Source organism: Brienomyrus brachyistius, chromosome 14 (genome assembly GCF_023856365.1).
Source record: "Brienomyrus brachyistius isolate T26 chromosome 14, BBRACH_0.4, whole genome shotgun sequence".
NCBI classification, from domain to species: Eukaryota; Metazoa; Chordata; class Actinopteri; order Osteoglossiformes; family Mormyridae; genus Brienomyrus; species Brienomyrus brachyistius.
In genome coordinates, this window is record NC_064546.1 from 16,740,746 (window position 1) to 16,882,876 (window position 142,131).

Genomic DNA, 142,131 nt, shown 5'->3' on the forward strand with positions numbered 1-142,131 from the left:
AGATAACCATAAACACCTGAATCAATGTGATGGAGTCCAGCCTATAGAAGAAAGGTTGATTGTCAGCTATAGGGTGGAATATTGCAGCCTAACGCATTCTACATGTGATGGGACAAAAAGCAACCATTGTGCTCATCCCACTCAATAAATAAGTACAAAATTAGACAGAGTGGTCATTCCCCCCTTGTTTCAGTCTCCCAATAAACAGAGAGATCCCTCCTTTCTAATCAACACTAGAGTTTATTATAAACTTGCAATTACCTTTATAGCAACATATACAGAAACTGAAGTGGGCATTCATACAAGTCCTACTGATCCATAACCTTTATGCATGTAATTCAAAATAAAAAATATCTTCTAATATAATTTCAGCAATTGAGCAAAGTGCACATTTATCCTAAATCAAACAGACCTCTAAGTATAATCATATTATGCACATTAAAACTGCTTTCCTATAATACAAAGAGGAAAGGGTATTATTTCTTAAGTAATCAGATGGATGCTGTTACTAGTGTAAGTTATTGTTCTGTCATATTCAAACCCTAACTCACACATATGGAAACAAAAGGCACACGACTCAAGCCTCAACACCACGGAGGACATATTGCGATGGGAGTCTGTGTCCAATAAGGCTTGGAAACAGGAGGGTCTGGAGCGGCGATCCGAGAGAAACATGCAGACTGACAATAAGATAGACGGATCTTTTATGGACAGGAAGCTCCACAAGAAGGGAATAACAAGAAGCTATTCCCTCTTGCAGAAAATAATGCATCTGGGAGTGTCGCAAGAGTGGATTTCTTGTCCAGAAAATGCCTCGCTTCGGTGTCAGGATTCATATGCACTCTATAAAAAGAGGTGGTGCAGGACGCCTATTCCCAGTACCTATTGTACTGACAAGCACTCACATTTATGGAGGTGGCAACACACGGATGACAAAACATATTAAGGTCAATGGAAGAACCGCATGTTTTCAACAAGGGAATGATGAGTCTTCGCTCTCTGGTTGTGGTACATCTAATGATTCCTATTTTCTAATGAGGGAAAGCAATAATTGAAATGCTGCTTATGAGAACTCTGATATATACAAAGTGGCAGTATTTTCTCCGCAACGACAATGAACACATATCATGAACCAACCGCAAAATATGCACCAAGCACACATCCGCATACGCATTCATCAAGGACGCAGGTCAACTTATTGGAATACTCAAGATTCAGCACCCAGAATGTTCTAAATCGAGACTGAAGATGGCCATTTCAAAAACATTAACAAGACACACACACACACACGCACACAACTTTACCTGTTCTATTAGATGTGTGAACAAAATTCAACCAAAGAAGATACTAAAGGTCTGAAAGAATTGTTTGGGTATTTATCTGTACTTAAACACTTAACCAAACAATGCAATACAAAGTACTGTAGCTACCACCAGAGTTTGGCACATATCTATCTCAGTCAGTTTCACAGAGGTGTGTCCAAACTGGGGTCAGTCGACAAGTTTCCAAGCCAGGTGTAGACAGGTGGGCCAGTCCCTCCTAGATCGTCCTCTGTTCCGTGCTCCTCTTTGTCTGGAAGTCTTCACAGTGAAAGCTGAAGTGGTGTTAACCGGGGTCTTTCAGTTGGAGTCCCCACCTGTGGCTGCACCCATCTCCAGGTTGTCCTCACTGTCCAGGCCCAGCTTTTCCTCTGAAGAAAGACAAGACAGCTGATGCCGTTCACATGGAACCAAAGTGGGTGGAGGTTCTCTACCTGTGCATGTGGATGCTTCCAGGTCTACAGCTTGGCTCAGGTCTGCTGTGGAAGAGTGGCCTCTATTAGGACACTACAACTGCTTCTCTAATATTGTTTAGTTATTTTTAGACTTAAATTATTTATTTTAGATCCGTTAAGTAACTTGGGTAGGGTCGCAGCTGCTAGGTTTTCCAGGGGCTAATTGTAGCTTTTTCTGTGGGGGAGAGGTTGTCTTAATTCTTAAATTACATTGTCCAAGAAATTTCGGTAGTCTAATTTATTCTGTCTCCTCCATAGAATGATAGGTCTGACCATGACAACAGCATAGCAACTGACCATGGCAACAGTATGGATAATGTAGAGGCACTGTTATTGTGCTAGACTTCAGGGGGAAGAACGTTCTGATTCAAATCTCTGTAGGGGTTCTGCTCCCATACTCTGGAGCAAAGTAACTGACATTTTGCGAATATTGTGAGTCACCTGGGGACTGGAGACCATGTGCTGAACAAATTAATAATGTATAGAGGCGAATATGGAAGAGATGGTTTCCACCGCAACTGGGAACGGAGTGCTAGGCCCCAGACTTGGGTTAAAATGGATGTAGGTCTCAAGTCGGCCTCAAATACTGAAAGGCTGGAGGGACACATCTGGGACAGAATCAGGCTTGAAGCTACATCTAGGACTGGGAGCCTTGCATGAGCCAAGAACCTTAGCAGGCACCTGGTAAGATGGCTACATGCCAGCACAAACAGGTGTTTACCTAGAAGACAAATCACTTTACAAGTTCCAGGCCAGGGTCCTAGCAAGTACTGGACCATCTATTTCCAGTATAACACAAGTCAGATGGTCTACTTTCCTGTGAGAATAAACATAGAACCTAAAAGCTAAATTTCTTACCACATGCAAATTCATGGTTTTATTTTTTTTTTTTTTTGTTTGCTTGATCCTTTTTTGGTTTGCGACCTTCACATGTGCTTGTATATCTGGCATGGGCATGAACCTCCAGAATCCTCCAGGGTTTCTCAATCTGGTCCTTGGGGACTCCCAGACGCTCCACCTCTTTTGTTACCCTAGGACCGGGTTGAGAAACACTGCTCTAGCCAATGACGTTTTCATACCCGTGGTCTGGTTGTGCAGAGGAGGCAAGGCTGAGCTCTCACTGGGCCCCTCAGTGGAAGTCAGGTCATCAGGGGGCCAGCGGAGCTCCCCACTCTCCACCTCCCCCCCCTCGGTGGGCTCTACTACAATGGAGGGCAGCCTCTTGGACAGCTTGGGGTAGCGGTCATGAGAGTCTGGGAAGACCTAGGCAGGAGAATAAGAAACGCTGCTCTAAAAAACAGGGTTATCATTTAGGAATGTGTATCTTTATGTCAATTAGTGTGGATGATTGGGGGGTGGGGGGGGGTGAATATCACGTATATACTGTATGTTTGGCAAAAAGACCTGACCAGGTTTGATCCCCCCCACCAGCAGTAAGGCAGCAAAGACACAAATGATCTCCACATGCATCTCACATTGTGCAGAAATTTGCTTGAGATAATAGGATTTTATTTCGGAGAGCAAGAAGCAGGGTGATGGGATATGAGTAATGAAGTTCGCTCTTAATTTCTAAAGCCACTCCATGGAGAAGGGAGGGGTACGGACGAAAGAGCTGGAGAAGACGTCTGCGGTAATATGGCGGGGGCTGGGTCTGACTGATCACCAGGGCAGAAACGGAACCACCAAGCTCGGCTGAAAAGACCAGCTTGCCAGGCTGATCGAGGCTGGCGGGGAATGCTCTGACAAATCGTGACCTTTCCATTCCTAGCTGTGCTTTGCGGCCCCCCGCAATGTGCCCGAAATGATACCAGCGAAAAAAAGCCTCCAACTTATGCACACAAGAGGAAAACAAACTTGAGAATCCAGATGGAATCATTGGAAGAGCCTTCAGGAGACAGATCTCCTTGATATCACCCCATAGACGGAGTTTATGTGAACATATGCATCATGTATATCTGACGAGTGGACTGCGTGCAAGGATCAATTTTCAGAGCATGTCTGCATAGATAACAAACTTCAGTATAGACATTACGGGGTTATATTCACAAAGCAACACATCTTCATGTATTCCTGGGACAGGAATATGTTTCTGTTTTTGTATGTTTCTGTCCATGTATCACTGGGAGTACAGCTTAAGAGAAATGATCATGCTGTAAACTTCAATGTGTGTGTTCTGATGTGTAGGTGTGTGTAAACCAACCTGGAAGGACATGTCTTGGTCCTCCGCGGTGCTGCTGCCGCTGAAGTCTCCCATGCCCGGCTCACAGGTGTTCATGACCTCTGTCATCCTGCAGATCACACGCCCATGCCTGAGCTGAGGTACGGATAGTCCCCGTGCCACTCTTCTGAGTGACAGGGCACATTTATGGAAATTGCACCTTTCACAGGCCATGTCATTCAGAATCTCAGCCACCCGACCCTTTTGCATTTGCATTTTCACCCACTGATGGAGTGCGACGCAGTGAGATAGCGTAGACTTCCTGTTAGCAATCTCCAGCTGCGAACGCGATATCCCCTTATAGCAGTCGAATGTGCTAGTAACTGCTTTCCTCTTACTCATGTCATGGCCTCAGTTTTGGTGGTTAATAACTGACAGTGAATGGTACAGTATCATGTCCTCAGGGACCCTTCTAGCAATGTGGCCTATGGGAATGAGTCAACTGGTGGAAGCCGTATGAAAATCTTAGCACCTCTGAAGAACTTCATAGGAAACAGGCTAAATGTAAGTTCAGGCTGGACTGAGCAGGATTGTCACCGTCACCTGAAGTCTATAACAGCACTTTGTTCTTTTTCACATCATCATCTAAGGCTCCGTAGCTTTAATGGCACCAATATGTCGCCCAATTGTAAGATGGAAGATCCCTTCTTCTGCAGCTTCAGAGATAATCCAAAGTGAAAGTAGTGTCCTTGTATCTATCAAAATAACACTGCATCTTATCTATTTCAGAGAAATAAACACGGCAGCCTGATTTTCATGATGGCGCAGTGAAACCTCTCCGAAACAAAGGAGGCTTGTTCCACATTAATAACAGGCGGAAAATTAAATCATTTGCTTCAGCACAAAACAAAGATAACAGAATGGCATCATCATCAAGAGGTTCTAGCAAATCAAGCCTAAAATGGCAATTGATTTAATTTCAAAATATGAGGCAAGAGAGATGAGTTCACACTGAGACGTGATTGTGGTGTGGGTCACTCTGTTCCTCTGTAATGCCTTTCAATGTGTCACATCAGTCACTCTGCCCCCACATGCAAGAGTCACGCTAAGGGTGGCAAATGCAGTGAGGAAAATCACTTCTAGAACATTCCATCAAAACTGCTCGCAAGCTTCTAATTGCATTTCTGTCAGTGCTTGCCTGTTTTGTCTTGACATGGATAAAGACAGGCATACCTATCCTTACTAGGGTGAACAAGCAATAAGTTCCTCCTCTGATTTCAGACTGGGCTCTTGATGACGAAAGCATTTTGAATGGGAAATTAAAAATATGTTTTATTTGCCTTTAACTCCCAGGCTGTCTCATGTGTCAGTTCCACTCTTGTGCGATACCTCACGTGGACGTTAGACCAGGCCACCAAGGCTGAGAGCTCGAGCAGGGTATTTATCTGTGGAACAGTAGTGGCGAAACTCCCACTCTCAAAGGTTCAGAAGGGCATTTCTAACAATCCACACTAGTTCTTGTATTGGAATAAATCTTACTTGCCTTTGAGGTTGCACATCATTTTTAAGTGCTACACCACTTTCCTATCAGGGAAGGCTCCTTGGCTCTGAAGTCTGTTACTAATGCTTCGCTGTGACCGTCGCCATTGTGGTTCATCAGTAATACCTGTTGTCCCCGGAGAGTCATTCTGATGCCTTTCTAAGGCAGACGTATCCAGCACCAAGGCTGAAAACGGACCTCTGAGACAGGGCCTCGGCCAATCCAATTGACCCGTATCTCTAAAGTCTTGGAGGCAATTCCCCATAATGAGACGTAGCAGCTGCTTTTTCCCGAGTTGGGGTCACGATAAAGATTAATGTATTACTCTGTGTAGCCTAGTGCAAGTGCAGTAGTTGGACTGGGAGTTCCCTGGCGAGACTCCCAAATGACCCTCCATCAGAACACAAATGTGGCTCCTTTGGGTTGCCATGGAAACAGGCAGTCAAAGCAGAATGTCTTTGATTGTTAGAACGGTGCACATCACAGCGTCGAGAAGACAGTCGCGTCGGTTGTTGTCGTCAGTTATTTGTTCCGTATTACGGATCAACCGCAGTGGAGAAACTGAAACGGCACGTTGGTGCCAGATTCTCTCCTGCCAACTTCAGAACTCTGATCTTGTCCATCTCAGACAGCCGAAAGCCCCGGGGGTGTCCTGCTACACGTGGGCCTGCTTGTCGATTTACACCGGGCTGTCATGCGGCAGAGTGAGAGCTGTCGCAGTGAGCGAGCTGAGATCAGTGGAAGGCTTGAATAAAACTACAGAAAGGTCCTTTTTTTTTGGTTGCTTGCAGATAAAAGTCGTGGGAGGAGCATTGTAATAGAGCACTTTAGCAAGGATGTTTCTGGAGGAAAAAACTCCAGAATGTGATCATGGATAAATGTACATGGATAAAACCATTAACATGTTCAAAATATATACGGAATTTGATATCGGCGTATATTTCTTGAAAGCTGCAAGCATATGACATAAATATAATTCATTTTGTAGGTGATTCTGGAAAGAAAAATGCAAAGGCTCCTAGAAATTCAATGTTAACACTCGTACATGTATGGGAAAGCTTTCGGGAGACCCGGCTGAGGAATATAAGTCTGCACCTGTTTGGTACACCAATGTCTCCTGATGGAACACATCGTGCGGTGAACCTTCGAGTTGGCACCCAGAAGAGCTCATGGCATACAGGGCCCCCCAGGACGGAACAGGGCTGGTAGGTCTACGAGATTCTGGCTGGTGAAAGCCATTACTGAGTATGTGCTTCTCTATAAGGCCCTTCATCTCCCGCAGATGCCTGCCATGTCTCCTTTACAGTGAGGGCACTGCCTCTATTTCTTGTGTGGGTACCCTGGGAAAAAACGCGGAACCCTGCTTCCACTACACACTCACACATACACCCCCAACCATGCCATACACGAACAGGGACTTAATGGTGATCATCTGAATTAATGAGATGCTTAAGCAACAGTAAGAACCCGGAACAGCCATGCCACTTTCCAGACGGGGGACCGAAGGGGGTTAGGGTGCCTTGGGGGCGCCTCCCTACGCAGGTGCTTCCTCCTGTGTCCTAAAAGGCTGTGAGCAAACATAGGCTTCAAAGAAGGTGGTTTAGTTGCTGGGTATTTACCCAGCATCCATACCCAAAGCAACTTCGCTCAAGGACATGGCACCAGTGCCTCTCCTGGGATTCCATCCCATTATCTTCTCTCGACGAGTCCAGTTGCTTGGCGCAGGCGATGAAAGCCGGGTTCTAACATGCACCTTCCTCTGGCACAGAAACGCGCTCGCGGCAGACATGCGAAAAACGCTGCCTGATCAGGCTACCTCCTATATTCATGAGACCATTTCAAAGACGGGTCTTTGTTATATTACCCTCCGACTGGACCAGTTCCATATTCACGCATAAAATAGGCTTCGGCACTCCAATCTAAGAAGGGCAGTGTTTCCAATTTGGTAAAATGGCCTTAGAAGGAGAGTCTTAAAGGGATAAACCGTTCTGGTTCTCTGTAGAGTAATGGATGACCTCCCTCCTGAGCACACACACACACCCAATGGTCTAAGATGGATCAAAGATGAATTTTAATGAACAGCATGAACCATTCCTGATATTGCTGTATTTGATGTTCCTTTTGCTGTCACCAGTCTCCTCGGGCTTAAATTTGGCACCACGGAACTTTTATCAAAGCTCAGATTTGCTCCGTTCTTCGTGCTGGCTTTACACTAGTGTGCTGCAGAAGCTTAAAATGCAATACATTAATCCGTTCTTTCACATTAAATAATAGGTTCTACGTCCTGATGTCAAGAGCAAATAAAACAGTAATGCGTAAAAATAGATAGATAAGAGCAACAATTTAAAAATGCACACTTAATATCTTCAAGGAGTTCGCACGGTTTGTGCCAAGTTCTTTGCAAAACCGAAGAGGACCAGAGGAATGAATGTTATGGTGAAGAAGTATCATTAATTAAGTGATAGGACAACGTAATAAGACACAGTAACAGTAAACGCTATTGCAATTCGGCACGCACTTTAATGTAATTGTCATCGGCCCACTAATCGCGATGGTAATAATTATGTAGTTTTATAGCTTAATATTTAGGTTTAAGAATGCCGTCTTAATTTGAAAAACGGTAGCAAAATGTGAAAAAAATGCGTTATCAATATTTATCTTTTATTCAGAGGAATTATATTAATCATCCTGGACAATTATCTAAATAGGGTATTTCGCGCATCGCACTGTCACTCTTGGATTTATTATTAACGATGGATTGCTGAGAAGTTCACTCAGAGATGGTCATTTTGTTTTTCTTAGCGATAAACTGAATATTACTTGCGCCCGATTTATTATTATATTCTCTGAACGATTCCATAAGATTTCTGTGGCTGAAAGTCATCGCAAATCAAACTTCAGATTACTCTTAGGACAGGCGCGTTCAGATATTGGCCGCAAACTCGGTCGCTTACCTCTCTTATTTACGTTAATCCTGCTCTTCCCACTACCAAGCAGTATTCCAGGGAAAGACGCGAGCCGTCTGTCGACAGGCACGATCCTAAAGTGCCGGTCTTTCCGATCCCAAGCGCTTCCCTGATGTGCTCGGATGGCGGCGTAAGGTGAGCTTCCAAATGTTGTTAAGTGAGGAGAAGCGAGGGAGAGAGAGAGGGAGGGAGTGAGAGAGGGAGAGAGAGAGAGAGAGAGAGAGCGCCGGCATGAAGAAGGAACAGAAGAAGAGAATGCAGACAGATGGAGCTATTGCTCTTTTTTCACAACACACCTGATCCGTGGACGAACAGCGCAAAAACGCTCGCCCTTTCCGGGTAAAAAAATCGCCCTATTTCACATACTTGTTTGGAACGACGACTAATAATGACTTGCACTGCACGCATACGAACGTTGAGTTTTTTTTGTTATTAATTTTATGAGGGCTAATTAACATAAAGGAATGGTGACCGTTTGCATTGTTTTGATTTCTCAGAATAAAATCTGCTCTTTTGTATATTTCGACAGAGGTATTAGATATTCACGAGTTTTAGTTTGTTAGCGAGAATGTTTGAATCTCACGTTTAACAGAAAACCACTACGATGCTAAGTCTTTTATTTCCACGCCATATTAAATGTAATTAATTGTAGCACTAATTACAGAAACGATATAATTTGTAACCTGACCAGTTTTCAAATATCCAATAAAGGCCAATAATGTGAAATGCTGCTTTTGTAAATAGAGGAATAGCTTAATACCTTATATTTTTATCCTGATTTGACTGTCACACATAAGTGTTGTAGCGAGACCTCACTTTAAAATAGCTTGAATGATGTATCTAACACATGACGTCTGGACTGCCAGTATTATAGTGTAAGATGAGGGCCTGCTTTTGAAGAGAGCTGACTGGGGGCAGAATTTCTTAACAAAATGGCAAACATTGTTCTGTTTTTTTTTTTTGGCAAGCATGTTTTCTAGCCCTATCTTATGTAAATAGCACGCTCTGCTCCACATCAGCCTGTACATTTCACAAGGTAAGTTATAGGCTGTCAGATCTATGTGCCTGGGAATGGCATATCAGTCTAGTTGAAGAGCCTTTGCAAATCTGGGCTTGTTCAGTTATGAGAGACGGGCAACCAGAGTATCAGTAATTGTCAGTACTTTGCACTTGCTTACCTGATAACTCTGAATAGCCCGGATCCACCTTCTTTAAGGTGTAAGGTTTCTTCATATGAGATAAACAGCTGCCATCTCACTTTTTTTAAGCTTGAATTAATTAAGATTTTTTATTTTTTTTTTGGGGGGGGGGGGGGGGGGGTTAATAGCTGTCATTATTAGCTCAAATTTCCCCTCGTCTATAGAATGTAATTAATTTTTTTGTATATTTCGTATTACTTATAACATTGATTGTTAGAGGTTCACACTCTTTGCCTGGCTTCTGAGTAGATATCAGAAACAAAGTTTCAACTTGCAATTTTGGAAACATGTAGCATGCAAGTTACACCAGAGCTACACTTTGCTTAGCTGTCAATCTTGGTCACGCAGGGCCTCACATCAGGATTGCAGCGTCCCTAAATCCTGGTCTTTGTTGGGTTGGACCAGGGACGATTCTAGGATTTGACCCTTGGGGGGGGGGGGGGGGGGGGGCTTTTTTTAAGAGATACGGGACATTACTCCAACCCATGATTAAATTTGCTGAGAGGCTGTTGTTTGCCTATCTGGTGGTACGAAATGTGTACGAAAACACAGGATGAATCGCTAAATGGATTTGGAAAAATTATATTTCAGGGGGGCTGAGACAAAAAACAGGGGGGGGCTGAGGCTCCACTGAATAGGGACAAGAATCGCCTATGGACTGCACTAAACTGGGATGAGTTGGGGAGCAGGATTCCAGCTGTAGCCAGAACAGGCAGCTGCTTTGGGCTCCTAAGTACAGCTTTGCCTAGGACCCCTGAAAGCGGTCAGGTTGCACGTCGATTCGTCGTCTTTCTTCAACATCCCGCAACGGTGCGGTGATGCAGGCCTGGCTATATCCCGCCCCGTCCTCTGTCCTTTGACACGCTGCCGTAGCTCTTACAGTAGAAGCTCTTCGCTTAATGACTGTCGTTAGCTGCTATTCCATGTTCATCACAGGGGTAAGGAAGATCCAGTGATGTATTCAGTCCTATGAATAAGTCATGAACCCATATATAAATCCTTAATAGATACTCGTTTATCTGGTTACAACCGCTGAGTCAGATTGACTTACTGCTCGAGGAAAATCAAACGTAACTCGTTCGAACCTCCCTGACAACATGATCCTTCCCAGGTCTGGATGTAAGTTGTCAAACATTTATTCCAAGTTCCAGATCTAGCTGGTGTTTATTTCCGAGCCCAGTTCCAATCTTTCTTATGTGTTCATTATTCGTTTTTTTTTTTTTTTAAAACAATCCAGCAGAAGACGGATCACCACGTCGTTGCCCATTTTCTGAAGACCTGTTGGCTCTCCGTTGGGTTGCTTCAGGGTGTATAGCTCTGTGTGTTTCGTTTGGAGGTGGAGGCGTGGCTAGCTAGTTTTTAGCACAAAGACGACCGCTCTTGACCACTTTCCGTCATGTCTGAGTGCCAGCATTGTATATTTTGGCCAGCATTTTGCTCCCCTGTGCAATGCCCTGTCCGCTTCACTGCAGCCTCTCCTCCACCGACACACAGCTCCATGCCACCTTGTCCTATTTCATTACCTTTCATTCACACATATACTGTCCATCTTACAGGTGTATTTTTCGGCACTGCGATGCACTGGGATTCTGGTCCCTGCAGGTACCCGCCAGTACTTTAATAAAAAGTTCACCTCTTTTTATTTAACGCCATCAAAGTCAATGTCGTTTCGTGAAGCTAAAATCGTGTTTGATGGAGCCCTTAGACGGACTGGGAGAACAGCGACAGACGCACGAATAAGAATGAGTAGAGATGAAAAAGCTGGAGGCGTTCCACATTACCTTCTTCTGAACCCAGGTATTTTCCGAGCATGATGTCATACAGTAAGCCCAGACCCACTCATAGTCTTCCCAGCTCTCACATACACGCGACCTCTAGAAACCCTGGGGGCTGATCGCCTTTCATCATGTTCGCGCTTAAGATGAAACTGGGCATGTAGGGGAAGAGAATGGGCCTGCTACGTACCTCCACGGAGCCCTGCCCATGTGCCTCTGCGGTCCTCATCTGCATCTCATTGGCTAGCCCTCGGCTGTCGTGTCATGGCAAGAAAGCTCCGGTACCAAGAAGGTAACCGGATAGAACAGGCCACACCCATTCCACTGCTCACCTTCGGGAGATTAATTGCATCTTGTGGATTGTAAAAGATGAGCTTCCAGCACTTGGCAAGTAAATTTTTCCACTCTCTCGGTGACTCATGGCCCGAGGTGACGCAGAACCGTCACCCATTCTGACATGTACACCGTTGGCCCCTAAATCTTTAACCAATCAGCTTCTTTAGAATTTCTCAGATGTTCCACTGTGATGAAGGATAAGGGGTGAGGCTAGGGCAATTAAATTCAACATAGGGTGACGCAGCACCCCAGTCGAAGGCGGAGCACTGATCGCATCACCTCCCTGGGTGACCAGACCCTAAACCCATGGGTAGTAATTATGGGCGAGTGGGTCTTGAAATGAGGCTCCCTTTCTGTGTGGGATGGGGGGTGTCGGGCCTCCCAGGTGCAGTGGAGCGAGCGCCTATTATCTGTGAGTCAGCCGAGCGAGCGAGCAAACGACAGGCTCAGCTGGTGCCTTCTCTGCAGCGTACACTCCCCCACACCTTGCCGCGTTCGCTACACTTTAGTCTAAATTGCAGCAAAGGTAGACTCTAGACAGCTAAACCAGAAATAGGATTTTTTTGTTGTTGCTTTGCTTAAATTGGAATCAAATAGAGAATCAGCATTTTCTGGATGTGCATCCGTCTCTGAAAGGACACACCGGCAATTATATTGTTTGTGGTGGTGAAGTTTTGGACGAAAGGCTCTCGTGGACAGTGCAAGGCACTGGCTGTTGCCTGTCTTACAGGATGTCACAGTGTCACGGCTGGGTGCGAGCTCAGCACCGACACCAAGGAGCACAGAATCCGGGTGAGCGCAGAGGTGAAGACCTCGCTTTCAGTCGTGTAAGGATGCCGACAGTAAGTGGGGGGAAAAAACAATGATACGTTTAAGCCAACGTCAAGCCAATGTCAGATCAGATCGTGAGTTTGTTGACGGTCCCCAGACTGGAAATACCGGAATCTGCTTTTACAGAAACAAGTTGATCCTTCAGCACCGTCTCCCTAACATGGCGGCCATGGTGCCAGCCTGAGCTGCTCCGTAGTGTGTGAGGTAGCTGGTGCTGCAGGTCTCCTAAATAACAGGTATTCACAGGTAGTGCTTTTCATTACCCCGTTCAGTAGCATTTGTGCTTTTGTAGAATTTTTGGTGTCGTTGTCGTCTTTGTGGGTTCCGCCGATGAATTTGTTGTCGTGATTCATTCAAGCCCCCCCCCCCCCCCACCCCCACTGCTTCATTAACATTCATTTCTCGAGTGGACATGCGGCCAGCTTTGCTCGCTGCCAGTTGTTTCCTGGCTGGGCCAATCAGCGAAGGGCTGACGAAGACCCTTCGGCCCACAGGGAGCGAGGTGCCACTCAACCATGCCGTTACCATCCCCTCCACACAAAAAAAAAAAAACCTCAAGAGTAGCAGAAAAAATATCGAGCCCACAATCAACCGGCGCTTCCGCCATCCCTCTCCAACACAATGCCCATGACAACCACATCACGGTGTTGAAAAGAGTATATTGGTGTTATGTGGGGGAGCACAGACCTTAACAGGAAATTCTTCCCAAAAGCGATGCTAGATGTATTTTTCCCATCATTATTTCCCAAAGGCAGTTTTAGCTTTAATTGTAAAGAACCCATTGGTTTTAAAACAAACAAACAAACAAACAAAAGCTAGCAGTAATGTCCGTATTTGCTTCGGAAATCTTTAGAAAGTCAATTTATTGTATTTTGGTTTTTTCGCATAATGTTCTCATCTCAGTAGCAACGCTAATGACATGCTGATGCGTTGATGTTTTTTTAACAGTAATATTGACATTAACCGATATAATCCACCACATTGTTCTTTGTACTAGGTAAACGATCTAGAGGATAGCAGACTGTTCACCATGAACTTTAAATCTGCCAAAATCGATCTGCGAATCAGACCACTGGAAAGCACAAAATGTTAATTTTATTGCTATGATAATGAAGACTTACAGTATATGATGTACATTGTAGAAATTAAATCAAATATCCCTTTTAAATGTCCCAAAAGCATTAGTATTGTCGTAATTATGTATGAATACTAACATCAGGCTTTGTCGTCATCCAGTCCCAAGAACAGAACTATTGTTGTTCAAAGATTTCAGAAAGCATAATATATACATATATGTGCTTTCACACCACAGGAACTTTTCTGTGGGACAAGAACCATTTTCCGGAATCATATTCACACTGCAGGAACTCGGCCTGACTGTAGTTCCTCTGAGGTAGTTCCAGAACACTTTTGTAGTACCTACTCTAGACTAGGTAATTTTTGTTCAAACACAAACTACTGTGAATGCACATACAGAGAAAGCTTGCTCATTGGTTGACCATAAGCACCAGCACTAACACGGAAGTTACACAGAAGTGCAAGGAAAAGAGATGTAATTAGCAGAGCAGAAATTGAGCAGATGGAATTATTTTTGTACCTCAGTTACTTTTAATGCATGAATTATTAATTTTTTTGCATGCGTCTCTATATTTCTGCACTGGAAAATTCGATCAATAACCAATATACTTTTTGTCGAAAATTGCCAGTGGTGAAAAGTGCTGGTGCTTATTAATGGGATATCGTTACATCATTTAGCCTCATCATCTGACAGACAGGACAGACGCAGTGATGGGACAGGACAATGCCACACTTCACCATTCCCCTCTCGGCGATCTTCTGTCTCTGTCCTGCTCCAGATTACCTGACATGACAGACTGACCCGGGGCTCTGGTCATTCCTACCATTCCTATCTGTCCTCCTTTCTCAAAATACTAATACAGACAGTCTGTTATTTCAACTCCAGGAATTTCATCAACAATTTACAAGAAACTACTGCATAGGACCCAGGTAATTGGGTCTAGGTGGTCTTTGGCATGCTACAAAGCCCTGTCCTTTTAATTTTCCCACAATGCCATGATCCTCCATATTCCATTTTCATCAGCCTATGTACACTGTGCTGTGACCGACTCTGATTATGACTTTCACAGTAACATGGGGCTGTAACTACAAATGAAATAAAGAAATAATCATTCAGAGCTTAAAAAAAAACATTATTGCTTTGTAGCTTGATGAAGATCTGCTTGGGAAAATGTATGAATGAATTTATTAAGGAACGGATTTAGAATTTTATTCGGAAATGTACTATATTTGAGATGGAGTGTAGGGTTTAATACAAGAGCTACTCGTATCACCAGAAGATTGACAAAACCCTCTAGTGGACAGATGGTGTATCACAAGCCATAAATACAGCGTGAGTCTGTGTTTCCTGTGTTTTTAATTGGCATGACTATAATAGACTGGCTTCAGCGTAACCCTGTACTGCATAAGCGGTTATGGATGGATGCATCAATGGATGGCTGGATGGATATGGCATTATTTACAATTTTATTTTTGGGCAGTGGATGGGGAATCAGAAGAGGGATTTTATTTCATAATAAATGCAGTAAAACCTCTTATATTCCAGTGGCCACACAAGTGATCAGGAGTGCCTGGAATGACCTAGAGCAACCTTGAGCAAGCCACACAATGGCAAGTCGGTATTAAAGGGGTCAGCACTGCAGTACTGGTAGGGCTGTGAGGTCCACTGGCTGCAGGGACGTGTCAGTGCCAGAAGACATCTCTGATAGGCCAGGATTTTCATGGGGGGTATGGGGGGGGGGCAGTAGTGTTACCAGTGCCATTTTTGGTGGTGGCAGGTCAATGCTAAAAGTAGTTGAAGAGCAACACACCACAGAAAGCAAGTCATTCTAATTCTAATCATTATATTTTGGCATCTTTGGGGGGGCACGGGCGGGTCATTTGGTGCCCCCCCCCCCGGCACCAACACTGCTGCAGGGAGTGTTACCTGAATTGCTTTAATACCTATGTCACTGTAAAAACAGCCAATAACTTCAGCCTTTTTTCTAGTCTCAGGTGCCACATCTGCCTGATCTCCACATGCCCCAGAGCATCCCCTGGGTTCTCCTCTACTGCAGAGTTGATTGTTGCTTTGATATCATCTGCACGCGTTCAGACACAGCTGCCTTCCTGCTCTGGGAGCTCTCATTCTCATTGCACGTTCGAGCAAATCTGATAATTTCCCACATTAGTGATAAGGCCCCTCGCTGAAGACACAGAGCTCAGCTCCTGAGAAAACGCGATCCCAGTCATCATTAAATCCTAACATCAAGCCCTGACATCAAACTCGAACCGTAAGTCTCTAGATTTAAGTACAGCTCAGACACCATCCTGAAACTGCAAGCAGAATTTTCAGCTTTGATGGAAGAATTGTTGACCTCATCTTAACTGCCGTCTTCACTTGGACAAACCAGGGCTCAGGGTCCTGCCTGGAAACAGTAGGAAGAACCGGTGCGATTTGTACTGGAGTGAGGCACTGACTTGGCCCTCAGTCTGGGGCTAAAAATGGAACAGTGTGACAGATTACAGTAGTGGCAGAGCAAGAGAGAGGGTTGGGAGAGGCAAGGGGAACTTTTCAAGCAATTAAACAAAGTAGGACAGTCAGGAAATATTCCACTTAGCAACACTGGCTCACAGCACACCTTGGCACTCCTAGCCAAAGCATCCTTGATTTTCGTGTTTTTTTAAGTACGTCACAGTAAAATGGCTTCATGATACAAGGAGAAGGGCGGACTAAATGTCTTGCTTTATTTTATGTCGGTTCCAGATTCTACCTGGCTAGCGTATGTTTGTGTATTAGAACACGGAAGTAACTGGCACGAGGCCAGCTGAACGCGCTTCATGTTGGCCCATATTTTCCATCAGGTATTCATCACGGTAACATCACCTCAAGCAGCATCTACAGAACATATGTTTTTACAAAAAAAAAATGCATGCCGGTCGGCACCCCATGAATATGTATGTGCATTCATGCTTTACATCGCGACACTTGTCAGGTGAATCAGTACCCCTCCGAAAGCGGCAGTTCCAAACCGTCCGTATTCTGCTGAAGCACCTAGTCTACTTGCGTGGGCTTGCAGCTCTTAGAAGGTGCGTAAGCTGTTATGTCTGATGCTGCTGTATTGTTCACGACGCAGTATTAAGCGCAGCTTGGCTGACTAATTGGCCTAATGGACCCCCCGAACCAGGAGCGCAAAGGCGTGCTATGCGGCGCCTCTGCACCGCGCTTACCGCCGTTCCCCAGCCGCACCGATGCCTCCCTCTGCCCTACGTATTTTTGGAAGCGGGGCTTGTCTGCATGATTTCTTACCGCCTTGACAGATTAGCGGTCACATCCTCAGCTGGTCGCGGGGGGACAGAGCAAAACTAATGAGAAGCGAAGGCAGCCGCGCGGCAGCAAGTGTCTGCCTCGCTCCGGCACTTAATAACAGACTGTCTATCAGAGCAGCAGAGGTTGTGCTGGGAAAGCTGGCTCTCTGCACACCGCCCTCAGTGCCTGGTAGTTGGGCAGTGGGTGTCAGGAGGTGGCGCAGACCACAGTGACTGTGGACAGGACACAGGGCAGTCCTATGAGATTGGTTTCCTATGCATACCCAGCTGATGACATTGTGTGACTGCGGGCTTATTCAGTAGCTTGTGTACTATTATTAAATCCCAGTTGTTTCAGAGCCGTTCTTGGTTTTCCTCTTGCCTTACCTGTTGCCACTAATCACACTTTATCCCCATTTCCTACCATGCGCTAAAGTTAGCCATAAATTGGCAAATTGGGTCTGACCTCCCTAAAATTCCACGAGTAACCTAAATCATGTTTTTATTTAGGGAAAGGGCCATTCTCCCCCATGAGCAAACAGAAATCTTTTTTATTTTACTTGATTTATTTAAAAGTGGTTAATTCTAAATCCGTTTTGCCGATTATTTCCTGTGATAGACAAGAGTAGTGAGCTTAATCGAGATACTCTCCACAAAAACGGCACCGCTCACACATAGACTGTTACTGTCCGCTAGAGGGCAGCAACACATCGAAAAACACCAACTGTTGCACATACTTCACGTCGACGACTGCAATTCACCAATTTGACCAGTAGATGGTAGACATAGAATACATTTCAATGTGAATTATTTTGATCTAGGCATTTACAGTATTGCTTTACATAGAACAATCATTTAGCTATCTTAGTATGTAACAGTCATTATTATTTTATAGCTGTAATATATTATCATTCTTCCTTATCACAAGTTCATGTATGATCGAAGTGTGTTCTGCAACCCATCGGCGCATTCTTTGGATTCCTCAGTTTTTCTGGTGTCTGCTTGGAATTAAAGGTCAGGCCCGTGTCTTGTGTTTTCATGTGGTGCGGAACCCAAAATGTGTGAACATGCTACAACGATGAATCCAAATTTCGACGGCGCTGAATGGAGCTGCAGTCGTCATAAGCCCGTGACACTTCGAAGCGGACGTCCGATCACCTGGCAACCAAATTTATGCAAAGGCAGCAAATCAGCGGAATGTTTTGTGCGGCCCAGTACGTCGCATACCTCAATGTCCTAATTAATACTCGTGTCATGCTCCGCCGTGTGGCACCTCTGAGAAAGCCGATCTGCAATGACCTGTTTTGCATTCAGTCCTATTTCTGTGAATGTAGGAGTTTCATGATGCTCAATCATGTCCCTCTGGATAAGGAAGTCTAGCAAGTAAGTACATAATAAAGACATTAAGAACAAAGGATATCCGATTAAATTTTTTTCCTTCAGCGACAGAGTTTCAGCCGCCTACCTAGTGAGCTAACATTGCTAATCCATTGCTGACGCCGGAGTGTCTACTGACTCTGAGCGTTAGCATGTAGCTTCAAACTGTCCCACCCCTGGCCCGTGCCACTTATTCCTCTGGTCTGGAGCCCAGCAAGGATTTACAAAGTCCAGCCCAGCCTGATAAGAAGACACAAGGGACACCGTGATGCAAGGCAGATGGACCCAGGCATGGTAAACATGAGAGATAACGGACATCAGATCACTTCCAAAGAAGGCCTTCCACTCGTTGACTGGAGTTGGGAGCTTTGGCACAGCATTTAAATTAAACTATGCAATGTTGACTCTGAAAGTCAAACAGTGTAAAAAAAAAAACCCTCAGGGTAGAATGTAAACTAGCATATAAAAAGTCAAAAAATGAAAGCTGCCAGAGTGGCTTAAAATGTGCTCAATCCGAAGTACAATAACAGACAAAACAGGAAGTGAGTGAGGAGGCCCCACGATGGACAGATCAATGCAGACACTATTCTGCTGACAAGGAGGGTCAACAAGGGCTGCCTGCTTGAAGTGACCCCTAACAGCTGGCATGCAGACACTTCAGCAGATCAATGCACCGTGATTACAGGTCTGACGGAGATCTCGGGCACATGCACTCCAATGACGTTTAGCCACCTTGTCACTGCCTTGATCTCATCCAATCATCCTATTGGTGCCCCGTCTTACTGCCGGGCCAGTATTTCCTACCTATGACTCACTGTCAGTAATATCCATTAACACTGTCCCACTTCTGAGATCTGCAGTCCACTCCTCAGCCTGTCCCACTCGCTTTCTCTCTCTCTCTCCTGCTGTCTCCATCGCCTCAGTCAATCCAGTTCGCCTGTGTGCAGTGCCACAGCGCTGTGCGATGGTTCCGGAAGCTTCTCTGTTCCACTTTCTGCTTCTGTAACCTGAATAAAGGACCTTGACAATGACAGAGAGCTGAAAGCAGAGCTGGAGGGGAGGAGCACAGCCATCAGGCAAGGACCTGGGTCCCTCCTGCTCGCTACAGAGGATTTGGAGGTTTAGACCCTGACTTGCATGAGGAACTGCAACAAACTGTCTGTGATTCAGAGGTTGAGAGTATGACATACCTTTGTGTGTATATGTGCAGCTATACAAGTGCATAGTGTGCCGTGGGGGTGTGAGGTTGCAGAATGGGGTCATTACACAATGCTGCCGCCCTACAGGAGAAAAGCAGACGGTGCAGGTAGGGGCGAAATATTGAGACACACTTCGATTTGTCATCCTCGCAAACTGTTAACCCCCTGAATCCACAGCGGACCGTTACTCCAGACACAGGTGATGAGATTTCATCCCAGATGTAGTCTGACAATGTAAGACACAATGAATCAAGCTACTGGCTCCGCAGTGAACTGCAGAAACAGTAAAGCACACATTGTGTGCCCTTGCTGTTCAGACAAAACATGCTTTTCTCAGTGGGTGGCAGTTACCCAGCGGCCAGTGAGAGGCTTCAAGGGGCAGCATTGTGGGGTCTCACCAGTGCCATTCGACTACGTGTCCCACGCCGCCAAGCCTGGTGGCCAACCTGGTCCCATTTCCTCATACCTGCTCTCAACAACTTGTCTGACAAACCTTTGCACACGCCAGTCTGTCTATCCCCAACAACACATGCATAGGTAAACAAGCAGAAAATCCTGTTTGTCACATGACCAAACAAACAATCCAGCGCACCACAGCGGTCCGGTGTTACCTGCCAGGTTCCCTTCCTTGCTTTTTATTTACTCTGGGTGACTCAGTGAGTCTGGGGGGGGGGGGGGAGCCTGCGGATAGGTTTCAACGTAGTATATCAGTTGTTCAGTCGTTAAACCGGGACATCCACAGCACACATGATAAGGATATCTACAAAGGTTTGTTGGCTTCAAGGCATGACTGCACTGGGCCGATACTAATATTACATACATTTAGTTTCTTCCTATACACAAAACGTAAAAGTTAGTCTTATTAAACACACAAATTCAACACAGAAAGTCTGAAAACGACATGCTAATACCCTCTGTTACTCAGGTTAATAATGATTACAGGAGAGAAAAATGCTGTCGTCCGCTCTGCCTGCGGCGAAACAGCTCATTAACACTTCTCCAGCAATACACGCCGGCAGCTTTGCAGTCATCAGCGTCCTCCCTACTTCTAAACTTCTCGTTTCCATTCGTGCTCATTTAAAATAAGAATCGGTATCTTTAATGACTTGATCCATTTTTTTTCGGATGCAGCAGCTTGTGTGTGCGCCGGGTGTCTTTCAGGGATGAAGTCAGTGCCAGTTGTCTCCCGGTGCCTGTCAATCAGGCGATGACGTAATGGATCTCGGCAGCGTTTCCGGTGTGTGGGCGGGGCTCCGCGCTCCCGGTCTGGAGTCTGCGAGTGAGTGTGAGTGAGAGAGATAGGGCTGGACAGTACTTCAGCCATATTCCACGCTACTACCACCAAGCTCTGTGCGTTGGCCGAAGAAAAAAAAGGTGGCTCCCGTGGCTGTAAAAGGAACTGGTGTTCCTGAAGATCCCTACGAAACTCAGCGATTTGGAATCCCCGCATATTTTTTCCATCATTCTTGTTCGCAGCCGGCGGAGCTTCAACGCTTGGTCGACGGAAGAAACTAACGAGCGAAGAGATCTCCATTTCTCCAAAGTGGAAAGTGGAGATTTGTTTGGGATTAAAGCAAATGGGACCGGTTGGACGCTGAATCGGAGGGAAGCGAACATGGTGGCGACTGGAACAGTCCCGAAAAAGTCTGGGCCATAGGACAGAATTTTAACAAAATGTCGGATTTATTCTAGTTGGAGGACTCCGGGACTTTAGCAGTAAACCTCGGGTAGATAAATCCATTTTTTCTTTTTTTTTGTGTGTGTGTGTGTGCTTGCGGGAGAAGGGGGAGGAAGGAGAGAAGAGGTGGAGGAGGAATTTGTCGGGGTGCCTTTTCTCCAAGAGAGGGAGCGGTGACTTGGATTCAAGGAAAATGTCAGCGAAGGTGAGGCTGAAGAGGCTGGAACAGCTGCTGCTGGACGGCCACCAGAAGGGCGAAAGTTTCCTGAGTGTGGAAACGCTTCTGGATATCCTGATCTGTCTGTATAACGAATGCAGCAACTCGCCCCTTCGGAGGGAGAAGAACGTCTCTGAATTTCTGGAATGGGGTAAGTCGATGGGACGGGGGCTTAGCCGAGACCTGCGCCCACTTCCTTAAACACACAAACATTATATAAGTGCTCAGACTGGATGGACACAATGTAACGTTTCCTGACATCAAACGGATCCTGTGGGCCTCGATTGGCGATTAACTTTGAACCTTGATCGTCCGTGCTGTGTAATACCCCGATCGTAGTGTAACACAATCCCACCCATCAATCCCAAGTTTACACTTAACTTCAAAATATGGTAATTGGTATTATGTTAGTGTTTTTTGTTGCGGGTGGCTTGTACGCTTGGGAATTGCAAGATCGGTCCGTTCACAGCAGCAGCTCCGAAGACCCAACCCCACTAATCTCAGACACATTTTGTGTTTAACTCCGGATTGATATAAATATTCGTCCGTTTATATACGAGATATTCTTTGGGTGTTTCAGTTAAAGTAAAAAAAATGCTTCACCATGATTTGCTCCTTCAGTGAAAGCATTCGGTTTCAGGCATGTCATGTGGGGCGGCGTATCTCCGGGATACACTACAGTCATTATATAAGAGTCATAACCGAGAACCCAACAGCATCCCGTATTGGCTTGTACTGATATTTTACCGGAGGGTTGGTGCCCCTAATAATGTCGTATTTGTCATACCGGCCGGTGGTTTTTCTGCTCCTCCAACGTGCCTGCCGTGTTAAATGGCCTGCACTCCACCCTCTGCCGCCTAGGCCTAATCCTGGAGGACAGTTTCAGGGATGTGCTGATGGATGTCAGTCCCCTTTCTCACTTCTTGCCAAATGAAAGCCAACATTGAGCGGTTGTTTGCTTCGTGTACTTGGCCCGGCTTTTTCCGGTGTTGACAGTGGTGTGTGTTTTTGCTTCACATACTCTCTCTCAGTTCTCTTTTGTATGGCTGGCCCATGCTCCCAGTGCTCGTACTGGCCTAACCTGACCAGATCTTACCCTGCCCCCCCTGCCATCCGCACTGCCAGCTTTGCTGTCCTCCCGTAATCAGGGGATCCACTTCCTGTAGTGTGTCCACTGTTGTCATTAATGAGATTATAATCCATGTGGTTCAGCCTCGAGTTGCATCTGTTCTCTGCATGGCCATCATCACTTCAGGCTGCATCAGTCCACAGCTTCATATCATGCTAAGGGGCCTGTGTCTGTTGACCAGGGTCTAGAACATTTGGATGGTGATGTGATTTTGGCTCTATTTCTGGCTTGGATCTGGAGTATTTTTTACAGTGAGGCTCCAGCAGATGCTATGGGGGGGGAGCAGAAGGGCTAAGTCAGGTTCCCTTGGTTGAATTGCTCACTCTTTACTGAGGATGTAGATGGTATCTTGCTAAGAGAGCTGTTGCGTGGCCGCTGTAATGAAACATGAATGTAGTTGGAGTTGTGCACTGGACTTAACTGGCAGTGTGGTGTGCGGGCTGTTCAGTGGACATAATTCACAATAACACTGCGACTGCAGAGGAGTGGGGAAGCAGGTTTTTAACAAGGAATGCCCTTTTGAAGAGAGACTTTATTGCAGGGTAGGGCAGCACTGGCGGTGATATACAAGTGATTGCATATCTCCCTGCTACTTCGGCAAGTCAAGGCAGCTGGGGCGAGGGGGGGGGCACACAGTGCATAGGAATTTAACTAAACCTCCCAGGATGGGTGTTGCTGCTGTTTTCTCGAGCATGGAGGTGTACACCATGATTTTATATGGGCTGTTCAGCCCACCAGCACTGAAACTGGCTCCTCGATAGCTAGTTGGCGTATCTGTATGTTTAAATAAATAGAAAAAAAATGTAAATAGCAATGTGTTTGACTGGCCAATGCTAAGTGTAACTGACTACAGGATCAGGTAGATGCTAATATCCTAAAAAGCCCCCCCAGAGACTGGCCCTCAGTGCGTCTCCCTGGAATCCTGTCCCCCCTCCCTCCCCGCCGCCCACAGCCCTGCTGTGTGACCCAAGTGGCTGGTGATAATCCACGTTCTCCGAACACCCCCTCCAAGGTCAGCGGAGGAAGGGGAGGGCTGAAGGGACCTCTGACCCGGGTGTTGAAAGGTCGGCACTGTTCCATTCTGTCCTGCCTCCCGCCTTCCTACATTGTGCTCCAGGCTTATTTTAGGCCCAACAGCTGTTTTTATCCCGACTGTTTTCCCTGTTCTCCTACTGTTTGATGTCATTGAAACTGTTCAAATTAAGCACATTTCTCCAGGGTAATAGTTATCAGCCCTCCTAGTTAGAATTTGAACTGCTTTTGAGTTTTTTTTAAAGTGATTTTCTTTGTGTAGTCCCCTCACCTGTGGCCCAGTGTCTGGTTTGTTCCACCTGCTGCCCTGCTGGGTAGTTTGCTGTTCCATGCAGGTGTGAGGTTGGGCTCTGTTTTGGCCACGCCCATCTCAGGTTCCCAGACTTCTCTCTTTTCAGCCCTTCTCCCTGCAGGTTCCAGCTGCCCCCGTCTCTCTCGGTTCCCCCTTCTCAGCTTGGTAGTGGTACCAGCTCCTGACCATCCTCACAGAGACTCTGTCCTTCTGGGTTATACTGCACTTCCTGGCCAGTGTGCTGCTCCCTTGTCCACTATACCAGCGGTTCTAAACCCATGGGTCGCAACCCAAATTTGTGTCGCTGCAAGTTCTGAAAGGGACGCGAGGCAGGGTTGGAAATGCAAGCATTTTAAAACCAGAGAGACCCCCATGCTGATCTGAGATCAGATTTCCCAGCCCCAATCCTAGAATTAACCTATTTAAACGGGTCTTGGATCTGCAACTGCCAAGCGCAAAATTAGTGATCATGCAACCAACCCAAGAAGCCAAACCACAGATGCTTAATGTAAAATTCACTGGCACATCCAATCAGATTTGTGTGATAGGCATTGATTGGCTTGAATGGCAGACCGCACTGCGTACTTGAACATAGAGTTAATTTAAACCTATATTTGATATAAGGTCTCGACTGAGCTGGTATGGTAAAAATTGGGTCACATCACCAAAAAAGATTGAAGGCCACTACACTAGACACTGATTGGTATGCCCTGCCTAGCAGCACGTATTGAGCATGTGCTCACTCACAGTGATGTCACTGCTGTAGTCAACGCGAGAGTTCTGTAGTAAGCAGTGGTTCCTGTGGCGATGTGGTCCGGCCCCCCAGTTGGGCCACACCTGTTACATGGGGAGTAGGGAGAAGCCAGTGCTGTGACCGGCACACATGTGGCTCTGTAAGAGCATGGCGTGCCCAGTTCACACAGCCCAGCTGCAGTTTCCATGGTTACTCAGGCCGGCTAAGTTCTCATCAATGGCTGCACAGCTGATCCGGACAGCTGAAGAAAGGCCATTTGGAGTGATCCAACCTTGGCACTGCTTCATAACTCCCATGTTCTGGGCTGGCGGAGATGGAGTGCCGGGCACTGTGGCCAATTTGCCGGTCTCGGCGGCCTTCGGAGGAAGCCCTAGTGGCATCCTTGCTGGGAAATAAAGGGCTTGGAAAATGGTGTTAACCTGGGAAGCATGTTTTCTAGGGAAGAACATCACTCTTGACCTCTGCAGACGGAGTGATCAGATCTGTGGTACATTTCTCTAAAAGCTACTGTTGGCACCTTGCGTAGTTGGAACCGCTGAGTTACATTATTATTATTAAGTATATAAGTTGTTCATGTTGTTAGCAACTATGATTTTGGGAAATGTATCCCTGGGTTTTCCTTGTCGGATATCGCAAAAGTTCACCTCCAGTTCATTTTTGTGATGAATCCTTTCTTTCCCGAGTAGTAGTGTGAGGCAGGGATTGCAGTGTTGGCATGTGTCCTCTCTCACCCATGCTGTGTAGTGCAGGAGATCTCTAAAAGATAAAGCTTCATTTGTGCAGGATCTTCACAACTCGATTACCAAAGGTCTTACCTAAGAATCTTTGCTGATAATCAAACCAGAAGTGGCTTTGATAAGTGGGGAAAACTGTACGGAGAGTCTTCCAGTGGGCTGTTGTTTGTGCAAATGAAGAGAGCGCAACAAAGCAAACACAAGCGCGATATGGTAGGTTGAACCGGGGAGTAACAGTCACTGCAGCTACATGGTTATACAGTGGTATCACTGGGGGCTAAAGTATGCTGCCTCCCTGGGTAGGGGTCGGGCGGCTAAGTCTCGTGCCAGTAACAAGCCTCTCCTGTGTCCATCTGCCTCGCCGTCAACTCCTGTCCTGCCCTCTTGCTCTTCCTCACTCTGACTCAAAGGAATGAGAAAACGGAAAATGCCGTGCCGCTTCTACCGCGCCGAGCACTCTGCATAGCGCAGTGATGGATCGCAGGTGAGGAAAAAGTAGCAACACGACCTAGCTTGTTGAGGAATGCCTGTTTGTGGGGGGGGGCATTGGAAGTCAATCAATCCCTGGACATGTTTGAATTAGCAACGTTTTCTTTGCCTCTACAGACCTGTTCTTTTTAAGAACGGGAGTCACCTGACTAGCTGTCCTCTGTACGTCCGGAGAGGATTCTGCTCGCTGATGTTCATCACCCCTCCCCCCCCCATCTACTACAGCCCAGATTAGGCATCCAATCCTAGGGCACCTCCTGCGAATCGCTCCGTCAGTTGCCCAAGGGGCTCTGCGGTGAGCACACAGTCACACTGGCATGTGGGAGGGGGGTGGATATCGCTCTCGTCGCATGCCTGTGATGTAAACCCCCTCCCCCAGACCCACTAAGCCTGTATGGACAGGACTGTTTTCTTCCGTTTGTATCCTTGTTGCCAGGTGATGAGACCCCCCCCCCCAACCCCCTATCCGGCTCAGTTCAAGGTCACTTTCTGCAGCTCCTAATGGGAGTGAGGGGGTCCCTCGGGGTCATGCTCCGGACGTTTGATGGCGCCAGCTCATTTTGTCACTCCTCTATTGAAATTTCATGGCTGCCCTCCCCTGTTAGGCGTAGTCTCTCAGGAAGCAGCTGGTGCAAGGAGCCTGGTGGTTAGTGGTGGGGTGGGGGGACATTATCTGAACCTGGCTCTCTGAGAAGGTTCTCCCGTTAACTCGTAGGCCTCGGTTTGCCTTGTCATGACCTGGTCCGTGACGTTAACTGTTTTTCGGAAGCTGAAATCTGAGAGGTGATGAACTACGACACTGACTGGAGGGAATGAGCAAGATCCTAAGAGCAGAATCATATCTGCAGGCTTCCTTGCATCATCTCACCCTCTTGATGAGATGATGGCCATATGGTGGAGCTCCATTAGAGTCCTCTGGGACTTCAGGATATCTCCGGCTGCAGCCTGTGTGCCGTCCCTCGCTATGTGCCCAGTGCCCGTGTCCAAGGTCCACTCCCAGCCACCCTGGCAGGAGAGACAGGAAGTGACAGCTGCCCCCTGTGCCTGCCTTGCAGGAAGTGTGTCGGCTGCCACAGCCTGCCCCGTGTTTTCACTGCAGTCCCATTCAGCCTGGTGCGTGTACATTCACATGTAGACTCTTGTGCTTGACCTGCCGGAGGTGGTCATGACTGGACAAAGTCGGTTGCGGATCGCGATCCTGTGAGGATGGATGCGATGGCCATTTGAGGCGATCAGTCATGTTTAGACGGGACACCTGCGGGAGGCCTTGTTCGCGGCGCTGTGTGCGTACACGCCTGGGATCCCGGGCCTTACCGCGGAGGGCGTGTCTGGCTCACGCTGGCAGCCGTCCCAGGTTCTCCACCGCTGGGACCAGGTTGAATTACCCTGTAAATAAACCAAAATAAAAGGCTGCTTCTTGCAAACAGGTGTCCGGGATGCTGACTCTGCAGAAGCAGTGGTTGGTTTAATTACACCCACGTTCGTAATTGTTTTAAATGCCGATGCTCCCAGCTTCCCAGCCTGCCTTGGAAGGCTGCTGGGGAGGGGGGGGGCAGCTGCATCTGTTGGGAGGCTCCTGTTTGGTAGGGATCTCCCCCACAGGTCACCGTGGCAACCAGTGTGGGTATTCCGTCGTTGGGGACCTGTGACGCATCCGGCAGTTCTGACAGCCGTAAATGGTGTCTAATTTTGTTCGTAGCGGGTGGTGATCCCCCCCCCCCCCCCCCCCCCCCCCCGCCACCCACTCCCAGCCCTACGCCCCATCCAAGCCAAGGTTTACAAGCCTGTCATGTTTCTCTCCTCCTCAGCTGCCTGTTTGCGTTTATGATTTGTGGGGAGTCTGGAAGCGCTGGGTTGAGGGAGGACTTTGAGGTGGACCCCCCCCCCCCTTCCTTAATCGCTCTCGTTCTGCCATACTGGAAGTTGCTTTTTTTTTTTTTTTACAGCTTCAGTGATTTAAGCCCAGTGTTTCCCAGTCCACTCCTTGTAATCCCACACACAATCCACGTTTTTGCTCCGACAGGGATCTCGGAGGGAGCAAAAACGTGGTCCAGCTGTGGGTCCCTGAGGACCAGATTGGGAAACACCGATCTAGCCCGTGCTCTTATTCGGAATTCCATGTTTGTGTTTTTTTTCCTCTAAAATTAGTTGGACAGTTAATTGCACTTTAATGACTGCAATATTTTTTACAGAGAGAATTCCCTGTATTTCATTCCTGTTGAACCTGCAGCCTCCCTGCCGTCACTCCGTCCTGCAGTTTGGCGTGAAAGCAGTCAGTTACCTGAGCTGTATAACTTATGAAAATGTAGTTCTGAAGACCTCAGCTGACCTCACTTGTAGGTCGTGCTCAGTTAACCTTCTCCGACACCCACAGTCACTTATGAGGCAAAAGCAGCCTCAGCTGGGAGTCGACACGCAGTGGAAACCAGCGCGAAAGATGCCTGTGGAATCTGTCTTTTGGGCTGATGTATTTTTTTAGGACGTCTCCTAATTTATATCTCTGTTCCGTTTCTTGATGCGGCAGCCCTGGGGAGGATGGGCCATGTTACAAGTGGCGCCCTGATGGGTGCGGCGGGCGGTGCTTGGAGGTGCCCCTGTCTCCCCAGTGGACAGCAACACAGAGGATGCATCTTTTGGCTTGATTGTCAAGTCTGGGCTTTTCTGTACCGGGGCTTAGCTTCCATCTCTGCAGTTTTACTTTTCCTTTTTTTTTGCCACTTTAAACGTGCTTTTTTTTTTTTTTTTATGCCTGTCTCATTAATACTTCTAGATATTTTTAGGGAAGTAATTCAGGTTAAGCACCTCGCTTAAGGGTACAACAGACATTGTGAGAGAGCAGCCCGCAATCCTATTGGTTTGTTATTCTGGTTCTTCAGAAACTCCTGACACCTGCTTAGAGCCCCACCCGGGGCTGCTTGCGGTAGCGGGTTGTGTGAAGTGGGGGGTGCGTAGGATGGAGCCCAGTAGGGGTCCGCTAAATGGCTGCCTTGGGGGGGGGGGGGGGGGGTTATGTGGCAGCTGGTGCCAGATAATGGCTTAACCCCAAGCAGGAGAGGATTGGGCTGTCTGCTTTTAACTTCAGTCGCCGTGCTGGCCCGCCCCCTCCGCTTAGCCGCGCTCCGATGCGAATCGGAGTCTCCATCAATGTTTAACGACCCGTTTGTGGGCCTCTTACACACGGGCCACGTGAACTCGGCCAGCAGCACGCCTCTGGGCCCAGAGCCCTCGCCTGGCCGAAGCACAAAGGGGGTCCTGTTCCACCTTCTCTCAGGGGTAATCTCGCCACACGTGGAGATGCAGCCCTGACTGTCACTTCTAATGGTTTTGCTGCCCCATTAGCTCTTCATCTATGATGAGAGATGGTCCGGAAGGTAAGTAGATACTGGCGTAGGGCAAGCTGCTTCTATTAATCGTGAAGCTCTTTGCAGAGGACAAAGCAAAGCCGGTCCATGCTGTATGCCGGTTGTCTGTCCTCTCGGCGAGTATAAAGATGTGCGCTTGGGCCCAAAATGGGTCAGTGCAGCTTTGTGATAGAGTTTGGTTCATGTGTGATGCTTGGGAGGGACCTTCATGAGATGTCTCCAAAAACAGCACATGGAGCCAGGGTAGGCCAAACAAAAGTATCCTGATATTTTCAGACAATATTTATAACTATTTTCGTTTGTACTTACTTCTTGTCAAATCTGAGTCATGTCTCTCTATAGGGGAGCTCAATTTTATGGTCATTCGGCACGTCTGAGATCAAACAGAACTTCGCTGTGCTGCTGGTGGCTTCATAAGTCCGACACGACTCCGATCCTTCGCATGTAAATGGCAACCCAACCTGGGACGACAACTCCTACAAAGTCTAACATATGTAGTTGAAGGTTAGGCATAGATTGCACTTGAGCTGGATTGGCACAGCCTGGGTAAATGATGAAATGGCGAACTGAAATAGCCATCCTGATTTAAATCATTAACCTATGTCTTGTTAGGTCTTCAACCTTTAAACATGTTAGTCACATGTTAAACATGTCAGTAATTGTTATTAATTATATTTTTCCTCCCAGTGTTGTATTGATGCTGTGGCAATTAAATGCTAATTAGTAGTTCTGTTGAGTGCCTGCAGTTTGTTTTTATTCCATGAAAGACAAACCGTTTTAGGAAGAGATTTGTTTTACCCCATGTTAGAATACCACAATACTAAGAAGTGTCCATTCACTCAACGAGCCGCGGCATGCTAATGCTAGAAGATAGTCTTAGCTATATAACTATAGCTACCATGCCGGTCTGGAATCACCGTGGGCTTGATGGATTTTCTATGGTGAGATGGTCCTGGAAGGGTTTGCCAACAGGACATGGATGGTGGTGAAGCAAGGAGTGACAGATGGAAAGCGCACAGAGTCTTGTGATGTCTGCTTGGCAGCATGCAGCGTGAAACCGCACTCGCAGTAATGCCGCGAGATGCATCTCGCGCAGGCAGGTGACTGGACTGCAATACGATTTAAACCTTGGCACTGAATGGGGAAGATGCCGATCTCCTATGGATGCGCCACGTGTTCATGTGGAAGATGTCTATATGTCTGATATGGGACAGATGGTATAGTGATGCGCTGCCCTGTAGGAAGCCTGTTTGTGACTTGCGTGGTGGGGGGGCAGATTTCAAGGTCTCAGATGTAGAATATCATCAAAAATAAATAGTTTAATTTAACTGCATGTACGGCTGCAAAAACGATTATTTTGATAATAGATTTACCTTGTGATCTTTTAGAAGTGCTTCAAAAAAAAAGGTATTTTTTAATTTACAGTCGCAGTAAAAACTTTACACGGTGCAGAGAATCTTTAAAGTCACAATGTGGCATAGAGACAGAGATCAAAGTTTGATCAAGCTTGTATATAACATTTCTTTAGAAAAACATACAAAATTACTTGCATCACAGTTTCCCATGACGAAAATGAGTGTAACAAAATCCCTTCTTGGCCTTGTTGGGGAATACTGACTTTTTTGATCATGATTAAAGTGATTTCACACACTTCGGATGTTTTGGTCTGGTATGAGCCCTCCACAGATGAACTCGCTGTCTCTGCCATAATTAGTTGAACACACCAGCTTTAAAATTACTAGGTGGTGACTCCATTATGCACAATTTCCGTAGAAAACCACAAAAATGGAACCAATCAATAGCAAAAAAGCTCTTTTGTTTACTGATTATTATCGTTATCGATTAATTGTTACAGCCCTAACTGGACGTTTTTCAATTGGCCAATGGGTTAGCGCTTTCGGTAATTGGCTAAAAGTTGAGGTGTTTATGAGGTCTAAGGCGGTTTTGATTGATCTTTTGGTTGATGCAGTGTTTCCCCTGAGTATTAATGACATGCGCAATGAGTCTCGTTCAAAATTGAAGTTATTCACCACGAATAACTGATGGAAATATTTCCCTCTGGTTCTGCTGAGAACTCGGGTTCAGAGGGTCGTGCTGCTATGGCGATGGACTCTGTATTATCCTCTGCTGGTCTTTGTAATCTGACACGTTTGAACGTCGGGGTTGGTCAGGACCACAGTGTCGTCAGAAAGCTATAGTCTTCCAGAGGGCAGTCAGTGGGCTCCACACCTATTACATGCACAGCAAGAAAATCGAATTATTGTGTTGGTCTGACAAAAACCGGACTTTGTAAACGTGTTAATCTGAGTAAACTCATACTAAATCAAATTTCTCAAAGTTCGACCAAGGCACCCAGATAATGGGAGTTGATTTACTTCTGCATATATACTTTAAATCGGACTCAAAGCGGCCTAGGCGCTCTGCGCATGCTCCAGTTTCCCCCTGGTTTTTGACCCGGAAGTAACAGAAGAAGCTGCCACACGGAAGAGGCCCGGAGCAGAGCAGAGGTCGCGTTGTTGGCGCATCTCCAGCACCATACGGTGGTGTCGTCTGCCTTCGGGTACAACCAGAGCCACAAGGAATAGCGTGCATCTTGTCGGTAAAAAAGGTACGACGTACAGCGCTGTAAAGCTGTCTGATGCACCGCTCCACTAAAGGGTGCGTTTCCACCACACCAGATACCGTACTTTTGGTACTTCAAAAAGGTACCAAAAGCGTGATACTTCAAGGTATTGATTTTACACTGCCGTAAAAACTGGTACCCGGCGCTGAATGACATCACAGCGCGAGGTGGGGTGTTTTGTACCGAATTCGAAAAATGGCTGTAGCAAGTATGGACAACGTGCGATATTAATACCAACATCACATGTAGTATACATCCAATGTCAGCTAGATTAAGATCAGACTTTTTCTTACCTTCAATTTGGTGTGGATATTATAGCACGGGGAGTTTACGTCTCGCTAAAACACTTTTTGAGATTATCTAGTTTAGGTTTAAAAATCAGTTTAAAGGTTCCCATCTACTTTTGCATGAGCACTGCATGCGTTCTCTGAGGCAATCATAATCATTTTCATCCTTGCTTTTTAAATCAGTCCTAGACGGGTTAGTGAGAAATTTCTTGAATTCCTTCTTTGTTTCATGAATTCCCCAATATTTATTACAACAAAATCACATTGCGATATTTGAAAATTTTCCAAAACCCAGTTGTCATAGTATATTATGCAAAATACTTAATTTCTTGTTATGCTGTCCTGGTTTTGTTATATCTCTTCTGACGCGATCGCAGTTAAAGCCATGCATGTTTTATTATTAATTTTATTATTTTTTTTTACATCTGCAATGTAATAGGTCACCTGGAAAAAGCTCAATACTGACAAGCTGTGATGAGCCATATCGCCACCTATCGTAGTGGAGTCAGACATACTTCGGTCAATAAATCGATTCCCCTCCCATTCATTTATACTGGGACAGGGACAGTAGGCTGATTTAAATGGCATAATCTAGCTATAACCGTAGCCTGACTTAGCTGTGCATGTAAACATCATGAGTTCCCCTTTTTTTAAGTAAACCAGTGTTGTTTTTTCTAGCCCCATCACCTTCCCCCCCATTGCTGACGCACATGCCATGACTCGCAGCCTTGCCGCGCGGTGCTTGGTGAGCTGGGCGTGTACCAAGGGGTTTGCAGGTTCTGAATCTCACAGCTACGTTGAGTTGGGTGGAAAATGAGCCTGGTGAAGTCGGGCACATTAGACCGTGTCTGTAAGCTGGCCTGGACAACCACAGATGAATAATAAATAGGTGTATGTGTGTGTCTGTCTGTGTGTGTTTGAGTGTCTGAGATGGGGAGTCGAGCCCCCCTCATCTGACCCAAAACATCACAGGAAAACCCAGTCTCTCACTTCCACTACATTCCTGCTTTTGCTTGGCAGGAAATCTGACGCCCGGCCAGTCAGCCCAGGATATGCCGGGAATCCTAATGGGTTCTCCTCATTTCTCTTACCTATTGGCCCTTGTTATAGCCGGCCTGGTTGATGGATGTACACAAAGGGGATTTTGGGCCTTTCTCTCCTTTTTGGTATCGGAGCACTCGTGGGCAACACAATCACCAAGCCTACCAGCAGATAATCACGCACACCTATGAATCTGGCAGCATCTGATGATCAGGGATCGAGTCCAGCAGGGACTGTCAGCCTGAAAGCCCCATGGGAGATTGAGTTTGGTCTTGCGCTCTCGCCACTGTAACATTATAGTTTTTTTCAACCTGCTTAGTAAAGAGATCACGTCCTCTCAGCGAAGACCCCGAACTCGTGACTCGGAAAGAAAAACATTGTTCGGGGTCATGATGTTTTGCACTGCTGCTGTGCTGGCCGGTCCTGACCCGACGGGCGACCGAACAGAAGATACAGTGTTAGCGTGGTGACATGGGGGTGGTGCTGCTCCCCCCCCTCCCCCAGCCCCCACGAAGGACTGCACAACGGCCGCCTCTTATGCCGCCGCAGGCCACTGTGGTTCCACCAGCAAAGGCTGAGATTTTTTACAGCATGCTGGGAAGTCGTCATCGCATGGGTAGATTAGGGCGGCTTTCTAGAAGAGTGCGGAGACTCAAAGGTCAGTGCAAATGACCCAAAATTATAGTTGAAGGGCTGTTGGTGGTCCAAGGTTTCTCATTCGCTGGTCAAAACCGTGGATTGTAGGTCTCTGCTTCAAGACCCACTATGAAGCTCCCCGTCCCTTTCACCAGAACCGTGTTCTGGTTCGTTTGGGGTGGTCAAGTACAAAGACGCTTTACTCGAGGGGCTTGTTTTCATTGAGTGACCCAAGCCTGAAGGGTTCACCTAGAGAGCTTGTCCAGTGAAAATGCTGATCAGGTTATAAATAGGACACAGCAGCTGCTTCTGCCGTCCTGGTCAGTGTGCAGATTAGCCAGGGATAACTAGCATAGGTGGGAGGAGCTGGGATCCATGGTTTGAGGTTGACTCGCTCCTCTCCAACAGGCCACCAGTCAGAGGTTTGGAGTTCAGTTTTATGAAGCACTTGCTTGTCCTGTTGGGGCTGAGACAGTCCAGGTTTCAGTCTTGAGTAGGCGAATGTGGGAATGGAGCACTGTTGTCTCCCTTTCTACACTCATTCTTGGGAAACAGTGAAAGTCATCCTGAATAGCTCTGTGGGCAGGTTGTGATGCATTTCCTAATAAGTTCCAGTTCTTTTTGGTTCGTCAGAACTGATCAGATCAGCCATTGTTGCAATAATGCACAGTTAGTTTGCTCTTAAATGAACAACCTGGCAAAGGGCTTATTTCTGATGGGTCCTCCTGTTGCTCTGAGGGCATTTTTGGACCATGGTTTGGCGGCAGACTTGTGCTCTCTGGGCTGTTTATGGTCTCGTGTGGCTGGTGGGAGGCGTTTTGGTGCGTGGAGCACGTTTACGTAAAGGCAACGATTGTGCAAGACAGCCTTCTCTAGAAAAACCGGGTGAACTCCCAGCCAGGGCAGGGCTTGGCTCTGGGTATGACTGAGTCATGTCCTCGGAGAGATCTCTCCTGCTCGTACCTGTCGGCAGGGCTAAGCCGGTGTGTGCTTCAGCCTGCCCCACTCTGACACAGCTTGCTGTGTGGTATTATTCTCCTAGAGTTACCTTCCCCAACATTACCAACCTGTCTCTTTGGATCCTGCTCTTGATTGGTTTCTAGGTGATCTCTGGATTAGCGGCCTGCCATGTTGCCTGATCATCTCTGTTTAACTGGCCTTCGTTTTAGACGTGTTTGTTTTTGTTGGGTCGTGAACTTCTGATTAAAGGCTGTCAGGTGCCAGTTTTGGGGAAATTCTGCTAATCTCCAAATTCTTTTTGTAAGCAGGGAGCCTTAGGGCGCAATTCCACCACAGGCCAGGAGGGGTCTTTTTCTTTGTTTCTCTCTTATTACCGTGTGTTTTGTCAACCTTCTGTCAAAGGTCGTAACACAAGGAACGAAGAAAAGCAGGGTAGAGCCCTTGGGATTTTGAGGGACATGCTGAAGGGGCAGCTGTTGTGTAAGGCCAGTTTTACGATACCTTCAACCAACTGGAGCTCACCTGCTCAGTGTAATACCTCCAATGCAGCGTGCGTGTGTTAGCTCATCAAGGAGTGGGGTGTTTGCTGTGTGATCACCCTTGGAGCCGTGAAACAGAAAGCCCCCCCCTCCTTAAACGTATTTCTTTTCCCGCGTCTTATGGGTCGCCATTGCCATATTTATTCTGACGCCAAAGGGAGGATGTCAGATGATCGACAAGCCCAGTGCCGGTATCTCCTCTTTTGTTTGCACTGTTAACGATGTTTACTTGTGAGTTGGAAGATGGTTTTTGAAAGTGAAGAATGCTTTTGTGAATTGGTCAATTTTATGTTGTGTCAATGGCCACGGTCTGCTCAGTAACTTTAACTGTGGGTGAGTCCCTGTTTGGAAGCTTGGGTTGGTGTCACGGCTTCTTGACAGTCGTGGTTCCGTCCATGCGCTTGTGGTCTCTCTGTTCTGTCTGGCTGCCCCCCAGCACCCCAGCAGGTCCATCCAGCTTGTGGTTGGTCTCTGTTCCAGCAGCCCTCTGCTCTTCCTCACCTGAAAATGCAGGGCCCACTTCAAACGGCTTCTCACGGATCCACTTATATCTCTCTCGCTCGCTCTCGCTCTCTCCCTCTCTGAAATGGAGCCCCTAAGAAGGGGGGTGTTCTGGAGGAATTTTTACAGTGGGCTCGGCTACCCCCTGGCTCGATTTGTGGAGACTCTGGGATTGTACCCTGGATGAGACGCTTATTTCGCATCTTGCCCTTTCTTCTTTTGGCGGTACAGCGGCAGGGCGCTCTGGGATCGTGTGCGAGCATGGTAGTGGGTCCTATGTTGAAATAATGCCTTTAAGGCATAAATACACCCATGCACCCCTGGAGTTGACACGCTCTCATATTGTGAAGAGCTGCACCACTGACAAGCTCAGACAGGATTGTGCGGGGAACAGGAAATTCGTTTTCTGAGGAACGGGAAATGGGTTTGGGAGGAACAGGAATAGGAGTTGAACATGATTTTGAGATCAACAGGCGTAGAGAAATTGGCTTGGGGGGAACAGGAACTGGAGAGGGTATGGTTTTGAAAATGGGTTTGGGAGGAACAGCCTGGCACGTGGAACAGAAATGTAAACTTTCTGTTCCGGGACTCTGACTGTTGCATTTGTATGGTTACTGGATGACCTGCCCTAACCCCCCTTGAGTCATTCTTGGCTTGGCATGTGTCTCCACTAAAGCTAGAGGTATAGCCACTTCTATATTCCGCGGTGTATAGATGTATTTCCCGGGTCTGTAGCATGCGGGTAACACGGGAGAGGGAGACACCCAGCATCTCGCGTTCTGAGCTCCTTCTGCTGCAGCTGCTTTGGGCACAGGGAGCTAAGAAATGCAGTGTGCCTTGATGTGGAATTCTGTGACCCCGCAATGGAATCTGAGAAAGCAGACAATGGGAGTGGCAGCACAGGGCCTGTTGCCCCCGGTTGTAGCCACCCCACCCCCTCGCCCCACAGTCCCATTAAGTCTGGAAGGAAACAAGATATTCTGGTTTCTTGCAGTGACATACTGTCAAACCGAGGTTAAGGCATACCCTTAACCCCACTCCCCCACTCTCTCCATCCCCTGCAGTGAAGCCGTTTACCACCACTGTGAAGGATATGCGGCTGCACCGGGACGACTTCGAGATGCTGAAGGTGATTGGCAGAGGGGCATTCGGAGAGGTAAGAGTCTATGAAATCTCATGCTGACCCACTGTCTGCACTGTACATGATGATGCTGTGATGAAGAGCTAGTTAATTTAACTGCTCACACTAGACCAAGGACTTATGTCCCATGGTCCTCAGTCCCATGGTCCTCAGTCCCATGGTCCTCAGTCACATGGTCCTCAGTCACATGGTCCTCAGTCACATGGTCCTCAGTCACATGGTCCTCAGTCACATGGTCCTCTACCTATCACCCTCAGTAACATGTATTTAATGATTGAGATGACCATTATTTAATGGTCGAGATGATATTATTTCAGTATGTATGTAGAGCCAGTGGCTAATTTATCAGGAAAATCTACTTGCTGATGCAAACAACTTGCTCCCCCAAAAAGCACATCACATGACTGTAACTGAATACATACAGCCCTTAGACAGGGTCAAGAGGTTCACTTATTTTTCGACTAAGCCTGAGAAACGACCAAGACACCTGATCTAAGTGCTTTTTCACGTGGTATGATTGTTAGTGCCACATGTGGTGGTTTCGGTGTCTCAAACGGCCATTCTCCGGGGATCTTCATGCAGAGTCCAGACTTCATAAAAAATGTTGCAATTAACAAAAAAAAAATCGATGGTATTTTGTGGCCGACATCTTAACAAGAGAGGAAGTGGCCACTGAGTGCATGTATAAATATCTGAGAGATCTGTTACACTCCCATGTTTCCATACTCTCTAAGATGTGGGCATTGAAGCAAAGCATTGTGGGACTGGTGGGCTGCTTCTGCAGAGTTCTCAGGTGTTTGCAGTCAAGTGCAGTAGCACTGCATACGTGGTGGGGAAACGGAACTCCAGGAAAGCTACAGGAAAAGGTTGTTATTTTATTGTTTGAGACAGGAAACGGATAAAATTGTGCTTCCTTCAACTGATAATATGCTTTGTGCATGCGTTTTGTTGAAAGGTGCACACTTTTAAGCACGTTGACACAGATGAGGGGATGTTCATTTGTGTTTAAAATCAGTACATTCTTTTATTATTGTTCTTAAGCCTCCATGGCTTAGATTTAATATCTTCCTGATGAGAAGGGATGAGAGTGTATGTCTCTCTTTAAGCTGTGACATGTTTGCCCTGTAGTAGTGCGAGGGACTAACAAATTGACCTGATCATCAGAGCAGAAGCCCCACAGTCAGATTGAAATAATTTGCACCCGGGGCACGTTGAGCCTACATGTACTATGTTTTGGTGTGGAAGTTTATTTTATTATATTTTATTTTGTAGGCGGTTGAGGTTGTTCTTGAAGGGGTGTGGGTTTCTGTGGTACAGCATTATAGAAGTGGCAGTGATGCATCCTGGGCTACGTTTTATCTTGCATGGCTCTTGTGGAGGCGAATAGATGTGTGCAGTGCATGCTGGGAACTGTAGTCTTTCCTGTGGATCGCCAGGGAAGCACCAAATGGAATTTGGCAGGTAGTGCTGTGGCTAATTCCAGAAGCCTATATCTGAGCATGGCGAGCAATCTGCCTTCACTGGAACAGGTCCAGTATAGGGTGGGGCTTCCATAACTGTTTTGATGGATGAGGCTGTGTTTCATTAATTAGTCTCTCATTATGGTCTCATTAATTCACTTCTCATAAATAACACTTTCTATGTTTCAAAGTTGCTCTCTGCCTTATTCTGAAGCCACATGACAAGGCTCCAGGCTGTGACCATTTATTTGATTTTTGGAGACGGTGCGTCTAAATTTTCTAGGTTTACTGGCACAGCAGTGTGACTTGTAAATATGGCATTTTTTATAAAACCATCGTTGTATATCATGTGACACATCCGGAGAAAGCAAGGCTTGGTGTGTGTGTGTTTGCATAGATCATATTAGGGGACCAAAATGTCTCCAAAGTGCGGTAAATCCTGAAACTTCCTTACATTTGGGGACACTTCTTCAGGTCCTCGTTCTTGTATTTTGGTTGGTTACTTATGATTAAGGTAGGGGATGGGTTGAGGGTGTCGTGATTGGGATTTGGGTTTTTCCCCATAGAAATTACTGGACATTTAGATAGGAAAACCAACTTGTGTGAGTGAGTGAGACTGAGAGAGAGTGAGTGAGAGAAAGCGAGCTTTCCCACCACAAAAACTTTTTCTCAGAACCAGGAACTTCTGTCGTGTTTCCACCAGAGTAACTTGGTCCAATTTGTAGTTCTTTGGAGGAGCTACGGGGGAGGAATTCACAGCGATATCTTGCTGATTGGTTGGTTACTAGCACTGGCACTAACATGGTAATTACACAGAAGTGCAGGGAAAACCGCGAATTAACGCAGCAAAAATCGAGCCGATGGAGCAAGTTATTTTTCTTCCTCGGGTACATGTATTCTTTGGTCCAGGTATTCTTTTGTCTAATATCATCGGTGCCGGCGGTGGAACTTGTCAGGGCTTATTAACAGAATCACGTTACATCATTTTTTTTATTCAGTGGAAAAATGAAAGATTGGTCTGCTGGCCTGATTTGATAATATCTAAACGTGTCGCAGTTTGTATGACTAAAATGTAAATAAAAGGCGTAGCCCCACTGCTATCCCCCTCAGTAGCTAACTAATAACTAACAAAACAACTTGTTCATCCTCCATTGTTTTGAAATGGGGGTGTAATTTCCTATTAGAGTTTAACCTATAAGCTTTTTGCATCTCCCATGCTTGTTTAGCATAAAGGTCCCAGTTCCTGTTGTGCAGCGGGAAAGCGGCAAACGAAAATAGCTGGGAGCTACAAAATTTCCCGGTCCAGAGGGCCCTGGAACCAGGAACTCGGTTCCTGAATTTCGGTGCCTTGTGAAACACAATAACAGCTTGAATCATAAACTATGCAGTAACAGATGCACTGAGGGAGCAGAGGCTGACCACATACCTCATGTTTATCCTTGTAAATGTGTTATGTGGTGTTTGTCTTGAAAAATCATTAATGGTGCTTTTTTTCTCTTAAGCACTACTTGCACTGCATGTCGGTTGAAGTGGTGCATCTAAATGTTATGCTGGTGCTCCTAAAATGTTCAGTAAGGAGCACCAGTGCTACTAGTAGGAAACGTTAGTCTGAAATCCTGGCTGATGGTCTTTGTAAAGTCCCAGGCCTCTGATGTAGGTCTTCAGCAGGTCTAGTGCTTTTCATGTTCGTTGCGTAGCTAGGATGCCTGGATTGGCTATAGAAGTGATGGCTCTGGGTGCGGAACCATTTACCATGTGGGAACCAGTCTGGGTCATGAGCCAGGCAAGGAGGAAATGTGGGGGATGGTTCTGAGCACAGGGCGTTGAGGTTTGTTTAGTAATGAGGTCATTTTTTCTGGCGTGGTAGCAGGGCAGGGTGGCACTGATTTGGAGAGTGAGGTTGTGTGTATGAGGAGAATGTTACTGGGGCAGCACGTCTGGGCCTGGTTCTGCTTCAGCATCTGGTACCTCCTGAGCGAACATCCTGTTCTCAGCCTGTGATGAGAATGTTTCCAGTCGCTTCTACCCTTTCAGAAGACGCTGACTGTCCTACTGTATACATGCGTGTGAGGAAAGCCGCGGAAGTGACTGCTCGATGAAATTCCCACCAAGTACGTACAGAGTATGAAATGGGTGCCCCCCCCCCCCCCCCGGATAGCTGGGCGGCACATGCTGCCGGCCGCCAGTGGTGGGCCAGGCTGGCGGTGAAGGGGGCGGAGCTCGACACGGCTGTCCGAGCTTCCAGATAGACCCTGGGGTGGGGGAATCGTTAGTGGGCCAAGTAATTAACTTTCTGCTTGCGTTGAGCTGTAGCTTGAATATAACGCACAATTAAAATGGCATTAAGTGGGACATGATAGTCTATCAAATGGGCCAATCTGACTTTGCCGGCTGAGCATTGTTGACCGCACACTTTCGACGAATAAAATATTCATTTAAATGCTATCAGAATATTTTTCGTATATTTAACCTAATACTACCTTATTTTAACTTGGTCATTATTGAATTGTATGCTGTCCACTGAACTGGTCATTTATTAATCATTAATTTATTCCAAGTCAGTGAATTCCAGGCTCTATTTTTGCTCCCTCCCAGCTTCCAGCACACCTGAACCAATCATGAACACCTAATCCCTGGAGTGTGTTAGGGACCGGTAGGGAGCAAAAAAATGTCGATTGTCTGTGGGTCCCTGAGCACTGGGTTGAGAAGCATTAGTTTGCATGCTAATCGTGGTATTTCATGGGGGGAACAACAGTTAAGTCTATGGAGTTAAAAATTGCTCAAACAAATGCAGCTTATTTTGTGCATCGAATGCATTGCTCCATCAGAACAAAAAGGTTAATTAGCTAAGGCTTAATGACCACAAGTATTCAGTTACCCACGAGGAGTTTAATAAGCTTGTTAGAATGAATATCTTGGTCTAACTGTTAATGGCTGAAACACCCTGGGTTACTGTATAAATAATCACCATAAATAAATTAAAGCATGCATTTTGTGCGCTACCTCAAGAGGGCAGTGCTGAGTATCACTGTACGCCCCCCTCGCCTTCTCCTTTCACATCTGCCTGGACAGCTGTGTGGCTAGCTGACGTGTGGTCCATCCACTTCTTCTCCAATGCAGCCCTATCATCAGTGCCTGCTGGTCACTGTCTGCCCTTGCAGGTCGATCTCCTTTACCAAGTGAGGCCTTCTGAGACTGTGCTGCCTCGGTGTTTGCATGGCCCACTGCCCCTCCTCAGTCTGCCTGTCATGCTTATAGTAATCATCAGCATCATAATCACCCTTCTCACATCTCACAGCTTATAACTGAAAGCCTGGCCCAGTGTAGCAAGGAAGGGGCTAAATGCCAGCCTGCTACTGAGGTCAGTCGTGTTATCTGTGTGTGCAGGGGGATGGTTGAGCAGCCTTGATCTTCAGACAGGGGTTGTGTTTGGATTTGGCTACACCTGGGTCACCATCCAAATTCCCCTGAAGTTTTAATGAGCACCGACAGCCAGTTTGGTACCACTGGGTCAAATATCCAGTGGGATTTTGGCTCCTGGGTCCCCCTGCCCTGCAGGAGAAGATGGTCCTAGTGTAAGCTGGGATTAAAACGTATCCGAAATCCTGCCCTTCTTAAGCTAAAACCCAGAGACGGGCGCTTTGGCTTTCATGTCACATGACCTGAGCCTTCCTCTTCCTCGCTCCCATTCTTCCCTCCCCTTCCAGGTTGCCGTGGTGAAGATGAAGCAGACAGAGAGGGTGTACGCCATGAAGATCCTAAACAAGTGGGACATGCTGAAGAGAGCCGAGGTAAGGGGTCCGGATCATGGCCTGAAAATGTTCAAGCAGCCACACCCCCCCTCCCCCCCCCCCCCAAAATAAATCTGTAGTCTGCCTCTAACTGAAATGTAGCTGTGTAACCGGTGTCTTTGAATAGATATAATAATAAATAAGAATATAGAATGTCCTGCGTTTAGCATAGCAGACTTAAATTGGGAACCATATGTATCTCGGTTTCTAAATATAAGTAGCTCCACATTTATATTGCCGTCTTATGAACCATCGAGATTTAGCGCAGCAAAGACGGCTGGAAGATCAAACCTGTGAGCCATGTAAAGACGTTTAGGATTAAGGAGCCAGTCAGCCTGGGGGTGTCGGACGTGAGGCCGGTGCTTTCCCCCCCGCCTTTCTCCCGCTCCGTCTCCAGCGAGCCTGAATCGGCATAAAGCTCTTCACCCAGTCTGACCCAGTTTCCCCACCGGCAGGCCTGACAAGCCCCTCCGGGTCCCCAGCGGCGATTCCCTGTTGGGGGGGGGGCCTTTGTCGTTAATCCCTAAATCTCGTAATGTGCCCCCTCCACCCCGTCGTCACACACACATCGTTCTTTAGCTCTTTGTTATAGCACTTCATTTTTCTGTTTGCTGCCCCCCCCACACACCCCCCATCATTCTGTATTGTTTTAACTCTGTAAAGTAGCCCATTATCAATCAGGATTGACTAGTCTGCACAGCTCATGCCTGACGTATCCAACCGCCACCACCGCTAAGCATAAGTGCCTCTCGTCTAATGGGGAAGTTAGACATGTCATGCAGAGGGGTATGTGTGGATGCCGGCTGGGTACAACTATTGGATCCTATCAATCTGTCTCTGCGTTTGTGGGTATTGGAGTCTAAGTCTGTGTCCGGTCTGTGTCCGGTCTGTGTCCGGTCTGTGTCCGGTCTGTGTCCGGTCTGTGTCCGGTCTGTGTCCGGTCTGTGTCCGGTCTGTGTCCGGTCTGTGTCTGGTCTGTGTCCGTGTGTGCCCCCCTGGCATAAGACATAAGACGGGTGCATGGCGTGGACAACAGGACAGCAGTGCAGTAAAAGACAAAACAACAGTGCGGTCAAAGTCAAGGCAAGACGACAAGACAAGTGCATGGTGAAACTATAGGATAAAAAAAATCAAAGACTGCAAGTTTTGGAAGCAGATTTATGTGTAAAGTAATCTTATGTAGAAAATTAAGTTAATCCAAGTTAAGCTAATCCAAAATCATATTTGTAAAACCGTAACTTGAACTGTGGGCAAAGATTTTGCTAGTTCGCTTCATTGTAATATTTACGGCAACAAATTCAGGCGTTCAGTTTGCGCTGCAAATGTCACACTCTAGGTTTACAGATTACGAGAGTAGTTTAGACCATTTATACGGCGCAAATGTGCAATTGATTCATAGCCGTAGCTAGACTGCTTACCCCCATACCGTTTGTACCGGAAGCAGTGTATTTTGTTGGGATTTCATTGAAACCAACTGATTTAGCTGTACAGGATTACAGTCATTTATTCATTATACTATTTTTATTGAAACAAATCATTATAGTTGTTCATAAGTTTTTTTTTTTTGTTTTATATTTAGATGGTTTGCATATATTGTACTTGTCCACTGACTTTTAATTTGTAGCTCCTGGTTAGTTACCTCCACTTTCAGCTCAGTCACCTCTGTTCTCTGGAGCTCTCCGTTCAGCTTACTCTTATCAGCATTTGAACATGACATTTTCTTTGGCAAAACCTATTGGCCACGGGCAACATAACTTTCCCACGTATCTAGTGATTCGTAGATGTAATACTGAAATTGGGAATGCATGAACTGTGATTCCTCGTCGCAACCTGAACCTCGTAAACCCGTTAATTAGGATTCATGATTGTAAAATGCGGATTGTACTCGTGAAATTTAGGCGGCGGGCGGAAATTCACATTTACGACTTTGAATATGGATTTGTGTCTCTTAAAATTACGAGATCTCCATGACATTTAAGTACAATTACTTTAGACAAATTTATCTCCATAGTAGGTGAACAATAAATGTGTTTGTCTCATTATTATTTTTGATTGAATGCTCCTTCTGTGTGCTTTGCGTGCTTGTCATACCTACACAACCGTGACCCATGTGATTGACTTGTCCCCCCAGACGGCTTGTTTCCGTGAGGAGAGGAACGTGCTGGTTCATGGAGACTGTCAGTGGATCACAACGCTACACTATGCCTTCCAGGACGACAACTACCTGGTGAGCAGGAACACAGTTTGTCCGGAGCTCCATCCTGTCCCGCCCTCCCTCCTCCCTCAGGGTCCGCTTCTGAGTAGTGACTAATTCCTGTGTAGTATGAGGTGCACAGCACCTTGTGGTGCAACGAGGACGCCCTCCTCAAGATGACTAGGAATTTTCTGGATTGGTTACGGCTCACTTGTGGTTGGATTCAAAGTACTTTAGTAGCAGAACTGGATTTTTCATGGATTTTTCAAAAGAAGTGAGAGCAGCATGTTGTAGTGCGAAAATGTAGAACTTATGTTCTCTACATTCTGCCCTTTTCTTATGATTTTATGCAGTTGGCAAGGACCTGTGTGTGTCATATGCCCACCTATAAATTTGCTATTTTGAGTTGCATTTGTAAAAAAACGTTGCAAAACTCCTTGCGCGATGGGGAGGGAAGACCAAGAATTCACTGGTTGCTCCCGAAATGGTAGAATTAAATTAGCAAGTTTAATGTTCAAAGGCATGGAGTTCAGTCATGCGTCTGTTCTATATTCTTCGAAGTAGCTCCCAGATGTTTGTTGTTAGATTAGTTTCCCCATTGCAGAAGGAAACATCTTTGAATTTGCGTACTTCAAAAAGACAATTGATGCGTACCAAGACCCGAGAATGTGTCTGCATCATCAGGCTTCTTAGCGCATTCGGAACATCACCAAGGTCAAACTGCATCAAATACAGAGCCTGACGCTTGTGGTGTTGACCAATGAACAAGCGTAATTTGGGTGCGTTTGTTCTTGGTCTATGCTAATTGGTGGCTAGGTGTAATTTTTTTATTTTTATTCAGCAGCTGTATGTTTATTCTTTACCGTGTTCATTCTTAGCTATGCAAGCTGATTGGTTCATGTCTGCACTCCCTAATCGCAGTATCTGGTGATGGATTATTACGTGGGTGGGGACCTGCTGACTCTGCTTAGCAAGTTTGAGGACCGTCTTCCGGAGGACATGGCGAGGTTCTACGTGGCCGAGATGGTCCTCGCCATCCACTCCATCCATCAGCTCCATTACGTGCATCGGTGAGCGGCACCCATGGGAGACGCCATGTTTTGGAGATGTTTCATATTCCCTGGCCCATTTTTGCCCTCTCATTAGCTCGCTTGATCTACTGTTATAGGGAGATGGTCTCTGGGGAATCGGTTGTCATGGGAACCGTTGCTGGGCTGACTGGTTGATTCGCTTTGCGTTTCAGGGACATTAAACCGGACAACGTGCTGCTGGACATGAACGGCCATATCAGGTTGGCAGATTTCGGCTCGTGCCTGAAGATGATGGACGATGGGACGGTGAGTGTCCACCAGGGGATCCCCGAATCCTCCTGTTGAGTTGGGCTTTTGTTTTGCAGTGGGGTGTGTAGATTTTGATGATTGATGGATGTCGACTTGGTTCCCCTTGACGGTTATGGATCCCTTTGCACAAGAAGGTTCTGAAGACCATCTTAAGAACTGACATTTGGATCTAGTATTCTCGTATGCCTAAAACTGGGAAACACTGGTGTTGTGTAATTCTGTGTTCAGTTCTGTTCCATTCAATTAAATTTTATTTGTATAGCGCATTTTCTCAGGATTACATTGTCTCAAAGCACTTTACATTATCCCTGCCCAAAGCCCCCATTGAGCAAGCCAGAGGTGACAGTGGTAAGGAAAAATTCCTTAAAAGGAAGAAACCTTGGGGGAGGGACCAGACTCAGAGGGAGCCCATCCTCTTGAGGACAGCGGAGGGAGTCAAATTAACGAAGTCCTGATTTATAGCTCTAAATTCTTAAAGTTTGGGTGTAAATGTAGAAGGTCCAGTGGAGTTATGGATGTTGGTGATAGGGCTGCTTCTAGCGACAGGATGAGCGGAGGTGCGGCCCAGGCAGGAGGTGCGGCCCAGGCAGGAGGGGCGTCACAGATAGTAGGGACGTCACAGGCAGGAGGGACGTCATATATAGTAGGGGAGTTTCACAGGCAAGAGGTACGTCACAGGCAATAGGGGTGTCGCAGGCAAGATATCTTGATTTTTGGGTCTCCAGACAGCACACCCCCATCGGAGTTAGAAACCATCTCAGCCTGAATGAACACTTCAGAAGCATGGCGAAATGGTAGGTGGCTCTCCTGCTAAAGAGGACTGGCTAGCCTTGCCCTTATTCTGTCTTCCTGTTTGTCACCATAATTCAAGCTGTCATAACTTTTCGGGGGTTGGGATCACGCATGTAAATGGTAGCTATTCATGATGTGTATCCTCTCTGGAAGACTTCAACTCCATATGTGCAGAGGGCACATATGAAAGAAAGCGAATTGCAAAGGTCATCTGAGTCGCCTGTCACCAGGCAGGACTGCATGCTAGCAGCTGCTACTCGCCAAGTTCTGCTTTGACAGTTTAACTCTGTCAGCATAGACGTTGTTTTAATCACTGAATGTCTGTTTTATGGAACGCAACTAATCTCCAGCAGGAGGTCTGTAAATAGGCCTTTCTCGTCTCGCTGGCTTCCCCGTCCTCCCAGTATGCTGAAGCGCCATTCTTCAGCCGAGGCATCGCTGATGGGGCTGCGGTTGTGATGTCTCAGCAAAGCAATATTAACTGGGTTTTAGTGTCACCCATTTGAACTTAGTCAGCTCTGAAAACTGCCTTCCTCATTGATTAGCTCGGTTAAGTCACCAGGGGTAACCTGGAGGAGGCGGAGCCTCCTGATACATAATGCCGTGTTGGCAGGTTCTGCTAGCATCGTTGGGTGTCAATCAGCTGATAGTCACCGAAAGCATCAAGGCAGACAGTAACACGTGTCTTGCGGCCCTGGGCAAGTGACTCGCAAAGACCCCCTTAACGCACGGCTGGTTTCGGATGCACGATGATTGGCGGTTTCTTGTCTAGCCACAGCCCTAGCTGCCTCCACGCGGTCTCTCTCCCTGCTGCGATTAGCGCCCGCTCTCTCCCTCGCAGGTGCAGTCTTCAGTTGCGGTCGGCACACCGGATTACATCTCCCCAGAGATCCTGCAGGCCATGGAGGACGGCATGGGGAAGTACGGGCCCGAGTGCGACTGGTGGTCGCTGGGGGTTTGCATGTACGAGATGCTATATGGCGAGACGCCCTTCTACGCAGAGTCGCTGGTGGAGACCTATGGCAAGATCATGAACCACGAAGTGAGTAATGCACTAGATCCTTTAATGAGCTAGTTCTATGTGCAGGTCTGGATGTTAACTTTCCTGGAAATGTTTTTTTTTTTTTGTGCTCCAAGTTATGTATCGTTGATCTGTGAATTGCGGCCATGCCCACTGTTTCCCATGGTACGGAGCCAAAAAAGAGGGATGTCAGCTCGCTGTCGTTGGCTGGCCCTTAGCTCGCTGTCGTTGGCTGGCCCTTAGCTCGCTGTCGTTGGCTGGCCCTTAGCTCGCTGTCGTTGGCTGGCCCTTAGCTCGCTGTCGTTGGCTGGCCCTTAGCTCGCTGTCGTTGGCTGGCCCTTAGCTCGCTGTCGTTGGCTGGCCCTTTAGCACAATAGGCCCGTGTGGTACGGGAGACACTCCGAAAGGTTCCCTTTGTGAAACCTTGAAAGATCCTCTCCCAGCAAAGGGAGTTTGTTGTCAGTCTGACTAGAAGGGTTGGGTGTGAGGCTGGCAGGTATTCAATCACGTTACGCTCCACCCCCCTCTCCAGGAGCGCTTCCAATTCCCGTCCCACATCACGGACGTGTCGGAAGATGCCAAGGACCTGATCCAGCGGCTCATCTGCAGCCGGGAGCGACGCATGGGCCAGAGCGGCATTGAGGACTTCAAGTGCCACCTGTTCTTCAGAGGTGTGGATTGGGAGCACATCCGCCACACGGAAGCACCTTACATCCCCGACGTCAGCTCACCCTCTGACACCTCCAACTTCGACGTTGACGACGACGTGCTGAAGAACCCGGTGTGTGACCACGTTCTGGCTCTCAGCGACGCCCACATCACATGTCTGCCACCCGGTCCAGTTTATAGTTTCTACAGCAAGTGATCACGGCAGTTGTCACACTCATGTGCATCTCCATCCAGGATGTGGTTCCCCTGGTGTCCCACACGGGCTTTTCTGGCCAGCACCTGCCTTTTGTGGGCTTTACCTACACCACGGAGAGCTGCTTCTCTGACTGCGGCAGCATGCAGAGGGCGCTGACGGCAGCCAGCCCGGAGGGGGAGGTCCAGCGAGATGGCGACGGCGGCCTGCAAGTGGAGGCTTTCGAGCGGCGCATCAAGCGGCTGGAGCAGGAGAAGCTGGAGCTGAACCGCAAGCTGCAGGGTACAGTGACGCTCGCTCGCACGTGTATGCGAGCACACTCCAGATAAACAAACGGGTGTGTAACTCCTTGGCATCTCTCCTCCTCCCAGAATCCACTCAGGCCGTGCTGTCACTCCATGGGTCGACTCGCGGGGTCGGCACGCTCGGTAGAGACAAGGAGATTAAGAAGCTGAACGAGGAGGTCGAGCGGCTGAAGAAGAAGCTGGCTGGTGAGCCGTTGAGCCAGGGAGTGTCACGCGTACGGGGGGCAGCACTGTGTCTGCTGGGGCCATTTGGGCTTTTAAACATCACCAGATCCTGGTCAGGGGTTCCCCCAACTCTCAGAATTGTCCAAGTTAGCACGGTCTTTGCTGATCCAATGGGAAAAAAAACAATGTTATTGATGTTAGGAGATGTTTGGGTAAGAGAGGGGGCAGGAGATGTTTGATAAGTCATGTCTGATGAACCTACCACTCCCTCAGACTCTGATCGACTGGAGCACCAGCTTGAGGAGGCAGTGACCCTCCGGCAGGACTATGAAACATCTTCCACCAAGCTGAAGGCCCTGGAAAAGCAGGTGAAAGCACTGAGACAAGAGAGGGAGGAGAACCAGAAGGTATGGCCATACCGATGCTGTTTGAGCACCCTGCAGCTCCCTCGGGGTGATTTGTGGTTTCATCCAGTTTCTTTGCTGCATGTGTGAATGACGGTAAACAAACGATATCTTGAGTTTGATTGGTGCACATGTGAAACGAACATTAAGCACATCTTAACTCGTGAATAAACCTGACCTGGCCCCTGTCTGGTCTCTATCCCCCACCCAGCAACTGGCCGACTCCCTAGAGCGACTCAAGTCGCAGACCAAGGAGCTGAAGGAGGTGCACCAGCAGCGCAAGCTGGCCCTGCAGGAGTCGCAGGAGCTGAGCGATCGCGTCAGCGAGCTGCGCTCCCAGAAGCAGCGGCTCTCCCGCCAGCTGCGCGATAAAGAGGAGGAGATGGAGTCGCTCCTACAGAAGATGGACGGCATGCGCCAGGAGATTCGCCGGACAGAAAAGGCCCGCAAGGAGGTACGCTGGGGGAAGAATCCGGCGAGGCATAGCACAATTGGCCTCCCTCCGAAAAGCCTTTCCCTCCTTGAATACCAAACATTTTGTATCTTTAACTTTTCCCCCCCAGCAACCCCCATCCCCCGTCCCCGCCCCCCAGATGCCCCCCCCCCCCCGCTGATCCTGGCGCGCGGCGGGCTAATGAAAGGCGCGTGCCTCTCTGCTCGGTGTGCGCCTTCATGATTTTTACGCTCTCGGGCGGAGAGCCCCGCCAAGAGTGCCGGCTTTATCTGCCGTGAATGTGGGGCCTCAGCAGGAATCCGCCGGCGTCCCTCCCCTTGTCCCTCCCCATCGTGGGCCTGGGCTCTCCTCCCCGGACAGCCTAATTCCATCCAGATGGAGGCCAGTGACCTCTGCCGTGACGCGCTGGGCAGGAATGTGCTGTTGTGAAGCAGGAGGGGAAAAGATTAACACACACACATATACATATATATACATACATACATACATACGTGTGTGTGTGTGTGTGTGTGTGTGTGTGTGTGTGTGTGTGTGTGTGTGTGTGTGTGTGTGTGTGTGTGTGTGTGTGTGTGTGTGTGTGTGTGTGTGTGTGTGTGTGTGTGTGTGTGTGTGTGTGTGTGTGTGTGTGTGTGTGTTAATATACATACTCACAGACACGGTTTAACCGAAAACATCATCGCTTTATGTGACACCAGGATGGGAACTAATGACCAGCAGCAGCCTTTAGGTTAACTTGCTGGACTGAACAGCGGCAGCCAGTACCACGGCTATTCACAGGGTGTATGTACCCAGAACGAGGTTGGTTCATATCCCATGAGGGTCCTGATGACTCATGCTCCGTCCCCCCACAGCTGGAGGCCCAGCTGGACGACACCAAGGCCGAGGCATCGAAGGAGCGGAAGTTGCGTGAGCACAGCGAGACGTACTGCAAGCAGCTGGAGGGCGAGCTGGAGGTGCTCAAGGTCAGCGCCCCCCCCCCCCCCCCCCCAACACACACGCACGTCACTGCACTGGAAAGACAAGAGTCCCTAGACCACAGTCACTCCATACCAGGGCTCGCCCCCCCTTCAGTCCTGAAATTGTCTTGGAACATGTAGAGAGGAAAGCTGTCTATTTGGGATGTGGCGGGGGACCGGGGGGGGACATCGGTTGTCCCTGTCCAGCTGCAGATACCAAGTGCCCACCTGTGCTCTCACACTGTGATGGGCTGCCCCACACGTCTGTCCCAGGGGGGCAGCTAGCACTGGGCAGACGGCAGGGAACACAAACACAGCCTGAAAGTGAGACGCATTGCTCCACAAATAAGACAGCAGGGAGTCCAGAGTCATGTCTGCCTATCGCCGACATCTGCTCCCGATTCCAAGTTGTGCAGCTGATCCGTTTAGCATCGGGGGGGGGCTAAAACCCAGAACTAATGTCTGCGTGTAATGGGTGATTAAGGGAGGACCCCTGAAGATGGACTGCGTGAGTCTGCAGTGGGGATGCTACTCGCCGTTTCAGGTCATGTGACTCGGTGAAAAGGGCAGCAGTGACGGTTAGCTGTGTTCGCGTTGACGCCCTTGCGAATGGAATCGCCGGCGCTGAGACCGCGAACGGTGTTTCGATTTCCCGCGCGCGATACGTGTTGATGCCCCCGGCAGGTGAAGCAGGGCAGCGGCCGGGCCAGCGTCCTCAGCCCGGAGAGCCAGCAGGAGCTGTCCAAGGTGCGGGCGGAGCTGGACCGGAAGGCGGTGTTGTATGAGGAGGAGCTGGGCCGGCGAGAGGCCACCCACACCGCCGAGCTGAAGAGTTTGCACAAAGAGCTACGCGACTCAGAGAGCCAGCAGGTGGCGCTGCAGAAGGAGGTGCTGCAGCTGAAGGACAAGCTGGAGAAGGACAAGCGTGAGCGGTGAGTCCCCTATGCTCCGCCCATGTCTCTTCTTGTAGCCCCGCCTCCACTATCAGCCCCACCCACAGCTTGACTAACAGTCTGGGACTGTGACTCGGTTGTCTCACGGGCCCTTACACATGCAGCCCTCAGAAATGGTGGATATTTAAATCTAGACGTCTTTGGAGGAGGGCGTGACAAAGGCCTGTGTGTCCGTGCCTGCAGGCAGAGTGAGATGGAGGAGGCGATGAGGACTCTGAAGGAGAAGTACGAGCGCGAGAGGACCATGCTGGGAGACGATAACCGCAAGCTGACTGCAGAGACTGACCGGGTGAGACAGGCCAAAGTTTGGCCCAGAGGTCTCTCTCCTGGGGGGGGGAGCCGTGGTTAATGACACTGACCGCCCTGCTCCCCGCCCACCCCTGCAGCTGTGCACATTCGTGGACAAACTGACAGCCCAGAATCGGCAGCTGGAGGATGAGCTCCAGGATCTGGCTGCTAAGAAGGAGAGTGTGGCCCACTGGGAGGCGCAGATAGCAGAGATCATCCAGTGGTGGGTGTCCCCAGAGGGTCCGCCCATGTGTGTTTGATTCTCCATGGCTTTGTCTCTGTGTGTGATCTAATTATGTGCCCCCCCCGCAGGGTTAGCGACGAGAAGGACGCCCGTGGTTACCTGCAAGCCCTAGCCTCCAAGATGACGGAGGAGCTTGAATCACTGCGCAGTTCCAACCTTGGCTCCCGACCCATGGTGAGTCATAACCCTTGACCTTTGCCCTTTAACCCCGTAACCCAGCGACGCTTCACTGCCCGTCTCGTCGTGGTCAGTGCGGATGTTTTCAGCTCTTCTTTGAGACACTTGTGTGCATTTTTGTAAACCTCTTGCGCAGTCACTCCAGCAAGCTTCAGGAACAAACAGTCCCTTTCAGAGGTCTGTATTTCCTTATGGGTGGGACAAGCTGGTGAGTGCCCCCCACCCTGAAACAAATAATCCCCCTCAAATCTTTGCCATGGCACCTTGCCCACCGGATCATGAACAGCCCGATTAGGATCTGCATGTCATCACTGTCCTTATCCCAATCATTAGCACGTTCGATCATCCACCTCTGCCTGGGAGGAGCCTGTGATAATGTCCACCTTCAGACCAAAGCAAAACAAGTTAAAAGTTATTAGAATTTATGAACGCTCTTCCCGAGCTGTTGTCCCGCTCCCAGAATCATCGGATGGATGGTCTTGAAGTTTTGCACCGTTATAAATAATCCTTTGTGTGTCAGTGGTTTTTAGTAGCAGAGTGAGCAAAGCAAAGCAGAAGGGAGTCCAGGCCCTACGCCAGTCACCTGGTAGATGTTGGTCTGTTCAGATTAAACAGGGGATCTTAGATTGGAGATTATTGTAGGCTTTTCTTGATATAAGGCCGATGGATGTTTGCGCAAAGCATGCAGCCAGAAAAGGAATCCAGCCTCCCTCTTGGTAGTCGAGCTATTAATGTCGGTTGCCGTGCATGTAAGAGGTCAGCCCAAGTCACATGTCTGATGTCAGATCAGTCACATGTCTGGGCTGCTTTGTTTCGGCCAATAGGAGGCAGCAAACATGATGCCCCTGGCCTTCTCCCTCTGCTGCCCCTGAGCGCATGGGTGATTCCGCCCCTGTGGGGTGGCCATGATTAGATGCTTTGTTCTGCTTATGCTTCAGAATCGAAGCGTGTGGTACACAGAGTGATTTTTCTATTCGATGATTCTGCACTGCTGTTTGTTAAATGAGAGGAATCGACTCGGAATGGGCGAAGTCCTGTCTTTGGTAGTTGGAATTTAATGCTCTCCAAGGTAGGGGATCAGACGTGCTTCCGGAGCATGGAGATGAATCAATGAAACCCCAGAAGCATCCAGCCGCCCAGTGTTGTTATGCGACTCGATCCACAAGTAATGCATTTACCTAGATAGATTAATTTCCAAAGCGATTCTGATCAGTATTTTTCCTTAAATGATGCTTGACCTGGTTTGACATCAGGAGATGTTTCCTGGTGTTCCTCGTGGTCGTCTACCAACACTGGCCTCGTTGAGCTTCTGTGCTGTATGACTCCCGGCGCCTTTGTCCTCCTGGCCTGCGAGTGAGTCCTGCCTCTGGAAGCCAGCACCCCAGGCAGCTTAATGGCCCTACCCTCTCGCCTCCTCCCTCCCAGGACCCCCTTTGGAAAGTACGGCGCAGTCAGAAGCTGGACATGTCAGCTCGCCTCGAGCTGCAGTCGGCACTGGATGCCGAAATCCGGGCCAAGCAGCTGGTCCAGGAAGAGCTACGAAAGGTCAAGTCTTCCAACATCTCCTTGGAAAGGTGGGTCTGCACCCCAACCAGCTTTGGCGACTCATCCCAGGCCTGCCTCTAGGTTTTGACCCCTTTTCTGAAGAGGTCAAGATGGACAGTCAGCATCACTCCGAGCCTCCGATGCTAAATCCCTGTTAGTCTGGTCCCTCTGTGAACTCAGGGAGCCGGTTGTCTGCAGCAGCATAAACATTCAGTGTTGACCTGTAGTGACGTGCGCTGTGCAAGGTCCATGCTGGCAGTTTAAATGGACCGTTCCAGCACCAGACGCCTGATTGTAGCCCAGTGTGAATTCTGTTATGATTAAACTGGTGCATGAGTGAATGTCAAGTTAATATCTGCGGGACTCTAGCTCTGCGCTTCCAAAACAAATTAGTGCACGGTTGGTCGATAGTTAGACAAATCACTGTTTTTGAATCAACTCGCAGCTTGAGGCTGTGTGTCTGAACTGGGGAAAGCCTTCTCGTATAATTGTGCTTAGTAAGCTGTCATCAAGCTCTCGGCGAGTGCGGAAGCGTGGAAAATGGCAGGGGGTGCACTTAATGTAAATCGGAATCACTGGGTTCCTTTCGCTGGTGCATGCGAGGTGAATTTCATCTTCGGTGATTATAGCGTTACTGTTTGCGCTATACAAGAACACAAGCAAATATAAATACGCAAAAGATTCTTTTGGTTCTGAAAATTTGCCTAATTTTAGCACCGGTGCTTATATATGTTTCTCTTCATCCACCCCCCACCCTTCCCCCTCCCCCCAGCAAACTTAAGGATGCAGAATCCAAGAACCGGGAGATGGCTGACCAGTTGGAGACTATGAAGAAGGACCTGGAGGACAGCCGGTCCCGGTCCGACAAAGGTAACGACCGTGGTGTGACCAGCCTCTAGTGCAGAGACACAGATTAGCTATGACTAAGTTGCTGGGAACCTTTATATAGTCTGATTAAAATGTTTAACAAAACCTCTTAGTTGCTTCTACCAAGAAACCCAACTTCATATGCTACAGTTAAGTTTCAGTTAAACGTCTACATAAAGTAACCAGGTTCTTCTACTATTGACCAGCGTACTTGACACACTGGTGAATGTGCTTCCAGCATTTTCTTTACCATTTTGCTCCAGGTTTAAAACTTCCACACTTCCAGGATTCCATCTTCGAGTACTTCAACACCTCCTCTCTTGGCCGTGACCTGACGTTCAGAGTAAGTCCCTCCCCCCAAGGCGGAATTGGTGCAATGGCAGTGAGAAAGTTACGCAAACCTTTGTCTTTGGAGAACTTGGTCAGGTTCTCACTTTAGCACCCACTCCCTGCCAACACCCCCCATGTGCACACGCCAGGGGGGAGATCAAAGGGAGTAGCCCCCAGGGGTCAAGTCACCCGGCCAACTGCTCCCCTCTTGTGATCTGCCTCATGGACCTTCTCACCAGACAGACTTCAAACGACCTTCTGCGGGGGTCAGGCAGGGTAGCTGTACTGTACAAAGCCCTCCTGAGAGACAGCCCACCCCCTCGTAAGCCGCGGGGGTTGTTTTATGATTAAGCACAGTTACCGTGGTTGGCACAGCCGAGGAAATGGATCCTTCTGTCTGGAAAGCATTGTTACATGGGTCATAAGTGCTTATGGGTCATAAGTGCTTATGGGTCATAAGAGCAAAACTGTATTTTTTTTTGCGTTTTAGGGTCTTTTTTACCATAATGTTGGTGCAGCCCAGGTGTCTTTTAAAACAGGAATACGTTTGTCTGTATATAGTGTTGGGTTGCTGATAGACCACAGGCAAGTGCATCATGGAGGCGGTTTGGTCAGCTCCGATGCCGCAGGAGTCCAAAGTGCTGCTTTATCCGCTAGTCCATGAAGGCTTAAGTGCAGATTTGCAGTGTTAGGAGGAGAAAGAGTCCATTTGGGTTCAGTGTGATTCACAGGTTTTGCACCCAGGTCACCCTCTTCCTCTCCTGCTCCCATGTTCTTAAGGTAGCTAAAATGCACAAACAACAAAAGGCAAACCATGGGAATGTGGTTTTGTTTTTGTCTCGCACGTCTGTCACCAAAAAAAGGGCTCGGTCTCATCCTCGTCGGCATCCTCCCTGCTAGCGTTTTGGGATGAAGTAAGTCTGGCTGAAAACAGCCTCCCCCCAACCTAGTCACCATCCCCTAGTGCTTCATGTTCTAGTCTTATGGTTAACCTTACCAAATAGCCTCCCCTTCCACCATAACCTTCATTATTATTGGGTAGGGAGGGGGGGTCACACAAACCCACCTGACACCACAGCCACTAACCCCCCCCCCCCCCCCTCCGCCCCTACCCCAACTTGCCGTTAAGCTCTCAATAGTCGTCTTTCCTGGATGGGGCATATTTCTCATTAGCGCCCTGCTATTGACAAGTGTTCTCATATGTAATGACTAATTTATGTGGCTGAGTTACGGTTTGCTTACAGATCATGACTCGCATACCAGAGGATCCCCTGAAGCGATTTATCATCGGAGGCTTGGTTTGTTAGGCATGGGGCCGAGGGGTCTGCGATCCGCGTGTCCTTAGCAAGCGCAATGCGCAGCTCGGGTTAATGCAAATGGTTTGGAAGCAGAACTCGGGGTCTGACTCGATGTGCGTCTGTAAGTCAGCTCCGCGTCTCGGCTTCCCCATAGTATAGCTGCCATTGGATCTTTGCTGATGGAAATGCAGGTTTTACTGGGACTCAAGTGCGCAAACGTCATGGCCACGCATTAGATATATACCACTTCAGTGTGCAGCCAGGATCCAAAAGCCTGGTTCTAGTCTAAGTTTGTGTGTCCGTGCTGTGCACAAACATGTACACACCTTAAGCCTAAGGAGCTCTGCCTCTGATCCAGCTCTATTGTGCCCCCTGCTGGTGAACTGTTGTAGCAGGACACAAACAGATTTTAAATAAGTACGTTGTGCTCCTGCCACCCTTCACTGCTGACGACCAGCTGTGTGACTTCTTTCTCTGGCCTCAAAGTGTGAGTCTTCCCCCCCCCCAGACCAGCTCCATCACTGAGGTCGATTCTGCGCCCCAGAAGGCCGACGTCCCTCCTTCCCCCACGCCAGCTACAGAGCAAGACGTGAGTGAACTCCAGTACAGTGATGCCCCGTGAAATCCCCCGTTTCAGCGCTTTTATCTGCTGATCATACCCACTTTGACGACCTTCAGTGATGTATGGTGCTGTATGAAGGCAAAACTGCATATTTTATGAAAAATCAAGTAATACTGGTTCTCATAGGCTCTCTTATCTTATGATAAAATATCTTTTGAAAAAAACTTTATTCATATGGGTGGCCAGTCGAATAAACATAGCAGCTTCTGTTCACTGTAGTTGCCTTGTCCTGCCTCTGTGTCACAGTGCTTCCAAATCTTAATTTTTATTTAAAGTCTCTAACAGGACTATGCTGATTTTTCTTACTTTGTCATGAATATTTGATCCCTTCCCCCAGGAGCAAGACAAGCCCGTCCCTGCTGCACCCGTAGTCACCCCCTCTCTGTACCAGTCCTCGGCCCTGACCACCCCAAAGGTACACCCCGTCTGTGACCTCGGAGCGTTGCTCAGAATGCTGTGTGGGCACCGTGTTCCGCTCTGTACAGTCCTTTGCAAGCGCCTCTGACTGGGATGAGTCACGGTTTGTCTGAAGCCCAGGCGGTCACCTGTAATGCATTTTATTCGGTGCTTGGGGTGCAGCTTTCTGAGAGCCTGAGCTCTGAATCACGAGATGTGACTAACGGTGGCGTCCCTGTGTGGCGTCCCTGTGTGCCCCAGCCCAAAGCTCACCAGCTGAGCATCAAGACCTTCTCCAGCCCCACCCAGTGTACTCACTGCAGCTCCCTGATGGTGGGTCTCATTCGCCAGGGCTACGCCTGTGAAGGTAAGTGTCTGCCCTGCCTTCCTCCCATCTCATTTTAACAGTGCCGGACATTTCAGGTCCAGAAAGTAAAAATCCAAACCAGGATTTTGTTTCAACCAACCAGTTGAGCATAAAGAGTCACAGTCACAGAGCACTCAACTGGTTGGCTGAAACAAAATCCTGGTCTGGATTTTTACTTTCTGGACCTGAACTTTCCACCTCTGCATTTTGAAGTGAATAAATATGTGAATAGTCTTCTCATGCTGTTTTTGTCACCCTGCAGTTTGCTCCTTCATCTGTCACGTCTCCTGTAAGGACCATGCCCCCCAGGTCTGCCCTATTCCCCCGGAGCAGGCCAAGCGCCCTCTGGGCATTGACGTGCAGCGGGGCATTGGGACGGCCTACAAGGGCTTTGTCAGGGTGAGTGTCATCGCCACGGCGACCGTGGTGGTCGGCTGATGAACCGTTCCGCATGTGATCCCACCAACACCGATGTGTGGTGATGCTGCCTTAGCATTGCATGGTAATCTGAGCTGGCTGAATGACAAATGTAGTGGCCTCCCCCAGGGTTTTATGGGAATGTGGCAGGTGCACTCCCATCCCAGCATGCTTTGGGCCGGACTGTAAAGCAAGCCGTCACCCTTCGAGTGCGGAGTACTGACACGCCCCTCTGTGGTTAGAAAGGCCAGGAATTTCTGAAAACAGGTTGTTCTGGCTCTTTGTTTACACTCAGATACAGTTGTTTCTCCTTAACTGTCCCTCCTTAACCTTTTGTGTGGATGTCATGGAAGCCACAGTGTGCCACGTGTGGCCGGTTCCCATAAAGTGCCAGCGAGCCGTGACTCTGAACCTCGGAGTGCTCATAATGACATGAACGGCTCTATCTGTGCCCCGCTGTGTGCCACAGGGAGGCCACTGCCTGATAACTGAGCGTGTGCCTGTATTCTTTTCCTAGATATGGTGAAACCAGACATAACAAAGAGGGCCGTATTCAAAGGCCGGAGTTGAGGGCCTGGTTTTACTTGCAAAAAAATGTTATGAGGGCAGAAAGAAGAATCATTGGTTCAGAGATATAACCAATCAGATTGTAGAAGGGGTGGGTCCAAGCAACTACGGGAGGTGGGGCCAAGACACCAGATTGGTCGGTCCTGCTTACTCTAGTTGCTTGGATCCACCGCCTCTACAATCTAATTGGTTGTCTCCCTGAACCAATCATTTTTCTTCCTTTTTAAGTAAAACTTCAGCAAGCCACATTGATAGCTTAGCTCAGAATCTGAAAAGGTATTCATTAAGCTTTGTTTTTTTCTCCCTTTGCGCACTTAGTTCTGGTTGGCAGCGCTATTTTGCAACAGTGTCTGACTCGAGTGTGTTTTTCATTTTTTTTTAGGTTTGTAACAAAATGGTGGCTGAAGCTAGAGGGTGCCACCTCCGCTTAATGCACACACTATGTACGCGGAGCTACCTAACTCAGTTTAATTTTTACCAAATCACTACCTTTGATTTTCCAAGAGAAGCTCCTTCGATTGGAAATCATTAATTGCCTTAGTAGAGTCCGGTCAGCACATGCACAGAAATGTGAACGTCGACATTCCTGAAGTAATTCTCCTGGTGGTTCAGACTTGTCTGTAGAATCGAGGACCTGAACGTCCCCTTCGGATGTTGCCATTTAGCCGCTTTGCTGGCTCCTCCATCTGAAGGCCCCTCACTTCACCCCGCTGAAGGCAGTCGGGTTAAATACGTTACAAGCTCACTTCTGTAATGGCTGCCTAGTCAGCTCCCTGGTTAGTTCTGTGCACCGGCCCCACACAGACCCCCACCCCCGCCCAGCAGATATGGCTCTGAAGGTTCTGATCTGCCTCGTCCTGTCCAGATTCCCAAACCTACAGGGGTGAAAAAGGGCTGGCAGCGAGCCTACGCCGTGGTGTGCGACTGCAAGCTCTTCCTATACGACGTCCCCGAGGGCAAGTCCACTCAGCCGGTCATGTTGGCTAGCCAGGTGCTGGACCTCAGGTGGGTTTCCGCAGCGTCCCGCCATTACCTTCTCCTTGTTTCAGTGATACCAATGGTTACACAGGTGGGACTCGGGTCAGAACATTCCTCAGACTCTAAGTGTGTCTCCTGTTGCATCTCGTACTCGGCGTACATCTACATTTACATCGATTGAGCAGACGTTTTTGTCAAGTGACGTGCAAATAGCGCAACATGGGGTTGACCGTGGAATAAGAGCCACTAGGCTGAGCGTCGAAAGCATGCCCAGTTACCCTGTGTTTACCCTCTTCACCCTGTATGTGATTCTTCATCCTTCCCCTGTTGTAGTACTGGTGTGTGTAACAGCGAGGTAAGCGTGGTGATGCTCAGGTACCGTTTCATCCTGTATTTGGCAGAGATGAGGAGTTTTCTGTGAGCTCCGTCTTGGCGTCGGACGTCATCCACGCCACTCGAAAGGACGTCCCCTGTATATTCCGGGTAGGCACCGTCTGCCGCCGCTGTCGATTCCGAATTCATAAGGCCTCCCGGCAGCTGTTGGTCATGTACGCCCCCCACCCCTCCACCCCCCGCAGGTGACGTCGTCGCTGTTGAGCTCGCCACAGCGCACGGCTTCGCTGCTGGTGCTGGCGGAGAGCGAAACGGAGAAGAGGAAGTGGGTGGGTATCCTGGAGGGCCTTCAGACCATCCTGAGCAAGAACAAGATGAGGAACCGTGCCGTGCACGTGGCCCACGAGGCCTACGACAGCAGCCTGCCCGCCATCAAGACCACCCTGTCCGCCAGCATTGTGGGTGAGGAGCAAGCTTCAGTTTTATGGGCTTGGCGATGGCTCCTCTGTGCTCTATACGCGGGTTTATGCGCTTCCTGTTCTGTGGCTGATTTTGCTTCTGTGACCGGCGTTGAATTCGGCCGGCAGGACTAGTGCCTGGCGCATTTGGAGGTTGCCATGGGAACGTTGTCCTCTAATCCCAAAGCCGTATGTGAAATTTGCTAGCAGGAGAGTGGTCTGTCACAGGCATTACAGGCATGTCTGATGCGCTACCGGTAGTGCTGTGGTCTATTAAAAAAAATTTTTTTTAAATGGTACTAGTTAGCCGGTGAAAAACTCTTTGCTGTGAGAACCACCACAGCAAAGGGCTGGAGATTCACAGCTTCTGATTATCCACACGATGGCGGAGGGCAACCGCCAGTCCGGCCCCCGCGTTAGAGACAGCCGTGGCTGCCTCAGCCTTAAGCCTCGAACATTGGGAGGTGCACTGCGATCCCCCCATGACGCTTAAGCCACCTGCAGTGAAGTGCAATGACAAGTCTCACAGAATCACTCAAATGTCACCCCAGAAATGGGAAGGGACAAAACATACAGCTAATTCTCACCTCATTTATTGGCTTCCCTAAAAGCCCTGGTAAGTGATCTGTGTTGACGCCTCCATCCCTCTGTCCCCTGCAGACCGTGAGCGCATTGCCCTGGGCACAGAGGAGGGCCTCTATGTCGTGGAGGTTACCAGAGATGGTAGGTGTCTGCTGTCAGCTGAGGGCTCTCCTTGTGTACTTTCTTTTGCCCGTTCCTCCAGAGACCTTTTGCTCTTTGAAGTGCTGCTTGTTTAAATGTGAAGTTGCCCTACTGCTTGATATCTTTCAATGGCCTACAAAACCACTTTGTAGCAATGGAGAACCAGCCTCGCTCACTTTCACCAGCTTATTGAAGCGACGTCGGCAGGCTGTGCAAGTGTCCGCGTACGTCTCAGGCGATCTGCATGTCTCCCCAGTGATTGTTCGGGCAGCCGACTGCAAGAAGGTCCACCAGATCGAGCTGATCCCCAAAGAGAAGATGGTGGTCTTGCTATGTGGCCGCAATCGACACGTGCACCTCTACTCCTGGGGCGTGCTGGAGGGCGCCGAGTGCAACTTCGACATGAAGCTGCCGGAGACCAGGGGCTGCCAGGCGCTGACCACGGGCACCCTACGACCCGGGGGGCCTGCCTGCCTGCTGGCCGCCGTCAAGCGGCAAGTGCTGTGCTACGAGGTGCCGCGCGCCAAGCAGCAATGCCGCAGGCTGTGGGAAGTGCAGGCGCCGGGCCCGGTGCAGTGGCTGGGCATCCTGCGCGAGCGACTCTGCGTGGGCTATCCATCCGGCTTTGCCTTGCTCGGCCTGCAGGGGGAGTCGTCGCCCGTCAGCCTGGTGGGCCCCACCGACCCGTCGCTGTCCTTCCTCAGCCAGCAGCCTCTGGACGCCCTGCACGCGGCGGAGGTGGGAGCAAATGAGTTCCTGCTCTGCTTCAGCCTGCTGGGCATCTACGTGGACCTGCAGGGCCGCCGCTCCCGCGTCCAGGAGCTGATGTGGCCGGCTACACCAGTCGCCTGCAGTATGTTCTCTTACCTTCAAAATTATCGATGTTTGGCCAACGGCCATTGGCCGTAACCTCTGATTCACATGCTCTGTTCCCCTGACCTTTGAGCCGTTGGGCTGAATAAACATCGAATGGTATCGGCGGTGAAGAATTAGTGCGATTTAGCTGTGATGGGTTTTTGGTTTCCTTCGTGGAAGTGTCTGATGGAATGTGCTTTAGTTTTAAGCTTAACACTGGTGCAGTGGTGATCCCAGCATGTTGAGGCTGGTAGCAGAAGGAATGACCCGTGTTTGATGGCCCATTCGTGTCTTCCAGGCTCGAATCTGTCCTACTTGACGGTCTACAGCGATTATGGCGTCGATGTCTTCGATGTCAACACCATGGAATGGGTCCAAACCATATCTTTAAGAAAGGCACGTGTACTGTGTGGCTACCTTGGGAGGTCAACACTGTGATATGGTGCCGTCTCATCGTGGATTGTTATTGGCAATGACTGTAACGAACGCCTGTCTCTCGCTTCTCAGATCCGCCCCCTGAACGTGGAGGGCAGCTTGAATCTGCTGGTATCTGAGCAGCCTCGCCTTGTGTACTTCAGTAACAGCTCAACAGGTGTGCAGTCGTGCTACCTTCTCTCCCACTTTTACAAATCCATAAACATGGAGTCAGGTTTGGGTTAGGGAGGGAGGTTTGTAGCAGACACCTGAAGAATGCACCCCTCCGCAGAGGCCTCAGACCTGGCCGTGCCCGAGACGTTCGACAACAGCAGGAAGCTGATGGTGAGGACGCGCAGCAAGAGGAAGTTCCTGTTCAAAGTTCCTGAGGAGGAGAGACTTCAGCAGAGGAGGTAGCTCGCACTCGCACGCACACACACTCGCGTAGCCTTTTCGCACGTCTCCCGCAATCACGCTCGTCACGCGGTTTTGGCTTTTCCTCGCAGGGAGATGCTTAGAGACCCAGAGCTGCGGTCCAAGATGATCTCCAAGCCCACCAACTTCAACCACGTGGCCCACATGGGCCCTGGAGATGGCATGCAGGTTCTGATGGACCTGCCGCTGGTAATGTGTGCTGACCTAAGGGGCAGGGCAGATTGACATGGGGGTGGGGGGGGCGGTGGGAGCAAGGCGCTGGTTTTCTTTTAGGTGTGCACTCCGGTCACTCGCCAGCCGAGTGTTTGTGTGTGAGTGCGGAAACAAGTCAGTCGAGACTGAGTGCAGTGGTGTTGACATTGGGGCTGCTTACAGACCCCTTGCCTCCACCAGTGGCATTTAAGTACACTGTGGCTATCCTGTTGCTTTCCTATTCTTTTTTCCCTTTTCTGTTACTTCCTGTTTCCTGTCCCTTTCAGAATGGGCTGAATACTGTCTCTCTTTCTTTCTCTCTCTCTCCCTTCGGGTGACCTAGCAGAGTGAGATCCCCTCCCCTTCATCCTCTCGACACCATGCCCTGATATCTCCTCCAACCAACTTTGAGCACGTCTATCACATGAGCCCTATCTCTGCCGAAATATATCTCCAGAAAGAGCCTTCCTCACTGCACGGCCTGTCCCAGCTCTCCTCCTCTTCCTCCTCTCCTTCCACCTCCTCCTTAGGAAGGGTAGGCTAGTGTTCCCTCATTCCCCTCATCACCTCCTTGACCCTACTTCCCATTCTGGTCCACCTTTCTGTCAGTGACCTTTGCCCTCTGTCACATGGTGTACTGTAACGATTGATGAAGTTTGGTCGTTCGGTCACATCTGTCTGAAAACCTGTTCCCCAACTGGACATCTCGCCACACAGGTGTCTTCGTGCTCTGTGTATTAGGTCAAGGAGAGAAAAAAATGAAGACTTGGTCTGTCTTTGTTCCCTGTGTTATTCCATCAACAGTGTACTGAACGCAACTGCTGGTTGGTTGATTCTGATAATCTCGGTGACTTTGTAGCGGAGTCATTCACATTGACATGGTTACATCGGCACCAACCAATGAAATGAAAGTGCTGTTATGGTAATGCCCGATGGTTGTCATAGTAACACTTGTATGTGCATTCGTACATGCGTTTGTGTATTTGTCTTCGTTTTTCTGCCTCTTTGGACTGTGTCCACTCACCACGTCCCTGTCTGGCATCACAGAGTGTTGTCCCAACCTCCCAGGAGGATTCTGGGAAGGACAGGGTGCGTCCTGCCTCCAGCATCTCTCGCTCACAGAAGAATAAGACTTATACACAAACTGCCTCAGGTGAGCCCCCCCATGCGCATTCATGTTCATAGCAGGCAGTCACAGATTGAGCCTTTTCGTTCAGTCTTGTTGACTTAAGAAGCTCTCGTTCATGGTTGCTCCTCAGGGGGCGGGGACTTCAGTGGTGCTGGATTGTCCCGCCATATCTCAGACCCTGACCAGGACTTCGAAAGAGAGGTAAACGTCCACCAAGTGTTTTAGTAGATTCATCAGACACGATTCGTATTGTGATGAGAAAGACATCCTGCCATTTTAAATGGGTTTCATCGCTTGCTACACAGGTATAGTGCTTTGGCAAGTTTCAGACTGTGCATGTGAAGGAATTGAAGTCTTTAGCTTTTGTGATTAACAATAAATGTGAATGTGTAAGGTGGTGAATTGTCCAGCGTGAAAGTATTAGCTGGGGCAGTAATACAATACGAGCATGAGCTGAGGGGGTCCGCCCGGCTGGATAGAGGCAGTGAGGCGGCATCGCCTGTGTGTCGGGGGAGCAGCGGGCCGCCTCCCTGGAGAGGCTGGCAGGAAGGAGGCCAGCAAAGCAGGAGTGCAGCGCTCCAGGCAGGAAGACGCGTAACACGGGATGAGCTTCCCTGGTGGCGTTTTTGGTTCTCCTAATTAAGGCTTAAGGAGAACCGAACAAAGGGTGCTGAAGCGTGACGAGCAAATCAGATTATTTTTACTAGAAGGGAAGGGGGGGGAGGGGTTACCTCAGGAAAAGAGAGCAGCTGGAAGGAAGTGGAGGTCAGAGCTGGAAGCAGAAGATGCAGGAGACTCGGAGGGACACAGGAATGCTGTAGTTCATGTATTGTTAGCAGAGGCGGAATGCAGCAGGGCTGTCGCCACGGGGGGAAGCGAAGGGATGTGTGCACAGGGTAGGGCACGGATGCGGGGAAGTGGGGGCGGGGCTCTTGGTGTGAGCTGCGGCAGGTAGGGGTCGAAGGTCACCTGGCCTGTGTTCAGGAGCTGAAGGGAAAATGGCATCTCTAGCTACGCAGAGTACTACTGAGCAAATTATCCAGCGGAAGTCGCGCTAAGCATCTTTCTCTCCTCTGCTTGCCCCTAGCCTGACTCCGACTCCACCAAGCACTCAACCCCTTCCAACAGCTCCAACCCCAGCAGCCCCCCAAGCCCCAACTCACCCCACCGCAGTCAGCTCACTCTGGACGGGCTTGACCACACCACCTTCGACGCCTGATGCCACCTCCCAACCCCTCTACCCATATTCAACTTTTGTTGCTGCGAAGTGCCAAGAATAGATTCTCTGTTCTCTTGCTCTCTCGACTTTCAGAGGCTCTCCAGTCCAGTTTAATTTCATGTTTCCCTAACTCCTTATTCAAGATGGTCACTCGATGTTAACCTTGCCCCTCCCCCTCCGCAAATCAAGCCCAACCAAAAATTGGCGGCAATTTTTTTTCCCCCTATTTCTTTTCTCTCTGACCAGAAAACAAACTTAAAAACCAAGGGAAGCCTGAAGTCTTTTCATGTAAAAACAAAATGCTTAATTTTTTATGTCACTCTGTGAAAAGGATGTTGTTAATGTGGGACATTAATTCCCCGTAAAGGGCCTGGGTGATTTTAGCTCACTGTGCTGAAATGTCGCGGATGATTTGAGCCAGGATTGTCCTTGGTCTGTATGTGAAATGGCGCCCTCTGATGGTACATAGGGCATATATCAGCTTCAGGGTAAAATGTCCATTCTGTCAATAGATGATTACAGATATTTTTTACCCACAAGAAGTTTATTTTATTTTATTTTATTTTTTTTTTCTTATTTGATAGATTTAATATTGCTGAGATGGAGATTTGTGTGGGGATCTTTTGAGGGAGGCAAAATAAAATACTAAAGATGACACTAATGTTCAATATGTTTGTATTTCAGAAAAAGGAAAAGAGAGGCTTTTGTTTAATGTACAGTATATGTATGAAGATGTTAAGAGCATTACATGGCTGGAAGGGAGATGAGCTTTTCTCAGGAGCTGGGAGGTGGTTTCTTTGATGCGTGGCATCCCGCTTTTGATTGAACGGGGGCAGGCTGACGCAAAGCGCATGCATGATGGCCACGTCACGGTTGAGGTAATGCGGCTCCTGTGGGCATCCCAAGTCTGTAAGTGAAGCTTTTTAGTGTTTCAAGACTCGAGCCCTGACCTCTGCAGCAGTTCTACTTGTAGGTGAAACACTGCATATTAAATGACAGATGAAAATGGCTGTTAAAAACGAATAAAATCTAGCAGCGATATCTCAGAATATAGACAGGAGTTCTCATAGGAATTGCTACAGTTCATATTACTGCTGCTTATTTTAATTGATATGTAAGGAAATGCATGAAGATCCCACTTACCGGCTCCACTCTTGTTGTATTAGTCACTTAGGAACAGTGTTGAACATACATGCTAGCTCCTGTCCTCATTGCCGCCAGTTATTCCGCCTGTCCACCAGGTGGTGCTGTTTTGTGTATATTTTAATCAGTGTATTATAAATTTGAATCCAGATGTTTGTGAGTACAGACATGTAATTAAAGGCCATGGTTGGCATATCAAGTTTGTCACTCTAGTGTGCCTTCAGTGCCATTTTATAAGACTGTATGACATCAGTTCTATACTTGCATATATCTTAACATTACGGGCTAATAGTGACACTGCAAATGGTGGTGTGTTTGTTTTCTGTTTCAGAAACACTGTATCAAACTTGCACATTTCTTTTAGTTTAAGAAAACCTTGATTTTATGTAAACTTAATACCCATCACTGTAATCTGCCCAGGTTTTATCCCCCCCCCCCTCTCTGTTCAGTCTCTGAAAATGACTCCATTTGTTAAAATACTACTGATTTTTTTAAAATCACATGTTGAAACCTTTGTAATTATTGAGTTGTGATCAAGTATTTGAGCAGGCAATAAAAAAAGAGGGAGGTACCTTATCCATTGCTGTTACTGGTGTATATTTCATTTGTAACAGAGGTTCAGACCCAGTGGTCCTTAAATACCCCGCAGTGCTTTAAGTGGATAGACAGTGGACTTGGTTCACTGTTTGGGATTCCCTCTTGTTATACACCTCAATGCATGGGGGATGCACAGCCTTTCTGGACTCATACCTCAACAGAAAAATATGATGGTCTTAATCGTCCCATACCTCAACTCTCTTCACTGTTCTCTATTGCTTTCCGAATATCACCCGCCCAGAGCATCACTGCAAATAAGGTGGTAGTACTTCAGTGTTACTCTGCATGATGCAGATGAGTCTTCTGAATGTAAAAATAATTTAATAACATGAAGTAATTATGATGTATCGATTTAATTTTTATATTTCCGCAAAGCAACATTTTTAATTCTCAGGATCCAGGGCTCCCTTAAGAAAACATGATTTTGTTCGTGAAGATGTAATCTACATGTAATATTGTACTATTAAATACCAATCAAGATGAAAAGTCAGTCTGAAGTGACGAGTAATATCTCTGAAACTGGGGTACAGTATGTTTTTCAACATTTATTTGTTTTATGTGCAAATACATTGATTACATCAGATATGCTGGAATACAAACAACCAGAACCAAAAATGAAACCTGCAAATGATCAATAAAAGATATATTTACAGATGTTTTACTTTCCACTTTACACTCCGCAGTTAATTACTAGTGTGTTTATTCCGGCTAAAATATACTCTATAGGTTAATCCTTAGCTACCCATGAATTTTTTTTTAAATATAATTTTAGAATTTTGTTTTGTTTCAAAGTATGTTAGTGTTCATATCATTTCAGTTAATAAATTTAGTGAAGCTTAAAATTAAAAACCAGTCAGTTACTTACATTTACCACAAAAGAACCTATATAAAAAAACTGATACCAATAAAATAGCTTCCAAGCCTGTTATGCTTCCTATGGCTGTGGGTTTGTAATTTGCATTAATGACTGCTGCCCTCAGCTGAAAAAAACGGATGAATATATTTCAGCATTTTTGCAAGTGAAAAAACTTTACAGTTATAATTCTGATCTAGTAGCAGATATATCTATATACTTGCATACATGATAGACTATAGATATGTGAACAACGTGGGGTCTATCAGAAGGAATGGTACAATTAGCACTAGACCCTTCTATCTTCTTTTAGTAGCGTGAGCGGTCATGTTTCTGCGGCATCAAAAAACCTCATTTTCTCAGAGTGCATGCTATCTTTCAGCTTTTTGACAGCAGAAGTCGCATCTTCTCCATCAGGGCCCTCGGAGGCTGCATGGGCAGCATGTGTGACCTTCTCGGTTATAACAACAGTTCCCTTGTCATCGACCGTCATCTCTTTTATCACATGCTTTTCCACGATCTCCTTTTCTCCAGAGGATTCCTTGGCACTTTCAGCAGGCGCTTCGACAGTCCAAGGCGCGGCAGCAGTTTTCAATGACCCTTTGCCCAATGGTACGGTTCCCACGGTTTCAAACTTGGTAATAATCGTGGCATGTTCAGTCCCCGGTAGTGCTTGTATGTTTGACGTAACAATGTGTATGTCCCCTGTGTCCGTCAGGGTGTCCTGTGATGGTGACGTGACGCATACAGTGACAGGATCAGGTAACTGTGGCTCCAGGCGAATGAGTTCAGTTCTTGCCGTGGAGGTAATAACTTCACTGGGTGTTTTAACCTGTCCAACCCCCACAATGACAGATGGTTCGGAGTATTTCACTGTAACCTTCTCAGGAGATGTCTCTGATAGGCCGACCTGCTCACTTGTGATGGTGGAACTAATGTCAGCAAATGCATCCGATGATTTCACTGATGAGGTCAGACTAATGTCCTCTGCAGCATCACCATCTGTGCCCTTGTCCAGATTGTCTTTGGGAGAACTGACTGTTATCTCTGTTTCTTTGGGTGTCTTAGATGGTGAGGACATACCGAACTTAGGAAATGTAAACCAGCTGCCTTTCTCTTCCTTGACGTCTGTTTTGTGTTCATCTGTTTCCTCCTCCTGTTGAGTCTCGGGGAGCATGTCCCTCTTTTCAACCTCCGTATCAGCCGTCACAGCCTTACTCTCCTCTAAGGACTCTGAAAAACCTATCCTAGGAAACCAAAACTTAAACTTCGACTTATCTTTACCTTCTTCTTTTGTGACAGTTTGGGCTTCAGTGGACATTTCAGCAGTGGGTATTGTGGCACCGATTTCAGCATCAGCCCGGTGAAGATCTTTTTCCGTTTTCCTAACTTGGGAAACATGTTCTTTTGTAGCAGAGCTAATTTCATCTCGGGATGCTACCGATTGATCAGCTTCTTCTAATGTGGGAACGTAAAATTCAAGCTCTAGGCCCTTGAATATATCACCAAATGAAGGTAGACTAAATTTGGATGATTTTTCAGGTTCCTCAATTTTTTCAGGAGGATGACCTTTATCTGCCCCAGGGATTTCCAATGATATTTCAGCTGTGTGATGTTCAGTTTTGGCAGAACCTAAAGGTGGTTGCTTTCCTGAATGTGTGTCCCCTTTAGATTCGCTGGGACTCATATCTCGACTTCTCGGTTTCTGAAATGAGAGGCTGAAGCTAGATGTTTTCTCTTTGGAAACATCAATGGTTCTCTTGTCCACATCAACACCTTCACATGTAATTTCTGGGATTTTATCACCGGTATCCATTTTTTCAACATTTGCTTCTGCGTCACTAGGTTTTCTCTTTACTGGTGAGAAGGAAAATTTTGGCATTTTGAAAGATGGGAATTTGAATTTACTTGGGGAGGTGTGGGGGTCTGTTCTTGAACTTTCAATGTCAGGAATGTCAGAATGCACCTCTGTCTTTGCCTCAGGCACTGACATGGTCCTAGTTGGGTCCTCAAGCTCAGTATCAGGGGCCTTAACTTCAATTGCAACTTCATCTGATGGAGCCTCTACTTCAGGTACATTAATGTCGCCACTTACGTCCACACTGGCAACTTTGCCCTTTACTGCTCCAAATTTAGGAAGTTTAATACTCGGTAGCCTAAATTTGCTGGGAGAATCCCCCATGCCAGCATCTACCTTAACATCTACATCTGGTGATTTCATGTCCACTTTGGGTGCTTCCACCTCTGCATTCACCTGGGGAAGAGATATTTCTCCTTTTGGAATATCAGACTCAGAAGTCTTAACTTCTGTTTTTGATGAGCCAAACATAGGAAATGAAATCTTTGATTTCTTGATCTTTATATTCGGTCCTTTAACATCCACCTCAGGTATTTCGACTTCTCCCTCAACTGAAGGTGCCTCCAATTCAGCACTGGGTAACTGGGCCTTTAACTGTGCTTCAGGCAATGTTTTGTCAACATCTGGTTTTGAGGTACTAATTTCAAGCCCAGCTGCTTTTACTTTCGGAAATGACGTTCCAAATTTGGGCATCTTAAATTTACTTCCTTGTCCATCTACGTCTGGGCCTTCAACCTCAACACTAAGGCCTTTGACGTCAACTGAAGGTGCCTGTCCTGACACTGTCAGCTCTGCATCTAGAAGTTTCACATCCACTGATGGAACATCAGCACTGATTTTTGGAGCGTCTATGTCGATGTCTGGTTTCTTTAGTGCAACGTCAACAGAAGGTAATGTTTGGTCCCCGGATAATTTTCGACTTTTCATTTCAGGCTTGGAAAAGCCGAAAGAGGGAATTTTGATATGAGGCATTTGAAATTTTGTCTTTCCTTCTGGTTCAACAACTGGAATATCAGCTGTAGTTTCCAAAGATGGACCTTTAATGTCAGTTTCTGGCTTTGATAAAGAAACATCTGTTTCAACCTTTAGTCCTTTGAGATTTATCTCTGGTCCAGACACTTTTGGTAGGGATACATTTATATCTGGCATTGTCACTTTGGGAAGTTTAAATTTACCTTTTGTTTTATCCACTTCCAGTCCCATTCCCTCAGTCTTGGTATCAGGGGCCTTAACTTCAATTGCAACTTCACCTGATGGAGCCTTTACTTCAGGTACATTAATGTCGGCACTTATGTCCACACCTTCAGCTTTGCCTTTTGTTGCTCCAAATTTAGGAAGTTTAATACTCGGTAGCCTAAATTTGCTGGGAGAATCTCCAATGCCAGCATCTGCCTTAACATCTACATCTGGTGATTTCATGTCCACTTTGGGGCCTTTTATCTCAACACTGGCCTGGGGAAGAGATATTTCTCCTTTTGGAATATCAGACTCAGAAGTCTTAACTTCTGTTTTTGAAGAGCCAAACTTAGGAAATGAAATCTTTGATTTCTTGATCTTTACATTTGGTCCTTTAACATCCATGTCAGGTATTTCGATTTCTCCTTCAACTGAAGGTGCCTCCAATTCAGCACTGGGTAACTGGGCCTTTAACTGTGCTTCAGGCAATGTTTTGTCAACATCTGGTTTTGAGGTACTAATTTCAAGCCCAGCTGCTTTTACTTTCGGAAATGGCATTCCAAATTTGGGCATCTTAAATGTTCTTCCTTGTCCATCTACGTCTGGGCCTTCAACCTCAACACTAAGGCCTTTGACGTCAACTGAAGGTGCCTGTCCTGACATTGTCAGCTCTGCATCTAGAAGTTTCACATCCACTGATGGAACATCAGCACTGACTTTAGGAGCGTCTATGTCGATGTCTGGTTTCTTTAGTGCAACGTCAACAGAAGGTAATGTTTGGTCCCCGGATAATTTTCGACTTTTCATTTCAGGCTTGGAAAAGCCGAAAGAGGGAATTTTGATATGAGGCATTTGAAATTTTGTCTTTCCTTCTGGTTCAACAACTGGAATATCAGCTGTAGTTTCCAAAGATGGACCTTTAATGTCAGTTTCTGGCTTTGATAAAGAAACATCTGTTTCAACCTTTGGTCCTTTGAGATTTATCTCTGGTCCAGACACTTTTGGTAGGGATACATTTATATCTGGCATTGTCACTTTGGGAAGTTTAAATTTACCTTTTGTTTTATCCACTTCCAGTCCCATTCCCTCTGTATTGGTATCAGGGGCCTTAACTTCAATTGCAACTTCACCTGATGGAGCCTCTACTTCAGGTACATTAATGTCGGCACTTATGTCCACACCTTCAGCTTTGCCTTTTGTTGCTCCAAATTTAGGAAGTTTAATACTCGGTAGCCTAAATTTGCTGGGAGAATCTCCAATGCCAGCATCTGCCTTAACATCTACATCTGGTGATTTCATGTCCACTTTGGGGCCTTTTATCTCAACACTGGCCTGGGGAAGAGATATTTCTCCTTTTGGAATATCAGACTCAGAAGTCTTAACTTCTGTTTTTGAAGAGCCAAACTTAGGAAATGAAATCTTTGGTTTCTTGATCTTTATATTCGGTCCTTTAACATCCATCTCAGGTATTTCGATTTCTCCTTCAACTGAAGGTGCCTCCAATTCAGCACTGGGTAACTGGGCCTTTAACTGTGCTTCAGGCAATGTTTTGTCAACATCTGGTTTTGAGGTACTAATTTCAAGCCCAGCTGCTTTTACTTTCGGAAATGGCATTCCAAATTTGGGCATCTTAAATGTTCTTCCTTGTCCATCTACGTCTGGGCCTTCAACCTCAACACTAAGGCCTTTGACGTCAACTGAAGGTGCCTGTCCTGACATTGTTAGCTCTGCATCTAGAAGTTTCACATCCACTGATGGAACATCAGCACTGACTTTAGGAGCGTCTATGTCGATGTCTGGTTTCTTTAGTGCAACGTCAACAGAAGGTAATGTTTGGTCCCCGGATAATTTTCGACTTTTCATTTCAGGCTTGGAAAAGCCGAAAGAGGGAATTTTGATATGAGGCATTTGAAATTTTGTCTTTCCTTCTGGTTCAACAACTGGAATATCAGCTGTAGTTTCCAAAGATGAACCTTTAATGTCAGTTTCTGGCTTTGATAAAGAAACATCTGTTTCAACCTTTGGTCCTTTGAGATTTATCTCTGGTCCAGACACTTTTGGTAGGGATACATTTATATCTGGCATTGTCACTTTGGGAAGTTTAAATTTACCTTTTGTTTTATCCACTTCCAGTCCCATTCCCTCAGTCTTGGTATCAGGGGCCTTAACTTCAATTGCAACTTCACCTGATGGAGCCTCTACTTCAGGTACATTAATGTCGGCACTTATGTCCACACCTTCAGCTTTGCCTTTTGTTGCTCCAAATTTAGGAAGTTTAATACTCGGTAGCCTAAATTTGCTGGGAGAATCTCCAATGCCAGCATCTGCCTTAACATCTACATCTGGTGATTTCATGTCCACTTTGGGGCCTTTTATCTCAACACTGGCCTGGGGAAGAGATATTTCTCCTTTTGGAATATCAGACTCAGAAGTCTTAACTTCTGTTTTTGAAGAGCCAAACTTAGGAAATGAAATCTTTGGTTTCTTGATCTTTACATCCAGTCCTTTAACATCCATCTCAGGTATTTCGATTTCTCCTTCAACTGAAGGTGCCTCCAATTCAGCACTGGGTAACTGGGCCTTTAACTGTGCTTCAGGCAATGCTTTGTCAACATCTGGTTTTGAGGTACTAATTTCAAGCCCAGCTGCTTTTACTTTCGGAAATGGCATTCCAAATTTGGGCATCTTAAATGTTCTTCCTTGTCCATCTACATCTGGGCCTTCAACCTCAACACTAAGGCCTTTGACGTCAACTGAAGGTGCCTGTCCTGACACTGTCAGCTCTGCATCTAGAAGTTTCACATCCACTGATGGAACATCAGCACTGACTTTTGGAGCGTCTATGTCGATGTCTGGTTTCTTTAGTGCAACGTCAACAGAAGGTAATGTTTGGTCCCCGGATAATTTTCGACTTTTCATTTCAGGCTTGGAAAAGCCGAAAGAGGGAATTTTGATATGAGGCATTTGAAATTTTGTCTTTCCTTCTGGTTCAACAACTGGAATATCAGCTGTAGTTTCCAAAGATGGACCTTTAATGTCAGTTTCTGGCTTTGATAAAGAAACATCTGTTTCAACCTTTGGTCCTTTGAGATTTATCTCTGGTCCAGACACTTTTGGTAGGGATACATTTATATCTGGCATTGTCACTTTGGGAAGTTTAAATTTACCTTTTGTTTTATCCACTTCCAGTCCCATTCCCTCTGTATTGGTATCAGGGGCCTTAACTTCAATTGCAACTTCACCTGATGGAGCCTCTACTTCAGGTACATTAATGTAGGCACTTATGTCCACACCTTCAGCTTTGCCTTTTGTTGCTCCAAATTTAGGAAGTTTAATACTCGGTAGCCTAAATTTGCTGGGAGAATCTCCAATGCCAGCATCTGCCTTAACATCTACATCTGGTGATTTCATGTCCACTTTGGGGCCTTTTATCTCAACACTGGCCTGGGGAAGAGATATTTCTCCTTTTGGAATATCAGACTCAGAAGTCTTAACTTCTGTTTTTGAAGAGCCAAACTTAGGAAATGAAATCTTTGGTTTCTTGATCTTTACATCCAGTCCTTTAACATCCATCTCAGGTATTTCGATTTCTCCTTCAACTGAAGGTGCCTCCAATTCAGCACTGGGTAACTGAGCCTTTAACTGTGCTTCAGGCAATGCTTTGTCAACATCTGGTTTTGAGGTACTAATTTCAAGCCCAGCTGCTTTTACTTTCGGAAATGGCATTCCAAATTTGGGCATCTTAAATGTTCTTCCTTGTCCATCTACATCTGGGCCTTCAACCTCAACACTAAGGCCTTTGACGTCAACTGAAGGTGCCTGTCCTGACACTGTCAGCTCTGCATCTAGAAGTTTCACATCCACTGATGGAACATCAGCACTGACTTTTGGAGCGTCTATGTCGATGTCTGGTTTCTTTAGTGCAACGTCAACAGAAGGTAATGTTTGGTCCCCGGATAATTTTCGACTTTTCATTTCAGGCTTGGAAAAGCCGAAAGAGGGAATTTTGATATGAGGCATTTGAAATTTTGTCTTTCCTTCTGGTTCAACAACTGGAATATCAGCTGTAGTTTCCAAAGATGGACCTTTAATGTCAGTTTCTGGCTTTGATAAAGAAACATCTGTTTCAACCTTTGGTCCTTTGAGATTTATCTCTGGTCCAGACACTTTTGGTAGGGATACATTTATATCTGGCATTGTCACTTTGGGAAGTTTAAATTTACCTTTTGTTTTATCCACTTCCAGTCCCATTCCCTCTGTATTGGTATCAGGGGCCTTAACTTCAATTGCAACTTCACCTGATGGAGCCTCTACTTCAGGTACATTAATGTAGGCACTTATGTCCACACCTTCAGCTTTGCCTTTTGTTGCTCCAAATTTAGGAAGTTTAATACTCGGTAGCCTAAATTTGCTGGGAGAATCTCCAATGCCAGCATCTGCCTTAACATCTACATCTGGTGATTTCATGTCCACTTTGGGGCCTTTTATCTCAACACTGGCCTGGGGAAGAGATATTTCTCCTTTTGGAATATCAGACTCAGAAGTCTTAACTTCTGTTTTTGAAGAGCCAAACTTAGGAAATGAAATCTTTGGTTTCTTGATCTTTATATTCGGTCCTTTAACATCCATCTCAGGTATTTCGATTTCTCCTTCAACTGAAGGTGCCTCCAATTCAGCACTGGGTAACTGAGCCTTTAACTGTGCTTCAGGCAATGTTTTGTCAACATCTGGTTTTGAGGTACTAATTTCAAGCCCAGCTGCTTTTACTTTCGGAAATGACATTCCAAATTGGGGCATCTTAAATTTACTTCCTTGTCCATCTACATCTGGGCCTTCAACCTCAACACTAAGGCCTTTGACGTCAACTGAAGGTGCCTGTCCTGACACTGTCAGCTCTGCGTCTAGAAGTTTCACATCCACTGATGGAATATCAGCACTGACTTTTGGAGTGTCTATGTCGATGTCTGGTTTCTTTAGTGCAACGTCAACAGAAGGTAATGTTTGGTCCCCGGATAATTTTCGACTTTTCATTTCAGGCTTGGAAAAGCCGAAAGAGGGAATTTTGATATGAGGCATTTGAAATTTTGTCTTTCCTTCTGGTTCAACAACTGGAATATCAGCTGTAGTTTCCAAAGATGGACCTTTAATGTCAGTTTCTGGCTTTGATAAAGAAACATCTGTTTCAACCTTTGGTCCTTTGAGATTTATCTCTGGTCCAGACACTTTTGGTAGGGATACATTTATATCTGGCATTGTCACTTTGGGAAGTTTAAATTTACCTTTTGTTTTATCCACTTCCAGTCCCATTCCCTCAGTCTTGGTATCAGGGGCCTTAACTTCAATTGCAACTTCACCTGATGGAGCCTCTACTTCAGGTACATTAATGTCGGCACTTATGTCCACACCTTCAGCTTTGCCTTTTGTTGCTCCAAATTTAGGAAGTTTAATACTTGGTAAGTTGAATTTGCTGGGAGAATCTCCAATGCCAGCATCTGCCTTAACATCTACATCTGGTGATTTCATGTCCACTTTGGGGCCTTTTATCTCAACACTGGCCTGGGGAAGAGATATTTCTCCTTTTGGAATATCAGACTCAGAAGTCTTAACTTCTGTTTTTGAAGAGCCAAACTTAGGAAATGAAATCTTTGATTTCTTGATCTTTACATTCGGTCCTTTAACATCCATCTCAGGTATTTCGACTTCTCCCTCAACTGAAGGTGCCTGTCCTGACACTGTCAGCTCTGCGTCTAGAAGTTTCACATCCACTGATGGAACATCAGCACTGACTTTAGGAGCGTCTATGTCGATGTCTGGTTTCTTTAGTGCAACGTCAACAGAAGGTAATGTTTGGTCCCCGGATAATTTTCGACTTTTCATTTCAGGCTTGGAAAAGCCGAAAGAGGGAATTTTGATATGAGGCATTTGAAATTTTGTCTTTCCTTCTGGTTCAACAACTGGAATATCAGCTGTAGTTTCCAAAGATGGACCTTTAATGTCAGTTTCTGGTTTTGATAAAGAAACATCTGTTTCAACCTTTGGTCCTTTGAGATTTATCTCTGGTCCAGACACTTTTGGTAGGGATACATTTATATCTGGCATTGTCACTTTGGGAAGTTTAAATTTACCTTTTGTTTTATCCACTTCCAGTCCCATTCCCTCAGTCTTGGTATCAGGGGCCTTAACTTCAATTGCAACTTCACCTGATGGAGCCTCTACTTCAGGTACATTAATGTCGGCACTTATGTCCACACCTTCAGCTTTGCCTTTTGTTGCTCCAAATTTAGGAAGTTTAATACTTGGTAAGTTGAATTTGCTGGGAGAATCTCCAATGCCAGCATCTGCCTTAACATCTACATCTGGTGATTTCATGTCCACTTTGGGGCCTTTTATCTCAACACTGGCCTGGGGAAGAGATATTTCTCCTTTTGGAATATCAGACTCAGAAGTCTTAACTTCTGTTTTTGAAGAGCCAAACTTAGGAAATGCAATCTTTGGTTTCTTGATCTTTACATCCAGTCCTTTAACATCCATCTCAGGTATTTCGATTTCTCCTTCAACTGAAGGTGCCTCCAATTCAGCACTGGGTAACTGGGCCTTTAACTGTGCTTCAGGCAATGTTTTGTCAACATCTGGTTTTGAGGTACTAATTTCAAGCCCAGCTGCTTTTACTTTCGGAAATGACGTTCCAAATTGGGGCATCTTAAATTTACTTCCTTGTCTGTCTACGTCTGGGCCTTCAACCTCAACACTTGGACCTTTGACGTCAACTGAAGGTGCCTGTCCTGACACTGTCAGCTCTGCGTCTAGAAGTTTCACATCCACTGATGGAACATCAGCACTGACTTTCGGAGCCTCCACGTCAATGTCTGGTTTCTTTAGCAAAACATCAACAGAAGGTAATGTTTTGTCCCCGAATAATTTGTGGCCTTTCAGTTCAGGCTTGGAAATCCCAATAGCAGGCATTTTGATATGGGGCATTTGAAATTTTATCTTTCCTTCTGGTTCAAGAACTGGAATATCAGCTGTAGTTTCCAAAGATGGACCTTTAATGTCAGTTTCTGATTTTGATACAGAAACATCCGTTTCAAGCTTTGGTCCTTTGAGATTTATATCTGGTCCAGACACTTTTGGTAGGGATACATTTATATCTGGCATTGTCACTTTGGGAAGTTTAAATTTACCTTTTCTTTTGTCAACTTCCAGTCCCATTCCCTCAGTCTTGGTATCAGGGGCCTTAACTTCAATCGCAACTTTATCTGATGGAACCTCAACTTCAGGTACATTAATGTCAGCACTTACATCCACACCTTCAACTTTGCCTTTTGTTGCTCCAAATTTAGGAAGTTTAATACTTGGTAAGTTGAATTTGCTGGGAGAATCTCCAATGCCAGCATCTGCCTTAACATCTACATCTGGTAATTTCATGTCCACTTTGGGGCCTTTTATCTCAACACTGGCCTGGGGAAGAGATATTTCTCCTTTTGGAATATCAGACTCAGAAGTCTTAACTTCTGTTTTTGAAGAGCCAAACTTAGGAAATGAAATCTTTGATTTCTTGATCTTTACATTCGGTCCTTTAACATCCATCTCAGGTATTTCGACTTCTCCCTCAACTGAAGGTGCCTCCAATTCAGCACTGGGTAACTGGGCCTTTAACTGTGCTTCAGGCAATGTTTTGTCAACATCTGGTTTTGAGGTACTAATTTCAAGCCCAGCTGCTTTTACTTTCGGAAATGACGTTCCAAATTGGGGCATCTTAAATTTACTTCCTTGTCCATCTACGTCTGGGCCTTCAACCTCAACACTAAGGCCTTTGACGTCAACTGAAGGTGCCTGTCCTGACACTGTCAGCTCTGCGTCTAGAAGTTTCACATCCACTGATGGAACATCAGCACTGACTTTCGGAGCCTCCACGTCAATGTCTGGTTTCTTTAGCAAAACATCAACAGAAGGTAATGTTTGGTCCCCGAATAATTTGTGGCCTTTCAGTTCAGGCTTGGAAATCCCAATAGCAGGCATTTTGATATGAGGCATTTGAAATTTTATCTTTCCTTCTGGTTCAAGAACTGGAATATCAGCTGTAGTTTCCAAAGATGGACCTTTAATGTCAGTTTCTGGCTTTGGTAAAGAAACATCTGTTTCAACCTTTGGTCCTTTGAGATTTATCTCTGGTCCAGACACTTTTGGTAGGGATACATTTATATCTGGCATTGTCACTTTGGGAAGTTTAAATTTACCTTTTGTTTTATCCACTTCCAGTCCCATTCCCTCAGTCTTGGTATCAGGGGCCTTAACTTTCATTGCTGCTTCACCTGATGGAGCCTCTACGTGAGGTACATGAATGTCAGCACTTATGTCCACACCTTCACCTTTGCCTTTTGTTGCTTCAAATGTAGGAAGTTTCATTCTTGGTAATTTGAATTTGCCAGGAGAATCTCCATTGCCAGCATCTGCCTTAACATCTACATCTGGTGATTTCATGTCCACTTTGGGGCCTTTCATCTCAACACTGGCCTGGGGAAGAGATATTTCTCCTTTTGGAATGGTTATCTCAGCTACTGGAGTTTTAGCTTCTGGTTTTTGGAAGTCAGTATTTGGAAATGAAATCTTTGGTTTCTTGATCTTTACATCCAGTCCTTTAACATCCATCTCAGGTATTTCAACTTCCCCCTTAACTGAAGGTGCCTCCAATTCAGCACTGGGTAACTGGGCCTCTAACTCAACTCCAGGCAACGTTATGTCAACTTCTGGCTTTGAGGTACTGATTTCTGGTCCAGTTGTCTTTACTTTTGGAAATGTGATTCCAAATTTGGGCACCTTAAATTTACTTCCTTCTCCATCTACGTCAGGGCTTTCAACCTCAACACTTGGACCTTTGACGTTAACTGAAGGTGCCTGTCCTGACACCATCAGCTCTGCTTCTGGAAGTTTCACATCTACTGATGGAACAGCAGCACTGACTTTTGGAGCGTCTATGTCGATGTCTGGTTTCTTTAGTGCAACGTCAACAGAAGGTAATGTTTGGTCCCCGGGTAATTCTTGACCTTTCATTTCAGGTTCAGAAATCCCAAAAGAGGGAATTTTGATATGAGGCATTTGAAATTTTGTCTTTCCTTCTGGTTCAACAACTGGAATATCAGCTGCTGTTTCCAAAGATGGACCTTTAATGTCAGTTTCTGGCTTTGATAGAGAAACATCCATTTCAAGCTTTGGTCCTTTGAGATTTATATCTGGTCCAGACACTTTTGGTAGGGATACATTTATATCTGGCATTGTCACTTTGGGAAGTTTAAATTTACCTTTTGTTTTATCAACTTCCAATCCCATTCCCTCTGTCTTGGTATCAGGGGCCTTAATTTCAATTGCAACTTCACCTGATGGAGCCTCTACTTCAGGTACATTAATGTCGGCACTTACATCCACAGCTTCAACTTTGCCTCTTGTTGCCCCAAATTTCGGAAGTTTCATACTTGGTGCCTTGGATTTGCTGGGAAGATCTCCAATGGCAGCATCTTCCTTAACATCAACATCAGTAAATTTTGTGTCCAATTTGGAGCCTTTTACCCCTATGCTGGCCTGAAGAGATATTTCTCCTTTTGCAATGGTTATCTCAGTCTCAGGAGCATTTACTTCTGCTGTTTGGAAGTCAATATTAGGAAAAGATATCTTTGGTTTCTTGATCTTTACATCCAGTCCTTTAACATCTTTCTCAGGTATTTCAACTTCCCCCTCAACTGAGGGTGCCTGCAATTCAGCACTGGGTAACTGGGTCTCTAACTGTGCTCCAGGCAACGTTATGTCAACATCTGGCTTTGAGGTATTGATTTCTGGTCCAGCCGCCTTTCCAAATCCGGGCATCTTAAAATTGCCTCCTTGTCCATCTACATCACGGCCTTCAACCTCAACTCTCGGACCTTTGACATCAACTGAAGGTACCTGTTCTGACACTGTCAGCTCTGCTTCTGGAAGTTTAACATCAGCACTGACCTTTGGAACCTCACTGTCAATGTCTGGTTTCTTTAGCGAAACATCAACAGAAGGTAATGATACTGGAATATTAGCTGTAGCTTCCAAAAATGTACCTTTAATATCAGTTTCTAGCAAAACTCCACAGACATCTATATCAGCCTTTGGTGCTTCAAGATTTATCTTTGATGCAGCGGCATTGGGTAGGGATACATTTATGTCATCTTTCAAAACAGTAGGAAGACTTTCAAGCTGTAAACCACTTTTTTCAGTACTGATATCTGTTTTACTGATCAGATGAACATCAAGGTCTGGATGTTTCACTTTTGGAAGTTTGATTGCAGAATGGCTTTTGGTAGAACTGATCACTACTATTTCACTTTTTGTCTTAGGGATGGTAGCATCTGTTTCTCCACTTCGAAAGCTTTGCTTCACTGATGTCTGGATAGTTGCTGCAGATACACTGGCTTCCATCCCTGGTATTTCAATGTCCTCTCGCTTTGGTAGTTTTATTATATTGTCTCGCTCTTTAATTTTAGTCATCTCAGTACTTACTTCCCTAGCATCTATCTTTGCCTTTTGTACATAACCTACTACCTTTGAGCCAGACTTTTCCACTGAGTCTGTGATTTTTGAAGATTCGATTTTTGTCATGGCAATAGGTGTGTGGGTATCTGCATCAGGAAATTCAGTCCTTGGTAGTTTGAATATGGGAATTGACTGTTTACTCTCTTCTTTTATCATATAACTTGAGTCAATCTTGAACTCAGGAACTCTTATGTCTGTAATAGAGCCCTGAACAGGTACTGTTCCCTTCACGTCCAGTGGTTTTTCTGTTATCTCAGCAGGCTTAGATACACCGGCAGTTTTAGTCAGTTTTACTTTTTCAGCATTAACATCTGTCTTTGTAATATGTTGCTGCAAATCAATGTCTGACAGGTCAGCACTGGGCAGCTTGAATGAAGCAGAATCTCTTTCGGAATATTGCCCCTTAATATCATGTATCTTCTGCATTTCAGTATCCATAGTCATCCTCACACCTGGCATTTGAATATTCCTTGATGGAACTGCAGCTTCCATGCCTGGTATCTCAAGGTCTTCACGTTTGGGTAGAATGTTAATGTGGGATGACTCAATTATGTGTATTTGTTCAGTGGTTGGATCTCTAAGTTCTGCCTTGACGTCTTTGATTTCCAGTTGAGTCACTGTTTTTTCCTTGTCTGTCTTTAAAATGGGCTCATGCATACTGAAGTCAAGTTTATCCACTTTAGGCAGTTTAAACTTCGCAGGTGCTTGCTTTTCCATTTGTCCTGAAATTTCTTTGTTTATGTCTTTTGTAAGTAGTGGAGGTTGCATATGTAACAATGACTCTTTGATGCCACCATCAGGTGCCGTTGAAACGTCATCATCTTTACATCTGACTTCTATCTCCTGGGTTTTTTCACTGTGGAGTGTTGATGTAGCTGTGGGAGTTCTGGGTCTGTTTAGGTCCAGTGTGGTTTCATGAAAGCCACCATCTGTAGGTTTAACTGCACTGGTATCACTTTTGTCTATCATACTTGCTTGAACTTCATTTACTGAACTCACATAGTGTGATCTTGCTATGCCAATATCAGCCGTTGGACCTCTGTTTCGGATTCCATATCTCTCCAAATCAGAAATAAGTATACTTCTCTCTTTCCACTGTTTCCCAGAATCCATCATTGGCGGTTTCTTTTGAGCACCTACATCTGCTTTCAGCTCTTTTATATCCTCAGCTACTCCAGTCCCAGTAAAAGGTGAAATGACTTCTTCTCTTGCGCTTTTTTGGTCTTCTTTAATGGTGGGTTGGTAGCCACTTGTACTCTGAGTGTTGATGTCAATGGCCATTTGCTGTTCCTTCAGCTGAGTGTGTGATATTATTTTGGGATCCACCTTGATGTGCGGTGATACTGATAATTCTGGAGTTCTGGCTATAGCGGGTGATGTTGTTAAATTTTGGGGGGAGGTACTTATTCCTGGGGCCAAAGGGGATTTAATGAGGCTATCAGGACTCAAGTCTTCCTTATCCTTTCCTTGAATATTTACTTTAAGTTCTGACCTCTGTTTTTTTCGCCTCTTTTTCCCATCTGGGGAGCGCTTAGGCGAATGGCGACCTTGATATACAAGAGAGTCTGTAATGTCAGTGGTTTTCAGCGTCTTGTCCAGGCTAATGAGCTCCGCTTTATGTTGGTTATGTTCAATCTCAATGTCTGGCATATATGGAACAATACACTCCTTTTGTATTCTAATTGATTCCTTCTTCTCTTGGTCGTCCGGCACAAATATGTGAGGTACCTTAGACGGTAAGCTCTCCTGTTGTTCTGGAGATGGCTGACTGGAAGCCTCCTCTAGAGGGTGATGCTTTTCCACAAACTCTAAGAACCCCGTATGTGTTTCTACAGCGAGCCGTTCATCCGGGTCGACAGATTTGCTCCTCAGACCGGTCTTCTTCAGCTTCATCTTCGCCTTCTTCGTTTTCGCCTCTGCATCTTCCTTAGTCTTCAGTGGGGATTCTGTGTCGCTGGTCGATGGGCTCATTTCCAGCCTCTTCTCATCCTCTGCCTCGGATGTACTATGGGACCTCTTGAAGACGGCCTTGCGCCCCTTGCCAAGGGAGGAAAATTTTGGCCATGAAATCCGCACGTCATGTCGCCTCTGTGCCTTTCGTCCTCGTTCCTCCTGACCGGCTCTCTCCTCTCTCTAAGGAATAATACATACAAAATGTTCACAGATTGACAGCAAAAGAATCTGACACAGAAAACTGATTTGGGCAAGACCATAACCCTCACGTGACGCACATCTGGCTGTACATCTGTGGTGCTTTCAAGGGTAGATACTGTAGAGGCAGGCCTTTTCCGCTTCAGACACATCTCCATTCTGTATGCCCGAGCATGCTCCAGGATCTGGAGAGCATCTTCGTAGGAGATGTTGTCAAAATAAACCGTCGCACTGAGTATTTGGTCACCTGTATTTTGAACACATACAAACAAACAGGTAAAGCTCAAACTCAGATTTCAACTGTTGACCCAATATTTGTATAATACGTACAATGGTTTTGTGTAATTACAATCAATGCAAACTGAGTAATATGCAGATCTGGGTTACCTTCTTTCACAGTCAGGTGTTTGGATGCTGGTGAATCTGGTTTCACTTCTTTAATGAATATTCCCTCCTTGCCCCCACCGCTCACCACCAGGCCCTCAGAAGTGGCTTTCTTTACGGTTCGTACAAACACTCTCGACTCAGATCCTTCTGGGTCCTGCATGCAGGATGAAACGGGCTGAGATTTTCAGAATGCTCATCATGCATTATATGAAGGGTTGGCAATTAAGCTCTTCCTCTCACCTGAGGCAATTAATTCAGATGAAGGGCAAGCACAAAATGCTCAACGCTAGTAAAAAAAAAAAAAGCAGGCTAGGCTACATTTTTTACTAAAGTAGCCCAGTTGGCTAGTATCAAAAATTCCAATGGCCAACCCGTGCTTAAATGTGCATGTGAAGAAGGCATAACCAACCTCCATTTGACTTATTTTTGCTGAAGAGCGTTTTTCAAAGAATGAACCAAATCCAATCCGTTTTCCTTTCTTGATGCTACTGCTCTTGTGATAGGGGTCATATATGTCCTCTTCAGCCTGAAAATGTTAAGTGATTGAAGGGAGAGAATTCATACAGAGATACAATGCTCTTTCTTTTGCTTTCAAATGCTAGACCTCTGGGACTTTCAGGATGATTATTAGGGATCATACCTGTTTGTCAATATCTGTGTACTTTTCAGTAACAGGGTATTCATTGACCGGCGAGGAACCTTGGGGACGAGGTCTCTCCTCTTCTAGAACTTCGGATGCTTCCTCACAAATCTAAAGGCATCGTGGGATATGGGCATTACTCTTTTTGATGACAATTTAAAAACACTTACTTGGATGAGTAACGCCATACCCTGATGTCAAAAAAGAAGAATCTGATTTTTTGCTAGAAAAAAAATGAGACCACAGCAAAAGCAGGATTCTGTGTTACAGAATACATTCCTCGGTAAACTCCCTCCTAACTGTCTTCCTTGCTTTATGGGTATTCAGTCCTGCTTCTAGGATACTGTGACATATTGTCCTAGCAGTAAACTTCATACCACTTAATGTTTCCCATTCTTTTTGAAGGTCACTTGAGGACATCCTCTGATTTATGAGGCACTGCTGGATAACTTGACGGTCATCTCTGGCATTAGAAAGTTTCTTCTGCCCTCTACCTGGCTGGATTTTGGCCATTCCCAGTGTCTCCTGCTTCACCTTGTTCTTGTGGTCTTAGAAATTTTGAGCCAGGAAGCAGCCTGCCTCACAGTGAACCAGAATTAAACCAGGATTTAACAATTCAGATTTTTTTTAAATGTGGAGTGGTCTCTTAATTTTTCCAGAGCTGTGTATTTGTATAGATTTGAAGAAAATAACATCATAGAAAGTTTGGCATTTGCATTTGAAACTGAAAAGTAGCCTTGGTTATTTGACGTACATCCATTACTCTTGGGATCATTAGAACAAGAAATGGCATCTTGGGTGGTTATGTCCCTATTATGCGACGTGCCTTTTGTGACACTTACTGAGTCATCATCCACACCTGGCTCTGGTCCTTTTAGGCGTCTCCCCGCCCCTGTTCAGAAACAGGAATACAAGTTACAAGTAAGTAATCTTAGTGAATCTGCAGAACAGACCCAACAGCTTCTGGGTACTACTACAGCGTGTATTAGCTTATGGACGACATTCACCTCTGACAGTGACACTGGAGATTTAATCATGCAGCAAATAGCACTGCATTTTACAGTAAAGGCAACAAAAACTGACTATGACAAGGAACTCAGCATCAGCCCATGATGAGACAGTGGAACAGCATAGAGCAGGTTAAAAAAAAATGAGAATTCACACACCACATTGGCACTTTCCTTATGACTTGGATTACTGCCGTCTGCAGTGAGTGGGAATGAGCTGAGAACAGCCGTGGGAGACACAATGGAACGTCTGTGCCTCATTCAGCTTCTCGTAGCAAAGCAAGGATTGGCCTTTGGCCCTGCACATAGCACAGTGAAGAACCTATCTGGAGTTCCCATTAGGGGGTGTCTTTGACCCACATCCAGGGCCTAGAAACCCCCCTAACTTTTCTTTGGCTGGTTAGCTGTAGCACAGTCGCTAACAAACTGGTCCATAGGCTACTAAATGTGTCAATGCTCCTTAGATGACTCTAGAGTTCCCAGTTGAAGACCAAACTAAAGCAGTGAAACACACATTAGCCTTGCATTTAAGAACAGTTTACTGCAGTAAATTTAATGACCACGGTTCCTGGAATAGAACCCTTATGAGACCAACCTGCCCAGAACTTTCCATAACTTAAGTGAACCCTTCTATTGATCCTGAGTATTGAAGCTCAGCCAGAATAACAAAGATTATCACCGTGCTGCTGAAAAAAATATTTTAGAATGTGAGTCTCTATTTTGCTATGACTGTGATTTACAGTGTAGTAAATCACAGTCATGCAATGCAGTACATTTAGACTTAGAAATAAAAAAAAAAAACAAACAGGAATGGATTTTGAGCCCCAGTGTTTTTGTTGCATATGTCCCTAAGTACCCTAAAAATACTCGGACAAATAACCATCACAGTATCACATTTTATTTTTGGAAAGTAACGTACTATAATAACAGCCCCATCTATGGTTTATTTTAATAGCTACATTATCAGTTGCACCAGAGACTCATCTACCACGAACAGCTTGCATAATTTATATGATCATTCTTTGCCTGGTACTTTGCTGAGAGTCTAACTACTGGTCTGAAGCTACCCGTCACAATAGGACAACCCCAGATGTTTTATTTGTGCAATAGTTCCCAAAATGCTGCAGGATTTTTTTTACAAGCTCTTCTTTATCGTTAACATTCTGCCGGTGTTGAATCACCAAGAGAAGTAGCACATTCTTCTGATAAATTATAAGAAAGGTTTTTACGAGGACATTTGACAGCCAGTTCCTTAATCACTAGGCCACCTTCTGGACAGAATGAAGTTGTACATATAATTCACAGAATGGTGGGTTTTGTTGATGAACTCCACATATGTAGGGGAAAAAATGAATTACGTCTGTAAATAATCTGTCATGGAGAGTGACGTGGAAAATGTGTTTTCATGCCGTCTGAAGGGGAAAATAAGAGCAAAAGAAAATCGAAAACAGACGTGTGTAATGCTTGCATGACGTGTCAGGATCAACGGTTTACATGCCTGGAAATATTGCAATTACAAAGGTCTACAAGTAAAAAATGGCACCCAAGATTAATGCCACAAGCCATCTCAACTTTGAGTGGAAAACAGTGAGTTGGAGCAGAAGGGGAGATAATGTCCAGTGCAGAATATCTAACCTACAGGATGTCAGTAACAAACCTTCAGAGTATTTTTGTGATGAATTTGTTCCACAATTTTTCTCTTGCTGCAGCAGTAAAAGTAGCCAATAGTAACAAGTACTGGACACAGCATGACTTCTAGAACCGATTGTGTGATAAATCAAATAACAATCTGTTAATGTGACCTTGTGGGCACATTTTTTCGGTCCCTGCGCTGAATTTTATAAAAATCCGTGAATTTTAATACTAGTAGTCCTGTATTTTGTTTGATTTATTTTGTCCTGTATTTATAATTAAGATTAGGGCTGGGTAGGAGTTAAGGTTGATATGAAATGAATGGAGAGTCCCCATAGAAATATAGATATCTAGTGTGTGTGTGTGTGTGTGTGTGTGTGAGGGAGAGAGAGAGTGAGATCTCCAATGCCTGTTAGCTGTTTTCCTTATGGTCTTAACCCCCCACCACCACCATCAGAATCGATAACAGACTGTGTGTCAGACTGAATTATGATTTGTCTGGCATCTCTGTACTAGCAGAATGGACGTAGAAGTTCTGTAAGGTGCCTGGCTGAAAGGAGTTGATTGTCGAAGGCATTAGGGCAGCCATCCCGCACCCAGATATGTGAAATATGTAAATGTGGGCGAGCCGCAGTACACAGCGACAGGGTAAGTCTGCAAGAGGGACGTCTCGCTGCTGTAAGGAAGCAAAGCATCATGGGAAGGGTGTCGCTTTCACAGTTAAGTGCCTCTGTCATCTCGGTAATCAAAAACATTTCACTCCTTTGCTCTGCGTCAGGCGATGGGGCACATAGGTCATTTTAGTTTTTGTAATTAATGTTGGAGAGAAACATTTCAAGTTATCGAGTAGCTAGGCATGCATTGCTAGAGTCGGGGTGTTTTGTTTAAAGATTATTCAAACAAAAGTCAGATGGCGATAATATTTCAGTGACACAAACCATTCCTGAACCTCCGCACCTCAGCCATGTGACTCACCAGTAAAGTCCCACATCCGAAGACATGGCCTTTGCGTTCATAACCATTCCTATGGCCTAAGAAAAGATACTGACTTAGTATCCTAGAATGATGTAACTCTGGAATGGAGCAACGTCAGCAGTGAAGGTTCCTGAAAGCAGCACTAGACCACTGCGATTCCACCAAGGATTTTCGGCACCTTGTCTCAAAACTCAGTAAGAGAGTGAGTGAGAGTGCGACACCAGGCGCGCAGAGGCAGTGCACAGGGCCATGCCCTCGCCCAGGGCCACACCTTCGCCCAGGGCCACGCCCTCGCACAGGGCCACACCCTCACACAGGGCCACGCCCTCACCCAGGGCCACGCCCTCACCCAGGGCATCTCCCTCCCCGCTACCTTGGGTGTGAGGACCATTGCACAGACCTGCGTCCACACCCACATCACAAACTACACCCCAGGGAGCACTCAGTTGCACCATTGTTCATAATGGAAAACTCACTAGGTAAATAAACTGTAGATTTTTCACTAGTTTGACTTTTGGCTTGAAAGGCATGTCCCTGCAAAAAAAAAAAAAAGATTCTAATAATTTGGATTTCTACTATAATAAGCATACAAGTAAATCTGTCAAAAATATGTTTGCATACAGTCAATGCTTAGATTGTTTGAACACCACTTTGCAACAACAAGCAGAATGACAACAATGTCCCTAATGTCCCAAGCATAGTATGCACCCGAGCAAGGCATTCAAAACCTGATGAAAAATGCAGTGCGATATTACAGGTTCCCACTGTGGAATGCATACAGCAGTCAGACTGGCTTTTCTTCTCAAATTTAAAAAACCCTCTGCTCTTTATTGGTAACAGGGCTCAGACGCTGTGATGGACTGAATGTGGATAAGGACTTGAAACAAGTGGAGGGCAGGTACATCCTGGCCAGCTCACCATTGTTGACGGACAGTGGGCGTGTCCATGCAGCTCAGAAAGCACTACCAGCAAATCGTGCAAAGATGGGATCATGTGACCCTTTCTCCCATGTAGGAAGAAGAAGCTCAAACATGTGAGTGGAGTATGTTCATCTCATGCCAGGATATAATATCAGCCCCCCTCTCTAAGCCTGACCCAAGGTCATCTATTTCAAACTCATACTCCAGCAGATTTCAATACCGATAACTGCGATATCACAATGATTTCAGGGTTTTCAGGTTCGGCAACTAAAACTAAGAACATCTCACAGGTGCAAATGGAATGTTGGAGAGCCTGTGAAAACCTGGGTGCCTGTCAATCAAGCCTGGTACTTAACATCTAGATAATCTGAAAAAAGCCCTTTTCTCTGCAATCAGGCTACAGTGACATACAGGCATGTGTATGTTTGCTTTAGTTCCCTTCTGTCCATATAAATGTTATTGTTTTCTCAAATGGCATGTATGGGTTTTATTCTCATTGAAATATTCAGTTCCTCAAAACAAACAGCACCCGCCCCCCTTCGTATCACATACCCCCCCGGGGTTCCCCTCAGGCTTTGGAGCTGTTGGCTTCAGTTACCTGTCAGATTCCACAGTTGGGGTTAAGTACTTGGATGTACCTGTTCCTACTGTGATATAATTAAATTCAAGTGCAAAATAACCATAAGAAAAACTTTTCATTGAGAAATTTGACTCCTCCAAATAAAAAAAATTCCTCCTATCAAATTTGACCCATTGCTTTTAAATTAGATTTTAGTCCTATAGATGTGAGAGCAAATTGCTTGGAGCAGTCCTTAGACTAGTTTGCAGACACTTATCAGTGGATGTTTTTTGATTGACCTGGGTGGAAAAATTAAGCTTATCTCCTGTGACGCTTTGCAAAAATGGGAAACATTGCAGAGACCATAAGTACATCCATTACAGCTGCCCCACCAAGATATCCTATGGCAATAACAAGATGATTTATTCAGTGACTTCAGCAGAGTTGAAGTACCAGCTTTGACCAATAGGGGGAGGTGTCTTAGACTGTTACAAATTTTTTAAAAATGCAAGATGTGCTGTATTGCCCTTTAGGTATATATGTGCAGTCCCACCCAGTGGCACGTTAGCATTATATTCAAAGATATACGAGTTTCTTTTTTGCCTCTGGCAGAATACTTTATTTTTTTTTCATGCTTGCGCATAACAGTTTGGCAACATCTAACTATTTATTGTTTTTTTTAGGTATGGAAGAACAAACTTCTCTTAAGCCAGGTACTGGTACTAGATTAGCAAATAGAAATTTAAATTTGTGAATCTATGGAACACACTCACCTTAAAACTTATCATATTAACATATTCTAAAATGCAATTCTTAGAGATTGCAGAACTTAAATCAGCTGTTGCTTCATTTATTTTTTTTATTGTCCGATGTATGATATTCATAAAAAAAAATGTTCTTATAAACATTGCCGCCAATAGTTGTGTAGTAATTTTTAAAGCGTAGGCGTTTCCACAACTTTGGCCACTAGTATGCACTGAGCATTACTGTGGACACTTCTGGGTTTGCAACAGATTTAATAAGAGAAGGAAAGGTTCTCTCAAGATATAGTTCTAGAGTTTAGGTCCAAGAGCAAAAGCATGGGATTTACAAGATCTGATTCCCAGAATGGGTGTGTAAATTGGAACATCTCGTGGACGATTTTAATGCGCAATGCAACAGGTCAAACTACTGTACCAAACTGATGTGACATCTAGCAACACCTGACCTGCGCTCCAAAAGAGGTCTGAAGGTGCAGCAACAAAGATGTGTAGCACTGAGAATAATGGGAGCTTCCCCTCACCTTTGCACGTACAGAGCGCTCACCTGGCAGAGACTCTCAGAGTCTGTTTCTGTGTTTAAAATCCCTGGAGCCAGAACACCGCCTCTGAGCCCTGCTTTCTTCTGCTCTCCTCTCCTCCGTCTATCACTGTCACACTCCGCTCAACTGAAAATCCTCCAGCAGACGTCCGAAAGAGACAGAATGCTTCAATCCAGAGAATTGGAGGGTCGTCCCACGCTGACCAAATAAGGCTCGATGCAGCCCCCACCCAGAATTGGAGGCCAAGCTTAAATTTCCTTCTCCGCAAGCACTGGACCCGTGAGGGTGCTGTCAGGCTGAGGAGAGTCTGCCTGATCCTGAGGTGGAAGGAGATGTGCAGGAGCAGTTTTAAGTGTTGAAGCGTTTTCCTGCCCACATTCTTCTTCCCTCCCTCTTTTCTCGCTGTGACTCTCCCAGCCCTCCAGTGTGAGTCAGAGCTGAAAGTGAGGTAAGGAGGGAGAAGGAACCTTGCCCCTCTGAGGCCGCTGCCTGCTTCTTCTCTCTTCATTTTTTTTTCCGTTGATGTTTAAGTCCTGCATGTTTACTGGGTGGAGACTTAGAACCAGAAAATGAGAAAGGAAAAGTTCTAGTGAGGGCTGATAACATATTGCTCCCACTGAATGGACTGTAAACAATGCCACTTTCATCTGAAGCTCTTGGACAATGTCAGGCCTGGGCAATGTTGGTGTCGCTTCTGTAAAAATGTGCCAGACTTCAGTCTGAAAGGCCACTTGGACCAAACCTTCACAGGAAACTAGAAGAGGTGACAAAATTGTCTGGGATTTCTGATAGCACGCACATTTTTCCTCTAGGTCAAGATGACAACTTGCAGGTTCTAGAGAAATCCGTGCACCTTCATTATGGCACACGCAGGCAAATGCTTGCCAAATTGCCATCCATAAAACATATGGGCAGAATTCCCCGATCCAAGGCCAATTTAGTGATACCTAGTGCCCCGCAATGGATCATGGGTATTGGAGTTGCAGAAAAAATACTGTGGACTTGATCTTGGTGTCCTTAATGGTAGGTGCAGGCATGGTGACCTCCCTTCCAGAATGTTTCGGTGCCTTGTGCCCTATCCTGCATGGAATAGGCTTCATGCCCATCCCCCTAACCTTGTGAGTGAATAAGCAGGTGTATGGATGGATGGATGGATGGAGGCTCGTGTCCAGCTTTGGTACCAGTGATTACAGCAACAGTATCCTGAAGGACGGCGAGTCTAATCACATTTTGTTGTACCTTTGAATGAAGTCCCAGACCTGAATTGCTCAAGAAATCTTTCAACCATTTAAATGAGGTAAATTACTCATATTTACTCTTAGTGTGAAACTAAATTTTCCCAGGGTATTGCGTCACATTGCTGCTGATTGCTGCCGTTTCAGATATGGAGTGAACTTCTAACATTAATGATGTCAGGAAGGACCAGCAAGCCCCCAGTGGTCTACAAAAGAAGAGGGCCAGCAAACCACCATTCCCAAAGTGAAGGCATCTACAAGGGTCTTAACAGTGGATCAGTTTTCTTCTCATAATACATGAATTGGGTTCACTGGGAAGCAGCAGGAGGCAGTAGAGGCGAAGGAACCTGTCGTTCCGGGGTTACCACGGTACATCAGCTAGGAGTGTGACATCACCATCACATCTGGGTGGGTGGCTACCAGTCATATGGGCACAGTGGGTGCCACATGCTCAGTCGACAGAGAGAACAATGTGTGCTTTGTCCCGTCCATAGACGACCAGGATCAATGCCAACCAGGGGATCGTTGCATGACTGGGGGATCTTAGCCGTCCTCCTGGCCTCCCTGTGTCACTAGAGTTTGTTTAACAAAGATCAGCCATTTGGTTTCATGATGATGTTTCCTCTTCAGAAAACACATTCATTTAAGTAAGTGGCAGATTTGGGAAAATAATAGAGTGTCTCACGTTTGAGATACTCCCTCCTCAAATATTTGCTGTGGTGGTGCTGCTCTAAAGCGATAACAGCAGCTGGTGCCTCAGTGTTCCTAGTGTTAACAAAATTATGAGGAGGATGATGAACACAGTGATAAAGTCAGTTTAGAATAGTACAGTGATAAAACAATAGCAATAACAAAAACAGTCCAAATAATGTGTCATTTGAACAATTCTTCACAATGTCCATTGAGCACATTGCATAATTTCTGTGACCAATCCGTTCAGTCTCCAGTTCACAGTAATGCTGTAACCGACCAATTAGAAGCCACTTACTGTGCCACATGAATAAAAATGACAAACATCTGTTACCGATGACACAATAGGTTCCACAATATACAGCCCCCCCCCCCCACAACCACCACCACCACCACATTTAGGGTTTGATGAGGAGCCAGAATCCATCCAATTATGGAGAAAAAAAACATCGTGTCTCAACACTGGGTGCTGTGCCATTGTTTTAGGTGTGATCATCAGGAAGAACACCCTGTCAGTAAACTGGTAGATGAACAGCCCCCCTCTCTCCAAAAAATGCAGTATCTAACCCCATAAATTCTCACAGTGACATATAAACATGATCAACCTGATACCGCATTTCTCTGTTACTCTGCTCTGCTTTTTACCCTACCACATATAACTCTAGTATCCTACCATATGCAGATCTGGTACCGTACCATATGCCCTTCTGGTATCCTACCATATGCAGATCTGGTGATGCCTCTGCAACTGGAGTCACTTTGATCACAACCCATTAACTGAGCTTATGTGATTAAGTGATATTGAATTAAAAGCACAACAATTCCAGGTTATGGACCACAGACACAAGTCCCTTTCTAGTGGGAAGCTGTATGTCCAAAATATAATTCGATTTTAGTGAAGAAGTAGAATCAGATTTCCCCCTGTTCGTGTTAACAAACACTGGATCTCAAAACCACATGCTTCCGATATACAGTAACATTAATAACATTCCCATGAGTCGTTCCAGAGGTAACCCTAGCAACCATAGCAAGTACTGAGCAGTATTGTGTCAGACCTGCCTTTTAGCTGTCCCACCCCAGGTAAACAGAAGCCTTACAAAGAAGCCAATCAGATGAATCAGAGTGTGTGTGTGTGTGTGTGTGTGTGTGTGTGTGTGTGTGTGTCAGTGACTGTGGCTTCAGCAGGCACCCATCCATCAATTTGAAGTACAAGCACCTTAATAACTACGGACCACTATGACTCCCCCGAAAAATACTTCCCTATAATCCACCTAATCCACCTCACCCCCTCCCCAAATTAGCCTGTCATTCACTTAACTTGGCATCTTCCTGATCATCTTGTACTCGGGGGGCCTTACAAGGACTGTTTAGGAAGTTTTAGGCCAACTAAAATGCCCCCCCCCCCCCCAATAAATGTATAGTGATTAGCTTAAATAAGGTGTTCAATTTCCATCAGACACCCTCAGCCCCCCCTTTTCATAAATCTCTAGAGACGCTCCAGTATGTACTATAACCCAGGCTTGAGTGCAATTACAGTCTGCTGCATGGGATTCGACACATGCCTGCATACACTGAATGCCCCCCCAGTTACAAATACACACCTTGGAATTCATAGAAAATAATATTTGATTGGGTATTTTCCACCATTAGTAATTTTTTCATGCCATTGATCACAAGCCAGAATCATCTCATAGGCTATTGCCTGCGTTAGACTGGGGTCAATGATTTGATTGTAGTTGAGTTGAGTACTTTAATTCACAGGGATCCTTGTGTGTTTAGCAGCCAGGAACCAGCGAATTATCTGTAAATGCCAGAGTTCTATGGCCTCAGCAGACAGCAAGTCCTTGAGCCAGCCAAGTCATGTTCCCCCTGCATTTTGAAATTGAGTGATGGTACAACAGATGAATCGTGTGTGTGAGGTGCACCATTAGCTGTTTTGTTAGCGCGTCGTGCTCCTATAATGCGACACGCCGCAAGCTTTGTGGGGGCAGAAAAACAGAACTCAAGTAGCAGCGGAGACCGCAACTCCATATAACCTAAGCTGCATACCGTTAAACACGTCCTAAGGAGTAGGACCATCCCTGTGTGTCCCAGTGACACAGGCGTTTGGCACGCAAGTAAAACCTGCAGGCAGGTGAGTCAAAACTAGGAAAACGCCTTCATCAGAGAACAGGGTGCGAGAACAAACATGACCAAAACAAATAAACAGATTCCACAGCCAAATAAGTTGCCCGGTCAAAAATCACATTGATTGTGCAACACTATCACATAAACGGTTTATACAGTAAACACTGTCAGCAGCATGTAGTCACAAGCAAATGAAAACACTGTAATTATTATGACAGACTGTCACCTTGGGAAACGCCTATGATTTAAAATTCTTCGAGACCAGTGCCATCCTACTAATGGGACGGTCAAGCCATGAGTACAAACACGTGAAGTGTGACAATGGGCGTATTAATCTGGCTGAACAAGCTGGGCGCGTCTCACTGATTTGTTTACAGTCACTGCTACTCTACGCTTGATTGAGCTGATAGCCCTTAGGGTTAACAAAAGCAGGAGCTGCGCCTGTTCACAGATCAGGCAGGTGAAAATGTTATGGGGCAGAAACTGTCAAATATCTCCCCAACTGCATCTCCCTCTGGAGCTACCAGGAAGCTACTGCATCTGCCTGCCCATCGTCACCTCCCTAAGAAGTTACCCAACAAGTCAAGTTGCCAAACTGTCACCTCCAACTAGAAAAATACTAAGCTGTCTGCTGAAAAAAAAAAGTAACCGAGTTCCGAGTGTGAAAAGAGGAAAAAAACTGAAAAATAGTTCTGCGGGTAAGCATATGCTAAAGGGGTCCTTTTGCGCTGCAAAACAAGTTCCTGCTGCCTGACCACGCCCTTGTCTCCCAGCCTGCAGCCGTGCCAGCAGTGGACACGCCCAGCCTACTGCGGGGGCCCGCCGCATCTCTGCAGTGGCTGCGTTTAAACATTAATAGCACTGCGCTTACTGTGCGAGCACCTGCAAGCAGGGAAGAGGGTAGTCAGACAAGGAGGAGAGATAGAAATCATGGGGAGGGGGGGGGGAGGGGAGGGATGCGCACCCGTGCCCGGCGAGCCGTGCCAGTTGGGGAAGGCCAGGTGGAAGCAGTCGCACATTCTGTAGGTCGTTCGGGAGTCCCGTCCAAACGCCGAGTAGTCCCTGGAGTGTGTGGGGGTGCCCTGATGGGCTCCGGAGCCTTCTGCAGGGCAGCGCTGCAGACTCAGCCGTGCTTCGTCAGTCCCGTCCGGAAGGAGCGCCTCAGACCGTGCGAGAGGACAGAGCAGAGCGAGGGAGTGAGAATGAGAGCGAACGAGAGAGAGAGAGAGAGAGAGATATCTGCATCCACGCTCAGAGCAGCCCACTCTGAAGTGAGGCAGGACTCCCCTCTCCAGAAAGCCTGAGCTCCTGCGGACTAACCCAATTAGAAGAGGTTAGGGGTGGGGTGGGGGACTGCCAGTTCCGCCAAGCACCAATCGATCAGGCCAATGGGCCAGACGCTCAGGATGTACAGGACCAATCGCCCAGGGGGTTTCTTTGTGGACTGATGGGGGGAGTGGGTGGGGGCGGCAATGAAAAACATTTTAAGAAACACATGGTTGACTGTGAAGCACATTACAGCATGATGTTTACATCTCCTGAAAGAGGAGGGGCGGGGTCTGCATGTGGCACATTCTGATTGGTAGGGCATGAGACACAACACAGAATTGAAAAGCAGGACTTTAGCACTGGTGTAACCCAAACGGGGCAAAACATAGTGAGCCAGGGCCAGCCCGGCCTGGTGCCCTTCCTGCACTAATCACTAATGCGGAGGCATTGCAGCACCTTGTGACCGGCACAGGTGTAATGCTTTTCTTTTGTCGTTTTTTTTTTGTGTGTCTGGGGAGCTGGCAGCCGACACACCCGGGCGCGTCCTCTTCCAGCGGAGCGGCAAGATGCAGGCCGTTAAATCATTCAGGTACCAGCCCTAAAAATACAAGATGAGCTGCCTGCTTGCAGTTCCTGCCGCACAGGTCACAGGACTGCAGTGTCTATTCCCACATCAATAAAAGATCCGTTTCATGCGCTGAGGAGGGAGGAGGAATGACTGTGCACCAGAACTCCGTTTGTTCGCTGCCTTCAAGGTCAACGTTCTGAAACAGATGGGAAACATGCCCTTTTACTCACAGGCAAATAGCTTGGTGATTTACGAAATCTTTGTGTTTGTCCAGCCCATGTTTCAGCCATGGTCGTTATTAATCTCCATATCTGGCCTTCCTGGACATAAGCTTTGCTAGTCAATATACAGACATATGACAGCCCATTAAAAGGCTTCCTTCATGTCTGCTGAAATCTCTGTGGCGCCAGGTAAGTTCAGATTAATACACCTGGTCGTCCAGTCCCTCGTCCATTGTGCCACGTATTCCATGTGTATCAGAAGTCATTGGGGAGGTTGGTCTGAGTAATATCAATAGTGCCTGATCACTTCAGGCATTTTGCAGCGTGTTCACTCCCTCTGGTGAAACCACAGGGCTATGCTAGTACTGTTTGCACTGCTTGGCTCCATATCGGTGCTACCCATAGCTCCTGCAGCCACGCTGACAGCATCTGCTAAGATGTGGATTACGCCGCAATCGGTTACTGTCCTGACAGAGGGCAGTGAATCTCTCCACCTTCCTGACACTCCTGGCTTGGCAGTCGGATAAGCACTCGTTTTGGTCTCCTTGAAACCACGGTTTTCAGTTGGAGGAGAGCCGAGAGTTTCAGCAACTGGAAAGGAAATTCATCGTAACGTCGAACAGGTCTCCCCGGCAGGTTTAATCACGTAAAAACAGCAAGCTAAATTAATAGCGGATTATAGAGTAACCCAACTGGCTGAAGCAGTTGCCCTGTTGAGGCTGGTCCCTTTCATCACATTTATAGGTGGCTCACATCTGGGTGTGGTCCAATCACCAAGTCCCACTATATAACAGAGGGGCGTGGCCCCTTTCCTACTGTTCCCCATTGGTCGATGCACAATTCTGACCACAAGGTCACGGGCCTCATTCTGTGCAGTTCTGTGCATCGTGATCAAAGAGTTCCATATCCCCTTATATCTAAAATTTTGGAAATATGAGGCCCTATCTTCTGACGATCCTCCATGCTACTGCACTGAATACATATTCAGCCTGGTTTTGACTTCACTTTTTCCTTAGATCCACTTCAGCCTAAAAGAAGATACTGCATTAGCTGATGGAACGGCACCAGGAAACAACTCAATCTAATAATCAATCCTGCTGCAATGCTGGCTGTGTGGCTGCTTGCCAAGGAGACAGTGCAGCCCCACCCCACTGCCGCTGCCCCCTCCACCCCCTCCCCACTTCATTGGTGGGGGGGGGGGGGTGCAGTCAAGGCTCTGTGGTCAGTGTGCTTTGCTGCATTACTGCTAAGTGCTGCAGCAGGACCTTAAGACCGAACAATCCCTTATGCAGCAAAACGCGCTCGGCAGGACATTGTGAGGAGTCAAAGCTAAGGAGAAATCTGGCCATTTTTAGCTCTCGTTTCTAAACACAAAATGCCCAGTGAAGCACATGCAAACACACACACACACTTTCCATTGCTGCAGCATCATAAAAGAGGAGTTTCCATATAGAGAATCGTGGTTTTGCCTCTTTTCCATGTTCCCCATTTCCATTTTCACTCTGAGACTAGACGTACTTCCGGCATCTTTTCTGAACCTGTTTCCCATTTATTTAAGCTGTGAAACAAAGCAGCAGTCGGCCACCTATGGCCTGATATACAGGGCATCTGGGATACTGGCTATCAGCATGACAAACTGTCAAAGAAAACAAATATCACCAGACTTTCTCAGTCTCTAATTTCATCATCACATCATGCAGATACCTGCTAAAAGAACAGGCCTGACTAGTGGCTAGATAATAGTTGTTTAGAGAGAGTACTGTTTTACTTATTTAGCATACTAATATTGATGTGCTGTGGGAAAGTTTACTTTTCTCCTACCCCACCTTGCTCTCCATGAGACCCCCTGGCACATAAATTTGGGTGGGAAGTGTCACGTACAGGGTCAGCCAGTGTACAGTGTACAGCTTTTCCTAAAGGGCCCATAGACATGTGACTGTTCTGCCAAGACTGGGGTTTGAAGCAGCAACCTTCCAATCACAGCCACAGAGGCTTAGCCTGTTGAGTCACACACCGTCCCTTGTCTGGCTCCTTCATTAGAATGTCTTGGGTGAATACTTTTCTCAAAGGAACCAGAGCTGAGTTTACTGAGACATTATCGGTGACCTTAACCATCTAATATAGGGGCCTTGGATGTAACATTACTCTGTATGCTGCGGGAAAACAGAACAGCAGTCAATAAATATCATCTGCCAAAAAGACCATAGCCTCAAGTATTCTTGTGCCATATATGATGAATAATGAGGCTGCAAATGAACTGCTGATGTCACCTTCTGGACAGCAGTAGGTGGTCTGGGATGTAAGACTGACGAACAAAATAAAGAAGCAGGTGGCAGCGGCTATGAATGTCCTCAGAATGGACATCATAGTCAGCTTTGGATGCTGCAAAGGCTTCAGATGTCTAAGAGAAGTCATTCTGCTTAGGCTGCAGCTGCCAAGGTTCCCATGCTTACTTCTAGAGGTTCAAAAAACCCATCTGACGTTATAAGAGGCCTGGCCTGTGATTTAGAGGAGACCACTGCAAGGCAAAACAATAAATACATTCACTGCATGACATTTTCCAAGGTCTCAGAAGGGCAAGGTTCACAACCGCAGACATGCCTGAAATTTGTGATTGAACTATGAAGGGTTTCCTGGTGCACTAATTCTGCAAACCGAGCTGTTTTGAACGTTCCACATCTCACTCACAACAAACACGTTGTCACATCCTGCCCGCCACATCCGCCGGACCCTCCTGTCTCCTCCCTCACGGGCCACATCTAGTGCTTGTTTCTCTTTATTAGTCTGTGTGTAGAAGTACCAGTTTGTCCAGATGACACATGGAAGACAAGGGCACTGAAGATGTGCATGTTCCTTTTATTTACCTTTTCTGGATTTTTCCCTTTTTAAGACACTGGAACAAGGACACTGTGGGCCTCTGAATCCAAATATATCAATCAGCACTTTCAATAGGTCCCCTGTGGATGCTGACAGTAGCGTTACTATGTGTGGTATTAGAAATGTGTGTTGTTCTTTCAATGCCCGTTGTTTGATACTCGCTGTTCGTTTTTAAATCTCAGCGATATCGATGTAATCTATCTCACAGCAATGTCATATTTACAGGCAAAGAAGCACGAGGACACCACTGAGAAACATTTTGTTTGGTTTCTGGCTTATGCCTAGCCAAACAATTTTTTTTTTTTGGGGGGGGGTACTTTCCCCTTCTCTGCCGGGTTCCATATGTATGATGGTTACCCTGTTGCTGTGAGATGCGCCTTCCGGATCCCTTCTGGACAAAGAAGTGGTGTGACGGAATGTCTCTCTGTGCATCTGTCTGTCGCTGACTACACCTACAGCACTGACAGCCTGAACGTCTGCTGTCCATTTGAAGGGAAGAGTTCATGATTTCTCTGTTTTCCCTTAAAGAAATTGGACACAAAGAAACTCAGTGGTATAGATATGGATAAGACACCTGGCACAAAATAACAAAAACATTTGTGTGCAATCAGCTTAAGATGAGCCTCGATCACCAACCTGCGGCCCGTCTTCCATCTCCAGGCAGATGATTCATTTAGGGAAAACCTGATTGTGAAAATGGACATCATTATGGTACAGTGAGTCTCTTGTTGCAGAGGGTGAGGTGTGATATTCTAAATGAGTAGGATTTCCTGGAAAGGTTCATCTCTAGCAGATCTCCAGTACAGGAAGGCCAAAGCTGCAACTGAAGCTTAGACAAAGGGCACTGAACAGCTTGCAGCCACAGCGAGGTCTCCGTCGAGGTTGTCAGCACACAGCTACTTAACTCAATTTACTTGCCTGGCTATACTATTACTCACATTCATTTATTACTGCATATTAATGGAGGGTTGCCAACTTTGATCAGCTGGCTGGAGTGAGATTTTCAATTCAAGTCAAGTCTGCACACGCATTTACATGTATGTAACAGTTTTCTTACCTTGTAAATAGTCTGTTGGGTTTGCAAACTACCCAACACGTTCAGTGTAGCTAATTTTAGGTTAATAACGGAATAATTTAGATTTGCCGTAAGATATCTTCCAATAGAGCCTGAAGCGTGTCACGCCAGATGCGTGTGTGAATTATGATTTTTTTTTATCTACTTTATTTCTCTTCAATTTGCTGCAGTATAACGTCCAGTCATAGAAATTTGTAAAACTGCATGTTACTTTTGTTAAGAGTACTGGCCAACCAATTAAATAATAACCCCAAAATTAAATATGGTCCATTGTGGAGACACATGCTCAAGTAAGAGGATTAAACAAAGGCTTTCGAGTAGCTAAGCTGAAAACAATGTAGCACACAGATTCCTAGACTGGGCTTTTGTGATTGTTCTTGTAGAGCTCCAGTGTTGTCAGAATTCTTTCAAATATTTCCCATATACTTGGATTGGTAACTGAAGTACTGTTTGCATTAGTTACAGATATGGCTGAAATGAATGCTAAGTGCTGAGGGGAAAAAAAACAGATACACATAATTCTACAACAATTATGCAGCCAGTATTAATGCACAAAAGGCTAAATTACCTTTTGCTCACAGGAGAATATAACACACACTACATTGGACAGAACAATCACAACACGATGACAATAAAGATGTCTCCTCAAATGTTGACTATCACTGGCCTTGTATTATTGGTACATGTCTATAGCCTCCTAAATGTGATATCTTGTTGGAAACAATAAACGGTCTGCTTTTGCGCAGCGTTGGCAATGTGACCAACAGCTTGAAAACAAATATGAGCTGCGTATCGTTGAAAGAGCGAGAAGAGAAGCTCAATGTGTTTCCTGAGGAGAGACAGAGGAAGAAAAAAGGTCACTGAGACGGGGAGTGGACACAGGGCAGAATCCATAAAAGCCGGATCGGATGTGCATCTGTAACTGCCCCCTTGGCGGACCACATGGGCTCCCCACAGCTCTGTGTTCCGAAAAACTCCATCCTGCATCATAGGAAGGCGGACAAGAAACTTTCTTATGCATAAAATGTACAACTTTTCTGGCTCAGACAGTAAATGTTATGCAAAATGTCCACAGGCGACATTTAGCCTAAGCAAAAACAGACATTTTATTAACAGGTGAACCGGTTTCTCTGTGGATCTCTGTAGAGCAAGCTTATTTTTTATAAAGAAATGTCATGCTTGTGTGAGACATTGAAAAGCCAAGATATTATGTTTTCATATGGAGGAGCAGAATTACATGACATTACTTGTCAAAATGTATATCGATTAGGGGGTTTTCAAAAACTTTGTTGACATCTCAAGCATGCTATGTGATGTGCATATATAAATACATACATACGTGAGCGAACCCTTAAGGCAGAAAGTAAAGTGCTTGACCATAGTAGCCAGCTGTGTTCAATAAACATGTATTATTAATGAAATAGCGTTGCTGTTATGCTGATTTTGCTGCTCTCTGGGCTTTGCGGTCTCCAGTACTACTGTTGTCATTTTTGTTGCTTCCATGGCTCTTTTGCCTTTTCCCACCACAGCACCAAAAACAACAGATGAATATTGTGTGAAAAGCTTTGCCAGCAACGACTGAGTGACACCACGCATATGTACTAAGGCCTTCCTCATTCCACACAAAGAAACACTACTTTAATGTGTACTTGCGACTGATTTTTCATTTCAACATCCCAACTGAGATGTTATTTGCACCTGGTCCTTTGTGCTGAAAAATTTTGTCTAACCTGAAATCTTTCTCATGTCACGACTGCAATATAGCAGTTATCTTTGCAGGGTGTGGTTTATCAGCTGGGTCACATTCTCACCATACTGCAGTTTAATTAAAAATATAAATCTTGACAACTACAAGTAAATAAATTCCCGAAGCAGTAGACCTACGTGAAGGGTAGGCAGTTGCAGCTCTGCTCAAAGCCATAAAAACCAGGTTTATTCGTGTGAACATTTACATCTTCTCGCTTTGTACTTGCAACAAATCTGCTGGCTCAAGATACACAAGGTTTAAACACGCAATTTAGTGTATTTCATGTTAAGTTCTTACCTCGCTGCAAAAACGTCAGCTTCTTAGATATATTTTGCCAGTTTCCATGCTCGACTGACCGCCACAGACCGCCCTCTACTGGTAATAATAGGGGGATGCGCGTGCAAAGTGGCGTTTTTAAAACGATGAATGCGTATCAATCAAATAAACTGGCGGAATTTCAGAATAAATACACATAAACCGTACACAACTGTTTTCCACAATGCGAAGCAAAAACTATAGAAAAACATCGTTAGCCAAACGTTAGAATTTCAGTCGAAGAGTGGAAAATATCTTTATAAACTATGCGTAGCGCGCGTAAGGGATGTTAAATGGAACCAGACACGCCGAAAATGCCGTTTATGACTAAACAATTCCAGTGGAAAACCGGCTTGGTATTTTGAGGAAACGTCTAGCTAATTGATATTCCATGCTAAATTGAGTAATTATCTCTTCTAAGAACTGGGGCGGCTTACAAGCTGACGTTTGCCTTAGCGTGTTACCTAAAGTAAATTACCCATAAAATAAAATCATGGAACTTGTAATGGGAAACGCGGAGCAGTCAGCTGTGTTGTGTTTCAGTTGCCCTGAAGCGCGCTCTCCTACCTGCAGCATACCTGAACAGGCCCCGCCCACTTCCTAGCTCATCCCCGCCCACAAGCCTTTCCTTACGTCCGCGGTATTCAGGCGGCCACCGCGTACACAAGAGGATGAATTGACTCGTTTTCCGTTCCCACATGCTAAAATGCGTCATGCTGAAGGTAGGGTATTGATATTCACCGGTGTTGGGTGGCTTTTGTTTGGTAGAAATGTGAAGTTTACTCAGTAACTCAAGATTGCCGGCTTCTTCTCACCAACAGGTGAACACATTTGCCGTTTTTCCGGATGCCCTGCTTTCACCTAGGCTATATACATACGTTTATTGTTTATACTTGTGCTAATCTTCTGCATTCAGTAACTGTGTCATACAATAGAGAAAGGAGTGTCTCATTCATTTCGCTTAATTCATTTAAAATTTCACGTATTTCACTTGTATATATTCTTACCGTCGTTTCGTTTTCGTTTGTAATATTGATTTACTGATAATGTAGGGTGAAATCTCTAAGATCTTGCAATTTCATCAAAAACTTTGTGTATTTTCCAGTCGATGATGATCCTGTTGCTCGAATGGGCTCTTCGTTGAGTTATTTCGGCCGTGTGCCTTAAATGTAATGTTTTATTACTAAGCCTATTGCACAGTCATGACGACATGGGCTGAAAGGTTGCTTATCCCCTTTATCCGAAAGTCGTAGGTCCTGAATACCAGACAATGTCACAACAATGCAAAAGACGGAAGTATTAGCCACAGGAACAAATGCCCCGTGAACAATGACATTTTATCCGTTCTCCAAGAAACGGGTGTTTCTATATAGAGCAACAGGAAGACTGCGGCTCAGAACTGAAATGAAATGAAACAGAACGAAGGGGAGATGATTTGGGGCTTGTGTTTGCCAGAAGCGGCTTTCACAAACTGACCCACAGTTATGACTTTCTGAAGAATGTTCCATAGTATCGGCATTCACTTTGCCAGAGGCTGAGGACTCTTCGTTTAGCATAATGCATGATCCTGGAGCTCCAGATTGCTATATGGAACCAAACTGCAGCCAAATCGAGAGCAGTTCTTTGGAGACTGAGGATCTGCCCTTTGAGGGTGCACATCTGCAAGCCAATGGCAAACCGGACTTATCTTTTGGAGAGTGGAGTTCATTTGGTGCGGGTATCCAGCTGGAAGTCAGTGACTATTGGTCAATGTCGGCAGCATCAACTCCCCCGGAATGTTTGCAAGTGGAGGATTGTGATGGTGCAAATCAACAGTCATCCTGTTCACTAGCAAAGGTTTGAAGCTATACTACAGTTAGAGTTCAGTGAGACTACATGCTAAATTGTCGTTAACGTAAGCTATTAGTGTCTGTTACACTAATATATAATTATTTGTCTTTATACACTAGTAGAAAAAAGGACAAAAATTTGTACCTTTGCTTGTCACTGGGGCTGTGCCCTTGTACCTTTTAAGGTTCAGATTTGAACTCTGAGGAACATCCCAAATGTACATACAGCATTAATGTACCATCAATTGTACAGAAATGTTCCTTAAAAGGTACAATTACCTAAAGCTAAGGGTACAATTAGCAGACCCCTGAGGATACAGCCCCAGTTACAAAGGTACAAGTTTTTATCTTTTTACTAAGAGTGTATGCCAGAGTTAAATGTGTGTCCTGGTGCTGCTACTAGCGCTTAGCAGGCTGAGGTGGTGTCTGTATCAAATGACCGCAGGCTGTCGATTGCTCCGAGCTCCAGAAAACATTTGCATGTTGCTTCCCTGCCTTGGAATCCACTCCGGAGGAGACCGTCGCCGGATCCATAAGACCACTGTCACACCTGATGGAAAGTGCACCAGAGGTCCCCACCTCCAGCTCAAGAGTGTCACGGTACCTGACCAGAATTTCAATTTGGAACTTGTAACTCGGCAATGGGTTTGTGTAAGATTTGCGTCATAGCTCCAGCGGGAGAAGACACTATTTAATGCTTTTGTTAATCACTAATTAGTGTGGTGATCTTTGGATAGTGCTTTAAACTGATATGTGCCCAGATGCTGGGGCAAGAGGTGGATTAGTGACTGACACTGTCAAAGGTCACCTCTTTCATGTTCACGTGGGATTTTAGCGTTCTGTCTTTGTGCTCAGTGCTGCCCCCGTGTGGCAGTGTCTATTAACGGAGTCCCACAGTCCAAAGTTGTCGGCGCCCGGCCCCCATCCATACTCCCAAGGAAGCTTGCTGGCCGCACTCAACCTTACACTGCCAGCTGCCGCTTTGCCGCAGGTAAGTGGGATGGGGGGGCTTCCAAAAAGGGGAGCTGTTGCGTCTTAAACCTGAGAAGTATGTATGTTACAAAAGAATGAACATTGAAAAAAATGTATAAACCCGAAACTAACATGGGTTTAGTCATCGTAAATATAATTAAGTGTGTTTTTGTTTTGGATGTTTTTTTGGAACATTTTGATCCAGTTAATGTTGATCTTTAAATTTCCACAAGATGGCGCCATAGGCTGCTTACCTGAAATCTGCAGCCCTGTCCATTACATGGCAGGGAGGGTGACATAATGGACTTGGATATCACAGCTCACAGCACTGAGTCTGAATTTCTTGCTAAATGTGCTGCACATCTGATGGCCATGTTCATCTGCGGGCAAGAGGCTTCAGTTTTAGCATGAAGAAATTTGGCGTAATGGAATCGAAAGGCTCTTTTAATGCGGGAAAAGATATTCTTGATGCGAGGTAACTAAAATCATCAGCCAACTCCAGTCCGTGATGCTCGCACTGAAAGGCCAAAAGTCTGGTCTGGAACCTGTGGCAGATTCCTTCCACACGCTTAATAAAATCTTGAAAATTAGTTGTATGTGAAGGTGGGTATTATAGTGGTTCGGGACACAGACTTGCTGCCTTGTATACCTTGCTGAAGCACTGAACCAGAAGCCCTGTCTAGTTACATATTCCATTACGTAACACTCATTAAGTTTTATGTATGCATAACAGGAAACGATCTTCATTCTGTCTGTCGTTCCCTTTTGGGATTTGGCTACATTCCGTGTCCACGTCGGGTAGCCAGTGTCAGCGCTGCTGCAGACCCGACTCCCCTCCTTCCGGCAGGGCCGTCGGCTGCATTAATGCGCTACTTGTGCTTCCTGTGAGCTCGCGCCAGCTCTAATGGCTTCCCCTGGCCGGCGCCAGGCCGCACTTCATCTGAGTCACCAGACGTGGGAGCGGGGCTGGCCGCGTGTTCTCTCTGTGATCTGTGTGTGTGTGTGGTTGTGTGCGCCTGTGTTTCTCTCTTTTTCCCTTGGCTTTCTTCTTGCTGCAGGGCAGCTCATGAAATATTCAGTGGGGAATGACAGACACAGGCCCACACGGGCCTTTAGAGTCTTTTGGCGTCTTGGAGCGGTCAGAGAGTAGGGCTAAAGTCAGCGGTATAGTGTGCGATGGCCGATAGGTGGCGTCTTGAACAGGTCATTGGTCACTGCAGAAGGCTTCATCGTCACAGTACATGGTGAAGTCCCACCCCCCCCAGTAACGCACCTGTCTCTTCAACAGGATGGGACTGCTGCACAAGACTCTGAGGAGGGCGATATGGAGTCAATGGACCCCAACAGCAACTTGACGTTGATCCAAACCAAGGTGGGTGTGGGTGTGGTCATATCTGGCTGTGTGGGAGTGGATAAGTTGTGGGTAAGAAGCAGTGACACACCTTAAGATATCCCAATTAAGATTCTGTCCATTATGTGAGTACATGTTATGCTGGGTGTAGCTTCTCAGCAACAGGATTGAGTGTGAATCTGGTTGTCTGTAGGAGCCAAAACCTGTGGTACTGAAAGGGGAATGCGCGTGCGAGCGCACGTGTGTATACGTGTGCATGCACCCCTCCCCACCCTTCACTATTACTCCCCCTCTTTCAGCTGTTGCCACCCCCCCAGTGCCGGGATGGCCCAGGCTTCATCTACCAGATCTCCCACCAGTGGTTCTCCCAGTACAGCCTGCGCCTGCAGGGCCAGGAATCCCGGAAAGGGTTCTTCCTGTGAGCTCCTCTGCATAGCAACCAGCTTCTGTGTTTCCAGCACCAACTTCTCTATTCCAGAAGCCTTGTAATGTTCACAGGCACAACTTTTTTTTGTACACTTGGTGATAACTGAAATGTACATTTTTTTTATTTTTTTTTTTTTTACATGCTAAAAATATTTTCATACCTGGCACTTCCAGAGCCAGGAACTGGCTTCTGTTCAGAGCAGTAGAGGCAAAAGTTTCTTTCTGGTGAAAGGCTTCCAGCCCCCTGAACAGAATCAGTCCTGCTAACAGCTTTCTCTTTGCCCCCGAGCCAGAAGAAATGCATATTTATTCAGATATGACACGTCTGGAACGTACATCCAGGTGTTGAAGGTGCCCTTCATGAGTGCATCCCCCTCCTGCGTGGATCTGAGTACCGTCTAACAAAAGGGGGCGTAAAGGCGGACGCACTGTGCTGCGGAGCTGCAAGTGAAAGAGCATTTGGTGTTTCGAAAGAATTTAATCACAGTGATGATGCAGTCCATGTATAATGAAACAAGTCAGTCTGGAATCAGGCTGTGACAATTTTGAACATTGCACTGAGGTATTTATTATTACTTGCTACTTACACATATAACCCTAAATAAAGTATATTTAAGAGAAAAAGCCTTCATTGATTCAATGTTACCTTAAGGCTTATTCCATACTGTTATACTTCTTAATAAAAGTCCCTGAAACCCATAGCTAATATACTAAGGTCCTCACCAAGAAGGTGGAGATCAAGCGATGAAAATTCCTTAATGTTACTCAATATTGAAGTATTGACCCATAGAAACAATATATAACAATCGGTGTAATTTAATGCGACTAAGTGGAACAGTAGGTAAGAAATTCCTGCCAACCATTAAAATAATACTCAGTGTCTTAACCCCCTAGAACATGCGCTGTCTGGAGTTTGCTCTGGCGAAATGAGCAGGTGCTCAATAAGCTTGGCAACTACGCAGATCCTTCGATCTCGGCAGAGGCACGCCTGGAAATGCCGGGGGCACCTTATTCTTCCAAACTCAAATGATAGCTTATGTAGGCTACGATGTCTAGTAGAGTTACGCTGATTACCGTTTATACGGTCGTCACCTTTGCACACAAACGGTAAAGGAAAATCGATCGGGTAGCAAATAGTTACCGCTGTGGGAACCACCTTTGAATACTGTACGTTGTACCTCTCCGCCCAAACAGAGGCAGATGACGGCTTTTAATTAATCATATCCGTTATAGTTTCTATTATTTTAAACATATCAAACTATTTGGAACTTATTCAGTTCTCGAATCGTAATTACCTTTTTAAATAAAAAATAAACTGCCAATATCGGATACCTGCTTGCATTACATCGTCGGTACTTCCCTCCGTTACAATTCCATCAGTTTTAATGAAAAATTAAAGGCCAAGTGAACAGTACCAGGGTTGCCAACTTTGGTCAGCTGGCTTTAGTGAGATTTTCAATACAAGTCTACACACGCATTTACATGTATGCAACAGTTTATTTTGGGTTAATAATGGAATAATATATTATTTGCCATAAGATTTCTTGCGTGAGGGCGAAAGTCCTGCAGGCCGTACCTGCCGAGGGATCTTTTCTACTGAATTTCTTCGTTTGTTCTGATCTTCGCTGGCAGATGAAACGCCACGTGAAAAATGACATCGAGGGATCCTTAAAGAACTACAAAACCCACAATGCCCAGGGCAGCTGAAATCTACCATGGTCGCGCTTGTGTTTTGGGGGCTACTCTGTGTTCCAGTTTTTATGTAATGGACAACTAAAGGGGGCAGTAGCGGAATTTACGCCCTTTGGAGAGTAGAAATACCGTACAACACGACGTGCAAATTTTTCGGCGAACATGCCCAGGACACCCACAGTGCCCCCCCCCGCGTCGATGAGGACGGACGTGTTTCACTTTTTAAGCATTTGTTCATCTCTAACTTACAATATTTGTAGCGACCTAGCAATGTAATAAATAAAAGAAATGCCATTTAAACACGTGACTGTTTATTAATGGACTGCTGTTTTGGCCGTAGCCCATACCTTATATTCATTGAACCTTGAACTCAACGAACCAAATTATAATCATACTGACCTCAAACTTCCCGCTGAAGATGACTTTGCCCCTCTGAAGTTTCTTGAATTGCGCGATGACCCAGTACATTTCAGTAACTGGAAGATCACTGAAGTCCCAAAGCACTGTAATGTGCCAGTAAACATTCCGTAAAAAATGCTGTAAAATCTTATACTAGAGGAGACAAATGTTCAAGTGACGGTTTGTTTGAAGCAGTGCTTCTCAAACCGGTCCTTGGTCAACGTTTTTGCTCCCTCCCAACTGTCAGGGAACCGGGAGAGAGCCAACACGTGGACCGCTGGACTGGTTTGGGAAACATTGGTCTAAAGCAGGGGTGTCCAGTCTCATCCGCAAATGGCCGGTGTGTATGCAGGTTTTTGGAGTAACCTGTAGGTCAGCTGTTCAAACCCAGGCATGAGGACTCTTTAGCCAATCAGTCCTCTAATTGGTAATCTAATTAGGGAGTTGCCACGAAATCTCGTATACACAGCGGATAAGATTGGACACTCCTGGTCTAAAGAGATTAGAGATACCAGGAATACCAAGACAAGCGCTGTGCAGTGATGCAGTCATTACCAGGACTACGACAGGCGTAATTTGTCCAATCACCAAGAACAGTTATTTTTTTCGCCTTTCAACTCCGCTGACTGTAAATCTGCTGCAATCTAATACTTTAAGCGTCTGCATCAGAACTGACACTATGAGTAATTTTTTAAGAGGCGAGGTGAGCATAATATATTCTCAGATTTCAGATAGAACCAAACTTTCTCTGCAAAATATTCCTGGGAGAAGTGTGGTGGTCGTTGATGGCAGACCAACTTTGTCACAGTTTAATTATCGATATCGACTAATATTTTATTAAGCAAACTGCACAGGTAGCCTATCTGTAGGGTTGATAGGCCGGTCGGGTTTTAAAAGATCGTTCACTCCTTGTAAAGCGCTTTCCACTTTCTCGGGAAGGGTGGGGGGCAACCAGATGATGCAACTCATCGTAAAACCTCGGACACACGGACTTGCTTTAGCTGGTGCCTACCACTAGAGGGTGTCAAGCTTCGTCCGTCTTTCCCCTCTTTCGAAAGGTTGTATGTGCTTTTATTGTCTTTGTTATTGTCTTCCATGTTCCTTTGTCGCATTGTGTCTTACCCACATTAATGAATTCTAGTCGCCGGAGACTTAAGATGCATGTTGGGATTTGACTATTGAAGTTGGCCCTGAAAATCTTGCTAAAACGAAGACGCTCTAGCATTGTGATACGGCAAGGCAGGAAACCGAGGCAGTTAAGCGAACACAAACACAAGTTTCTTTCACCTCTTTTAATTAGACTTCTGGCCTGCTACAATAGTATTGCATAGAATATAAGTGTGAGGAAAAAGTAAATACTTTATGTACATTACATTATGTACACAACACACAAAGTCCGAGGTCGATGCAAAACTTGCCAAACCATGAAATGAAAGGGAACATGATAAATAAATAAAATCTTAATTCATGCAACGCAGTTAAAAGGTCCACTGTCAATCATAGGGTTTTTACAAAATATCACTTCTATGAAATACAGCGTAAAATTTGCCAAGCTAGGTGCAGTCTTAGCTAAGAGAACATAATGTGTATTCCTTAGTAAGGCTGGGCATATCCAGCATTTTAACATGTTTGTATTGCACTTTAAAAGGGACTTTACAGCCGGCGATCCCCCTCGAATCCCAGTACGGACACACTGCATAATTGCACATAACCATAGGCTCAGCCAACTGACAAACGTCTTCTTTCAGGCAGATCTCTATGCATTCATGCCTTCTCTGATGGATTGTAGCATCAAGCCGGTACCATCTCCAAAATGGTGATTCAGGCTATGAACACACAGTGTCTGCATGTTAATACTGTTCTTCGCAATGCCAAAGTACGGTTATTTACTTTGACTAAAAGGTTTGATTTTTTTTTTTAAATGCTCTACTGGAAATTCAAATATGAATGCAAGGTGCAGGTGACCTAACTTTATAAACAAGAATCGCTCACAGAAAGAAAGGACTATTAGCAGTGGTGCAGCCCAAAACGAGCGTTAGCTGCTGATTTTCAGGCGTGATTTAATATGGCCCATTGAAATACAGTGACTACATTACTAAAAGGTACTAAATGGACACATTTACATGTTAAGAATACAGACTCCCTAACACTGTAGGTTAAGCGTGTTCTGGTCACGTTGTCATCTTTTGTTTCAGACATAACAGACCGAGACGAATATTACACAGAATGAGGCACTTCTCCAGGAGAAATGGCTGTTTCACATACCATAATCACAGAAGAGCCATAATGCCATAATGGAACAGGGGTTAACTAATGGATTGGGGGGGGGTTTAAATAAAAACAATATATTATTTTTTTTGTAATGACAATACTATTTGGATCAAACAGAATATAAATAAAATTATGTACATAATAAGCTTATAAAGCTTACATTTTTGTCCTCTGACACCCTCTGCAGTAACCCACGGTTGTCAGCAAAGAGCAGACTGCATTTCATCCAGCACAGGTCATACCCCCCCTGCCCTGCCCCAGCTGAGAGCACTGCCTCCATCTGGGAGCCGCAAGCCTTTCCCTGCCCATGCCTCAAGTGGACCCCCTAAAGTCCAGTATTTTTTTTTGCTATGCCACAAATACTTGTGGGGGGGGGGCTGTCAATGCACTTCTTGTTCAATGAGGCTATGGATGTAGTAAAAACCACACCTAGACCTAGAGACGTGTTCTGATAAAATAGTAAACACCCTATATTAAAACACAGCCAACCGGGGAGAAACATTTGAGGAGGAATTTAAAAAAATGAAAGAGTTTCTGCCTGAATGTTTCTGCGAGCTGAAACTCCACCAGGCTATATTTGTTTTTCAGACTAACAAAAGACACCGTGTAGGGTGGAGGGGGGGGGTTATCTGGGCCTCAAAGCCTCCCTCCCCTCACCTGACTGGCTGGTGGAAGAGTCAGAACGGTTCTAACAGGCCCTCGGTAGGGTGGGAGGGGTCCGCTAGGGCCCTCCCCAAAGCAAGCGGTTCCACGTGACGGGGGCCACAGTTCTGCTCCCCTTCCCTCCCTCCCCCCTCCCTCGCACTCACATGCTGGCAGCCGGAGGGAATTGTTATAGGGGTCCGTTACCGCTGAACGCCATGGGAGATCTATGAGCGGGCTGGCAACTATGAGAAAAGGAGGAGAGGGAAAAAAAACACTTTGCAGGCAAACGCGCACATTATGGGCGGTTTATACATTCCGACGGAACCCAGAGCTAAACATACGCAGCCTGGAAGCTTGTGACAGAAGCGGAAAGCTGCTGAGCTCTGCTCCTCCCGTCAGACTAAGGCTAAAATTTTTCCACGACATGGAAGCAGACTTCCAGTATCCTTCCAGGAGCAGGAGGGGGCGCCGTAGGAAAAAATGTCTTAAAAACAGCGACACTGTAGAAGGGGGGGAGAGACGTGAGGGGGTGACAACAAAAATGACAAAGAGTAACAGCCAAAATGATTGATCTCTCTGTGCCAGTCGGACCGCGTGTGACCCCTCAGGGTAATCTCTGAAACCAGTCTTCTATCCTGCATAAAGGCAGTTTCTTGTTGTTTCATGGGAGAAGAGGGTTGCTATAGAAACGGAGTAGTTGTCTTAGTGTGGGGCCACAGCTTACCCGGCGGAGAGGCCATGCTGACCACTGCGTGTGTACTAGCTGCGCGCACATTCTGCCTGAGACACACACACCCACAAAACACTAACAAATAAACAGTGCTGAATGCACTGGAACTCAGAGGTGCAGAGAGCAGGTTCCTGGGTGCCTGGACCCAGATACGGAAGAGGTAGAGACTCATCTGATGAGTGTGTCTATCATGTTCGGCTCAAACCCATGAAAATACATTTTAAACGCTGTAGAAACGCATATCAAAATTGTATTTTTTTTTTTTAACAAAAATAGATACTTTAGTTCAAAAAAGGCTAAAGATCTCGCCTTATTACATAATTATAATTGTTACATAATTGTTTATTTGGGAACTCTTGCATCTGTGGCTATTATACTGTGGATATCTTCAGAGTTCAGTCCAACTGCCTTCAGCAGTAATTCTGTGCATTTCCGCTCAGTGTGATCCTCGCATGTTCAAGCTCATTCTGTACACATATCAGAACAGGTTCTCCCAACACAACATACATTTCATCTACAGTAGGTGTACGTCAGGCATGTCTGTGGCATTTTATATAAATAGATTTAGAGTATTCTGTATAAAAATATAAATATACCATTCTATACAAGTATTTTGTCATTCCCATCCAAAAAAAAAAAACTGGGGGGGTGGGGGTGGGGGAATAAGAACAGAGGATGGGAAGGCCAGTTATGAGCCCACCAGGATCTCCATGATGTGGTCCAGGTCGTTAAGGTCTGTGAGACACAGCTGCAGTGCACTGGCCGTGGTGCAGCTGGGGAATGGCTTCAGGCTGTCCTCCACGCCAGAGGTGGTGCCACTGCTGCGCGCCGGGCTCAAGGCCAGGACGGAGAAGTCGGACGAGTCATACATGGAGGTGTCGATGTCCTCAAAGATGTCGTCGAAGGCCAGGTCCGTCAGATAGCTGGTGGAGTTTGTGATTTCAAAGGAGCCGAAGAGAGAGTCTGCAGACCTGGCACCCATCGTCAAGTCCTCGGTGCAGCCTTCCTCAGAGGAAGGGAAGGAGACACTCTGTCCTTCACACCCAGGACATGCCAGGGGCTCACCTGTGGAACAGTCCCCAGCGACCCCCAGCTCTCTCGGTGGCAGGGCATAGTCCTTGGGGATGGGAGGCAGGTCGGGTGTGTGCAGGGGCGTGGCCGTGTGTGCAGGAATCGGGGCGGGGCCAGTGGGTGGGTCCCCGCCCTCCCGTCGCATCTCTTCCTGGATCTGGCGCAGTGTGTTGGCCAGCAGCACAGAGCGGTGCAGGCTGGGCTCCACCCGCGCTCGGCACCTCTGCAGCTTGTCCAGGCAGAGGTCCAGCACCAGCTGCCGCTGCTGTGGGTACGGGAGCTCCACTCCAGGCCCCGCCCCCCCAACCATCTCACAATCGCTCAACTTGCGCTTCACTCCGCGACCCAACATGTACCTGGAAGGGAGAGACGGAGAAAGGACCATGCTTCGTGTTATTTGTGTAAATAACATTTTTCTTTCGGCTTGTCCACATGATGGCCACACACAGGGCCTAGGAAATAAATGATGATTATACGAATGCAACGTTTTTTAAATCAGATTAGACTTCCTGTCATGCTGCAGTTTTGCCATTCATTATTGCAAACTAAATCGCTTTGCTCAGCCCAGCGGTAGCTTGTCAGGGGCTTCAGCAAGTCAAGACCTTGAATCTGGACATTATTCTGTCTACCTGCATGCATCACAGGGCTATGCCAAAGAGGTAAAGGGGAGGAGGGAAAAGAACATAAATGGGGGTAAAAAAATAAAAAATAAAACTAGATGTCGGCTCCAGCAATTTGGTCCTCCAGCCACAAGAGGTCGCCACAAAAGGTTGTGCAACAATGTTTCCATCAATCTAATCTGCGTGGCATTATATGGGTGCTGCAACCTATAGGAGGCATCTCATTTTTGCCCATATGTGGAAATCTCTGCTGTACTGCTTAATATTTATTCAAGAATATTACAGTGAAATGCCTTTTGCTTTGGTTGAAACCATTTGCTGCGATGGGTTGGGGTCCAATTCTAGGGTGTTCCCTGCCTTGTGCCCGTACCCTCCAGGACAGGCTCCGGACCCCTAGCAACCCTGATTAGGACCAGCGGTTACAGGGATGGATGAGACCATTTGCATTATTTTGTAGTGCATTGGTCGTGGAGAAAAACGTCAATCCACTTACTTCAGTTTGCATTGCAAATCGATTGTAAAGAACACATCATTTGGGGGGGGGGGGGGTCACACGGGACACAAATGTCATTCCACAGAACAGAAACTCCACACAGCGTCCAATGGAAACATATGTGCGTCTGAGACATCGCGCCCCTACTGAGGCCGCTGCTGGGACTATCGAACTGTCATGAAACTGCTTCAAAGAGATTCATCGTGTGGTTTAGTAACAAAAACACCTCCAATACTACTGATGAAACAAAATCAATAGTCTCACTTTCATCCATGTACCAGGTGGAATGGGAGTGACCACAAAATAACTGGGACCACTAAGACACTAATGACCACAACTTCATAATTAATGCTATAAATACAAATACACACAACAAAGATCAACAGAAGATATTTCAGAATAAGGCGAAATGACAATGAAATGTTACTCCACAGCGTCTAGGATGAGACAATATTCCACCTTTAACTTAAAATATGTCACAGATATAACCTCATTCAGATTATTTCTGTTCACACATTAATGACATCTATGGCTTCTCCACTTCTCATTTTTGAATTTTCTATCATTCACCGACTCGTTTAATGAGATTCTCACTCTGGCAGGGCGTCACATTGAATTACGGTTATCCTTACCCCGTTTAAGTCATTTCCTTGGTAATTTCTCATTTACAAATGAGGGAATGAAAAAAAAATACGGATTAAAATAATCAGGACCCCCAGGAGTCACTGTCTTCTTCCGAACACTCCGGTCTAAATAACACGGCTCTCCTCTGTTCTTTTGCCATCTCTTTCTGCTTTCCGGGCCACACAAAGACGGAAGGAATAAAACAGGAGGAAAGAAAAAGAAAAAAAAACACCCTACATCATAAGAAGAGACGGGGGGGGGGGGGGGGGGGGCAAGGGAGGGACAGTGAGCGGCAGACAGTGTGTTCAGAGAAAAGTGCCCAGAGAGGATTTCAGTGTTATGTAAAGGAGCACAGGGCATGCGTGCAGACCAGAGATGACTGGAAGCAGGATGGGATGCAAGCATCGGGGTAGGGGGGCGGCACTGGGGAGGCATGGGGCTTGGTCAGGGCTGTGGAAGAGGCACGGTGGGACATCCTGCTTCCAGGGGTCCACGGTCCCATAGACACCTCCCTGGAAGACCACAGTGCAGACACAGCTGACATGCACCACAGTGCGGTCATGCCTGGTCATTATGGCCATCAAAACCACGCGGCCCCCTCCGAGCCAGACTTACACAGCACATGCAACATCGTCTAAAGCGTTACTGTAGCCCCACAAAGCTTAGCGACCAATAATGAAGGTGGAAATTTGATCTGCTGGGTGATGTAGATGCCAGCCTTAGCACAGAAGGGCTGAAATCGTGCCATTTTGCAGAGAACCGTCCTTCCTGTGAGTAACGCCTGACACTCTCCTAAGGAGCCATGAGCATACGAGGGGCCGGAGAGAAGACAGCCAGCATGAATAGAAGGCGGCGCAGTATTCCGAACAGGCTACAGTCAACGGCTCCACAATGACGAGCACATTTACCGAGCCACTCTGAGCCGGAGTGGAGCTTCAGCAAGTGCAGCAGACCCCCCCATCCACCTTCCAGTCGTCATGTGGCTTGTGCAGAGACAGCTTGCCAAAAGCCAAGGCAGGGCTATGACTGCAGTGGCCAGTGAACCCCAGCAGTGACCCCCCCCCCCTACCCCCCTACACAGAGCTGCGATTGCCTGGAATAAGGAGGGGACCTCGAATGTGGACACAGGCTCAGACTGGGCTTTGGGGGCAGTGCTGTTTAATACATTTAAATACACACAAACATCTTCAGGTCATTGACAACCCAGTTTTAGAAGAAGCTTACCATACTATCGCAGCTATTCACAATTAACACTACAGAGGACATGAGTGCAAGAGAACAAATGTTACATGACTCATGCTATACAGGAACACACCACAGAGACCACGCACCAATGAGCAATGGACTCGGGCCAAAGGCATTCCTTAACCATCAAATATGCGTCACATGCACATTTTAATACACTGTCACAAGTTAGGGCCTTCTATACTAAATACACTCCCTGACATATCCAAAGAAATACAGTCATAACACCAAAAGAGTCACCATCTTCTAGTGAATGGATCTTTTTTTGCCAGTTTGGACAGCGTTGTTCTTACTCGAGGGGGTTGTTTATGTAGCGAAGAATGAAGAGCAGGAATTATTTCAGAGAAAGACGGGATAAGTTTGGTAACGTACAACGGGTCAGTCGGGACTTCCTGGTTAGTCAGCGAGTTGCAGGGAGCGCGCGAGGCGCTCCAGCTGAAACAGCGTCATTCACGGGGCTGCGCGTGAGTGGAGCCCCGTGAATGACGCTGTGAATGACATTAACCCATTGATTCTGCTTAAGTAGCCTCTCTGCCCAAATACATACAAGGCATCAGCTGAACAATGTATAGTTCTATCTCGCTAAATTATATTTGTCCTGTCAAAAGTATAAAGCGATCTGCTTCAAAACTAAAATGTCTGAATTTCAGAAATTAAAATAACGCCCTAGAAGTACTACGGATACAGATCTCCTCACGATCTTGTCGCTGACAAACTGATTTTCAGGTCGGACAGGCAAAGCCCATGTCATTTTTAAATTCTTCTACAGGTGCGTCAGCCGGACCAAAAGTTACTTTAATAGTGCAGCTGGCTCTGTTTGCAGTACCAGCGATATAACTTCCATTGTGAATTTGGTATGAATAAGCTCAAGCACCAGCCCAAAGCCCCGATCTCACCTTCAGCATATGATGTGGCCACTTCCTTCGGTCTCCTCACCGTAAAGTTGCATCGCATGGTTTTACACTGACAGAGACTCACTGTACTTTACTGTCATACAGACAACTACCTCTCACAGTTCGCACGTTTTAGAGACATAGACTACGCGAATTAAAGAGATCGGACGCGGCAGCTGCGTGCCTTGTCCATCCCGCTAGTCCACCCCTGACAGCTGACGCTTCCTTGTAAGCCGAGCTGGTTTTAGTGGGAGTGGGGGGGGGGGGGGGGGGGGGGGGGGTGCAGGAGGTACAGCGAGGAGGAGCCCGGCCAGAGCCACACGCCGCCTGTACCCCCGCCTCCCGCTCTCGGCCTCCGGTGCTCACGGGGCGCCCAATGTGCCGCCGATTTGCACCAACAGCCCTTTCTGTTAGTCCAGCCCGCCGCTTCCTGCATTTATTAGTGGCCCACGCTTATCGGTTCCCTTTTCTCTACAAGAACCCGAACAACTGCAGGGGATTTCATTCGGACACCACGCAGCTCGGTGAAATCTGAACGATTGACGACCAAAGGACGGGGACATCCAACCTATTTCCGACGCTAAAAACACGGCTTAACGGCGCAACTACTTATTGCGCAGTTACTGAATTTCAGTGCAACAGAAGGCAATCCTGTAAACACGTTTACCAGTAACCTCGTAAAAAATCTTGGCAAATACACAATTTCAGACTGTACATAGTGCGATCAAGGGGAAGTATTAATACATAATGTCGAAATATGCGTGTAGTTTCCTGAGAGCCTGTCACTAATTCATAAAGCGGTTCCTAGTAAGGTTTCTGCGGTTAGTGCGGCTCTCGGTGAGACACACATGGCCGCGGCTGCCATGCTCCTCATCATGGAAGCAGCGCCGTGCAGTCGGCAGCCTCCAGTCTCCGATAGCAACAGCGCTCTATAAATGGAACAGCAGTGTTGAAACTCAGTCAAACGCTATAAAATTAGTCTCTTGCTAATTTTTAATCCAATCCTAAAACAACCCCGAGAATGCATCACCTAGTTTATAGAGGGAGGTGGGATTTTCCCTCCCTTTTGAGCGCACTTTTGCATCTCGGCAGCAACAATTTCTTCTAAATCAAATCAAAATGCATGAGGTTTTACGGGAAAGCGGCCTCCGCGCAGATAAGGCGGAATGGGTGCGTTAGTACCAGCCCCCGTGGTATGGGAGATAAGCATGCCCGGCTCACGTCGGCCACAGCCTCCAGTCACACCGACACGACCAGCAGCAACCTACGATACCGCCCAGAATACACAGGGTACGGCACCTCCAACAATCCGCAGCCCAGACTGCGTGACAGTGCCCCCGACTCGGCCTGCCCCCCCTCCACCTTTTCTGTAATCCAGTTTACCATGGCAACCGAGACAGAGTAGTGGTGCTGGTGGGAGATGCATCCGGACGTCTGGTACAGGTGCGAAAGTCTTCATCTGCAACCTATTTGAAGGCCTGCAGGTGGCGCAGTGGTCGAGATAACGGACTAGCAACAATTAAACGGCAGAGCTCAATCCTCAAGGCAAATTACAGTTGTCTTCAAGTGTGTTTTGTCACAACCACTGAATGTGTGCAGATATACAAACAGATAATGCCCACCAATAAACCCACTGCTTGAGAAATTAAAATTTGATATGACAGTTTTGCAAAAATTCAACAAATGCTAGAGGCATCACTGCACATTTTTTTTTCAGAATTACTACACACTCCAATTAGAACATCCGTTAAGTAAATATTTTGTATAATCTCACTTCCCACACATGAAGCCTCACAGCGACCTTTTCACTGAAAAGACAAACTCAAGAGTCGTGGGGTCAAGGAGGCGTAGGGGACAGAAGTGTGAGCCTCCCCGCATTCCTGCCTTATCGCGGCCTTGGGGGTGCTTCCCAGGCGTGTGACCACCCTCTCCAGCTCCCACCGTGCCCTCTGCTCTGGAGACTTTGTCCCCTGCTGCAGAGGGGGGGGGGGGGTCACACGACATTCCCTTTACTTCGACATTCAGATTTATCGTTGGCTTCTTTAGAATCACTCGGAAAGTGCCCAGTTCCATTTTTATTATGTACTATATCTTATAGCTAAAATCCCAAAAGCAAATATAAAGAAGCAAATGTACGAAGGCAGACAAGTTATACCTCTCACTCACAAACAGGGCACGTTTTTTAAAGGACAGTCATCTGCTCCTCTCTCATACCACTTTATTTCCATTTACTAACAGATCTTTTTTTAAGCCTCATATTGATTTCTTTGGTCAGAAAATAAAACGGCAGTTTTACAAACATCCAGTGTGCCTCTCGCATTCTATTTCGCTTCTGCGGTGAAGCAACAGAGACCAACAACAGGATCACATGCCCTGCTTAAGAACCAGTTGTCCCACACTCCTCCCCTCCCCTCCCCTCCCCGCCCCCACCTGCCTCGTCCCTTGAGGCCCAGTGGCGGCAGAGCAGGACGGAAATGGGCCCTGAGGGGCAGAGTCTCTCAGTGTGTGAGAGAGAAAGAATGGGGAGGGAGTGGCGGGGGGGGGGGGGGGGGGGGGGGGGTTAAGTAGAGAAGTGGGAGGAGCCTCTGTCAAACAGTCGCTGAGCGAGCAGCCAGGCTGGCCGGACGCCTTTATAAGGATCGCGCTGTCATCATCCGGTGGCCTGCAGCTCACAAGAGCCACACGCAAGACTGCATGTGTGTGTATGTGTGTGTGTGTGTAAGCTCAGGGCTCCAAACGACTGAGTCACTGCTGTGCAACAAGTCAGCCACCCCATCAGACCCAGGGAGCCCTGGGCGGCATGCCTCTTCTCAGCCTAGCCCGAGACGACCGGGATGAAGAAGCCGGATCCACAGCCGCAGCGATACTGTGCAACTGAACAGCATCAGTTGATCAAAGATACAACCCACACAGTCCTCCAGGTGCAGGGCACACACCTATCTGCACAGAGCAACTGCTTCATTGAGAGCCATTGACTCTGGGATTTATCGTTTAATTCCGAAGACGACTTCTTAAGGTGTTATTTTAAAAGGGCTACAGCACCCTATGGTACAGATAATGGGGCTGTTTCAGAGATTAATGTACAGTGCCTGTTCATTTCCAGTTCATGTACCTCTGGGTTCTCAGACCCGGTCACCGTCCCCCTCCTGCCCCCTCCTGTCCTCCATGTCACCTAGGCTGTTTAATCATACATATCTTTATGCCGGTTTTACAGGCAGGACGGATCGCAGCCCCTCTAAAAGATAAAGATTCACCGAATCCTCTCCAGCCACAAAGCCTCCATGTTCTTGTTTACCATAATATAATATTTCCAGCATTTTCTGCACTATTTCCTGTATTGACCTTTATAAGAGTGTAGGTGAAATAATATAAGTAAGTGAATTGTTTTGTTCTTTTGGTTTTTGTAACAAAAAAAAAAACCGTATGACTGGAAGGCATTTAGTGAACCTTGGAACCAGCATCTTGGGAAACGCAGCAACCTTTCTGGACAACTCACACACTGAGACCAGAAAAGCTTCTTCTCTCTGTCCCTAAACTGGGGGAAAAAATGGGCCCCTCCCACACAGCCAGTTGGGGACCATGTCTGATGCCTCACGTATCACCCACAGAGGGGTGCCCTTGCCCCCTCCCAATCTTCAGCCTCCTGCTGATTTCTCTTCTCTTACTTGCCTAGGTTTCACATTCTTTCCTTTCTTCCTGAGCCCCCCCCACCGATTTGTTGCCGACTTCTCTCTCCTACTCAGCCGCCATTCCAGCCATCCACCCCCACGCAGCCCACCCCCTCCCCTCACTCCAGGAAGCAGGGCAGCGGACACTCTTCCTATGTCGAGCCGACTGCCAAAGGCTCCCAATGACATCACTGAGGGCTCCATAGCTATCCCCATTTTCCCAGTGAACGGACCCCAACTCCAGGAAATACATAGGAGCATAGGAGCACTGCCATTGCCCGCTCTGCATCACATGATGCCAATCCACCTATCAGACACTAATGCATCAAATTAAACCACTAACGGCTTGTCCTGCTTTTGGGAGGAAAACAGCCATAAAAAAAAAATTACTTCCTTTTCATCCTCTGGCTGAAACAGATTAAAGCATATGTGGATGGCATATTGGTGCCTCACAAAATCTATTTTTCCATTTCATACAGTTTTATACAGTGTCTGATTTGACATTACAGCTGAGGTCCATATGCTGAAAAAGTTATAACAAGACATTTCTACTAAAACCAGTCAAAAGGGCTAAACGGCAGATTAAATGTAGTAACTATTCCATTACAGGAGTTGGGATACATGCAAGTGCAGCCTCTCCCTGGGTTAAGATGGGATGACGTTCCGATAAATCCATCTTAAGGCGAAAATATCATAAGTTGAAAATGCATTTTATACACCTAACCAAACATCATAGCCTAGCCTTAAACTTACATTAGCCTACAGTCAAATGATTAACACAAAGCTTAATTTATATTAAGAAATGGTGTCTTGTGCAATATATTGAATAATGTACTGAAAGTGAAAAATATTTACTCATCGTAAAGTGGAAATATCGTAACATGGACCATCGTAACCCAGCGAGCGTCTGTATCCCACCACATATAAAGGATCATCAGTTGTCAAGGTCTAGGCTTGTACTAGCACATGTGTGACGGGGTCCTGTCAGGCAGCTCCTGCCTGTTTATGCTATGCCTACACACAACGAACATAGTCACTGCGCAAGGATCAAGAACAGATCCTGAATGGCAGACCTTCAAAGTGTCCCAATACTTTTCAACAGACTAGCACTGCAGGGGCGTCCAACCCAGCGGTGAGAAACAACCAGAGGTGTTAAGTAGCTAAGTACAAATACTTTGTCACTGTACCTAAGCGGCATTTTTTTTCCATAATCTGTACTTTACTTGAGAAGTCGTTGCTACTCTGCCATATTTCTGAGCCACATAATGATTTCTTCAGATACATTCTGTATGACCATCACTATTACAAAACCAAAAAATAAAATTAAATACTACGAAAGGCAGCGTATGTGTAGGGCGGCACGATTATAGGTAAAATATGAATCACAACTGTTTCACTAAAAATCAAGATCGATTTTCTCTCAGGATTCTTGAGAAAAATATTTATGTTATTATCATCATCTTTTTTATTATTATACATTAAATATTATATATAATAATATTTTGCTGTAGTATTGGTAGGCCTAATGGTATGCGAGTGTGCCCTGCAATGGGTTGGCACCCCATCCTGGGTTGCTCCCTGCCTTCTGCCTGTTGCCTCTGGGATTGGCTCCAGACCTCCTGCAACTCTGAACAGGACAAGCGGTTACAGAAAATGGATGGTTGGAGGTGTAGACCTACTTCTCCTTAAGTATGAAAAATGCAGTACTTTTCCACCACTGGAAACAACTGAGGAGCACCAGAGGGCACTGTCCAAACTAAAGCCCGTCTTTCAGCCCATGCATGGCCAGGTACTTACAAGTGTGTGTGTAACCTGGAGTAAAAGTGCCTTTCTGCAAGGCCAGGCAGATATACCCCACAATGCACCGAGCGAGACATTCATCAAGGAGGACATGGGGGTTTCATGAGTATGGAAGACAGCATGTCACCTGAAGGTTGCCTGCTCAGTCCCAAGATGCCCCGTTGTATCAAGTAATGTCCTAATTCACTGACAACTGTTGTGTCATTGCTTTGCTGGTTTTGGTAGATCTAAACCCTCTCCTTATTAATTTCACAAATAGTTCCACTCTCGGGCAATACATAACTCCTACAAACACTTCTAACAAAAGGTTCTTAGCTTTTAAAGTAAAGAAAGTACTCAAAGGCAGTTTATTTTTCCTACATTTTATAATTTCTGAACAGACGACAAGGCTTGGATTTAACACTACATGACTTAACACGCGACGATACTATTATTAACGAGTAAAACCAGTCACACCCTAAAGCAGCACAGTGCCACCCCGATAGATAAACCATTCCGACGATTCCTATCATTTTAAGGCAGGGAGGACCCGGCACGGAAAGATCGGCAGTGAACATGTGCAGGACTTTGAACTGCTGTGCAAACGAGGCAGGATGATGGTGGGACAGCGCGGGGTTTCTACGCCCACCGCCCCGGACGGAGGGACGCCGAGTGCCCCCCTCCCAAGCAGACTGTGTCCCGTCTGTTTATCCCTTCGGTTGCGGGCTGTTCGTCAGTCACACGTCGCGTTGAGGAGGGCAGCAGCTCCACACTCTCCCGGCCGCGTCGTTGCTCACGCACTTGTCATGAGGTGACTTTTTAACGCGTTTTCCGATATACCAGCTGTAATTTATCGATCAATCGCAAAAAATAACACTTACAAAACATAAACGTCTAAAAAACACAATAACAGCAGCCCGACGTTTCCCCAGTTACGAAAATCAGGGGGAATCGAAAACCATAAAATCCAAAGTGAATGACTCACATTTTATGAAATCAAGTCAACGAAAACAACAAAACAAGCGACGTTTCGGTCTTGCTCGTTTCACGGCGCCGTTTCCTCTAAACGCAAACGATGCGTCCAGCGAGGTACTTCGGACACATTTTTTGATTTGTATATTAATTTTAAAAGGGGAATACCGCGACAACACATCGCATAGTACATTTCAAAGCATCCATAAACATCAGAAATAAAAACACTAAATTGAATGCACGGTACCTTGGCGAAGAAAGGACATCTCTTGGTTGATCAACTTCCTTTCCGCTTGGGTCGGTATTCAGACGGCACATACTGGTTTGAATTCCGCTTTTTCTTCTCATCGATGCATTTCAGGAAAAAACTCTTTACCCCATAGCTTTATTCCATGTATTACATAATAACGAAACATTACAAAATTAATTTGAAACAATAAAACCAACAACGTTTTATTCTACATTTTCATTCTACATCTTGTTTTGTATCATATAAAACTCGCGGAAGATTACTTTTAATGTTCAGATCTATACAATACACACTAGGCTAAAGTCCGCGTTAAACATTTTCGACACAACTCATTCACATCAAGAGAACTCGACTCGGCAACAACTCCGACGGCGACACTGCAGAATCTGGGGAAAGACATTCGGCTGATTGACGGCCGTCAGATGGGAAACCTGTGATTGGACAATAAAGCTGTATGTCCCGCCCAGTAACCCGGTCTCATTGGTGCTCACTTTTTATTTCGTTTCCTTCAAGATTTTTCCCATTGGTCTCAAAAGCCCAGAAGAAAACGTGACCATTTAAACTGCGGTCTGACATTTATGATTGGCTGAGAGATGGATCAACGCTGTCTGCTGTTTACTGTATATGCACCTTCATGTGCACTTTGGAAAACAATGTCCCAAACGTCATTCACGCTGGGGCCAAAAGTTCTATACAGTTATACCTAAACCGCATAACTTTCGATTCACGCACAATGTATTTCGTTCTTTGCTTAAAGTTGGCTGATACGCATTCACAAACAAGAACTATACCGTTGCTATGGAAGCGGACTGGCGTCCATTTGTAATGGGTAATTTCGGATTGTTCTGCGCATGACTGATTGCCTAATCGCTCCACCCTCGAAACACGCAAGCGCGAGCATTCGCGCACGTAGATCCCTACACCACGGTTGTGCGGTGTTCCCTTGCACTTTTGTCATACACACTAAGGGAGGTTATTTTCATCATTTGAACTCTACTGATTATGTTTGCCTCGACCAGTACGTCCGATGTACGATTTTAAAACATACTGTTTGTTAAATTCAGTTATATAACTACGCGTAAGAAACTTCTCTTGTAGTTCAAGAATCGTTCTGAAAAATATTTATCTTGGTCGAAAAAGTCATAGTTTTAGAAATTAGATTACACTTACCTTAAGCATACATGTTCCCTAAGCTGGCGTCTTTATTAACTGTCCAGCTGCATAAAGGGGCGCCTGCTTAACAGAGGAATTATTGTCGGCTCTTACGATTTATCTCGAAGTCGCAGTAATATTAAATATATCCATGGTCTAACCCGGGAAACGGTGTCTGAAGCGCACACATAGCTGCCAAAAGTGCCTGATACACTTTGGTTACGCTTGTAAAACAGCAGTGGAAATAAACTAAATGAAAATTGGTAACTTCGTCGCAATGGAAAAACGCACCTCACAACAGCAGGTATCGGAAATTTTGTACCTTTTATTAAAAATATTTACAAAAATGCTACAATGTATTTATATAAAATGCATATAATCTACCCTAGTCCAGGTAATAAATGTCAAAATAGATTTAAATTCTGGATTCATTTGCAGTGTAACTATACTGCTTTGACATCAATTCAAAAGGAGCGTACGGTGGTAACTTTCATAATACTGTCTAATTTTACACAATACTTTTGCCTGAGTAATGTTAGCCGTGAAGAGGAATAAATCGTAACATTTTCCTAGACCACTTTAAAAAATAAGAAATACCATTTTTGTAATCGGTCATTTTGAAATGGAAAAAAAACGTTAAATTGAATATACAAATAAATAAAATAGCCTTCTTTTAGATTTATATAAATGAATACTGCTCAATATTTTGTTACGCTAACTGCATAGCAAATGGGAAAACCTGTCCTCCCCTGAGGACTCAAGGAATGGTAGGTATTTGTAGTAAAAAAAAAAAAAAGAAAAAAGAAAAAAAAGCACATTATCTGAAAAGCCAATTCCACCTGGACTTATACTGAACTCACATCCCCCAAGACATGCTTGTATTCAATAAATAAAATAAAATAAATTAAAAAGGTAATAACTTAACTGGGTCGGACCCATAATTCTTCATTTGTAACAATACAAATATAAGAAACTATGGCTTCTAATAGTAAAAACAAGCTGGAGCCTGTCATACTGATACAAGTGTGTGATTTCTGCCAAAGCACACAGCCACTAACGTGTCCATTAGTTCCCATTCTGAAATTTTGCAGTAAATTTCACCTCCTCCATCAGCACCAGGATGATCAAACCACAGGAAGACATTGAGTTCATCTGCCCACGCTATAGAATACTTAATTTACTTGAAATATCTCTGGTCAAAATTTAAAATAATAATAAAAAGTACTGTTATATTTCCCAAGCTGTATGTTCTGTAAAAATATATATATATAGTTATATACATATGTATATATTTGAACATTTTCTTCCTTTTTTTAGGAAAATATGTGTTGCTTTAGAAGTTCTGTTATAACTTGTTCTGTTCACAATTTATGTAGTGTAATGACATCATTTAAAAATTTAAATGTCAAAATAAATTAAACAAAACAAAGCACACATATAAAAGGAAACATACAGAAAGTATGCAAATCAAATCACAATGGTCAGCATGTTAAATCTCACTCCCGAGTAGCAATCACACCTTGTCGAAAGAGTGCCTGATTCAACACCTTCCATATAAGCAGGTGTGAGCACGTATGCTCACACACACACACACACACACACACACACACACACTCTCTCTCATACACGCACACACACGCCCGCAGAAATTGGGGATCGGGGGTTGAGTCCTTGTGAGTGTCTCATTTATGACCCCACAATGATCTCCATGATGTGGTCCAGCTCGTTGAGATCAGGCCGACAGCTGGAGTTGGAGGTGATGGAGGCAGACCCATGAGACAGGCTCTCCAGAAGGTCATAGGGACCCATCTTGGGTGCGCTTTGCATGCCCGTTAGCATGGTGTCCAAGTCGTAGTACGAGGCATCAACGTCCGAGAACAGCTCCTCCAGCGCAGGGTCCGGAATGGAGACTGGATTCTTGATCTCAAATGTACCAAAGACCTGTTCTGTGGTCTTGGAGTCTTCTCCCAAATGCCCGACATCGTCTCCTCCCAATCCTGTCTCACCATCACCCTTTTCTTCGTCCTCGTCGTCTTCGTCATGATCCGTAGCATCCTTCAAGTCATCTTCATCCCAGCAGGGCCCCGCGGCCAGGCTACCTGGCATGTAGGTACACGCGGCATCATCATCCACCACCACCTCCTCTGAGTGGCAGCCCTCATAGCCAATGACAGAGAAGCTTTTGGGTTCTTCGTCTTGACTCCGTGTGGGCGGCCGGCACAGGACCTCCGTGGCCTCCAGGCGATCCGAAGGGGCCTGGCCAGAGTGGAAGGCCTCAGCCATCGCCTGCCAGGTCCCGTCCTGTGTCATCTCCTCTTGAATCTGACGCACGGTGTTAGCGATGAGCACAGAGCGGCACAGATTGGGCTCGACCAGCATGTGGCACAACTGCAGCTTGATCAGAGACATGTCCAACAGCGACTGCCGCTGCATCGTGTAGGACGACGCCGCCCTGACACCTGCCCCCTGCCCGCCTGCAGCCTCGTCCGCCACGTCGCAAAACTTGCGCTTTGTGCCTTTGGGAAACATGCCTGCACTGTGAGGGGAAGCGGAAAGGATGCGTCAGTGTATGTTCGCGCATTCCTCACTATTTCATTCGACATTTACACTTATACTTCAATACAAACAGCACACAACAATATCACTACCTATCTGCACCTCCCATTTACCTATGTAACAAAAGTATAAACTTTACTACAAAATATGCATTACTTATGTAATGATTTATTTTTCAAGAGAGCTACGGGGGGGGGGGGGGGGGAGAACTAAACACTACATGCCTATATTTGAATGTAAAATTACAAAAGAAAAGAGTACTGGAAGTAGAAAATAACGAAACATGTATTTACTGTCTCAAAGTAGCAGTGCTATACCTTTCCTGTCGAGAAGTACAGGCAATAACATAGCCGTCCCCTCCTGAGCGCAGCGCTTCAGTGCATTTGTACTAGAGACAAACCGCTTTTGTTTTCTGCTCATTTTAGGCCAGTCAGGAGTAAGGTTCCTGGTGGGCGGAATAAGCAAGCTCTAAAGAGCCCCCGGTCTGCTGGAAAGTACAGCATGTTACTAGCCACAATGCGTCTGTTAAGTCTTTTTCACACACTTATATCACTCTTTTTAACCCCCCCCCCCCCCCCCGCCCCAACCAGTGTTAAAGTTCGTTACACTCATGCATGACTCAAGTAACAATTAATACTGGGGAGCTAAAACCAACAACGGTCACAGGCGAGGACCAAAGTTACAAAAAACAAACAGGTCGTGTGACTTTGCCAAATAAATTGACATTTGTTTTCTGAAGGTTACTTTAAATAGTTCATTTAGCATGAGGCCTACAAAGTACCCAAAGTATACTGTAAGCATGCATTTTCAGCACAAGTATTTCACCTTTCAGTAAAATAAATCAACTTGCAAAATGAATTAGAACAATCATTCACAATTTGGCAAAATCCTACTTTATTAACATATTTAATTTTTTTTAAATGATTTCATCTTTAATTGTAGGTCAAAATTGTGTATTGTAAGTTTGAAATAAAATCAGGCAGAGAAAGCATGTTTGAAATTGATATGAGTGCACAAAATCATAATACTAGAAAATTTAATGTAATAGATCTCTTTTGATGACTGAGTTGATTGGCCCCATCTTTAATCCCAAATGTACAAAACTAACAGTACTCGTTATGTTAGACACAAGCATTTAAAAAGCCCATGCTTCACTAACATTCATTCAAATCAAAATGGTAAACACACTGCAGCGACAGTGAACAGTACTGTACATACATCTAGTATTGAACCGAGTGTTGGCCACTTGCCTCCAGTCAAGGGACCAGCCAACCAGGGCTGCTGCAGCCTAAAAGTAGCAAACATGCAGCGGGGGGGCAGAGAGAACACATGACAATAACCAGCACGTCAACGCACATTACAACCAACTGGTACTTTGTGCCTGTGGAAATGACGCACAACACGACCAATAGGAACTCGGCGCCTGCGGAAATGACATTGGGGTGTCTAAGGAGGGGGGCGGGGCAGTGGGTGGCATCTGGAGAGCACGACTACTCGGCAATCACTGGATGAATCGCCGAGGAACTACAACAATCTCAGATTGGAGGGTGGTTGAGCACCTAAAAACAGACCAAGTCGGATGCAAGTGAGTATGTCATTTCACATTTCACAGTCTTTCAAAAGACTTAAACCTGGCGGTGTTCTGCAAAACCAATCAAACTTTAGTTGCAGGCAGAAACAAGCAAATTAGAAGATGAAACCTAATGTTAAAAGCTTCGATTTTTAAAAAGACATACATACGGCTATTTAATGACCTGGGAATAACAACCTGAAACTGCAGCCAAGGTATTGTGGAGGTAACACAGCACGTCACAATCACTGAAAGCAAGGGAGTTTGTCCTACCTGAGCCCAACATCTCAGTAGCAACAGAGCACAATATAAGCTGGAATACTACATCGGTAGGGTGGGTGTGGTCAGGTTTACAGCCTACAGTGTAAACGTCCTACATTACGAGGTCTGTAAAGGTGTGTACTGCAAAGGGTTGACTGCGGTAATATGCAAAAAAAAAAAGGGAATTTCTGGGTTCCTTACTGAAATCAAAAGCACATTAGTCACAAGCAGCCTGAGAATGAAAAAAAAAATCTGCTACGCTTTCCATGACAACCCTGCACCAATACAGAAAACATACAAGAACTGTCCCTTTGCCATACCTCTGCAACAGAAAAAGCAGTCAATTGATTTGATCTAAAACATACAAGCAGTTTTCTTATAAAATGATGGGCAGATCAATGCACTACAGACACAGAGACTAACTGGCTGGTCAGGAGGGGTATTAAATCCTATTAATCAGTACTGCAGGAATAAAATGGCAAAAAGAAATAAAACATTTTGCCTTTTGTGCACTGCATTTAGAAAGAAACCTGTCAAAATCATGTATTTAGAAAAAAGAAAATTTACGTTAAAAAACAAAATTTTTCCACAATATGAAAACAACAAACATTCATCCGGGTTATGTGGAACAGAAGTGAGGCTAAAACTACGGTCTGCTCATTCTACGTTATGTAACTTCTGAAAACAAGAAGAAATGGGAGAATTACTATTTATTTTAAAACACGAGGGAAAATTTTGCCCATCGAAGTATAGTCGGCCTCCAAAGTAGGGTATGTCGACAGCGAACCTAGAAAGGGACCATTTTCCTGACAAAATTCAAAATGTAAGAATAAAGTAGGTCATACAGGTTAAAACCTGGCAGCAAAAATGGATTAAGAAACAGCAGTCATTTCAAGTACAGGCATCTAATACAACGCAGTTACAGTACATCAGCAATTAGTGTACCATATTTATATTTATATTTACAAAATGTGTAATTTCATTTCTTACAAATTTCACCGACGTAATTCCTGGATGAATACTGGGCAGGCGCATATGCACGCCGTACATTTTGCATTGTCATTGTAATTATAGACAAATCCAGCCAGATTTGTGATCAGTTTGAAGGACGCATACGTCCCCCACAAAATCGGTAAAAATGTGTACAGGTTTGTCAGTAGCCATGAGAAGTGAATTTGATTGCCCTCAAAAACTGGCGCAGCTCTGAATCTGCAGTAAAATACAACGGCGTTACGTGCTGCGGGAGGCTGGCGAGCTCCGGACGCGGCCCCGTGGCCGCCCTCTATCGGGCGCAGAGCTCGTTACACCTGGAACGAGCCGCGTCACTCGGCCGCAGGTGAGCACGACGTCCGTCCGCCGGCGCTCCAGCTGGCATTTTGAATTTCCCACCTCGCGCCGTGCCAGCCCCCCGCGAGCACATTAACTCGACGCCGCTTTAAAACGCGTGCCACGCGCCTCGTCCGAACCGTGCCGATTCGGCGCTCCTCCGTCCCTCCCCAGCGCCGAGCCGAGCTCCACCCAGGCTCCCGCTCACCCTCCCCCTTCGAGCTGACGCCGCTGGCAATCCCCTACCGGTTAAGAACCTTTGAGTGGAGAAACATACAAACCACACACAAATGACGACATTTAACAGTGCGTTAGTTTAAATTAGCCTTTTATCCACCTCTACTGCTCGAGCTAAAGCTCACTCTCTCGGCCAGAGTGTGCGCCCCGCGCTTTGTCTCCTCCGCTAACGCAGGGGGGGGAAAAAAACCGAGCGGAATCGACAACAAGGAGAGGGGAGCCATTTTGAGTTTGCTAACTCCTTCTCGTCCAGTTACTTTTAAACGTCACACGCCACCGAAAGATGGCTGAATAAATCAGTGCTTCCCAGTTGCCCGATAAATACGCGCAGGCGGTTATTTCAGTATATATCGAAGAATCCCGCTCACCCCTTTTATCACCGTCTTGCGATCTACCCGAATACTTCCGCATGAAACACTGGAGCTAGCCTAGCATAGCGCCCACTGACTCATCCGTACCCAGTAGTTCATCAATGCGCTTAGCTTACAAAAAATACCCCTTTACTCTACTAAGGAATCCCAGATAAAGGCGTCCGTGTTTTCTTACCTACCTTTCAGTACCTTAATCTTTAACTGTGGTGCTCATACGCTCTTGGTTAGTAACCGAATAGCTGGCTGAGTAGCGGCAATTAAAGGCACAGTGCTCCCTCACTCTCGGCTGCTCCGACACTGATTCAGGGCGAGCGCGGCTGCCTAGAGCCCAGCTGCGGCAGAGGGAAGGGTGAAGTGGGCGGACACGAAGCGCTTTGATCGACAGACGGCCGCCCGAACTGGGAGCCCACGAACAAAAGGCGCACACACAAGAAGCGAGAGATTCCGGCGAGGGTCTCAGACGCCGGCGCACAATGAAGCTCTGTGTGCGCTGCATTTTTTTTTTTTACTAATGCGTCCTACTTTAAGCCAAATATTAAAAAACACTAGTTACCTGTTCTCACTATTGCTCCGACAAAAAACGAAGAGAGCTTCCTGACGAGTCACAATAATCTAGTTTGTAGCTGAAAAATGTAACTTCTGTAATAAGAATTGCTGCTAAAACGATTTCGTATATTTTCAGAATTAATATGCATGGCATTTTTAGAGATGCAAATAATTATTGTCCTCCATTCTTAAAAATACAAATGTAACTGAAGGCTTCATAGCAAGATAAAAACTGAAGTTCATCGGATAAGGCATATTGAAGTTAACCGGAACAAAGACCTATACCTCAGTTGAAGGCCATGTACAGAGGAGTTGTTCCTGAGCAGGGACCCTTTGCTCCAGAAAGAGGTGATGAGGCTTGCTTATTGTGTAGACCTTCTCCCTCCCCCAAACATATGTCCAGTTCTCTGGTGTCACCCCAAACAAAGCACAACCACATCTCTAAGACAGGAGTCATGCTAGCCCTAGTTTTATCATAGGCTGTGGATCGCCATTGCTGCGACAATTTGTGGTATGTGCAGACAATGGTGCATTATGATGTAGGCCTATTTCTGCAGAGATACACCTTAGCAGTGAGCTAAGTGTTGCTGCCCTGAATAATGTCCAGTAGGTCCATGAGGTGCTGGATTGGTGTAGAAATCGGTTGAAAGGCGCCAAAGAATTTGACAGAAATGTATATATATATATATATATATATATATATATATATATATATATATATATCCATGTGTGAAGTATTAGTAACTTCCCACCCCATTTCCTTGGAGTCCGCTAGGGTGAAAAATAGTTTGCAATTCAGCTGCATTATTAATGTGTCTTTGAAGGGGGATGAGACAAGCACCCCCCCCCCCTCACCCGATCACTATGTTGTTTTCGTATGTACGGGAAGCCTTCAGACGTCATGTGAAATTACTCTCTCTTTTCCTGTTCCCCAGCATATGTCATTACTATGCTCAGACTTTGTGTAAGACCATGAATTATGCAGCCCTAGTATTCGCACTTGAGTAAAGCAGCACTGTAAACTGCAGACACCTCGCATGAAGGCTCTCATGGCTCTGGCATCTTCTTTGCTCAAGGCGGACTTCCTCTGTTCTGTCACCGTACCTCGTTTCCTTAAAACGCTTCGGCGTTTCCATCTCACGTGGCCTCCTGGGAAACGGCTCCTGCTGGGCACGTTTGTTAGTGTCCTCAGACTGCAGAGAAATGTCATCAAGAGTGGCGCGGAAAACATGCGATTAAAATCCAGCACAGGAGCCATTGTCAGTATAGATATGAATACGGAGGAAATTGCCAGATTCTGAGAATTTCAAGATGTCGGTTTAGGCCTGGGGACCTGGCAGGATAAGTACAATATAACTGGTGAACAGTAAACAGCATAACTTGCTACCGCTGTGATGGACTGAGGTACTTCTCCAAAAGCAAGAGTCCAACTGCTTCAACCTCAACATGTCCAAATGCCTAGGTAACACAGCTTTGTCTGTTTTTCAACGCTGACCAACATGGAAAGAAACATTCTGACGCATGACTGCAATTTACAGAGGAATCTTTATCTTTAAATCCATGTTTTCTTGTTTGCTGTACCTGTACTGTCTTTGCTCATTGTTTATTCTGTACTACATGTATGTTCTTCAGTAGTCTGCATATCTGCTGCTGTATGCACAGCGATTTCCCCCCAGAACCAATAAAGTAAATCTTAAACTTAATTTACAAGTAGCATTTGATTAGATGTTTATAGTTGCTGTGATGATGACCCCTCTATATAAGACAGAATTATTATCTTCTTTGCACCCTTGGCAGGGTAAACTTCAGTTAAAAAAATCGTCAGAGAAATCACCAGATGTCTGAAATGGGACCACAGACGATGGGTAGTGGACTGAGTCTTGGTCAGAAGTACAAATGACCAAGCAGAAATTTCTACATGATATTGATGTAGGGCTGGGCAATTAACAAATAAATGCAACACAATAATCGAACAAAATAATCTAAATAAAACAATTATTTTTCCGCATTTCTTTATTCAGTGATGCTCCCGTTTTTTCTTGTGCTATGAATCTGGCACGCCCCTTTCCAGCACCTTCCATTTGTTTCTTAATTGAATTATATTTAGAGTTCAAGGAAATCCACTGTTAGAAACACAAGTTTTATAATCAGTTCAATAAATGCATAATAAGTTAATGAGTAATCGTGTTAAATAATCGCGATTTAAAAATTCACATGACTTTTGCCATAATAGAGCAGTCTTATATATTTATGAACGGAGTTGTGGAGACTTCATAGTGCGGTTATTTGAAGCATTTCATAGCATTATTGTTTGACCTGTTACACAGTTTCACTATTAGTGTACCATGTAATAGTCACAGTTTTAAAAAGATTGCTTCAAGTTCGAATTTTCAGAAGTAGTGATAGAGGCATTTATGGGACTTCAACACCTGACATATACCAAATTGTGTAATGAGGGGAAGTATAGCTGAATGTCGGATAGAGAGCAGGAAGACTGGCCAGCTGTTAGGAGGTCTAAAGAAGCCAGTGACAAAGTGAAAGCGTCTAACACCAGCAGCACCATCCATTCTGCCGGAACCACACAGGACTGCAACAAGCCTGAAGGACGAAAAGGGCATTAGGCAGGGTACAACCAGGACTGCTAGCCAAGCACAGGACACACCCACAGCTCAGACACCCACAGGACAAACCAGAGACGTTTCTGGACTGTGTAGGAATCTGCAGCACCGGAAGAAGACCCACAGAGAGAGAGAGAGAGACAGAGAGAGAGAGAGAGAGAGAGAGAGAGAGACAGAGAGAGAGATGGCAGGAATCAAACCCACAACCCTGGAGGTGCAAAGGGATAATGCTGCCCACCAAGACACAGTGGATTAATACAAGTTATTTAAAAGTATGTCTTGTGCTCTTCTTTTTGTCTCATGACAGCCACTGAGTCAGTCTTAGTGTAACTGTGACACTATATTTCACATTTTGTGAAATTTTTGCATAAGTACAGCAAATCTCAAGCGAGGAAATGAATGACAACGATTCAGTGTTAAATCAAACAATAGCGAAACGGTAAAACCGTAAATTTAATTTACTAAAATGACATAAAAGGAAAGAAATAACAATATGCAAATAACAAAGAAGAAGAGCGGCATTTCGGCTTTGGCAATAAGATGGATGTTCACTTTATATCAGTTAAAAAAAGATGATGTGGACATTTTATGAGACTTAACCGAACCTGTCTCGGGTCCGGTGGTGCTCTACTTCAATGTTCTGTCAACTTATTTCAATGCGACATCGCCTAAATAGGTCGAACACGGTACCCCATAAATTATGTTTTTTTTTTCTTCATATTTTCATTAAATGTAATTACTCATAGCTTAGAGTAATGGAAATGTAATAGGTGATCTCTATGCACAGTGTAACATAAAAATAGATTACTTACTAATCTACCTCGCCCAAAGTGGAAACTAATGTCGAACCTGCACATAATAAATAAATAAAATAAAAATGATAGCGTTGAAAGACCAAAGAAAAAATTTGCATTATTTACGAACCTGAGGTCTTTCCTGCTCTTACTCCTTCTTTTATGGATAATTTTATTCTCAGTAGACCTGATAATCGACATATCAAGGGAACCGTATCGTCTATCGTGGTATTTACTTTTTAAATGGAATCAACAATTTGCCATGGACCTATACTGGTATTTAAATTATCACACACAAATTAATAAATGTTCCTGAAGTTGGAAGATCTCAGAAGATCTGTGACGTCACACCACCGAACATGTCTTGACTGACATATTGATAGGAAACACTGAAGAATACAAATTAAGGTGTTGCAGAAGTACAGTAAAACGAGAACAGGTTGGTTATTTCTCCCCATCTTATCGACTTAACACTCCATGTACTAAACGGGACTGTAAAAGCATGTCTTTTCATTTGTTTACTTGTTGCTCATTTTGACCAGTAGAGGGAGACGTAGTCCAGATTTACACGGCGAGGCTCCACTTTCATTGTCTACTAAACAAAGAGGCTATATGAGTCCCATTATGATGCTTCTCTCTCTTCCATACATAGAACGCTATACTATATTTCTGTTACAAATTTCACATTTGTTTGTAATGACTGTTACATCGCTAAGTTATTCCGTCTAATTCGCTATTTTGCTCCATCAATGTAAAAGATCTCAGACCAGATTAAACTCAGTTCTTACTGGTGTACGTGTCTCTGTAGATTTTTATTGCCAACTATTCTCCCCATACGTATTGCATAAACAGTATTTCTTCAAAAAAGTAGAGCGAATAGCTGAACTGGCTGATGTCGGATTTAGTTGAAACAGATAAACGTGCAGCAGTTATACACAATAAGAATTTATGACAGGAAGGATATACAATTGTTTTGCACATCTGTAATGTTTTGTGGGGAGACTTAAATTTTGCGAAAAACGGAAGTGTATGTCGACGACCAGAGACCCAGACTTCTGACAGACTTCAAAGACCGCCCACCGATATATATTTATATATCAGCTAATGATACGTGACCAGTGATGTCTTTATTCCTGGCTCAACTCAACGCACATTAGTATGTAAATCTAATAATAAAGTTAAATAAATAAATAAACTACGTGGTATGGTGAGCCCTGTGCCTTCCTTATGCTTTTCTTTGGACGTCTTTCATCCATTCGTAGAGCAAGGTACTTTACTGGCCTAATTCAGTTTATGAACACAAGAAATTTACAAAGGAGTCGATACCCATGAAGCTCGTTCGGGGAAAACTCAACTAATAGCTTAAAGTTGTTAAAATCTAGCTCTGGTTTAAAAGAACCCAGGGTTTTAGCTTTCTTTTAAAGAAGTACTTTCTCTAACCCAGTTTAAAATGTTCTCCCACTAATTTACACTTTTGGAGTTCTTGTATTTGAACTAATACTGAAGTAACTATTTGGTTGAACAGCATCCAGACCTGTTAGAATATTATATACTTGGATCATGTCGTCCAGTCACTAATCAAATCAAGATCCCACTGTACCCTCTGTGCCGCTAGACCAGTATCTGCTACGCTACCCACCTCAGTGTCATCAGCAGATTTAACCAGTTTACTGTATATATTGGTGTCAATATCATTCATGTAAATTAGGAATTAAGTTCACAAATTCACATTCCTGAAATAATATATGCATCTTTCTCCAGTTTCAAGGGGTTTGCCAGGTATCTACAAGTTTCCCACATACCATCAACTGTAGGCCTGGACTGGCCATCGGCAATACCGGCAGATCTCCCGGTGGCCTGGCCTCCCATTCAGCGCAGACCTTTCAATAATAAGACGGTGAAACCAACTAGGGGCCAGATTTGCTACTGGTTTGCACCAGTGAAGACATTCTTTAGGCCTTAAAAATAAGGGTGGCACGGCGGTGCAGTGGTTAGCGCTGCTGTCTCACAGCCAGAAGGTTCTGGGCTTGGTCCCGGGTCCTTTCTGTGTGGAGTTTGCACACTTCCCTTGTGTTGATGTGGGTTTCTGTAGGGGGCTCCAGTTACCTCCCAAGGTCTAAGAGCATGCAGGGCTGGTTGACTGGTGAGTCTAAATTAGCCCTGCATGCACAGCCTTTGGTGTGATGGTTGGCGCCCATTGTTCCCAGGATAGGCTCTGGTCCCACCCCCACGACCTCAGTTGGGATTAAGTTATGATGGATGGATGGCCTTAAAATACTGTCAGGATTTACTAATGAGGCAGTTAGAGGTTGAAAGGCACTAACAGTTAAATCTGCCACTATTGCCTGTATTGCGCAGACATTTGTAGATGTTCCCTTTCAAATCGCAAAATTTGGGAGAATATTTTACTAAGGTTCAAATCACTGCAAATTGTGCCATTATTTAAGTCCACATCTTTATTTCCAGGAGTAGGAAAGAGGAATTCCATGAGCGATCTATGTGGACATCAGCGGCAATGGAAATCGTTCAGATATCACTTGCAGGCCTGATTACCTGCCAGTTAATTTAATTTAATAGTTTATAGAAAATTTTCACCTTAAATTGACCTCAGATCCATAACATTTGTTCTTTCGCTTTTCTTACGCCTAAGCTATATCCTGAGATGCTTGTGCATCAATCCGCCTCTGGCTACAACAATCCGAAAGATCTCAAGACTGAAACCTTGATTCAGGTGGTTTATGACGTACCCCCTGATCATTACCGTCCCTGTTAATCACAGCCCTCATTCACACAGGGCTTACTCTAAATGTTTGACTGAAAAAAATGTCCTATGATGTCCCAAACAAAGAAGATATGTTGCTGGGTTGGCCTTTGAGGTGGCAAGCTTATCTAACAAACATGGTTCAAACTTTTTCTTGCGACTTGTGAGTGTCATACCCGGCTCGTGCGATCCTCGTGTGTGCCACGCCCTCTGATTATCCATGTGTGCTTCCCTGATCGTACCCAGCTGTGTCCAATTATTTTCAATCAGTCCTGTCTGAGTCCATGTCTTAGTTCAGTGTCTGTCATTGATGTTCGTCGATGTCAGTGCTTGCCCGTTACTCTCATTTGTCCTGTCCCTCAATAAATCCCCAGTTTACCCCGTATTCCGCCTGCTCGCCTATTTCCTGCCCGCTTGCCTACCAGAGCGATCACCCGGTCACCGCTGATCGTCACAGTGAGGTGTCTTCAAATGATTATACTATGTATGGTTTTGGAAATGATCCAACTGGAAATAAATATATATTTTTTTTTACAGATGCATGACTACACAGCAACTGCATCTAGATAAGGGACAGGCTGATGTGTACTAGACTCAGGGTATGGATGGCCGGGCTTGTTTGTGTATTGATTATTCACACATTTCAAGATGGCAGCTGCAGTGTCAGACTGCAGGAGATACAGGAAGAAATATACGCGCATTCTTCCTCTCCTCACCGCAATCATTACGTAACAAAATGGGCCCGTCCACCTGGTCAGAACATCCATGCTCTGCACTGCTACCCTGCAAATAGCATGACAGTCATTCCCGGAGGTGTAAGTCTAGTACAGCATAACGTACACAGTCTTAATGAGCCAGGACATATGGATATTTCTCTATTTCCTCATTGTCCTGTTACCCAAACTATCCTGACAGCACCCCACCCGAGCTGCCCCCGGGGGGGGGGCATGGGGGACCTCAGGTTTACTTGATCCTACGTGCTGAGGCGATGAATTGCTGCAATTATAAAGAGATTCACAGACAGCCTGATGTTTTCAGGCTTCTCTCTTTCCGCTGTGGCCACTGGGGTGAGCAGAAGGTGGAGGAGGGGTCTCTCAGCTGGGGGGGGGGGGGGTGTCGCAAATTGTATGTGATCATTTGTTGTGACTTGGTAAACCTTTACCAGGTACTTGGTAAAATTTGCCACCCTGATCAGTCCCCCTTGATAAATTTTGCAGCGGATCCCCATGCTGTGACGAACCTGAGGGCAAATACCCCCCCCCCCTCATGGCCTGAGCAAGCTGGTGTGAGAACCAAAACCCTGGCTCATGTCCAGGTGCCATCGGCTCAGTGATTTATCAGACCCTGGTTATATAATGTATCATTATGTCCAGAGATAGTTATTGGCAGAGAGCCATCATGTCAGCTGTCCACATCTGTCACTTTCATCAGTCACTCAGTGGCGATTTTCACAGGTTTTTACTGTTGAGTGACTTAGTCTCCCAGTCGTCTGAATTCTCCTCATTGTCTTACATCATTATAACCAACCATCTTCTTCTGGGATCATAAAGTATACTGACCAATGCACATGTCTGCTGTCATCATCTTCTGTTCCTTATTTGGACAAATTCCACACATAGACTTAACATGCTAACGAATGAGCCACAAACAATATCACTGGTGAGCAATGTCATTGGCACTCACCGCTCTGGGCAAGGATTTCCATTGGCTTGCTAGGCAAGTTAGTGGAAGTGTTGGGGGCTGCAGAAGCCATATTTGTGGGTCACATGACATGTCACATGGGCAGGGTAAAGGGCCAATTACCTGTTCACATGTGTTCACTATTGGAGTGTTGGTGAACGGGGATTCAAACTACCTGTTAGCTGTGTTAAGTTATACGTGTGAATTTGGAATGTTTATTCACGTAAACACTTGTGGGCATTGGGCTCAGTGCAAGAGGTGCACATTTGCGTATATTGTAAATGAAGAACAAAGGAAGTGACAAAGTTTAATAAATCAATTACCACTATTAGTGAGTAAGTTTCTCCAAACATATCTCCCTGCATCAGCTGTACAGCAGCAATACTATAGGAGCAGTGTGCTACAAGGTCCCTGGAGTTGTTTGGCAGCAGACTTACGCATTGCTGCTTGTTAGCTTATCACTAATACTGCATAAACCTGTAAGAGTGCAGACAAACATCTAATTCGCACGTCTACACCAGCAGGTTCAGTGACTTCCGGCGAAGTTTATTCGGCTGGGTGATGGACAGTGATAGCTGCTTTGTTTCCCTTTGCGGTCAAAGGCAGCTAAAGCGTGGCACTGGACTTAGACAGCCGCAGCGTGAGCTCTGATATTCTCCTTAGGCAGCCAGGCGGTAGTGGGAGCAGCCCAACAGCATAGCGTTTGAAGAAAGCAGCAGTTTGCCTTTGGGGTTGCAGCAGTTTGAACAGGAAGTCATCGTGGTCGCAGTAAGAGGCACTCACCTTGAATCACTAGCCCCTGCCATACATGCACAATCATGCTGAGCTTTTCTACACATTCCCTGGGGACGCTGCATGTGTGAACGTAAACGTCATACTGAACATTACACTTTACCCTACTAGCTCCCTAGTACAAGTTCTGGGCCGACCCCCATGTGTGAACGGAGCAGGAAACTGTCCGAAGAAT

The 142,131-nt window shown here is 45.9% G+C and overlaps 6 protein-coding genes and 1 long non-coding RNA gene across 20 annotated transcripts; 2 read left to right on the plus strand and 5 right to left on the minus strand.

Annotated features, from left to right (window-relative positions):
* Positions 1-220: 220 nt before the first annotated feature.
* Positions 221-8,606, minus strand: si:dkeyp-72h1.1 (uncharacterized protein LOC799956 homolog). The gene is made up of 4 exons (XM_048974070.1): positions 8,427-8,606; positions 3,975-4,062; positions 2,854-3,037; positions 221-1,690 (listed from the first exon to the last, which is right to left on the minus strand). The coding sequence occupies exons 2-4, from the start codon at positions 4,059-4,061 to the stop codon at positions 1,620-1,622; spliced, it is 342 nt and encodes a 113-aa protein (XP_048830027.1). The 5' UTR covers position 4,062; positions 8,427-8,606; the 3' UTR covers positions 221-1,619.
* Positions 8,607-20,765: 12,159 nt separating this feature from the next.
* On the plus strand, positions 20,766-67,205 carry cdc42bpb (CDC42 binding protein kinase beta (DMPK-like)). Of its 4 annotated transcripts, none has more exons than XM_048974065.1 (37): positions 20,766-21,566; positions 36,859-36,950; positions 42,103-42,186; positions 44,318-44,413; positions 45,302-45,450; positions 45,624-45,717; positions 47,354-47,554; positions 48,066-48,314; positions 48,437-48,677; positions 48,767-48,886; positions 49,139-49,272; positions 49,481-49,723; positions 50,575-50,685; positions 51,364-51,611; positions 51,816-51,921; positions 52,019-52,143; positions 52,233-52,338; positions 53,767-53,915; positions 54,659-54,756; positions 55,017-55,096; positions 56,890-56,970; positions 57,341-57,418; positions 57,583-57,766; positions 58,029-58,165; positions 59,616-59,755; positions 60,130-60,211; positions 60,307-60,523; positions 61,180-61,242; positions 61,499-62,095; positions 62,396-62,493; positions 62,605-62,689; positions 62,804-62,924; positions 63,018-63,135; positions 63,482-63,673; positions 64,186-64,291; positions 64,398-64,468; positions 65,355-67,205. In XM_048974065.1, the coding sequence occupies exons 1-37, from the start codon at positions 21,392-21,394 to the stop codon at positions 65,484-65,486; spliced, it is 5,403 nt and encodes a 1,800-aa protein (XP_048830022.1). In that variant the 5' UTR covers positions 20,766-21,391; the 3' UTR covers positions 65,487-67,205. The 4 variants fall into 4 exon arrangements, with proteins under 4 accessions (XP_048830022.1, XP_048830023.1, XP_048830024.1 ...); XM_048974066.1 differs by having other exon boundaries at positions 63,485-63,673; XM_048974067.1 differs by having other exon boundaries at positions 20,767-21,566; positions 57,661-57,766.
* Positions 67,206-67,751: 546 nt separating this feature from the next.
* LOC125707132 (neuroblast differentiation-associated protein AHNAK-like) lies at positions 67,752-79,419 on the minus strand. The gene is made up of 2 exons (XM_048974069.1): positions 79,259-79,419; positions 67,752-71,020 (listed from the first exon to the last, which is right to left on the minus strand). Exons 1-2 carry the CDS (start codon positions 79,412-79,414, stop codon positions 68,405-68,407), a joined length of 2,772 nt encoding a protein of 923 aa, XP_048830026.1. The 5' UTR covers positions 79,415-79,419; the 3' UTR covers positions 67,752-68,404.
* A 5,425-nt stretch (positions 79,420-84,844) lies between these two features.
* LOC125707134 (uncharacterized) lies at positions 84,845-91,593 on the minus strand. Its single transcript, XR_007382192.1, has 3 exons — positions 91,244-91,593; positions 85,688-85,737; positions 84,845-84,956 (listed from the first exon to the last, which is right to left on the minus strand). It is a non-coding gene; the product is annotated as an uncharacterized LOC125707134 (long non-coding RNA).
* A 12,294-nt stretch (positions 91,594-103,887) lies between these two features.
* Positions 103,888-108,564, plus strand: si:dkey-229e3.2 (uncharacterized). 2 transcript variants are annotated; one of them, XM_048973858.1, is made up of 6 exons: positions 103,888-104,183; positions 104,610-105,198; positions 105,637-105,791; positions 106,047-106,182; positions 107,452-107,535; positions 107,814-108,564. In XM_048973858.1, the coding sequence occupies exons 2-6, from the start codon at positions 104,920-104,922 to the stop codon at positions 107,934-107,936; spliced, it is 777 nt and encodes a 258-aa protein (XP_048829815.1). In that variant the 5' UTR covers positions 103,888-104,183; positions 104,610-104,919; the 3' UTR covers positions 107,937-108,564. The 2 variants fall into 2 exon arrangements, with proteins under 2 accessions (XP_048829815.1, XP_048829814.1); XM_048973857.1 differs by having other exon boundaries at positions 103,888-104,084.
* A 2,744-nt stretch (positions 108,565-111,308) lies between these two features.
* On the minus strand, positions 111,309-126,619 carry si:dkey-177p2.6 (uncharacterized protein LOC568712 homolog). Of its 2 annotated transcripts, none has more exons than XM_048973855.1 (2): positions 125,290-126,619; positions 111,309-115,104 (listed from the first exon to the last, which is right to left on the minus strand). In XM_048973855.1, exons 1-2 carry the CDS (start codon positions 125,388-125,390, stop codon positions 114,366-114,368), a joined length of 840 nt encoding a protein of 279 aa, XP_048829812.1. In that variant the 5' UTR covers positions 125,391-126,619; the 3' UTR covers positions 111,309-114,365. The 2 variants fall into 2 exon arrangements, with proteins under 2 accessions (XP_048829812.1, XP_048829813.1); XM_048973856.1 differs by lacking the exon at positions 125,290-126,619 and adding an exon at positions 118,627-121,011.
* Positions 126,620-126,749: 130 nt separating this feature from the next.
* cdca4 (cell division cycle associated 4) lies at positions 126,750-133,107 on the minus strand. 9 transcript variants are annotated; one of them, XM_048973854.1, is made up of 4 exons: positions 132,945-133,107; positions 130,219-130,288; positions 129,318-129,445; positions 126,750-128,980 (listed from the first exon to the last, which is right to left on the minus strand). In XM_048973854.1, exon 4 carries the CDS (start codon positions 128,971-128,973, stop codon positions 128,131-128,133), a length of 843 nt encoding a protein of 280 aa, XP_048829811.1. In that variant the 5' UTR covers positions 128,974-128,980; positions 129,318-129,445; positions 130,219-130,288; positions 132,945-133,107; the 3' UTR covers positions 126,750-128,130. The 9 variants fall into 9 exon arrangements, with proteins under 9 accessions (XP_048829811.1, XP_048829810.1, XP_048829809.1 ...); XM_048973853.1 differs by having other exon boundaries at positions 129,318-129,484; XM_048973852.1 differs by having other exon boundaries at positions 129,318-129,487.
* Between the last annotated feature and the right edge of the window lie 9,024 nt (positions 133,108-142,131).

Coding starts and splice junctions, on each gene's coding strand:
- si:dkeyp-72h1.1 (XM_048974070.1), bottom strand. CDS start 4,061: ATGACAGAGGTCATGAACACCTGTGAGCCGGGCATGGGAGACTTCAGC. Junction 3,038..3,974: donor ACCAAGACATGTCCTTCCAG/GTTGGTTTACAC, acceptor TCTCCTGCCTAG/GTCTTCCCAGACTCTCATGA. Junction 1,691..2,853: donor TCTGCACAACCAGACCACGG/GTATGAAAACGT, acceptor GTCTTTCTTCAG/AGGAAAAGCTGGGCCTGGAC.
- cdc42bpb (XM_048974065.1), top strand. CDS start 21,392: ATGTCAGCGAAGGTGAGGCTGAAGAGGCTGGAACAGCTGCTGCTGGAC. Junction 52,144..52,232: donor ATAGCAGAGATCATCCAGTG/GTGGGTGTCCCC, acceptor CCCCCCCCGCAG/GGTTAGCGACGAGAAGGACG. Junction 54,757..55,016: donor CCGGTCCCGGTCCGACAAAG/GTAACGACCGTG, acceptor ATTTTGCTCCAG/GTTTAAAACTTCCACACTTC.
- LOC125707132 (XM_048974069.1), bottom strand. CDS start 79,414: ATGAAAGTTAAGGCCCCTGATACCAAGACTGAGGGAATGGGACTGGAA. Junction 71,021..79,258: donor TAAATCTCAAAGGACCAAAG/GTTGAAACAGAT, acceptor AAAGGACTAAAG/GTTGAAACAGATGTTTCTTT.
- si:dkey-229e3.2 (XM_048973858.1), top strand. CDS start 104,920: ATGCATGATCCTGGAGCTCCAGATTGCTATATGGAACCAAACTGCAGC. Junction 105,792..106,046: donor TCCAGCTCAAGAGTGTCACG/GTACCTGACCAG, acceptor CTTTGTGCTCAG/TGCTGCCCCCGTGTGGCAGT. Junction 107,536..107,813: donor TGACGTTGATCCAAACCAAG/GTGGGTGTGGGT, acceptor CCCCTCTTTCAG/CTGTTGCCACCCCCCCAGTG.
- si:dkey-177p2.6 (XM_048973855.1), bottom strand. CDS start 125,390: ATGAGAAGAAAAAGCGGAATTCAAACCAGTATGTGCCGTCTGAATACC. Junction 115,105..125,289: donor GATGTCCTTTCTTCGCCAAG/GTACCGTGCATT, acceptor TCTCCCTTCCAG/GTACATGTTGGGTCGCGGAG.
- cdca4 (XM_048973851.1), bottom strand. CDS start 128,973: ATGTTTCCCAAAGGCACAAAGCGCAAGTTTTGCGACGTGGCGGACGAG.